Source organism: Manis javanica, chromosome 15 (genome assembly GCF_040802235.1).
Source record: "Manis javanica isolate MJ-LG chromosome 15, MJ_LKY, whole genome shotgun sequence".
Lineage (NCBI taxonomy): Eukaryota > Metazoa > Chordata > Mammalia > Pholidota > Manidae > Manis > Manis javanica.
In genome coordinates, this window is record NC_133170.1 from 76177530 (window position 1) to 76317753 (window position 140224).

The 140224-nt window shown below is 45.0% G+C and overlaps 6 protein-coding genes and 1 pseudogene across 9 annotated transcripts; 4 read left to right on the forward strand and 3 right to left on the reverse strand.

Moving 5' to 3' along the window:
* Positions 1-3916: 3916 nt before the first annotated feature.
* On the forward strand, positions 3917-6392 carry DYNLL1 (dynein light chain LC8-type 1). The gene is made up of 3 exons (XM_017661248.3): positions 3917-4073; positions 4275-4412; positions 5960-6392. Exons 2-3 carry the CDS (start codon positions 4281-4283, stop codon positions 6095-6097), a joined length of 270 nt encoding a protein of 89 aa, XP_017516737.1. The 5' UTR covers positions 3917-4073; positions 4275-4280; the 3' UTR covers positions 6098-6392.
* Positions 6393-8369: 1977 nt separating this feature from the next.
* On the reverse strand, positions 8370-21205 carry COQ5 (coenzyme Q5, methyltransferase). 2 transcript variants are annotated; one of them, XM_017661236.3, is made up of 7 exons: positions 20926-21205; positions 17494-17643; positions 15159-15380; positions 11339-11445; positions 9885-9973; positions 9190-9260; positions 8370-9113 (listed from the first exon to the last, which is right to left on the reverse strand). In XM_017661236.3, the coding sequence occupies exons 1-7, from the start codon at positions 21170-21172 to the stop codon at positions 9076-9078; spliced, it is 924 nt and encodes a 307-aa protein (XP_017516725.3). In that variant the 5' UTR covers positions 21173-21205; the 3' UTR covers positions 8370-9075. The 2 variants fall into 2 exon arrangements, with proteins under 2 accessions (XP_017516725.3, XP_017516723.3); XM_017661234.3 differs by having other exon boundaries at positions 9190-9301; positions 20926-21195.
* Positions 21206-22868: 1663 nt separating this feature from the next.
* LOC108397687 (small ribosomal subunit protein eS7-like) lies at positions 22869-24772 on the reverse strand (annotated as a pseudogene).
* Positions 24646-55659, forward strand: RNF10 (ring finger protein 10). The gene is made up of 17 exons (XM_017661237.3): positions 24646-24991; positions 32377-32573; positions 37141-37340; positions 39850-39940; positions 40914-41098; positions 41178-41314; positions 43538-43698; positions 44966-45091; positions 45350-45626; positions 45830-45963; positions 46952-47069; positions 47308-47409; positions 48375-48527; positions 50557-50657; positions 53774-53831; positions 53924-54082; positions 54700-55659. The coding sequence occupies exons 1-17, from the start codon at positions 24835-24837 to the stop codon at positions 54774-54776; spliced, it is 2433 nt and encodes an 810-aa protein (XP_017516726.3). The 5' UTR covers positions 24646-24834; the 3' UTR covers positions 54777-55659.
* An 806-nt stretch (positions 55660-56465) lies between these two features.
* POP5 (POP5 homolog, ribonuclease P/MRP subunit) lies at positions 56466-58629 on the reverse strand. The gene is made up of 5 exons (XM_017661238.3): positions 58500-58629; positions 58281-58423; positions 57242-57391; positions 56976-57059; positions 56466-56868 (listed from the first exon to the last, which is right to left on the reverse strand). The coding sequence occupies exons 1-5, from the start codon at positions 58517-58519 to the stop codon at positions 56753-56755; spliced, it is 513 nt and encodes a 170-aa protein (XP_017516727.1). The 5' UTR covers positions 58520-58629; the 3' UTR covers positions 56466-56752.
* Positions 58630-89726: 31097 nt separating this feature from the next.
* On the forward strand, positions 89727-110292 carry CABP1 (calcium binding protein 1). 2 transcript variants are annotated; one of them, XM_017661240.3, is made up of 7 exons: positions 97154-97609; positions 102129-102308; positions 104659-104689; positions 104963-105106; positions 106432-106541; positions 106757-106904; positions 109811-110290. In XM_017661240.3, exons 1-7 carry the CDS (start codon positions 97565-97567, stop codon positions 109834-109836), a joined length of 684 nt encoding a protein of 227 aa, XP_017516729.1. In that variant the 5' UTR covers positions 97154-97564; the 3' UTR covers positions 109837-110290. The 2 variants fall into 2 exon arrangements, with proteins under 2 accessions (XP_036849521.1, XP_017516729.1); XM_036993626.2 differs by lacking the exons at positions 97154-97609; positions 102129-102308 and adding an exon at positions 89727-90450 and having other exon boundaries at positions 109811-110292.
* A 12624-nt stretch (positions 110293-122916) lies between these two features.
* MLEC (malectin) lies at positions 122917-138078 on the forward strand. 2 transcript variants are annotated; one of them, XM_017661243.3, is made up of 5 exons: positions 122917-123275; positions 129550-129728; positions 131203-131379; positions 131484-131541; positions 132687-138078. In XM_017661243.3, exons 1-5 carry the CDS (start codon positions 123044-123046, stop codon positions 132914-132916), a joined length of 876 nt encoding a protein of 291 aa, XP_017516732.2. In that variant the 5' UTR covers positions 122917-123043; the 3' UTR covers positions 132917-138078. The 2 variants fall into 2 exon arrangements, with proteins under 2 accessions (XP_017516732.2, XP_073079378.1); XM_073223277.1 differs by lacking the exons at positions 131203-131379; positions 131484-131541.
* Positions 138079-140224: the final 2146 nt, after the last annotated feature.

Here is a 140224-nt window from a genome sequence, read left to right on the forward strand (position 1 = left end):
TGTATCTTTTTCAGTCAGAGCTTTTGTTTTCTTTGGGTAAATTCCTAGAAGGGGAGTTACTGGGTCATATGCTGTTTCTATTTTTAGTTTTTTGAGAAACTTCCGTACTGCTTTCCACAGTGGCTTCACAAATTACATTCACACTAACAGTGTAGGAGAGCTTTTTTCCTCCACATCCTCACCAGCACTTATTTCATGTCTTTTGGATGGTGGCCATTCTGACTGGTGTGAGGTGATATCTCACTGTGGTTTTGATTTGCATTTCCCTGATGATTTGTTATGTGGATCATCTCTTCATGTGCCTGTTGGCCATCTGTGTATCTTCTTTAGAAAAATGTTCTGGTTCTCTGCCCATTTTTTAATCAGGTTATTCATTTTATTGGTGTTGAGTCCTGTGAGTTCTCTATTTATTTGGATGGTAACCCCATACCAGAGAAATCATTTATGAATTTATTCTCCCATACTGTAGGCTGCCTTTTTGTTTTGTTGATGATGTCCTTTGCTGTACAAAAGCTTTTTAGTTTGATGTAGTCTCACTTGTTCATTATTGCTTTTGTTTCCTTTGCTCAGGGAGATGTGTCCAGAAAAAAATTGCTCATGCTTATGTTCAAGACATTTTTTCCCATGTTTTCTTCTGTTTTTTGGTTTTGTGTCATCTATTTAGGTTTTTAATCCATTTCAAATTTACTTTTGTGGAGTTAGATAGTAATCCAGTTACATTCTCTTGCATGTAACTGTCCAGTTTTCCCAACCCTGTTTATTGAAGAGACTCTTTTCTCCATTGTCCAAATATGTATTTTTTATGAAAGTCGGTCTTTGAGTCTGTCTTCTCGTTTCAAAAAGAGGATAGTTAGCTGGATAAGAGGTTGCAAATTGGAGGCCTGGAGGCCATATTTAGGTTGCACTGTGTTTTTAAAAATGCATTTTGTGACCAACATTTAAAATGATGATATTTCTCACAAAAATAATCCAGATTTCTGATCTCTGTTGAAAATCAGAAGATTTAGCAACACCAGATCAGCATTCCCAAATGGCAACATCTGCCTGGCACCTTCAAAAGGGCTTTTCTATTTGCCAAAGTCCCCGCCACTCCGTATTGCCACCAACCTCACCTCATTAATGGCCCCTGTATTTCTAAAGTCCTTTCAAACCCCTAAACCTTTGATACTGGAAGGATTAGGTTACTGTTGATTAGAAGCTCCTTGAGGATGGGAGTGCAACTGATTCTAGGTATACATATTAAAAGCATCCAAGTGTTCCACATTACATTTCTCTGATAATTAAGGGAAATTTGTTGCCTGTTTCATTGTGTATTGAATAGATAGGGAATGAGACAGATTCTGCAGAAATAAGTGATAAAAAGTGAAAAAGGCAGAAAGGTTTTTGGTTCCTACAAACAATACTACCAAAGGGTCCTTGGGGGTTAAACATAGGCCAGAAAGTCTTGGGTTTCTGGTAATGACCTTCTTTCACCTTTAAGGAGAGTAGGGTGAAGAGTTGATCAATATGAGCAGTACAAACAGAGGAGATGATAGAGAAGGTAGGTGCTACAAATGGGAAAAACACTAAAGTTATTTATTAAACAAAATCTATTATCTATTAGCATCCCCAAACTCTTTTTCTTCAAAGTTATAAATAAGAAAAAGGTACACTGTCTATTCAGCTAAATGTATTAAGGTAATACTGAACTTAATAGATTTTAAGGTCATTCACACCTGGAACTTATTCATTTATTAACAGTGTAACCTTGTGAAAGTCAATTTCCTAATATGTAAAATGGGGATGTAAGTCCTAGTATTTTCAATTCAATGAATATTTAATTCAATGCATACTATGTGGCAGACACTGAATAAGATGCTGAAGATGCAGCAGTGAACAAGACAGGCAGGGACAGACAGACAATAATCAAGCCAATAAATATATGATAATTCTGCTAAAGGAATAAATGAGGCAAGCACAATGGAGGAAATGAAAGTAGTTTTATAGACCGTAACTGAAGGGTGGTGGCAGAGGACAAGTAGACAATGGAGTTAGGGAAGGTGACATTTGAGCTGAAGTCTAAATGAGAAGACAGCTATGCCAAGAGGGAGAGAGGAAGAAAAGGGGTCCCAGGCACAGCTGTTGTGAGGAATAAGTGAGATACTACAAAACACTTGGTAAGCATCCACTCAATAAATAGCTGCTATACTTATTACCTTATCTACTTTACTCTCAGCTCCGTCTGTTCAAGGAGAAGCTGGCTATGCTATTGATCAGATACATAAAAGTACATGTATAAAGTATGTGTATACACATATGTATATGTATATGCCTCCCAGTAGAGATTCAGGTTCTGGTATCATCAGTAGATTCCACAATTCTGAACTGTACATACCTAAGTCAGGTAAAAGCACTAACCCAGCCTCACTCCTATTGCCAACCCACTTCTTCTTCAGGAGCCACAACATATAAAACTATTTTAACTCCTCAAACCCATCATCCCACCATTGGAAACCTGGAACTGGGAAAACTGTCTTAATTTGGTTTGAAATGCCTATGTTGTACCTGAGAATCTCATTATTTCTACTTGTGGCTCTTTGGAGTTTTGTGCCTCTGTCTGGTCAAATGTTGAAAGGGGTTCTGGGTTAATGAGAATAGTGGTCAAGCCGAAAAGTGCAAATGTAAACAGGAAGTTTCTGGCTACATGATTAACCTGAAAACTTGTTTATGGAAGTTCAAAAACACATGTTAGGCATTTAAGGATTGGTTGTTCGAAACTTTGCTGTGATTCTTGGGAGAGTTCCATAAACTGATACTCATTGATAATATTTGTCCAGCACTTACTATGTGCTAATAAACCTTGTGCTGAGAACTTCAAATGCATTAAGACTCTCATATATTATATTTAGTCCCCCTTTACAAGTAAGAAAACTGAGGTTCAAACATCTAGTAACGACGATGCTAGGATTTAAAACCAGATCTGACCCTGCTCCCCAACTCTGCAACACCTTGCTTTTTTAACCACTTAGTGGTTAGTCTCCCTGAGCCAGAGGAAATACCTCTGAGGGATGCCTTTATGTTCATTAGGGCACCTCCACCCTAGAGATAAATCCCCAACCAAGAAACTCCCACACAGGAAAAACTACCTCATCAGAGCAAGAAGCTCCACCCTGGACACATACGCCCAGGATCGGCACACCCAAATCCACCCGCAGAGCCCCCTACCCCCTTAAAGTAGGTCTGCATTGCCCAGCAGGGAGACCCCACTCTTGGGGATAATGTCTTAATAAGGAAACCCTCTCCCATTCTTGAGGGTCCCCTCCTCCCCCAACTATTTCAGAGGAAGAACGGCTACATAATACGCGGCGTCCAGTGCAAAGTAAAAATGTGGGGTTCTTTGTTAAAAAAATAATTTAAGAACTTCAAGAATGAGACAGTGGACCATTAAACCAAGCCCTGGAATCCCTCTTCTGCGACTGCAAGGGTCACTTGCTCCAGAAACCCGCCCTGCTTCATAGGTACCCTTTCTGTGAAGGGACTGGCCACCTTAGAATCCTCAATTCCTTCTGACCTGGGGTGGAGATGAGGGGTACGTAGGACACCCTACTTCCCAAGACTATCCTTATTCGAGAACACACCCTAGGACAGCCTCCGTAAATTTGGCATCACTTAAGCTAGGTTAGAAGATCCCCAGGCACCACCTCTCCAAGCCGCTGGGTGGTCCTCACGACCCCGCCCTGGCTCCACCTTCGGGGTGTGTGGGCCTCACCGCGTGCGGCCCATTGCCAGGGCAACCGACGCCGCGAGCGGTGCATTGTGGTCTGCAACAAAATGCAGAAGAAAGATCCTGAGGGAACCTTTGAGTACATGGACCAATGGGAGAGTCCGGAGGTCTGCATCAAACCAGTAGGGACGCTCGTTGGGGGCGGGGCATGCGGGAGCGGGGCGGGACCTAGGCAATAGGCGGCGGCGGCTGGCGTGGGGCTCCTTAGATGCGCCACGGCTTCGATAGCGATTGTGCCATCTGCCAGGTCTGAGCCTCGCTAGCCCCTCCCCCAGGAGACTATTGCAGTCGGCCAGCTCCTACTCCAACGGTGAGGGACGTGGGAACACCGGGGAGCGGGGCTCCGCTGCCTGACTTCGTTCCCCTCTGTACTTCCCCCGTTCGGTCTGCGCGGCCGGCGCCTCCTAAGGAAAACGGTGGGGGGCGGGCGGAGCGGGCAGGTGCAGCTGGCGTCTCGCAGGCGCTGTCCACACCCCAACTCCCCATCCCTTGCCCCGGCCTCGCCCCCCAGGTAGCCATGTGCGACCGAAAGGCCGTGATCAAAAATGCCGATATGTCGGAGGAGATGCAACAGGACTCGGTGGAGTGTGCTACTCAGGCTTTGGAAAAATACAACATAGAGAAAGACATTGCGGCCCATATTAAGAAGGTGAGGACGGGGCGCGGGCTGGGGGCTAGGCTCTGGCCGTTTGCGCGCAGCCGGTGGGTGGGTGGGGGACGGGGAGTTACAACTTTGGTCCATTTCCCCGGTGCTGCATCCCAGAGCGCCTGGCAGAAACCCTCCGGGGCTCGAAGGGCAGCTCGGGTATAGAGGTTTCCAGAAAGAACGCAAGTGAATTTTGCGCTCCTCGTGGGAAGACCAGACCCTCGGCGCCGAAGTTTTTTTATTACCCAGTTCCGCGGGGGAAAGCGCCACCTAGCAACGGTTTCTAGGATTAGGGAGCAGCGGTTCCCCCTTCTGCAGGATTCCTGCGCCGAGGATCCATCTGGGTGTTCCGGAGGGGGGAGCTGCGTGGGTGTTTCCAACCGGGCCGGAGGGAGATCTTGCCAGCCTTGCAGTGGGGAGTTAAAGTCGGCAATTGAGGGAAGGTGGGTGGTTAGTGGTGGTTGGGGGCTGGGGTGAGGGCTTGGTAAATGGGAGTCTGTAGAAAGCTGGTAGGACTGCCAACTTCGAGCTATGTTTTCTGGAAGGGAAGGAAGCTGGCGAAGCCGTGGGAGGGTTCCAGTCGAGAATAGGAAGATGAAAGACGAGACGGAACTGAAATACCTTTTTTGACAAACGCAGTAGTACGGTAGTTGAGTTTGTAAGAATGTTACTCCCTTTAATAGGTCTAAAAGATGTTCACGCTGCATACAGTGTAAGAGTGGCCACATTTTGCATAACTCATCAGAGACTTGTAAGATTTTATAAAGATTAGTTTTGGCCCCTTCTTACAGTCAACTAGTGGAGACATTAACAGGTGTTTCAGTCTCCAGAGGCCCTGAGTTGGGGGTGGGGGGGTGGGGGATAGAGAAAGCTGTCCTGCAATTATGGACCAGGTTGCAGATTAGTATCCTCCCGGAAAGAAGTGCAAAGGGAGGACTGTTGAAATTCAAATGTGAGCAGGTGGCTGTCAGAATTTGGCTTCCAGCATTCTTTTTGTAGGAACACAGGAGTGCCCAGCATCCTGTCCTCTTTTAAGTTTAGATTTTGATCCAAAGTGGTTTGCATGTTGAGGCTTTGTCCTTTATGAAGTCTTTGTTTTCAGTGATACTAAGGAATGAGTTTTAATGGGGTGTTTTGGTTTAAATACTTGCCATTTTCTTGGGTTTTGTGGTGCATGACACAGGAGGATAGAATAGTTTGCTCTTTGCACATAATAACCTGATAAACTAGAACTGTTGCTGTCACCTGTGGATGAATAGCATTGTAGGTTATTTATGATGACATGATCACCATAACAAAACGCCCTGTCTTTCAGGCTGCCCTTTCTGCCTTTTACCTCCCCAGCCCCAATTCCCAGCTTTTCTCAGACTGCAAGCATGTTTGCATTAATACACTATGTAGGCGACTTGGAGCTGGGGAACATTCTTTCATTCTAAGAATCTGCAGATGCTAACGTTCCTTCTTTCTGCCTCCGTATCCAGAAGGCAAACTGACCTAATGGTTTAGCAGTAAAATTCTAGTGTTCTCTTTCTTTCCCCCCTTCCCCCCAGGAGTTTGACAAGAAGTACAACCCCACCTGGCACTGCATCGTGGGGAGGAACTTCGGTAGTTACGTGACACATGAAACCAAACACTTCATCTACTTCTACCTGGGCCAAGTGGCCATTCTTCTGTTCAAATCTGGTTAAAAGCACGGACTGTGCCACACACCCAGTGATCCATCCAAAAACAAGGACTGCAGCCTAAATTCCAAATACCAGAGACTGAAATCTTCAGCGTTGCCTAAGGGAACACCTCGATCTTTAAACCTTCATTGTGTTGTTTTGTACAGGGCATTCTCTGTACTAATTTGTTGTGGTTATAAAGCATTTAGCAAAACAGCTTACATTTGTATTTATTTTCTATTCCATACCTCTCTTCCCCATGTTTTTCCTCGTCAAAATCCATTCCTTTCAAGAAAAATAAATCTGTTGGAGAACTGTGTGTGACGGTTTGTTGAGAAAATCTAGGGTTGACGATGGCCTATCACTTGATCTTGACTAGGACAGTGGGGGTCAGTCCATGAAGTTTCTACAGGCTGTACAGTCCATTCAGTACTCCTGAGTCTGAAATCATCCTATAGCGATTGTGCGTGGAAGAGTAACATAAGTGCCTGCCAAGATACGCATGGCAGAAAAACTTGGATTAAATCTTACTTCTAATCTGATAAATACCCTTAAGTACTCATTTTGTTAAAAGGTGTTGCTGTAGAATGATTTGGTCCTTGGGCTTCAGGTGGTGGTGATGAGTGTATAGCAGAACTCCTTTGTCTAATAAGCTATGGCTGTAAAATTGTAAAAGGAAAAATAGCTAATGACAAAGTGTTGAGAAATTTGCTGGGGTCCACCCCCTCCACCTTGCTTCAAAAAGAAGATAAAAGGTGGTCTTAAAAGGGAACATGAAACAGCACCAGCAGCACTCCATGTGATTCTAATAAAGTTCTTGCAGGAATTTAAATGCAAAAGCCAGCAACTCCGTTAGAAATCTGATAAGCAATTAACAAATACGAGTTAAGCTTTCATTAAAAGACCCAATTAGAGCTGTGGATGAGTAACATTCTTTATAAACATTTCCTGCTATCAATTTTAATACTAAACACCTATGAAGAAAAAACACTGCGGACTTGACTTTTGTAGGTACAGAAGTATCCTAGAGGGTGAAACAGCTCACACCCATCTTGGGAAGTTGCAAAAGAAGGTCCTGGCTTTCCAGTTCCCCCGTTTTCAGTGTTCATGTAAGTGTTCATGTTTTTGTTTCAGGCCTTGGATCTAAAATGCAGCTAGGATTTCTGAGTATCCAGGCTACTGCTGTACAGAAGGGTGTGATAGATTTAAGTGGTGACTATCCTGAAAGCATTGGATCTATTAACATCTTTGGAAGCTTTTTCAAACTAACAGGGTTTTATGAGTCCTAGTGAGGCTGTGCTATATATGTTAGGACTGGGAAAGCTTCAGGGTAAGTGGCAAAATGTGTTACTGCTTATTGTGGCAGGTAAAATTGGGAGTTTTCTTACTGCTTTGCAGGAAAGGATGAAATCCTGTGGTATAGGAGTGCAATGGGGAGGTTTAAGTTTGTGTAATATATACACAGTATATATATATACACACACTGGAAAGTTTCCCATGACTCAATTTTTTTCTTATCACCTTTTTTAGTGACCTGGCTATATTTCATTTTAAAGTAGGAATTTGGTCTCCAAAGCTAATGAATTTTGTCTTAAGTCCTACTACCAGTCTCCAGCAACAGACCCTAGAGCTGATTTTAAGTCCAGAAACAGCTGGATATTGGGGGCTCTAATTTGATCATGCCCATTATCTATTGCCCAGAAGTGGCTTTAATTGTTTTGATTCAGGTGTGAGAAAAACACATTGCTACAGAGGTAGACTGGGTTGGTGGTTTATGAAGTTCCTTCAGTGCCTGTTCCCTGTTAATTTCAAAGGCCAAAGGATTTAATTTCAAAGGTTCCAGTAGTTGAAAACAAAATGTAAGCTAAACGTTTTTCTAAAGTTTATTTTAGAGCTTTATCAAATGCTCTTAGCTCCTGTTTTTTTTAGATAATTGTAAGACAGATGTATATAAAAGCTTTTCAACAACAGGGCGTGGTATGTGCATGAAAGTATATAAATGACCTGTACTGTGCTAGGCCAAATGGCAGCGTATCAATCTTTTTGAAATAGCCTTGAACTAAATTATCCACAATTAACTAACTGCCAGCCAAGGGACAGGTTGATTTCTGCAATTTCTTAGCAAATATTTATGACCTCACTTGAACATCAAACAATGGACTGTATTAAGTAGATAACAGCTCTACCCCTGAGTACTAGAGGGACTAAGGCTAGGTAAGTAGTTTTCAAATTTTTTTTTACTATATAACCCTTTCTTCAAATGTATTTTGACAAGATCTATATTGGACACAAAAGCGGGAATTTGCTAGTACATTTATTCTTTGAACAAGGATTTGTTGAGTTGTTTTCTTTGTGACAGGCACTGAGGACACAATATTTCAGTAGAACTGAGAATGATGACAATGTACTTCCCTCACCGTCCTCAGGAAAAAATAAATACCATACAAATTGTAAACCCATTTAGTGGTTCACTGCATAATTCTAGATGTGATTGTTAGCCTTCGCTGTCTTGAGCCTTGGCCTTTGGCCCCAGACTTAGTCCTAAGCTGAAAGCTGGACTCAGGCACAGTTAAGAAATTTTCTGGTTCAAATGATTCATCATTCCTCTGGCAGGCAGTACTGGCAGGAAAGCAACACACTTCAAAACTGAGCTTTAGTGATGGTTTTACCTTAACCCCACACTGCACAGCCAAGAAAAATTAGCAGGAGTTGAAAAACTACCAAATAGCTCTGGGAGAAGGCCTGAAGCAGCTCCTAATGAAAGCTGCAATAGGGTGACAAATTCATTTCTTCCACTTGGAGATTGGTCACATTAGAACATGAGTCCGAGGCAATTATCCTTAAGAGATAGTCTGCTGGTCTCGCTAGCCAGATTATCCTTCAAGCTCTAGGCTTTCGACAGAATGTGACTGGCTCATGCTCCAGGACGGTACAGAAGTTACAGTTTGAAGCCAGAATGAATGGCCACAATGCCTGATGTTAGACTTTCATAAGTCACCTTCTCAAAACCTGCATCTTCTATCAATTCCTTGAAGTCCTCCTGAAACAAAGATATCACAAGGATTACCTGGATTTCAACTTTGGGGCCTCTGTGGTAAGCTACAGAAGTTTTGTACCTGAGACGGGAACTGTCGGATACTCTCTACAAGGTATTGGTAGGACTTCCAGTCTCCTGCGATGACTTCTCCTAGGACAGGAATGACCTGGAAGCTATATAGATCATAAAGCCTAAACAGCAAAAGCAAAAGATTTATGCCCCTTGACAGGAAGCAAGAATGTCTAAGCCTGGGGTCATAAACTCAGATGTCTATGGGGTCATGCAAGTACCTGAAATAAGTAGTGGGGCACATGGAAGAGCAATAGCATGTAGTAAGGATGTGGTGACAGGTACAGTTAGGAAGTACCAGAGAAGTGGAGAAGGGGCAACTACTACTCAGCTCTGATTATTTCCAAGTGGGAATGTGTGCTTATGTTGCCCCGTAACTGATTTCTCAAGTGAAGTTGAAAATGCAGATTTTTATGTAAAATTTACTGTAAAATATTGACATCTAAGTCAGTTTCTTCACATACTATGTATATGTCACACAGAATACCTCTGTGTGTGGACTGGAGCCTCTGGTTGCTGGTTTAAGACTCTTCTGGCTTAGCTGTCATTCAGAAGAGGCTGACCTCTGAAGTGGCACTGTCTCTCAGAGACTCTGGGATTCTGAACTGTGAAGTTCGTACTTATAGCTTACTGGCTATTTTCTATCCATTTTGGGATGGGAAACCCTTGGCTAGATGATGAGAATAAAGCCCTGTTAATGCCAACCTGGATACAACAGGATTGTTCACTTGGCTAAATTCCAGACAGAGGAAGCGTCCTCCACGTTTCAGGACCCGATGGGCTTCCTGGAGTGCCTGATCGAGACAAGAAACAACACAACACACTTCTCAGCAGAGCTCATGCAGTTCTGCAAGGCCGAGACAGCTTTAGCTTCTGTGGGCATTATGAAGGTTATCATTCCCCCACAGATCCCTTGTTCATATTCAGTTGGGAAGCTGTGACAGCCAAGATAACCCTACAATATCCTAAATATTATAGACATTCTGCTGCCTATAAAGAGAAGGTTAGTTACTTGGAGTAACCTAAATTGACTCAGATTGGTACAACCCCTTTGGTGGACAACTTTAGAATTACTTATCAAAATCACAACATCCTCTCATCTATCAAATTTACTTCAAGAAGTCATATGTTCAAGAAATGCTTTTACTGTGGAAATGACATGGGTTCTTCACTGCAGCACAAGATTAAGAGCATCTTAAACCATTAATGAGAAACTGGTTAAATTATGGAATATCTATACAAATGGAATCTATGCAGCTATTTAAAAAAGGAAGAGCCAGTGCTTTTTATGTACTGACATGTAAAAATCTGCAAGATACATTTTCAAGGAAAAACAGCAATGGGCAAAATGCTTCATATGTTAATATTTGTATAAAAAAAGGAAGAAAAAGATAAATATATTTAATATGCACAAATAATCTTTGCAAAAGATACACAAGAAATTGGTGACTGTCTGAAGGGAGAGGAGGCACTGAATGGTTAGGACACAGAGTGGAGGCAGACTTTCACTGATATACCCATTTTGTACCTTTTGAAACTTGACTCTATTAAAAAAAATTTTTTTTAATTGAAAGAAATAATGAACTGGCTATAGACACAGGACAGGTCATAAAAACCAAGCTCAAGCACACCATAAAAGACGTTCCACCAGCAGAGGAACCAGCTAACTGGAGCCTACATTACATAAATGAAACCTGGTGCCTTGCATATCATCTTCAAATGCTTTGGACAGAAAGTTAAAGTAAAAATAAAAAACTGCTGCATCACATTAGTAGCTGAACATACTAGAGGAACCATGAATCTAGTTACCTTCTGACAAAAGAACGTTTCAGTGCCTTTTTCTGTGTGGCTTTGGAAATACCTCTGATCTGCAAACTCACAGGGTCATATGGCTTCATAAGCAAGAGGGAACAGATGAAATACCAGAGCAAGACCAACAGCTAAGAGATGAAGGGATCTGTTCTATGTTTTTGGCTTTTTCACTTCTGTGACTCAGAATATTGGCAACTTAAAGGATTGAAGCCCCTAAGCCTGAAACAGCCATTCCATTCAAAAGCTGAACCAGGAGAGGAATCTCTCCCTCTTTCCTATGCACTGTGGAGTCACTCCAGGAGAACTAACATCCTAAGGGTCACAGCTGAGGGTCCAGCCATTCATACCCGATCAATGTGTGTGACATTCCGTATCCCAAACGCAATGGTGTAAACATCAAACTTGTCATCATCAAAGGGTAGTTCTTCAGCATCTCCTAATACCCAAGCAAGTCCTGAAAGAGAAAATCAGTTCTGGTCTCAGTCTGAGTAGCTTTCTCTTCTGCACCCAGCAAATTTTTAAGCCTGAGAAGGTCCCTAAATTTGTAGTCAGTCAGGTGGAAGTGTGGGCAGCCTGGACACCCCATGTGCAGCTAGCTTCCGAAGTCGGGGCAGTCTTGTGGCACTGAGCCTTGTCCTGTGGAACCTGAGGCTACCTCTGGGTAGTTGGTGTCTCAAATGAATTGACCTTTTGGATGCCCAGTTGGTGTGGGAGAACTGTAGAATCGTTTGGTACTGGACATATGTGTGGTATCAGAAAACATTACACACCTGCCTTCTCCATTGGATTCCTGGCCATTGTCTTCACTGTGTCCTCCTGTCCTGAGAACTTGAAGTGGTGTCCTTAAAGTTAGCAGGGAGTCCTTCCCCCAAGGCTTTCAAAGCAGAACCTGACGCATACTTACTTAGGCCTACCCCAGCCACTTTTTATCCAAATAAATGTTTTGTGGAGAGCACTGTGGGTAAGAGCCCAAGTCCTGGGGTTGCACTGCTTGGGTTCTAATTCCAGCTTCACCATTTATTAGGTGTATAGTCTTGAATAAACTACTTTGCCCTGGTTTCCTCATTTGTAAAAAATTGAGTTATAGTACCTACTTTTGAGGGTCATTGGAAGTATTCTAAGTACAGAATTTAGCATAGTTAAATTAGTTCTATTGGAGTCATAGATTATCAAAGTATCTAGACTCCAAGTCCGGTTATGAATTCAAAAAACATCCAAGGATACCCCTGTCAGGGTGGCTGTGTCTTCTAAGGATCTTGATTTGGTTTTAACATTATTCAACTTGCAAAGAATTAGACATGAAATATGATACAGAAGGAAGGCTATATAGAGGAAGGTAATTGAAGATAACTTTCCTGGAAAGCAAACTAGTAGTATTTAATAAGAACCTTAAAAATAAGCATACCAGCTATATGATCCAGCCATTTGAGATTTAGGGGGACATTGATGACATGATCATCATCATTGCTACTGCCTACTGAGCCCTTGATGGCAGGGTGTGTTATCACCTTATATATGTTATCACATCCTCATACCAACTCCATGAGACAGCTATTACTATCATCTTCATATTTTAGGTGAGCAAAGCTGAATATCAGAAAGGTTAAAGCAGCTTGCCCAAGGTCACACAGATGGATTGAACTCAGTTTTTAACAGCTGTGTTTTTAAGAGAGCCTATGTTTTATGGTTATGGTTTATTACCTCCTACTATGAGTGGTTATTATTTTCTCCATTTTATAGATAAAGTAATTGAGATCTAGAGAGTTCAAGCACTTGTCCAAGGTTACATCTGAGTTATAAAAATTAATGCATGCAAGAATTTACAAATAAGGATGTTGTTAGGTGTGCTATAGGCAAAACACCAGAAAAAAAATGAAAGTCCACCTGGCTATTGGTTATGTGAATCTTCATGATTCACATCCATATGGGAGAATATCATAAACAATAATGATTTTAAGGAATTTTTAATGACATGGAAAACTCTCATGATACAGTGCTAAATTAGGGCAGGATACTAAATTATATATACCAGAAGTTCTCAATTTTATAAAAAGGAAATGATTAGCATAAAGATAGGAAGGAAATATAATACATGAAAATATAGAGGGGCATCTTTTGATATTGAAATTATGGGTAACGTTTATTTTCTTCTGAACACTTTTCCAAAATCCAAAATTTCTCTCAAATATATCATTTTTGTAACCCATTAAATAATTTTTTTCAAAGCTCCTGCTCTCAGAGCTTCCATCTGGGGAGGAAGTTCTACACATAAAATGTAAATAAAACACACAACAGTGCTACACATAAAAATGCCTGTCATGTTCACTTTTACAATTACTAAATACTTTCTAGACTCCTCCTTAGTTTCAACATTTTTTGCATGGTATTTTTTACGAAGATATCATTATTGGAGATGGATAAAGCAAGGAGAAAAGATAAAGAAACTATACTATGCAGCATTTAATAGCTCATACAGTTGGATTTGTCTTGACAGGATAGATTGAAGTGCACACTATGTTATGGAAGAGATGATTCTAGAAATGGAACAATACCTATCATTTCTATCTCTGTTCTCCATTCTTTATGGCTGAGCATGAGAGAGAGGGGAAAACATGTTTTTCAGTAGGAGTAAGGAAACATAGTGCCTTTGTCTAAAAACACTAGTGACTGTCTGCCTTCTGATCAGTGTTGTGTTGATGGTTAACAAAAGAGCCCTTCATCTTGGGGGCCAAGTGGGCTGTGGTTCATCTAGGCAGCTCCTTCTGGGGGTGGGAGGAGGAGGAGGAAGAATTGAATTAAAATAACCATAGATACTCCTGGTGGGGGATGGGAGGTGAGAAATGCTGAGAACTTTATTTTCTTTGTTTTATACCACTGCCTTTCACGTGGCTGCCTGCAATGCTTGGCCAGCTTGGAAGAGGGCAATGCAGCGTCTCTGAAAAGCTGGGCAATGTGGTGCAGCTGCCAGATCATTACTTCTACTTGAAAAAACTGGGGGAGACGTTATTTTAAAATATTAAGTAGAAAACCAAATGTAAAACTGACATCTTTAAGCTAGGGCATGCCTTGTCCATTTTGAGGCTGCAGTGGGTTCTTGGAGCTATGCAGTCACTCTCCCATCTGCTGTTGAGAGTACTGCAGAAAGAGGTCTTTGGAGCACTGTTTACAGGTGTCTTCCACTATATCACTTGGGTCCTCTGAGAAACAGATGTGGAGATGGAGTGAGGAGTGTAAAAGGCTGTGTTTTTTGTGGGGTTGGGGGATCACCTGGGAATGATAAGAGGAAGAGGGAGCAAGATGAGAAAAGCCTGTAGGCCTCAATGCAGATCTGATAAAGCCCAGCCTAAAAACGAGCTCTGGAGCAAAGACTGCCTGTTAAGAGAGTCCCGAGTGGACAATGTCCAGGCCCTAGTAACCGTACAATGCTCAGTCATCAGCTGGGTGTGCCAGGAAAGAGAATGGCCTGAAAGCTGAGGCAGAGCCTAAAGGTCTAAGACCTGGAGGCTGTCAGCTACCTGCATTCCCTGTGGCTGAAGGGCAAGTTCCTTCTTTAAGGGTAGTGTACCTCCTCAGCTCCTACATTAGTCAAACCTCCTAGTAGATAGGATGATGAAATGGCTCAAAAATAGGGCCTGGGATCTGTGGCATCTTACTACACTGCTGGACAGTGACTGCATTGGGATATGAGCGGGGACTTGATAATATGGGTAAATGTAGTAACCACATTGTTTTTTCATGTGAAACCTTCATAAGAGTGTATATCAATCATACCTTAATTTTTTAAAAAATCTTAAAAAAAAATAGGGCCTGGGGGTCATAGGGGTGCTGCTGGGAACTGTAAGTAAAATATCCATCTCAGGTCCAAGAACTGAAATCTTAATTCAGCTCCAACTGGGATCTGCCATTTAAAAGTTGTGTTGCTTGAGTAAGACACTTGACCTCTTTGGGCTTTGGTTATTGCCTGTCACCCATGGCTGATAGTCTGATTCCCTGAGTTGCTGAAATAATATAAGGCACAGCCCACAAACTGGACTAAGTGACACAAATTATTTTCAACTCCTGCATATCTGTACGTTTTTGAAAGCTGAAAAATAAACATTTTACATATTCCATCTTATTTCTTAAACATACAAATATTTCCTCCACATCCCTTTCTGTAGGATTTACCAGCTTTGTATCCTTGAGCGTAGGCTTTCTGTTTTCCAATCTTTAGCATTTCCCTGTTGATGTCACAGACCACAACACGTGAACCGCCCAAAGAATCCTCTTCATTTTGGTACTTTTTGGCGATTTCTTCCCAGGATAAATTTTGCTGGGCCCTTAACTGCCTCTTCTGCTTTCCCTGATGCTGTGCCTGAACATAATTAAGGAACCGGAATGCAATGTCACCTGTGGGAAGCCAACAGGAGGCAAGATGCAAACACACACACAAACAAAAACAAAAACCCCTAGCATTTCCTAAACCCAAAAGGAGCAAGACAGGTATAGGATTTGAGGAGTATATAAAAACTCAAGTTTATACAAATTTCTACAATATGTCAAGAAAAAAACAGCAATTTTTTAATTGATAAGATTCTTAAAAACCTTTTTTTAAAAACTGCGTAAGGAATGCATGGACACATTTTCACTATAAAAGACTCAATACCTAAACATATAGAGTAAAACGTGAAAGTTACATTCCCTGTCCAGACATAACAAGTGTTAAAAGCTTAGTGTGCAGCCTTCTATTTTTAAAAATAATTTTTATGAAAGTAACAGAAGGGTAACAAGCAATGATTCCCTGCCCTATCACTTCCAACCCCCAGTTCAATTCCCCAGAGACCATCTTCCCAACTCTTAGCTGTTTCTTCTGTTGGTTACAGCTATTTCTTTCCTTATCAAATTTATAATATCCTGCCCCACATCTCTGCTTGCCTCTATCTTCCCAATATATTTGTATCACTTTTCATAGTTCCTTATACATTCATTTGTAACCTAGAGTAATAAATGAATTAATATTTTATTTGTTTCATCAGCTGCAGATGGTATCTCGATTCCCTTCAACTTCCCATCATAGGTATTTTTACTCTGTCAAGACAATAACACTTTGTTTTACAGCTATAATTAAGTCTTCTGTGCTTTTTCGATGGTTTGCATCTGAACACTGAAAATCGAAAATGTTTACATTATTGTGACCAGGTAAATACTGTTTGGGCAAAGATCACACCTCCTTTCCTATGATGTTGTTTGTTTTTCTTACACTGTTTGCAAGAAACATATATCCTTAAGTTTGTTCAGTCTCTCCATCCAATTAGGTATTCATTCTCTAGTCACTTTTCTATATATTTAGATATACTTATATGTACTCATATGAAACAACAAAAACATAAATGGGGATTATATTATATGTTGTTATACAACTTTTTCTTTCCACTTAATATGTTCTTGAGACCTTTCCATCAGTATTTATAGGTCTTCAGCACTCTTTTAAAGAGCTACATAATATTTCACAGAATGGACATATCTTAATTTAAAGCCATTTCTTTATTGAGGCAGAAATAGGTTATATCCAATTTTTCACTATTACTCAAAATGATGCAGTGAGCATTTTTGTAACTGTATCTTTTTTAAATGTCTTTTTTAATATGTGGGATTACCTCGTGATTAAATTTTCTAACTGGGCAGTTGCCAGCATGTGGTAATGCCACGGGTTATGGTACACTAGATATGTAGGCAGCTCTGACTGAATCCTTTCCATAGCTATATCTTTGTGCAACTTTTTTTTTAGACTAATAAACATTTCAGATTTTGATAGATTCTGCTAAATTGGCTTCTACTCAGTAGGGTGTCTTACTGCCTCCAAAGCCTCCATATGGGGAGAGGACCACACCAACAAGGCCACACATAAACATGTGTCAAACATGGAGATTATTCTACTGTAATTTATTATTATACATTATTCTATTGGTATAGATTATAACATTACAATATACATTATTCTAATGAAATTTAACATGTACATTAATCATGTAGTGACTTCACCAAGATGCATTTTAGAAGCCTATGACATTTTTCTTCACATGCCTAGTGTGCACCAAGTCACAAAGGACCATACATAAACAACTGAGCTTTTGATATCCGATGTGATAGTGGATTAGGCAGAAAAGGCTGCATAGAAAGCTTATAAAATATGATAAAAGGCATCCCCCAAAGAAAGGGGGCAGGTGGGTTGAAGGTTAAACAGAAGGTAAAACAGTCATTTAGGTGGTGATATGTCACTAGAGTAAAGGGTTAGCCTTTTTATTTTGTAATCCTGTGCATTTTAGAAAAATGACATGCACAAAGCTGATATTGTGTTGTTGACTGACAGTCAAAAAGAAAAGAGTAAGTTTTTCTTAGAACTGTACAGATTTTCAATTCCATCTTCATCCTAATGGTAGGTGAGACAGCTCATTCCAATAAGAGATACTAATTTCTGTAAAAGATGTTCAGTGTTACCCAAGGGTACTACACTGAACATTACCTGTGCCTCCAGCAACATCAAGCAGCTGGGTCCCAGGAAATGGGTGCATCTTCCGGAGCAGCAAATCCTTCCAAATACGGTGGATACCAAGACTCATCATATCATTCATCACGTCATACTTCTTGGCCACACTTTCAAACACCTGATAAACTGACACGGAAAAAATATAACACAGTTGTGCACTTAACAGGATCAACTTGGAGAAGTCCTAAAAGAAAGAGGAAGAAGCTTTTCTCCCTTGAAATTGCCTGTCTTTGCAAGGTGAAGCTAAGCCATAATGCTTGACACCTAAATCTGTCCCTTAACATTACCTTTTTAAAAAAAGGTTTAAATTACTTCATGTAAGAACTCAGCCTCTTTCCTGCTTAGTTATTTTTAATCCAGGACCACTGCCTCATTTACAATGTCATGCACATACTTGGTACTAAATTGGTCTGTTTCTTTGAGGATGGATGTGTGTGTGTGGAATTTCTCTAACGGTTTTTATAATAAGACAACAAAATCCATTAGAAAGACACATGACTGATGGGTGGAAAGGCCTCAGCTCACCTCAGCCTGTATCACCGAGAAACACCTCAGGTACAACTTGGAAGGCAGATGGATGGCAAGATATGAATCAGGGACCAACCCTGCAATGTGTCCTCATGAATCTTCTCCATAGGATCAAGGCAGAATGTGGAATCTGGGCTAGCTGAAGAGAGGAATTTACTGACCAAGACACTTTAAAACATAGGCTACATTCATTTTTTTTTGCACCTCAGTTTCTCTGCCCAGAAGCTGAGAAAGTCAGCGCTAGCCCTTTACCTCGTTCATAAAGCTGAATGAGGTAGGGAAGTGGAGTTGCTTAGAATTCCTCATATGAAATGTGCTGCACAGATCCAAAACATTACTGGCCTCTGCTAATCAGCAGACTATAAGATCCTCCTTTAACTCAATCTTGGCCTATTCTCAACCTTGGGATCTCCAACCTTGTTTTTTACTTTTGAACATCTTTTGGGGGTATTAAGGGACATTAAGGCTCAAATAACTGAGTAAGCCCTTCTTTCTTTGCATGGTTCCAATATGCATGAATTTCAGTTTCTGTGGTTTAAATAACACCAGTCCCCGAGCAACATAATTCAAATACACAATATACTAACTCTGAGTAATTGCACAAAGTACAGACTTTGCTAGTGGTTCTTCAGTCCACAAATTGGTGTGAATAACAGATATGCATCATGATCACTAACCAATTATGTCAATTCTTTCACACTTGTAGTTGATAGGTCATTACATATCAGTTACTCAGTTCACATACAGACAGCAAAGCATGTAACTGTGTCACCTCCTTATCTCAGTTGTAAACCCATGTGGCATTAAACAAAACTGGATAATTAGTGAACAAAAATGAAAGTACAGCAAGGAAATAAAAAGTGATAACATTGCAAGTGAAATCTGAGTAGAATGTCAGTGGAGAAATACAGGAGAAGCAGCTGACTGTGGAAAAGTTGACACTCAAGAGAGCCTAGATATGCAGCCAGAAGAATTTTGTGAAGATAAACTTTCAGACATAAATGAGGATGTGGTTGTGACGAAACAGTTGAAAATGTCCCAGAGGAAATGATGCCAGCAAAAAATTTCACATTAATGGAATTCTTGGAGATATTTCATGACATTGAAAATGAAAGGATGGAATGCTAGTAGCTGACTGTAACTTAAAAAGGAGTATGGCAATTTGCCAAGGCAGAGAGACGATGTTCACTCCTATTGTAAATAATATGATGAGAAAGTCAACACTGCTCCAACTACTCTCTTGTAACTTTTTTACAAAAGAATAAAACAACTTAATTCTCAATGTTTCTAATTTTTATTAGAATTCTAATTTGGTTAGAAAATTTAAACTTAAATTCTCAAATTTGAGTTATATTAATTAAATCTAATTTTAAATTGCAGTGTGTTAAATAAATTTTACTTTTTTCATTTCTTTATACATTTATAATTGAGAGTAAAAGTTTTTGATGCACAATAATTTTTAAGGGTTATGGAACAATTGTGATTTTTCGTATTGATTACTAAGATAACTGTGCATGATGTATGTAGCCTTGCATGCCCATTTTTACCATCCTGCATCACTGTGCAAAGGGGAAATTGCTTATATTTTAATCTTGGGTCCCAATCCAGATTCCATATTTAGCTCAGTGGGTAACTCATCTCCTACTTGTCATTGTGAAATGTTGTTTACATGATGTAAAGCACAACAGATGTTAGGCATTATTATTATTTTGGAATCAAGACTCTTGGATTAAAATCCCAGCTCTGCCATTTAGCAAAATCTCAGGCAAATGACTTAATATCTTTGTTTCAACAGTTTCTTCATCTATAAAACCAAGATAACAGTTTCTACCTCAAGGTGTTGTGTTTATAAGAATTAAAGCATTTTAAAAGGTTTTAGGCCCTTGATAAATGTTTACTATTATTCAACTTGGCTCCACTTACTTCACTCCACAAGCAGTTACAAAGCTCCTAATGTTCATCAGACACTTAGGATATAGACATTAATGAAACTGCCTAGCTTTCTGGGAAATCATGGTCCGGTGAAATGTTAGTTTAAATTCAATATTCAAAGAGTTACAGTAGAGTTATGTACATAGTAAGGTTGAGGTGAGAGGTAATACAACCTAGTAGTCTTTGAGAGGACAGTAAATTCCATTGTGGGCTCTTATTTCCTGGGTGACCATAAACCAAGTGAAGGAAACTCAGAGCCTCACCTTATCCATCTGTAACATGGACATAATACCTTCCCCATTACAAATGGAGTTTTAGAAAGGTTCTTTTCCTTTCCCATGCCTGTGGCCCAGTGCTGTATACAAAAAACTGAACAATATCTAATCTTTATGGAGCAATTACGAAGTGCCAGGCATTGTTCAAAATTCTTTTATATATGAAGTAATTTAATCCTCACTATAACCCTAAAAGAAAGGTTACTATTATTCCTACTGGTAAAACTGGGAAGTTGAGGTACAGAGAAGATCATTTCCTTCTTAGGAAAAATGGCATATCTCTTTAGCAAGAAGAACGTGGGCCAGATCAAAGGGGGTTGGAATATTGGTTCCGCCACTTACTTGCTATGTTACATTAGGCAAGTTTTTATTTAACCTTTAAGTCTCAATTTTCTTATGTGTAACACGGAGAGAACAATATCCTCCATCGGGAAGTTGAAATGAGAATTGGAAATAATGTCTGCATAGTGCCTGGCACGTCGTCAGCGCCCAATCGATGGTATTTAGTGATAATTTTCTGCTTTAAAAGAGGAGGCATCTAAGCTCTGCGGGACCAGGTAGGGGGCACTCCGTGGAGATCAGAATTCACAGGCTATAGCATCGGAGCTAACAGCTGGGCAGAAGAAACTAGATCGCAGATAGATTCCCCCAACCAATATCTCGCCCTTTTCACCTTTGCCCCCCTTCTCTTTCTCCGGCACAGTCTCAAACCCGAAGTGCGTTTCCGTTGCCCGCTCCCCTTGTGACAAGTGTCGTGCACCCAGCGGGACCCCGGGCCAGGAGCTACGAAGCCGGGGGAGCCCGTAGCACAGCATCACCCGCGACGACCCACGACGGCAGTAGCTCCATAGAACGCAGCTCCTGGGAGCCGCCATCTTGGCAATCGGGTGACAGCTGCCGGACAGTGCGTCGCATTGCATCACTGGATGGTGACGGAGGCCGGTCGGAGACAATATTAGCCGAACGCGTCCTGAAACCTGATATTAAGGGGCTGTTCCTGATCTTTGGGATGCAAAGGTTGCTTAGTCTCTGAGTACTCGCAATACCTTCTTCTATCTTTTCTCAAATTGAATATAGAATTCACCAGGAATGAGAGGACCTTAGGCAGAGACTTAAGTCAGCTCTCAGCGGCTATGCCTCTGAATTTTGCCAACCTGTAGTAGGAATACTAACTCGCAAGATTTCGGGTAACTCTTGTTTTCTAGTGCAGAAGGGGGAAACTGAGGTACGGTGTGGTTACAAGGCACAGATACACCGTCAATTCTTGCAAACTTTGGTGTGCGTATGAATCACTTGGCTTGATCTTTAAGATGCCCCAGATAAAAGATAAGTTCCATCAGTAATTCTGGTATGGGTCTTTAGTTTGGTACTAGGAGTCTTTACTTGAACAAATTTATGGGGTGATTCTGATGCAAGGAATTCCTGACCTCTTGAGAAACATATGCTAGGCTACTCTAAAAAGTAAACATAGGAAACACTGTTCTTTGGTCTTTCCATTTTATGAACCTAGGAAGTTCGTAAATGGGAAGGAAAGCTCTGGCATCTATTTAGCAAGTCAGAACCAGTCACCACTCACCCTCCCTCCCTCTCCTGCTGTCACAATGCTACGTTTCTAGCTCCAACTGGCATAGCATGGATGTTTTACTTCAATCCCAGATTTTTCTGTTCTTTTTTTATGGAAAGGGTAAGTAATGTAGACCATCTTGTGCAACAGAGAATGGAGGTGGTGAGTTTTGCTTGGATTTTTGTATGTTTCTGCTTCGAGTCTATTTTTAAATGTATATTTCCTGTAAATATTTCACAAGGAGAAAGCGCCAAGGACCCTAAGAAACTATTTTGAAAATGAAAAATCTCTTTCTAGTTTAATGTAGCCTGGCAGATGGACATCTAATGCTTTCTTTTGGAGGAAGCACATTGGGCTTTCTCTCCTTCCCTCTCTTTAATTTTTTGTGAGTGATAGAAGAAAGGAATAACTCGTACATGTAATCAGGGTTCTCAATTCTTTGTTAAAGGACATAGAAATTCATCAAGGAATTTTACTATTATCTTCCACATCTAGTCATACATAAAAATAGACTTCAGGATTTGGAGCTGTTCCTTCTAGACATAAAATTAATTTTCCAGATCAACATTATGTGTAGCTATTCTCTCATCTCAATATGATTTGTAGGGGGAAAAAAACTGGAAAAGGTGAAGCAACATAAGGACTGGTGGAGGGCATTTGGAGAAATTTTAAAATATGTGATTAGTATTCCAGTTAAACCTGTTAATTCAAGAAATTAATTGACTCATTTGTACAGTACTTATTGTTTTGTATAGCATGTGATGATTAATAAAGAACCTAAAAGGGCCCAATCGAGGAATTCTAGGATTTTGTCTATTTATTTATTTGTTCACACATGACTGCTGAATTCCACTTATCCTTCAATGCTCAACTCAAGTGACACTACCTCTGGGAAGTCTTCCTCTATTCCTTTCAGCTGTTTGTACTTCCCTCCTTGAAACCTCTACTCTAGTCAGCATTTTGTATTAAATTTATAATAGCCCTGATTATGATCTTCCATTGTAGATTCTTTCTTCTTTTTTTCTGTTAATATATTTTTTTGTCATTTTTGTTTACAGCTTAAACTCGGGGAATTCAAAATCAACATTGTTGCCTATGAGCTTCTTACATACACCAGAAAGATTTCAACCTTGTGTTCTACATTGTTTTGTTGGGCTTTATCCAAATGAACTTTTTTGAGCCCACTGTCATCCAGTTGCATTCATTCTCTTAGGATGAAGAAACACAGCTTCACTTGGGAAGACCACATCCTGCAGGATGGTTGTCAGAGTGTGGCTCCTGGGACACTTTTGCTTACTATTATTTTTTTAACAGCTTTTTCAAGTTGGCTGGGAGTAATAAAGACAACATGCTTCCCCCTGAACTTTTTCTTCAATTCATGTACTAGCTAGACTTGGGTTTTCAGGAAAGATTTCAGTTGAGGAATGGCAACAAAGATTATAATAGTTTTCCAATCATCACCAACTTCAGTTTCCTTGGCTGCTGTTATAAGTCAGCTCCCTTAGCTGGGCTCGTCAGCCTCAAGGAGAGTCTGGGAGAGGCCAAACTTGACCTTGTCTGGCTTCTTATCATTGGGCTTCAGGATCTTTGAGCTCGAGCTAAACAGGTTTTCTCCTTGGTGAGCACTGGTCCAGCCATTGTACTCTTATCTGTTTAACTAACTTAGGAACCTATGTGTATATTAAAGGCTTCAGGCTTAATGTATTTTGGCACTTCTTGTGCTCAGCACAGTGCCTGACATGTAGTTGGTTTCTAACTAGCTAAGGTTAGTCTGAGAAATTATTTGTTCATCTCTTTAACAGTGTGTTTATGTGATCCTTCGAATCTCAAACTGCTGTGGCTGGAAGGAATCATAATTTTCCAAAGTACAGGTGGATGTGATGTGATTTCTAAAATGTATGATTTTCTATGTCTCAGTGTACATATCTATAAAATAGAGAACTGCTTATTTCATGTACAGCTGAAAACATCACTTATTAACTATGTGCTCATGGGTGAGTTATCTAAACTTTTTGAGGCCATTTCCTCTTCTGCGTTATTGTGAGGATTGTGATAAGCCATATAAACTGCACAGCACACAGTTTGCTAATGAAAAAGTGCCTAATAATAACTTTTTAACAATGAAATGAAATAGCAACGACTTACACTGATAAATGACTTAAGAAAGAAATGAGGTACTGTATGAGCAAGTGCTGAAGAGTGATATTAAATGTAAGGTTTTGTCATTATTGTAGCTATCGTTATTATTAGGACTTAGAATAAGAGCAATAACTACATTTATATTGGTAGTAGAATAAGAACATTGAGTCAGTAAAGGAATTCCACAGATATTCCAATGTTTGGATGCGTTATTAGTAGTAGTGTATGTTGCTATACACATCACGAACGTACTAAGATTAAAACCTGGACTACGAGTTCCATCATGCTGTACGCCCTACCCCGCATGGAGGGGGGTTGGAGGAAGGGCAAAAACCCCTAGATACGGATGTACGCAGAAAACTGCATTTCCCAGAGTGCTTCGCTCCCACTTCTCCACTATATATAGTCCATCCGGGTTCTTCGAGATGCTGTTTGGCGACTCGTCGCCATTCCCGGAGCAGCGCGGCCTCGGCCTAGAGGCGAGTGTCGGTCGCTGTGTCGGAGACACCCGTCCCCGACACCAAGGCAGCCAGCCCTCTCCCCTGCCCCTCGGCGGGAGAGCGTGTCCGGCCGGCCGGCGGGGCTCGCGCACCCTCCCTCGCCTGACCTTACCCCGCAGCCTCCGCCCCGCCAGGCCCGGCCCGGACCTCCGAGCCCCGGCCTCCTCCTCCTCGGTTACTGCCGCCGCCGGGCTCGACAGCCCCGCCCGCCGCTTCTCCTTTCAGTTTGAGAAGCCGAGGAAGGAAACAAGGAAAAATGTCGCCATGAAGGCCGAGAACCGCTGCCGCCGCCGACCCCCACCGGCCCCGAACGCCATGAGCCTGGGTCCCCGCCGCGCCCGCTCCGCTCCGACCGCCGCCGCCGCCGAGGCCCCCGTTGATGCCGCAGAGCTCCCCCAACGCCGCCGCCACCGCCTCCGACATGGACAAGAACAGCAGCTCCAGCAGCTCCTCCGCCTCTTCGGGCAGCAGCAAAGGGCAACAGCCGCCCCGCTCCGCCTCGGTGGGGCCGGCCGGCGAGTCTAAACCCAAGAGCGGTAAGGGCGCGCTCCCAAGGCGGTGGGCAGGGGACGACCGCCCCTAGGCCTGGGGAGGATCCTCGCTCTGGTGACTGGTAGGTCACTCAGGGACAGGCTCCGCTTTCTGTTGTGGTTCCTACCTTTCTTTCTTTTTCATGGCTCCCATTATTTACAATTAACACGTAATGAGCTTTGTACTTAGTGGTTTACGTGACTTCTTAGATTAATTCTCGAAACAGCTCAGTGAAGTAGGTACTAGTCGTAGGCCCATTTTGCGGATGAGGAAACTGAGGTTCAGAAACTGAAGTCCCTCAGCTAGTCCGTGCCTCACAAAAGGCCTTAAGATCTGATTTGCCTGACTCATCAGTCTACGCTCCTAAAACCATTAAGTTGTTCTACCCTATAATGTTGAATTTACATTGAATAGTGTTCAAGTTTAAACAGGGGAGGGGAGGGCCTAAGAACTTTACAAACCCATATCTAATATTTAGTTACCTGGCCCCAGATTCATCCTTTGCTGAAGAAGGCTCGTCCTTGAGTGATTTTGTCAAGTATGGAATAGTGGTGAAGAGCACGGGCTCTGGATTCAGTCTTTTTGGGCTTGCCAGACCTTGACTGAGTGTCTGAATCCCCTTACCTGCCAAGTAGAGATAACGATAAAAGGAAAACAAAGAGCTAAGGACTTGGGAGAGTACCTGACACCTCTTCATCAAGTACACATGCCTATTTCCCTATGTTAGGCGAGAGTGGTGTCATTTCTGGAGTCATGTCTCTCAAATAGTAAATAATAGCTACTATTTATTGAAGCCTTACCATATGCCAAGTACTGGGCTATGCTTTTACCTCTATTATTGATACTCCAGTCACCAACCTATCCAGCGAGGTGGAATTGTTCATATTTAAAGGAGAGAAAGCTGAGAGGCCAGGAGTCTAGGGGTTGGCAGAGTCTGGAGTTGAGCTCTCTCCCTCTTAAAAGCCCTTGTACTAATCTCTGCTCTTTTGTATTTTGATTGTATTAGCAGTAATAGGAAGATGTTTTCTGTGAGATTGGGGACGTGTGGCAGAGGTGAACATTTGGAGTCCCTCAAATGGAGAGGTCTAGTTATTCAAAACTTTTTAAGATTAAAAACTGTAAGGCTGACTTACAAACACACAGAAAAACAACTGTAAGGCTGACTTGAGTTCAAACTTTATCTGCCAGATATAGCAAAACTTGTTTATCTGGTGTGCTGAGGACTTCTAGAGATTGCTTATGGAACTCAGGTGGAGACCGTTTGTCTCAAAAATAAACAAGTGTTTTAAATACCTAAGCAGGGATTAATGTGGACTCCCAGGCCACGCCAGGCAGTATTGTGTAGACTATTTTAGGGATAGTGTACATGTATGTGTAGCTTTCTCACAGATCCGTCTAGAGATAGGTAGCCAGCCCTCTTGGCCATAGTGGGAACTGGTTTAGAGTGGTCTGAGTATTTCTCAGTGTAGTTGATAAATAACTTTTGCACTCCATTTCCAGGTGTTAAGTTAAAGATTTGGGTTCTCCAGCTGTCTGAATTCTCAGCTTATTCTTTTGGAGCTTCTGTTTAAGCAACCAGCATACAATCATGAGTCAGTTGGAATAAATGCCTTAAATTTGTTCTTTAGTGAGGCAGTAGGTTAAAGTTAGTGACAACCCAAACAAAAATGAGGTGTTTAAGGAATTTGATTCATATTGTACCTGACTTTGAATATGTTGATTAGAAGAACTGATTTCCCAACAAGATGGTATAGAATTCTGTGGTAATTTGACCAAAGCAAGTTTGTCAGTGTTAACATTTCAAACAGAATTGTATAGAGTAAATACTGTTGGGGGCATTCTAACTAAAGCGATTTCTGTTTTTTAACAGTTAAATACTAAAAATGTTCTTAAAACACTTGTTCACCTTAATTGAAAGCTTCTGAAGAAGGAAATAAAAACATGTAAGGGTGGAGTATAAGAACAAATAAAAAACTGAAGGAAGAAAACAGCAGCAGACTCACAGGACCCAAGAATGGACTAACAGTTACCAAAGGGAAAGGGACTGGGGAGCATGGGTGGGAAGGGAGGGATAAGGGGTGGGGGGGTAGAAGAAAGGGGTCATTACTATTAGCAGACATAATGTAGGAGAGGGGCACGGGGAGGGCTGTACAACACAGAGAAGACAAGTAGTGATTCTACAGCATCTTACTATGCTGATGGACAGTGACTGTAAAGGGGGTATGTCGGGGGGAATTGGTGATGGGGGGAGTCTAGTAAACATAAGGTTCCTCATGTAATTGTAGATTAATGATAACAAAAAAAAACATGTAAGGGACTTATGAAATACACAAACGTGTCCTCTGGTAGCATTAGTTTTTGTTGACTATATTTGTTAGACAAGCTTGACCATATTTGCCATTGTCAGTGCCCACTTTTCTGGCTACTACTATGTGTATTCTCTTAGCAAAAAGAAGAATAGATTTGTAGCTAACTACAGAGTTTATCAATCATAATCCACTGCTTGCATTCAGGAGCAAATCCTAAAACAGAGTAAGTAAAGATTAAAAATGGTTTAGGAAACTGGGTATTGGCTAATTTTTAAGGTTGGATGGGAGGGTAGCATATGCTGCTGTAAAAATTTATAGCTGGAACCAATGCTGCCACAACAGATAACATTTCTGAATCATTCTACTTCCACAGTGACTTCTACTTCTGGGCGATTGCCACAAACAAAAAGTAGACTCAAATTCAGCAGAATTCCTGCAAAAAGGTTTCTGTTAATATTTCAAAAGCTAACTCAATACTTGATATCCTTGTTTCTGCTGGAAATTGTTGAAAGGACCTCTTGAGTTTCAGTGTACTGGGTTGAAAGGAAAACAGGAAGGATATGATGAAAAGACATAATTTGCCTGCCTTTTGTCAAAGTAAGAAGAACAAGAATTTTTCAATTTTTAAATATTTTTCTTCTCCATTCCCTACCTCACATAGGAAAAATACTCTGGTTTCTGTTCCTTAAACCATGTGTGCCATAAATGGTCATTTGCTTCCTATCTATGTGATTAATATACTTGAGTCTTTGTTCCGGCAGCTAGCTTAAGTTTGCCCTTCATGCACACAGGAAATAGGTAAAGATTTCCTTGTTCATTCTGGCCAGAGTGGCATACCATATTTTCTTTGCCGTGGGTAATCGCTTCAGACAGTCATGTAATATTCCTTTGGGTACATGCCTACAGCTTTGTTACAGTAGGGCTAAAGTGCAGCTTTATGAATGTTTTTACTAGTGAGTTTCCATGGAATATAGCTCAGAAGAGAGATGGGTTAGGGTAAAGTTATTTAGAAAGAGCAAAGAAAGTAAAAAGAGGCAAGAGAGAGGCTAGCCAGTTTATGGATAAACAGTGGACCCTGGCCTGGACCCATCCTCTTGCCCCATCTCCCTTGGTGGGGGATGGTACTGCCATGGAGGTTAAGGGAAGGTCAGGTATTATGAAGCAGTTATTTTGAGGTTGGTGATATGAAGCACTGTCCTGACATTCTTCCTCTTATTCCGGTATCAGAAGCCAGGTTACTAGTGGTAATCTGCCTTGAAGAATGCCTGAGAGCTGTAAATGGACCCAGATGTTTTGATAGCTTTGAAAATTGAGGTGACTTGAGGCCTTCAATAAGAGAAGTTATAAAAATTTCTGGGCCTATTGGCTGGAGTCCTTGGTTTTATGGCTTTGTTGGAAGTTAACAGGTGCTCTTGATGGGAATTACTTAGATTTATTAATAATAGGCTTTCAAATAACAGCAATGTGTGCCAAACACTGTGGTAGACACTTTGTGGAAGTTATCTCTTGGTCCTCGTGACCCTGTGGGGAGGGAGGGTTGAGGATGAGGGCATATTTTATAGATGAAAAAACTGAAGCTTAGAGGGGTTAGTGATTTGTCTAAGTGATTTCTCAAGAAGTCCTAAGCAATATTTATAAATACACTTTGTAAAATTCACTTATCGAGCAGGTAACTTATTGGCACATCCATCATTCCTGATACTATCTCTGTCTCCTTTCATTCAGAATTATTAATTTTAGCTGGATTCAGTTTGAGGTCAGTTGATTCTGTAATAAGGCCATAAATTGCCTCTCTAGAGGAGCTTATCCACCACTCTGGGTGATGGGTAAGCAACTTGCTTGTGATTACAGCATGAATCAGCAGCAGAAAACATCCTGGCTGGTGTTCTGACCCCTAGGCTGTGCCACCTGTTAGAACCAGCACTAGAAATGTTGATGCCAAATAATTTAACTTTGAAAAGCTTATGGTCTTTATTTTGTAATGGGGGAAGAGACTGAGATATGCTTACTGTTATTTGGTAGAGACCCTTTTATTAGGGTACTGTAGAACAACTAGGACACTGGATTAAGTGTTCAAGTCTCTTGTTGACTCTGGGATCCGGAGTTTTGGATTTGAGCCATTTAACTAATGGTCTTGTTCATTTTGGAATGTGTCTTGACAGTAGTTCTTGGCAGTTGCTGTCAGCTCTGGCTGTGCATCAGAATCTCCTGAGGACCTTTTTTAAAAATAGGGATGTGTGGGGATCTGCTCTGGCAGTTTTTTCTGATTCTTTAGTCTGGGTTGCGCCCTTGGGCCCTGGCCTCTGTAACTTAAAAGTCTCTGCAGTGATTTTGTTGTGCAGCCAGGACTGAGAAACCCCACTTTGAAGTTTAAAACTTTAGGTAAAGAATATGTTTCTCTCAGGACTTAGACTTTTTTGTCCGTTTTCTGAAATTTAAAATAGATCCTCTCATTGCTATCTTCTTTCAGAGAAAGGAGGATAAATTTGACCCCCAAGTTATGGAGTATGGATGTACGTCCTGGCAAGTTGTTTTTGAAACATCTCAAAAACACTACTCTGAATTTTATCTCTGGGTCTCAGGCTTGACTGTACCTTCAATCTTTAGCTGCCTGTTGCCTGGGTCTAGAGATAAGAGCGAACCTCTCACTTTAGATGTTTGATCTCATTCCAGTAGGTAAGTGGAAGACAAGATGAGTGAGTTGATTTGAACAACTGAAATCAGGAATCCATATATGGTCAGCTGTTGTAATCTGTTTTAGAAATGAGTGGTTCATTGACCATTGGAGAGGAGTTACGTAAGCATTATGAAACTGTTTCCTTGCCAGTGTGGTAATAAATGAAGAAATGAGAAGAGCCCTCCTGCTGAGTGCCAGCTTACTTTCTTGAGCCCTCAAAGTGTAGAATTTGGCTTTATCTAAATCTCTGCAAGCTATTAGGTGCTTGTTTTGAAAGCAACAAGGTCAGTGCTGCAGGATCTGTCTGAAACAGGTGTAGGGAATGACATTTGGGGAATACATGTTTTCTGTATATGCCTGTCTTCATAAGACCTCATTTATTCTCATGGTTAAGTTAGCTGGGATTCTGTATCCCTCTGAATTTTCTACTTATTCAAAGTCTTATAAACTAATTCCATAGGTTGAAGGCAATGCAAAATGTGTATGAGATCTGACGCTTCACTTTCTACTTGCTACCACTGATGCCATATTTGAAAGTAATTGTTGCTAACTGAAGTGGTAGGTAAAAATGTGGTTCTTAAACACTAAGACTTCAGATTGAACTCTGGTCACTTTCACTGACAGGGAATTAAGGGTATCTGTTAGGGGTGAACCTATCCTGGCAAGGATTCTGTGACTGTCGGTTCTCTGTTTATATTGCTGCCATCTCACATGACTCTTAGATTGACTCCCGGTTTGTAGTTTGGTCAGGTTTGGAGAGGATGGCATATCTCTCATTTATCCCATGTTGTTGATAAACCACATGTGAGGTGGTTGCTTTCAAAATTTGAACTCAGGCTTTTCATCTCAAATTTCCACTTTTCTGTGAAGATTACTTCACTTTGGATTTATTTAGTCTGCTGTAAAATGAGCGGGGCATCTTGTCTAGAAATTATTTCTTGTAGGTATAGCTTTTAAAATTACCCAAATAGTAAGTATACAGGGAGTATACTTAAAGTCAGAGTCTTAGAGGGTAAGGAGATAAATTAGTCTTGTTTTGTCCAAAGACTAATTTGGAGACTTATTTCACCTTTGTTACTTAATTGTATGTGGCTCTCAGATTTTATTTTTCTCTTTTTTCTAACTGGTAAACTTTGGCACATGTTAAAAGTGTGCCTAGTTAAGGTTCTTTGTGTAATTTGGGACAAAATAATCTATGCAGTTCAGCTCCCCAGTAGAAAAAAAATGGGGCAAGGAACACAAACAAGTTCTTTACACAAAATACAAATGGTCAACAGACTGAAAAAGTGTTCCTAGTTATCAGAGAAATTCAAATTCAAAACAAATTATTTTGATTATTCAATTTAATTAAGTTTATTCAAAATGTAGTGAATTAGACATTGTCTCTTATAGTATTAATAGACTATAAATAAATTGGTATAATGGTTCTAGAAAGCAGTGAGGATATAAAAGGCTTTAATGATCATACTTGCTCTGCTAATTCCACTTTGAGAATTTGATATAATCATATGCACAACACAGGCTTCTGCTTAAAGAGGATTCAGTGCTATTAAACTAGCAAAAAATTAGAAGCCACCTAAATGTATAGTGATAGGGGACTGGTTGCATATGGTAGAGAGCAGTGCAGTCATCAGTCATGCTTTTGAAGACTAGGGATGCATGTAAATGCTCATGGAGTAATAAGTATTACTATCTTGTTTGCATGTCATTTTTGTGGAAGCTTGTTTGTGGGGGCAAGTATATAAGATGAGAGTAAAAGGAAAACCCTTCATAGGTTTGTATTTAAATAGTACTGGCAATTTTTTCTTAACAGATTTCAAAATTGAACACATATTATTATAATTGGAGAAAAAAGACAAGCCATATTTTTTAAAAGGGTATAACTCATGCTGATCTAACATGTTCTTAAAGCTCAACTTTGTCAGTAGCTTCCTAGTTTGACCTCTAAAACTTACATAAATACTGTTTTACTTTTATGCCTCTTGAATACAACTGCTGTGGCCTAGGCTAATCTCTTGTACCATTGAATCTAGCTGTGTTGTAATTTAAGGAGAGTAATGTTTCCACACTGTCTCCAGAAAAAACATTTTTCCCTAATATGGATGGGACTTCCATTTCCTGTCACTTTGTCTGAATGGACTTTTACAAGAGCAGTAGTTAAGTGCTGTTTAAAAAAAAAATATGTGACCTGAGAATCTCCGTGGCTTGATGTATATTGTATTCATCCACCTTACTGTGGAATGTCTTGCCCACAGCACTAATGCCACGGCCCAAATCCAGATTTCTTGGAAGTTGTGGCATGGCTCATGTACCTTTGTTTAAACAACTTTGTTAGGAGATGGAGAGCAGTTGGCTAAGTATAGTGTCATTTCTTAACTAATTCTTCAGCTTTTCTTGCTTTCAGATGGAAAGAACTCGAGTGGATCCAAGCGATACAACCGTAAACGTGAACCTTCCTACCCTAAAAATGAAAATTTTAGCAACCAGTTCCGTCGCTCCAATTCACAGAAAAGCAAAGCTTTTAACAAGATGCCTCCTCAGCGGGGTGGCGGCAGCAACAGACTCTTTAGCGCATCTCCTAATGGTGGAAGACGTGATGAGGTACGCGCTGCAGGGTCCTCCCTGTGACACGAGCCTGATGTCTGCTCCGTTTTCTTCCTCTAGTTCATCAGTGGCTGTGGGAAGGAAGAAGAACTGGGAGAATAACTAACCCAAGCTGTCTTGAGTAGTTGAGGATTAACTAGGTTTGGAACTTTGCTTCCTTTCTGCCCTTGAAGGTTAAGAAAATTTCCTTGGAGGAAGAAGACATACTCATGGATTGTGAGAAGTTAGAGCAAATTTAAGCTGGTACCTTAATTTGTATAGTCCTTTTGTTACAACTTTTGAACTATTGGTATCCTTTGGAATATCGGTAATAAAATTATAATGGCATTTGCCCTAGGGTGCCTAGCAAAATGTTAAATGTTATATATCCTTACTACCAGGTACTACAATTTTAGGAGTTTCTTAGGTATCTTTCTGTAAGTGCATAAAGACTTACATACAGGGGAGTTCACTGCAGCATTATTTGTAGCTACAAAATTTAGAAACAGCCTAAATGCCATCATCAAGGGACTGGTTAATAAACTATCCTGCTGTTTAAATGTTCCGTACTGTGTAACCTTACAGAGTAAGATAAATTTAATGGATGCACTCATGGAAGAATTAATTCATTGACCAGAATGCTTTTATTCCTCACTTGCTATGCACCAAATACCATTTAGAAGTTTGAGATACAACACTGAGCAGAACATTGTCCTTTGGGAGCTTATATTCTCGTTTGGGGAGACAAGCTATTATATAGTAAGTCCAATGTAAGTTTTTATTGAATTAGGTAAAGGTAGACTGAGAGAGGTAAAGGGATAGAGAGTAACAAGGAATATAGTTTTAGAAAGTGTCTCAGGAAAGCTTTTAGGAGGTAGGAAGGAAGCAAGGAAGCATACCATACAGTTTTTAGGAAGAATATCTTAGCCAGAAGGAATAACAGTGCAAGGGACCAGATGTGGTAATGGTTTGGTGTGTTTGAGGTAAAGGAAGAGAAAGGAATGAAGCCAAAGAAAGGGAAAGATCTTGTGGGGTTGTGAAGGTCTTCATTTTTGTTCAGAGAGATGGGAGTTACTGAGGGTTTAAGAAGAAAAGTAATCTGACTTGGAGTTTTTAAGGTTAGGGTGGAAACAGGGAGGCTAGTTAGAAGGCTGTTAAAATATTCCTGATGAGAGTGATAGAAGCTCTGAAACAGAGTGATAGAGGTGAGAGATAGATTTAGGAGGATGTTTGCAGGTAGAGCCAACATATATTAGATATGGGGTCCAAGCAGAGAAATGAATGACTAATGTTTTTGCCAGGAGTCCAATTCAGGTACCACTTGCTGAAATGGGGGAAGATTTCAAGAGGAGTACAGGGTTTTGGGGTAAGGGGGAAGATAAGGGGTTGAGATAAATAACTTTACTTTGGAACTGTTATATTTGCATTGAGATCCTCTTAGACCTCCAAGTAGTGTGGAATTCAAGGAGACCCAGGCTAGAGAGCTATTCACATATAGTCGGTGTTTGCAGCTATGTAACTGAGATCATTAAGGATTGAGTGTTGCAAAAAGGGAGTAGATACAAGGGCTGAGCCCTCAGTCAGGATGATAAGGAACCAGCAAAAAAGCAGAAGAGAACTGAAAGCCATTTGGAAAAGTGATCAGTTTTGTCCTGCACTGCTAATAGGCTGAGTAAGGTTAAGACTGAAAAATAACCATTAGATTTGAAAATATGAAAGCTACTTTGATGGAGTGGTGAGGACAAAAACCTGGTGGGCATTGATCTAAGGAAAATGGGAGGATGGGAAGAAGAAACAGCAAGTTTAGACAGTACCTTCTAGTGGCTTTGCTCTACAGGGGAGCAGAGAGGTAAGGCAGTAGCCTGCAGAGCCTGTGAAGTCAAGATTTTAAGGTTAGAGAAATTACAACATATCTCTGTTAATGGGACTATTCTGGTGAGAGGGAAAATGTGATGCCGAGGAAAGGGGGAGAGTTCTGGAACAGTGTCCTTGAGTTCTTGAGGAGTTGCAATCTAGTACTGAGGTGGAGGAGTTGGCTTAGATAGGAGCTTTGCTGGTTCATCCACAGTAACAGGAGGAAGGCAGAGGATTGATGGAAGAGTGTGGAAGTTCTTTTCTGATTGTTCTTACTGTCTCAGTGCAGTATGTAAGGTGAGCTGAGGTTTGGAAGCCTGAGGTATGGAGGAGTTGTCTGGGTAGCAGTGCAGTAGGATTGCATTGTGACTGCTAGGCAGTAGCAGGTTTATGTACTTCAGTGAGACTGACTGGTGTCATGGTGTATTCCTGAGCTGTGTGTGACTGCTCTTGTGTTGGTGTGGAACAGGCAGAGTTGGATTAATTAGGGGAAGTTTTTGCCAGGTGAGTAAAGCAAACAAAGAGAACGGGGCATTTGACCATAGATCTAAGCCAAAGAAGGAAAGAAAATTTGGGGGATTGGACCACTGGTTTGGAGATCCCAGTGGTGTTGAAGAATTGTTGGAATGAGGACAAAAGGACACATGGGGAAAGGAGTGAGTTGCTGGCTGGATATAAGGTGCTCAAAGTTAAGGTGCTGGTTGTTAGCACGGTTTAGACTGTAAGACAGTGCTTTCCAGTAGAAATGCAAACTATATATGGAATTAAAAATATTCTAGTTGCCACGTTAAAAAGTTAAGAAATGGTGAAATTAACTATAATATATTTAAGCAATGTAGCTAAAATGCTATTTCATCATGTGGCACAGGCCACATTTTAGGTGCTTAGTAGCCATATCTGACTAGTAATGGCTGCTGTATTGGACAGCACAGATCTAGATGGTTTGCCCATGGAAATGGGTGGCTGAGGTAGGGTGAAGGGCAAGCTAATTGGAGGGGAGGAGGTCAAGGAATTAAGAGGTTACCGTGTTGGAAGGATAATCAGGAATCAGGATGGGCAGTATTTGAGATTGACAGTAGGCCAGCTCAGATAACAAGGTGAAGATAGAAGTTCGAGGATGTGGGGGAATTTGTTGAGTGAGCATATGCTCTTAACTAAGTTTGGGACATTGGGGTGGAAGACTGATTAGGGGACAGCAGAGCCATATGGAGATGACAGTGTAGGGGATGAGAGAGAAGGGATAACCGCAAAGTCTTGGGCTTCCTGTGGTGAATTACATAAACTCCAGGAGACACCCGGACCGATCTCTGGGAATTATCTACAGTAAGACCAAGTGGAAAAGGCTATCAGCAGTGAACCCAGCCAACAGCTTCTGTGTCCCCACAGTCCCCACTGACAGCTTATCAGTTTAGCTGAGCTACTCACTACTTGTTCTACAAAGTCCCAGTTGACTAAGGTGTGTGTGTGGAGTGCTGTCTCCCAAGATCTGTTAAGATAAAAAAAGAGAAATTGTCTAACTGTATGCTGTGCCACTGTATGTATATGATCATAAAGGTCATGTACCATGATTCTATATGTGTCAGATATCTTAAAGCTGTATTTGTTGTCTCTGGAAAGTAAGTTATCTTTTGCTATGTCCCTTCTTGTACTCTTTAGATTCTTTATCACGTATGTACAAGGGCTGTTTACTAATCTCTAAATTTGACTAAGCAGCAAAAGCTTTAAATTTACATTTCCTCTGACCCACTAATTCCTATTATACATTCAAAATAAATAATTGTACATTCCCAAATATTTGTGCACAGATCTATCCAACAGTGCATTTTTCACAGCATTATTTTGTTATAGTGAAAAAGCTGGAGTCTTTTACACTTAGGGCATTGTAGTTCTAAGTACATAATGTAATGGTTAATATCCATTTAAAGTGACTGTATACTAATATTAAGTAACATGGCAAAATGTTTATGACATTAAATGGTAAAGTGGGATTAGAAATGTACTAGCTAATACGTAGCAGGCATCTGTACCACTTCAATTTGGGAATATGAAAAGGACCAAAAACACCCTGACATGATTTCTTCCATGTTTGTGTGCAGTTGTATTTCTCATATGCTGTTTCTTGCCACCTTCTAAACTATTTCTGAATCTGCTGGTTGGGTGTATTTCTGGACACAAAGGTAGTCTGCCTACGTGTTCTAATTCTGTCAGTTTTAATTAACAGTGAATAGCAGTGCGTGTCTTAGGAGGTCTGTGGCAGGATCCTGAAGCCTATGGCAGTTAGCAGCTGCCTGCAAGCCACCTCCAAAGTGCAGTTCCATGGACTTAGAAACAAACTACAGAACAAGTGGCTAACGAGTGAAGGTGTAGGAATTCTGTGGGACTATTGAAAGATTAAGCAGGAAGAAAATCTTGGTGTTTCAAGGCAGCTAGAGGAGTTTGGGATGGGTTTTGTCATTAATGGGTAATGTCATTAATGGGTTTTGCCACTTAACAGGGCAGACTAAACAGTTTAAGTAATTGTATGATAAAGGCTCTTTTTCCTCTCTCTACTCTCATCTAGATCTTGGGTAGACTTTTGCATTACCCTCTCTTAGAAAGATTATTTTATTTTAAGCCTATTTCTTATTAATATTTTAAGCCATGTAGAAGGAGGGGTTGTTACAGATTCTGCTGTAAATCAGAAAGTGTCATCCTAATCTAAAATACTCTGATTCACTCTCATTCTCTCTAGGTAGCAGAGGCTCAGCGGGCAGAGTTCAGCCCTGCCCAGTTCTCTGGTCCGAAGAAGATCAACCTGAACCACTTGTTGAATTTCACTTTTGAACCCCGTGGCCAGGCAGGTCACTTTGAAGGCAGTGGACATGGCAGCTGGGGAAAAAGGAACAAGTGGGGGCATAAGCCTTTTAACAAGGAACTCTTTTTACAGGCCAAGTGAGTATGGCTATTCTTAGGAAGGAAGCATAGTTGAATTTCTGGGCAATTGTGCTGAGAAAAGGCTTCTTTTAAAACTGCTAGGGGAGAGAGGGGCACGGAGGGAGTTGATCTGCTTCTTTTCCTTTTCTTTTTTTTGTGACGTCTCTCTCGTTTTTTGGGCAAATGTTTGCCCAAAACCTACTCTCCAAGTGTGGATGTTCTTGGAGCTTAAAATAATATAATGGTAAAAATAAATAAATGCTAGAGTTAAATAATGCTTTAATGTCATGATGAGGTAGTAAAGGTGTTTGCTTTGGAATTAGACGCAGATTTGAATCTTGTGGCCTTTTGTTAGGGGGAGTATTGTGTATTTTCCTTGGTTCTTGTCCCCACCGCAACAAAGAATTGAAGGGCAGAGACACGGTAGTGAGCAGAGTAAAAGTTTTATTTAAAGTTACTTAAAGAGAGAAAAAGTGCAGGCGACCTCAGGAGAGGCACCCTGAAAGGTTGGAGAGAAAGTCTATGCACTTAAAAAGTGTGGGTGACCTCAGAGAGAGTTGTGTCCTAAAAGGTTTAGAGTTCCCCTTATCAGGAATGTGACAAAGGGCTGGGGGTGCAGACTTGTTAAGTGGTCTCTGAATATTTAAAATTAACACAAGAAATTAACTGCTCTGATTTCTCCCTGAGATACGGGCTTCTTGGTCTGGGAGCAGATCAAATGACTGCCTGCCTGGCCCCTAAGGTGGGCTGAGATACTGTTTGTTAAAGAGTAAGTTAAGAATCTTACTTCTTAACTTCCTGGGTTTAAGAATCTTCTTAACTTCTTGGGTTTTAAAATGCAAATTTACCTTTAAGATGTAATCCCTCCTGCCTTTTACTATGTTGTTTACGGCTGGGCCTGCTTGCTAAATTAGTTGCCCAAGTTGCAAATTACTTGATTAGGGCTGAAGGAGGAAAAACAGCATATAGGTAAAGTTAAAAAATAAGCTGGGCTTTTTAAGTTTGAAAAAGACATATGCACTCCTATGTTTATCACAGCACTATTTACAGTAGCCAAGAAATGGAAGCAACCTAAGTGTCCATCAGTAGATGAATAGATAAAGAAGATGTGGTACATATACACAATGGAATATTATTCAGCCATAAGAAGAAAACAAATCCTACCATTTTCAACAACATGGATGGAACTAGAGGGTATTATGCTTAGTGAAATAAGCCAGGCAGAGAAAGACAAGCATCAAATGATTTCACTCATCTGTGGAGTATAACAACAAAGAAAAAACTGAAGGAACAAAACAGCAGCAGACTCACAGAACCCAAGAATGGACTAACAGTTACCAAAGGGAAAGGGACTAGGGAGGATGGGTGGGAAGGGAGGGATGGGGGGAAACAGGGCATTATGATTAGCACACATAATGTAACAGAGAGGGTGGGGACATGGGGAAGGCAGTATATACAGAGAAGACAAGTAATGATTCTATAGCATCTTACTAAGCTGATGGACAGTGACTGTAATGAGGTATGTGGGGGGGACTTGATAATAGGGGGAGTCCAGTAACCATAATGTTGTTCAAGTAATTGTACATTAACGATATCAAAATAAAAAAAATAAGCTGGGCTTTTTAATAGGCTAAAGTGAATCTTACAATGGCATGATCTAATTGACACAATCAAGACATGGGCTGTGCTCAGATACTTTTCCTTATCTGGGGAATAGTCAAACATTCCAGGCCAAGTTGCTCCTGGCCTTTTGAGCATTAACTGATTGATTCATTAACTCTGGGTCTTCTGGATTTCTAGTTTTAACTGGTTAGCTCTGAGTCTCTTGTAGTGGCCTTTGCTGTCCTTAATTCTCTCTCCACCCCACTCATATCTCGTTTCCTGTCTGATACTTTTGACCTAGAGTAATTTACCTAACCACTTTGAGATTCAGCCTCTCCCCTTTAAAGGAGGAATGATTTCAGGGTGAATTGAATAAGTTGGGGTGCTTGCCATACATTTGCTCAAATACTGATTCCCTTTTGTTTTCTTTTGTGTGGCATTAGATACAATGTAATTTTTAATCTTCCATCTAGACTGAAGTGACCGTTTAGTACTTCATACAGACTTCCACTCAAATGATTGAGAACAATCTTTTCTACTGCCTTGAAGACTGTCTGTGTTCTGGGGTTTCTGTGGGTGAGGGAGGAAATCTGGCTTCCTGCTGATTGATAGAGAATTGATTATGGAGGATTGATTAATTTTAGCTCAGGGGAGTCCTATGGGGCAGCTAGGCTGGGCTTGGAAGCAAAAGAAACAAAGTTCATGGATTTAGACGTCTGCCTGCAGAGTTTTTGGATTCCCCCGTGAGCTAGGGCTCGAAACTGAGACTAGAATCTTAGTCTTGGTTAGTTCAGTGCTTCACAAACCATGGCTGCTGGTGGCTTGCATTTGATTTCTGATTGAAGTAGCGATATGATTTTCTGCTAAGGGCTTGTGGCTGAATTCTGACAGTCTCCCTTTTCCTTGTCTTCCTACCTGTTTCTAGCTGCCAATTTGTGGTGTCTGAAGATCAAGACTACACAGTTCATTTTGCTGATCCTGATACCTTAGTCAACTGGGACTTTGTGGAACAAGTGGTGAGTAGCTCAGCTAAGTTGATAAACTGTTAGTGGATACTGTGGTGACACAGTGGGTTCACTACTGATGGCCTGTTCCACTTGGCCTTACTATAGATAATTCCCAGAGGTCGGTCCTGGTGTTTCCTGTAGTTCATTTGTGCCCTCTAGTTGACACTGGCCTGTGGAACTGGGGAGTTGGAGGGCTCTGATCTGAAGGTATAAAAGCAAGTTTTATCTACTACCTCCTCCTTCCTGGCAAGAAGTAACTAGGAAAATATATGAGGGTCTCTGGTTACCCCCCTGATGACCTAGGGTGGGCTCGTTATGTGGACATTGCTTTGCTGGTAGCCATTGGTAGTAATCAGTATCGAATTAGGCATCAGCCTTGTACAGCCAATGGCTGTACTTATATGCAAGCTACTGCTGTATTTGTTTTCTGTTGAAGATTTATGAGCTCTGAGTATCCCCTTGCTCTTCTAGGTTATGTGATGCAGAATACGTTTCAAAATGATAGGCCCCCAAAGCATGAACTCCTGTGACTGTGAAAATTCGTAAAATCATTTGAGAATGACATAGAAGGCCTATGAAACTTGTTTTATATGCATTAGTTTAAAAAAACAGATGCATATAAAGTGAAAGTCTCCTTGGCTCCTCCCTTGAAAATTACTGGGATGTTACTTCTCGACCCTTTTATACCTTTATGTATGTTTGTGTATGTATAAGTCTTTGTAAATTGGACTATATATTGATTTCTGTCATTTTTCTCCTTTGATGTAGAACCTCCAAAATAACCTATTATGTAGTCGTTTTATATTAAACCATTGTTGTGGTTTCCTTAATGATTTGCTTAAAATGATGTCATACATTCACCTGCATTGTTGAACAATTTCATGGAGATGACTGGGGATGGGAGAGGAGAGGTTTTACCTTGGACCATCCCTAATCAATTCTGAAAGAAGTATAGCTTGGGGTGGCATTTTGTTTGTTTTAGCGCATTTGTAGCCATGAAGTGCCATCTTGCCCAATATGCCTGTATCCACCTACTGCCGCCAAGATAACCCGTTGTGGACACATTTTCTGCTGGGCATGCATCCTGCACTATCTTTCACTGAGTGAGAAGACTTGGAGTAAATGTCCTATATGTTACAGTTCTGTGCATAAGAAGGATCTCAAGAGGTGAGATGGAGACGTTTACCATATGAGGCCCCAGTCTGCTAACTCCTTGCCCTGCTACATCTAAATGTCCATGTCACAGTGTTGTTGCCACAGAGTCACGTCAGTATGCTGTTGGTGATACCATTACAATGCAGCTGATGAAGAGGCAGAAAGGTGTGTTGGTGGCCTTGCCCAAATCCAAGTGGATGAATGTGGACCATCCTATTCATCTAGGAGGTGAGTTTGGTTCATTTTGGGGGCAAATAATCCTTGGTACACCCTTAAGGCTACTAAATATATTTTTCTACTATCAAATTTAGCCTTTGGGCAAACCATTTCTAACATTTCCAAATTACTAATAGGATTGCAGTAAGTTAGGGTAGAATTTCCAGAGGTTTATTTCCTAGTTTCAAGTTTGGTTCTGTTAGGTATATATTAATTTTTCATTTTACAAGGCTTTGTTGAATAGTATAGTGTCTGGCACTGTGCCCAGATTTGGGAATTCCACAGTCAGCCAGCCTTGGCACTTGTCTTCTAGGAACTTGTTAGTCTAATAGAAGACACACTGGTAGCCAGTCAACTAGGATATACAGTGTGATAAGTGCTTATAGAGGAGAAAGTGCAAGGGTTGTATTCCCTGTACTCCATGGAGAAATGAGCATAGATTAAAGTGGCATTTCAATTTTTGGGCAAAGATTTTTCAATAAATAGTATTGAAATAAATCAACTCTTCTTACAGAAAAAAAAAAACTAAAATGATCTCTGTCTCATTCATAAAAATAAATTCCTGATGGATTGAAGAATGAAATTTTTAAAAATCCAAAACTTTTAAAGGGTAATATAGGACAGTATCTTTATAAATCCTCAGATATGGATGGATATTTGAAACCACAGATGCTATGAAAGGAAAGGTAAATTTGATTTTATGAGAATGAAATCAGATAAGATTCTTCAAAGTCAGCAGATAAACTGGGGGAAGGCTTACACATTTAAAACTTAAGATTTCTGTAATATCTTCCTATATTGACAGATATTAACTGCAGTACTGGGGGTGAGGATTTAATAATATGGATAACTGTTGAACCATTGTGTTGTATACTTGAAACCAATACAAGATTGTATAAATCAATGCTTCGATAAAAAAAACCATTATATGAAAAAGCAAAAATAAATAAATAAATATAAAGATTAACATCTAGAACATGTTCTACAAATTAGATTAATAACATAGTAGAATGGGCTAAGCATGTGACAGAGCATTCCATGAAATGGATATTAGGATAACTTCCAAGTACCTACAGTGATCTAACTTTGCTAACAGTTAGTTATGCAAGTGCAAATCAAAATGCCTGTTAGATTCATGGGAAAAAAAGACTTTGGGAACACTGGTATTTGGCAGGAGTGGAGAAATGGGTACTCTTGTTCTTTGTGAGAATATAATCTATGAAACCTTTTGGGGGGCAATTTGGTCATATTTAAAATAAGCACAACCTTTGATTAGCATTTATCTTTAGGTATCTCTTAGAAATCTTTTGTACAAAGGAGCATATGTACCGATTTTATTACGATATAATGGAAATTGACAATAATTAAAATGTTCTACAAGGAACTTTAGTAGAGTGTATCATAGCATTATATATATTGTGGAGCACAATACAGAAGGTAAAAATGGGATAGATCTCTTAACATTTTGAAGGACTTCAGGACATACTTTATGAAAAACAAAATCCATATTTAATCATTTATGGACAAACCTTTATGAGCATGGGCATGCATAGGTTTAGCTAAATATTTGGCAGGTACATTCAAATTTGTTAAATGAGTATCTCTGGGCAGGTACTATGATAGTAGGATCAGAAAATGGCATTTCAAGCATTTCTCAAAAGATAACATTGTTTAAAATTTTTTTTTTAATAGAGATAATATGGGGAAGGAAGTAAAGAAAATGAATCATCCATTATACTGTATCCAGAGGCACCCCCAGAATGTTCATTGTATATTTTTTATCTGCATGTATATTTTTGTGAGATTAGGTTTAAGTTTTTTACTCTGGCATCTGCTTTTTTCCCACATAGTGTGGGTATTTCTCCTTGTCACTAAGTGCCCCTTCTTAGAAAATCATTTTTAATGTCTGCAAAAATATCTTTAATGAATGTGCTGTCTCTTTATTACTGGATTTACTGGTTGGTTTCAGGTTTTCTGATAGTACAGAGGAGGCTGTAACTAATGAATATCTTCTGACTAAATTTTTGACTGTGTCTTTGGCTTTTGTGGAATAGATTTCTTGTCTTAAGAGGTCAGAGCTATTAACCTTATATTAAGGTCCTTGCTAAATTATTTTTAGGAAATTAGACTGAATTACTCCATCTTCACCTTAGAAAAACTGTGTGAAAGTCCTGTTCAGCCACATGGTCCTGAGCCTTGTGTGCTGTGTTTTGTGCTCTTGCTGGCCTTTTGCAGATGAACAGCACAGCCAGTACTCCAAGTTGCTGCTGGCCTCTAAGGAGCAGGTGCTGTGCCGGGTAGTTCAGGAAGAGAAAATAGCGCTAGAGCAGCAGCTGGCAGAGGAGAAGCACACTCCCGAGTCCTGCTTTATTGAGGCAGCTATCCAGGAACTCAAGGTGAGATACGCACTGGACACAGGGTGGGATGGTGAGGATGAGTCACTGCAGCCCCACATACATGCGAGGTAGTAAGCAGGGAGTGGCTAAGAAAGCCGATCTGCTCTGGCTTCAGTGATGGGAGGGAAGGGCCAGCCTAGTGGTTTTTAAAGTGTTGTCTGGAGCTGCAAAGAACAAGTAAAAATGATTTTATAACTGAGACAGGTTAGCTGTATTCTTCATTAAGCAAGGTAGGGTTTTTATTTTCTAGGAAAGCACTTGGAATTATTTTTAGAGATGTTTTATTTGATAGACATTGTGGAGAAAGTATTACGGCCTTTCTCCAGGCCCTGTCAATACCTGCTGAGGATTTTGGAGCAGCAGGAGTTATCTAAATACAAAACTCCCTATGTCCTGTGTCTTCTACAACAGGGATTCTTTTAAGCTTTAACCAGCATCGGAGTAACTGGTTGCTGGGCTTCTCCCTGAGAGAGTGGGTAGGTCTGACCTCAGGAGGATTAATAATTTGCATCATAACAAATTCCAGGGTGATAATGATGTTGCTCATTCCCAGACCACGTTTTGAGAGTCACTGATTATATTAGAACAACAAAAGCCCTTGCTTAGAGAGTGATTGGCATGAGACAGGCCTGTGCTAAGGTACTGTACATACATTTATCTCACTTAAGCTTCATATCCTGGTGTGATAGAACTGTCCTCTTCCATGGATGAGAAAATGGAGTCATGGGTTAGGTAATTTGCTTGGGGACATTAGTAAGAGGTTAAGTTGGTATTTGAATTCCTGTCTCTCTGACTCCTAAGTCCTCCTTGGACAGGGTCCTGTGTATTTTATTTTTATTTTCTTTCTACAATACAGACCATTTGTTCAAATGCATTTCATATAGAAGAAAAGCTACAAAGAAGTTGAGCTGTCCAGGTTGAGGTGGGGTGACCAACCCCCTACCTCCTGTGCTGAGGCGCTCTCTAAGTGCAGTTCATAAAAGCTAAACTAGTTATGTGTTCTTGGATTTCTGTTCATGAAGCTTTTGTGTAGTGTTGTCATTGTCGTCATCAGAGATGCTAAGCAGAATAACATCCCATTTGAGGACCAGATGCTTTTGTTTCCTGTTTCCCTTACAGATTAACAATTTTAAGCACTTAAACTCTTCCATTGGGTCTTGTTGCCTTTTTACTTCTGTTGACACAGGCCATTGTAAGTCTTTGCCTTTCAAACTATAAGTGTGTTCCTAGAAACTTAGCTTTCTCTGGTCTTCTCTTGGTGGTCTAGGCTCGGGAAGAAGCTCTGTCAGGATTGGCTGAAAGCAGAGGGGAGGTCACTGGTGTCGAGGCTGCTCTGGAACAATTGGTGCTGATGGCTCCCTTGGCGAAGGAGTCTGTTTTTCAACCCAGGAAGGTTAGTGTGTCCCTGGTAAAGACTGAATGGCTGCCATTCCTCAAATGCTGCTCTTGAGGTGGTCAGCACTGATGCTGATGGACCTGGACTTGGGTGGGAGAAGAGGGGATTATGAGTACTTCTGTGTGCTTACTAGTTTTTTACTCAGGGGTGTTAAATCAGTGGATGTGATAGCTAAGGTAAACATCCAGAGAGCTTGGTGCCTGTGCCTACCTTTGCCACATGTACTTTTTGTTGACCTAAAATTTGTCCCCACAGGGTGTGCTGGAGTATCTCTCTGCTTTTGATGAAGAAACCGCCGACGTTCGTTCTCTGGGCTCTGCTCCTCGTCCTCTTGCTCTCCCTCTGGTGGAGGAAGAGGAAGCAGTGTCTGAACCAGAGCCCGAGGGGTTGTTGGAGGCCTGTGATGACTCAGAGTTAGCAGATGACAATCTTGGAGAGGGGACCATTTGTACCGAGTCCAGCCAGAAGAAACCCATCACTAAGCCGGGCTTCACACACCTGAGCAGCTCTCCTTGTTATTACTTTTACCAAGGTAAGGGTCCCTGAGGAGGAGAGCTAGGTTAACACAGAGGTGTTTCAGAGAGATGACCTGGCTTTGTAAGCAGAAAGGGAGGCATTGTTACTAGATCCTGGGTGTTGGGGAGGGAGAGCAGGCCTAGCTATGAGGGGGTAAGGAGGAAACTCTGTGTTGAGGACTGGCCAAGGCTATTGTGTGATACAACCGCTTGTCTTCAGCGGAGGATGGGCAGCACATGTTCCTGCACCCTGTGAATGTGCGTTGCCTTGTGCGCGAGTATGGCAGCCTGGAGCACAGCCCTGAGAAGATCTCGGCCATGGTGGTGGAGATCGCCGGGTACTCCATGTCTGAGGTAAGGTCCTGCACTTAGAGGTGGGGGTTGGAAAGCAGCATTAACCTAATGTCTTCAGGGTGGGCCTAGGCAACCCAAGTTCACAAATTTACAAGACCTTCAGTTTTGTATTAAGCTTATTTTTGTAAGTGATAGTGCCCATGGATTTTTTAAGAGTTGAATGGTGTTTCCCTACCGTGCTGGGTTTTAAGGCTGTCACCATAGCTCTCTGCTTCACAGGTTCATTTATTGTGGTTTGGAAATATAGATGTCTCCTGCTTTCATTCAAGATGAGTTTGTTTTTTCTCTTTCTCCTTATTGCCTGGGAGAAATGTCCAAGAAAACATAAAGTCCTTGGAGGCTTTAAGCTAGCTTGCATGAGCTTGAGGTGCATTTTTGGCTTAGCAGATACCTGTTAATTACTGTCTGATAATTTACGTATGTGAATTTTTGCCCTCTAAGAGTATCCCTGTATTGATCACAAATTTGTTAGAAGCCTAAAATTAGAGGTTCTTTGAGTATTATAAACTTTCCATCAAACATGCAGGAAAACAAAAGAATGTTAAGTTGATGGACTTTTTACTGTTTTAGGCCAAGGTTCATTCAGTAGGGAAATCTGCTTTGTCTGCTTTCCCAGTTACCATTAGTTCTGTCAGTAGTTCCTAGGTTTTTCATCCACAAGTAATTCTTACCTTCCTTGTTCTTTCCCCTTAGTTGTGGACCCCAGAAAATCAGAAACAGCTGTTGAGCTTTAGATTTTTTTTACCGGGCTCAATTCATTCATTTGTAGCACAAACCAAAACACTGTTTTTGGTTGCTTATTCTACCATAGGGTAGGTTAACTGACCATTACTCTTTGGCTTTTTGAAATGGTAATAACTTGAGAACTACTCTCTGAGAGCCCCAGTGCTGTCTGAGTGTGTGTATACTGTTGGGTATCTCGGGTGGGAACCCTGCCCTCAGAGTCAGGCCTGGTCTTATTTGAGGGTTGGTTCCTTTTCTGTTGTAGGATGTCCGACAGCGTCATAGATACCTCTCTCACTTGCCACTCACCTGTGAGTTCAGTATCTGTGAACTGGCTCTCCAGCCTCCTGTTGTCTCTAAGGAAACTCTAGAGATATTCTCAGGTGAGAACACCCTGACTTTGCTTCTCTTCATAGTGGAGTTCAGGGATTCTTGTGACAAGAAACCCAGTGTGGGAGGAGTTAAGGAGCTGTATCATGAGTCTCAGTACTTCCTGATACACTCCATCTGTTCATCCAGTCCAGCTGGGCCCACTTGTGTGGCCTGAACTACTAGTCACTGGGAGGAGTTAATGGCCAGGTTGTCCTGGGTCTGCCTCCTCACAACCTGACCAACCCACAGATGACATTGAGAAAAGGAAGCGCCAGCGACAGAAGAAGGCTCGGGAGGAACACCGCCGAGAGCGCAGGATTGAGATGGAGGAGAACAAGAAACAGGGCAAGTGTAAGTTCAAAAACTTGGACTAGTAGAGCTGTGAATTATTGTACAGAGGCTGGGTGCCTGTACTCAGGAGCCCTGCTGCTTAGATTCATATCTTAGCTGTGCCACTTGTTTTCTTCAACTCTTAGGTATGAATCATGATAGTACCTCTTTCATAGGCTTATTTGAGAATTAAGTGTGTTAACACAGGTCGAAGCACATAGTAAGGAGTAAGATTAAATTAATCCTTGGTATAGTTGGTGAAAAAGCCTATTTCTGGGAAGGGAACTGGAGATCTGCTGAATTCTGAGGATAATTGTCCCACATGCTCTCTGGATAGAACATTGACCCCACCTTTTGGCCTCTGTTAAAGGGAGTCACACACAGCAGGTCTGTCCAGAGGGTCCGATGTAGTAGAAACCTTAAACTAGGAAGTATACACAGGAAGTTTTATTTAAGAGCTCTCTTATACCAGAACTATAGTCTTTTGATCTGGTTCTCTAATGTAAGCTTTATTGAACTCCAGAGGTGAGTGTGACATGAGGGTCTGGTTATTCTCTAGAAAACAAGGAGGTGAGTCCTCGGCTAGGGGAAGGACTTAGCCATTTTACTTCGCCGGCTGGGATAAATACACAGCTGGAGTCCCAGTTCTGTTTAGCTGTTTGGCACATGTCCTAAATGCTTGAGAGAACTGATGGTGCAGAAAGAGGGGTTTTTGTTTTAACTTTTTTTTATTAAGGAAATATTCAAACAGGTATGTAGAACAGTATAATTAACCCCCATGTTTATCACCCAGCTTCAATTACAAAGTTAGAAACAAGGCTTTTATATTAAAGCAAAGACATAAAGTGACAGTTACTGTAAATGTTTTAAAGCCTCTGCCTAAATCCTTCAGACCCATGGGGGATTCATATTGTCTGTCCTCAACTGTTGGAAAAGATTTGTGGAGTCCTGTCATTGGGCCCACCATTCTCATCTTTCCTTTGCAGACCCAGAAGTCCACATTCCCCTAGAGAATCTACAGCAGTTTCCTGCCTTCAATTCCTATACCTGCTCCTCTGATTCTGCCTTGGGTCCCACCAGCACGGAGGGCCATGGGGCTCTCTCCCTTTCTTCTCTTAGAAGTCCAGGCTCCCAAGCAGGTAAATGTAGAGTTGGGATTTAAAGAATGAACCTGGCCACTAGCCACAGACATTAAGCAAAGCCAGTTTGTATTTATGACTGTAACTTATTCATGGTGGGTGTCTTTAGGTAACTAACCTTTCTTTGGGTAGTTAATATATTCCTGAGGTATATCAGATTCTTGTCGTTTGATTCATCTTTCCCATTGGCTGTACTATCTTATGCCCTGCTAGCTTCTAAAAACCTCAAGGCAGCTCATAGGGCAGGATGGCTATATCTAGATGCTTCCCTGTGACCCATCTGTCTTACTTCTAGATTACCTTTGAGATACTCCCCCAATATGCTTAAGCATATTTCTTATGTGTCTCTTTATTGTAGCATTGTTTATAGTAGTTCAAAAAAAAGCCTGCAAAGTCTATTATTAGGGGAAGTAGCTAAAGTATAGCATTTGTAGTATGAAATACTTTCACCTATTGAAGAAGGAAATAGCTCTCTTCATGAACTAATGGGTAGGTAGACCTTTAATATAAAAGGAAGTCACAAAACAGGACAAAACATGATACCAATTGTGGGTTTAAAGAAAAACAGAAAACAAAGCATTTCATTATCTAAATGTATAGAAAAATACTGGGATGATTACGTTCCAAACTGGTAATGGTGTGTGCTCCACTCTAAGGCGTGAGATGAAGATTGAGAGGTTGTTTGAAGAGGCCTTTGGCCTGTAAAAAATATTATTTTCTTATATATAGAGAATGTATTCATATGTTAAGAAGTGAAACACTTTAAGAAGGGGTTACTACAATTTCAGACAGCTATCTTTTGTTTTTCATCCACCTGGCAGTTTTTGATAAAACTGTATGTCTCTTGTTAGGCATTTTTAACAATATGTCCAAGATAAGAATATTTAAAACTGGGTGACTTTTGTGATAAGCCTGTAGGAGCTTGAGGCTGATGCAGGATCTTAGTGGCAGGAACTGGGGCTAGAACCTGGCTCTTCAGTTTAAGAGAGCTGCTTTTCAAAGGAATATGTATGGCTGAACATCTGTTACATTACCTGTGATAAAAAGATTGTATCTTCATATACTAGCTTTTCTGGAGTTGTGGGCTGTAATGTATTTAGGCTAGAACATTTAAACAGCTCTGGGTGACTAGGGAAGGGCCTGCTCCTGGGAGAGTGACTAGGCGCCTTCCTACCAGCAGTGATCAGGGCAGTGGGTGGACTGATCTGTGGTAAATGGTCACCTCTAGGTCAGCAAGGATGAAGAAGAGTGTTATTTATGGATTATCAGGAAAAAAGCTTGCACCTTCATGCTGGCTTTTGTTGGTGTGTGTATTTTGGATTCTGGACCGTCCCAGGTCATAGACATGTGCTGGCTGGAACATAAAGGCTGACCTGATTAAATTTTGTGTCTGTTTCTTGAAGTCTTTTCATCCATACAGAACCAGTCCGTGACAGTCTTATATCTAGGCCTTGAGAGCTAGCTGATGTGGAAAGGGTTCTTCTCCCATGCCTTCTAGTGTTACTATAATCACTAAACTTTTCTCTCCCTATCTGAATAATAGGCGATGTTCTTGGCTTTGTAAGAATATAGCAGAGTTGAAGTTAGATTTAAGGATTGCTTTTGAGGTAGGGTTGGTGATTATCTGGATCTGTCTCAGGGCTCCTCTCTTCTCTCTTTTTTTCCCCCTCAAATGCTGTTCAATTTATTTGCTTGATCAATAATGTTCCTGGCAAAAATAAGTTAACCAATGCTGAGACAATTGCAGTGAAATATTAATTTTAAAAATCCATGACACCTTGATAGAAATTAGAGTTTACACAAAAAAGAAACCTTCAGTATTGCCCACAAATATAAAATACATGTAATATGACTGACAGGACAGCAAGAAGATTTTTATACATTCATATTTGACACCTGACCATATTTTCAGTCACCATATCTTCAGATTAAAAAAACAGTCTGCTGATTTCTATAACAAAGCTTTTTTTGTACATCTGTTCTCTCTTGTTACTTGATTCATGTAATCAGGTCTCTGGTTCCCTTTCAGACTTTCTGCTGACCCCTCTGTCACCCACTGCCAGTCAGGGCAGTCCTTCATTCTGCGTTGGGAGTCTGGAAGAAGACTCTCCCTTCCCTTCCTTTGCCCAGGTAAACCCTTTGCTTGGGAAGCAGCCCAAGGGTATTTATTTACATGAACTTTACTGCTTGTTCTTTCTGGAAATCCCTCTGTGGGGAAGGGACAAGACTTACAGGCTGGTGTTCCATTGACTGTAATAATATGGAAGACTTTCTTAAGAAGGAAGTACGTGGATTTAGTCTTGGGTATTACCCTAGACTTAACAAGGAAGGAGGCCAAGAGTAGCTGAGGGAGAATCATGAGTTTTAGTTATTTACCAAGTGCTTAGAAACTTGTATACTGAGCACAAGTTCCAGGCAGTCAATTTTAATTCATCTCAGCCTGGTTCTAGGACCTCTGATTCAGGTGTTACATATAGTAAATCGTTACTCTTCACTTTGGAAAGTGAAAGGTTGTCTTAGTTCTCCTGTAACTAGCCAAACCAGCTTCCTTGGGGAGGTGGGTTGGGGAACACTAGGCTAGTGAGACTTGATGTCAAATCACTTAATTAATTAATCTTTAAACAATAAGCAAACGCTCAGCATTCCTGTATTCAGATAACTGAGGAAAATCAATGGACAGCTTGACAAGCACCTCCATAAGACGTTAGTGTTAACTTTTTGGTGACTAATTTGAAATTATTAGCTTAACGGTTCTTCAGAGCAGTTGACAATGGATGTTTCACATACAAACAGCAGTTTGTGCTAAGAAATAAGCAGAAAATGAACTTTGGTAAATAGAGTCCTGAAGTCAAGGAGGGTAAAATAATAGAGCAATCCTAAAAATTAACTACTAGGCTTTAGAGGTATAATTAAGTAGCTCCCAGGAGTTATGCTGAATGCCTAAGTTTTTATTAATTAGGTTTTATTGCCATATCTTTTTTTTTAACTTTATATTTTGAAAAACTTGAAACTTAAAAATTGAGAGAGTGCAATAAACATTCTATCTTTTCACTTAGATTCACTAATTGTTATTTCTCTAGGGCTTCTGGACCCCATTCCAGTGTATGTGTGCATGGAGGCAGTTTTCCCAACCATGACAGCCAAGCAATTCTTAAATGCCAGTGTCCAAAAATCAACTCTGTTCTGAGGCTGTTGGCCCAGAGATTAAGGGCTTACTTACTTCCCCAGGTTAAGGGCTCGGTCCTACAAGACTGACCCCACCCCCCAACTTCACAAGCTCCAGGCTATTGCCTGTGCTTCTCACCATCTGGCTATAGATTGGAGGTTCCAGTGACCTCCCCCTTAGGTTAATTTGCTAGAGTGGCTCACAGAACTCAGTAAAATATTTGCCAGTTTAATAAAGGGTACCAGTTAACAGCCAGATGAAGAGATGCACACACAGGGCAAGGTCTCAAATAAAGGAGCTTCTCGTGGAGGTTGGGGCCTGGCTCAGTGACATGCGGAAGTGTTCTGGTTCTCCAAGCATGGAAACTATCCCACTGAGAAACAGGATGCAAAAGAGCAAAATTCTCTTTTCATGGGTTTTTGTGATGGCTTCATTGCATAGTCATGATTGATTAAATCATTGGCCATTGGCTGGTCTCAACCTCCAGTCCCTGCCCTTGGGTGTGGTCCAAAAGTCCCCATATAAGACACCCATAACAACAAGACACCAGTTTCATCTTTATGGCTCTGAAGCATTTTCAGGAACTGTGGATGAAGAACAGTTATATCTGAGAAATATATTTTGGTCACCTGAATTTATCAAATACATATTTCTTATGACTCATTATATCACAGTTACCATTTTGGGATATATATATATATATATATATATGTTTTTTTCTGTGTTGAAAAATAAGTTACAGGCCTCATGAATGATAGTTCATTAAATACTTAGGCGATACATGCCCCCAAGATGACATTCTCCTATATAACCAGTTATGATCACAACAAAGAAATTAAACTGATTCAGTAATGTCTATTACAGTACATATTTTCTATTTCCCCATTTGTCTGAATGTCCTGTATTTTCAGTTGGGTCCAGTCAAAGATTACTCATTGCATTTAGTGTCAAGTCTCTTTAGTCTCCTTTGATCCATAACAGTTCCTTTGGTCTCTTTTTTTTTTTTCCTGTGGCTTGGATATTTTTGAATCATCTGGCCAGTTGACATAGAATGTCCTACAGTTCGGACTTGGCTTTTCTCATGAGTGGATTCTAGTTAAATAGTAACATTTTTGGCAAAAATGAAACAGGAGGTACATATTTTAATGACATTTTAAGGGTAGGATGATTCCAGATGCCATCCTATTTGGACCCCAAATTCCCAGGGACCAAAGGAGAAGACCATCAAAGTACTAACATGATGATAAAGGTTACTCAGTGAAATCAACCTCTGCCAATCCAATTCATCCTATATAATGTGTGCCTTGCTTTGGGACATACACTTTAGGACAAGGCATTACTACTTGAATCATGTGAGGCTTGTCTGTTGGTATTCTTCCAGGAGTAAAATTCATCCTGCTTTGGGTTACATGGCATGTGTGGCAGGTGGCCCTCAACAATTATGAAGCTGGCCTGGGCCAAGTGAAACAAATTTCTCACTTGGAGGAATTACTTGTTCTGATTTTACTGTACTTGCAGGTGTCTGGTCTGGATAGATAGAAAAGTTAATAAGAAACTATTAGAAAAGTAAAGACTGAAAGGGCTATTGGAGAGGTTTCAGGATAAAATTAAATTGGTTTTCATGGCCTTGAGTAGCTACAGTTGGGTAGCCAGGTGGTTCGATTTAAAATTCGAGTGTATTGCACACTGCTTATCCAAGAGGTTGGTGTTCTTAGGGGTTCCAAGAATGGAAAAACTGATCAGAAGCAGGGAATGACACAAAGTTAGGATTCTTTCCCAACTTGAGAATCTGAATAAGCACCTCTTGGACCATCTATTCACTGTTCTTTACCTGTTTCCTAAGCTTTACCAGTTTCTGGTTTCCCACCTTGTGAGTTTCACAGCCAGTCCCATTGGTCAGGATATAATAGGAGACATGACCAAAATCATGTTAAGAAGTACCTGGAAAATCTTTTTTCCAGAGGTGATGGTTGGGTTTTTTTTTTTGTCCCCTTAACTAGCTGGTGTCAAAGTTAGAGTCTAGAAAAGAAATTGGACTGGTTACTTAAACTTTTTTTTCTCTCCTTTCCCGCTTTGGCAGATGCTGAGGGTTGGAAAAGCAAAAACAGATGTGTGGCCCAAAACTGCTCCAAAGAAAGGTGAGGTGGCTCCTCATCAAAAGAAATTTGGCTCCTTTCAGAACATAAAGGTCTCTGGTTGTTTCTAGAATTTAACACTGTTGTTTTTTTAGATGAAAACAGCTTAGTACCTCCTACGCATGTGGACAGTGATGGGGAGAGTGATAACTCCGACCGTGTTCCTGTGCCCAGTTTCCAAAATTCCTTCAGCCAAGCTATTGAAGCAGCCTTCATGAAACTGGACATACCAGCTACTTCAGATCCCCTCTCTGGTAAAAAGCAAAGAACTGGTTGGTGCTCAGCAGAGGGTTGTCATTCCCATCTGGATCCAGTGGCAGATGTCACTTACCAGTTGGACACTTTTCCCTGAGTCTCTAGGCTCACATTCTAGTGTCAGCTAACACTCCCATTTGGTTATGTCACATAGGACCTTTCCACCACCCCAGGTTAATTTTTAAGGCCCAGAGGTGAAATTCAGAGGAACTCTTTTGCTCCCTCCTCCCCCATAAGACATGGTAGTGAACAGATTTTAGAATCGAGTTGGTGGCTTATAGGTGAGGTCAGGCTCAAAGCTCATCCCACTTTGTGTTATTCATGATTAGACAATAACACTAATAATCTATAGTGTGTTTTCTGTGTGCCTAGCATTGTGCTTTTATTCTCCCAATAACCGTATTAAGTGGCCTGATTCTCACATTACAGATGAGGAAGAGGGCTCTAAGGATGTAAAGTGACTCGCCCAAACACCGAGTATGCAAGGACTGGTATTTGAATCCAGGCATTCTAATTCCAGAGCCTGCACCCTTACGTGCCTCTGACTCTCAGTGATGAAAACTAGCTAGGGAATGAGGATGGCATTTTAAGCTAAGCTCTTTTTGTTTCCATTTAGAAGAGAAAGGAGGAAAGAAAAGAAAAAAACAGAAACAGAAGCTCCTGTTCAGCACCTCAGTCGTCCACACCAAGTGACACTACTGGCCTGGGCTACCTTCTCCATCTGGTTTTCTTTTCTCCATGCTTTGGTTTTGCTGCTGTAATTTTTAAGTATTTGAGTTTGAACAGATTAACTCGGGATAGGGTGGGGGGATTTCCACAACGTGAAGGGAGAACCAAGAAAATTTAAATACAGTGTATTTTCCAGCTTCCCGTCTTTACACCAGAATAAAAGTATTGACACAAGAAATTTCTCCTGCCAAGATTTTTAGTTTGTTGCCAGGTTAGGGTTTTTTTGACCCATGTGTATTTAGTTCTTTTCAACCCAAATAAATTTGAGTCCCTTTAGCATCTCTTGGAGCAGCCCAAACCACTGCTCAGCACTGCTTTGCAGATGATGTCATGTGTCAAGGCATCACAGTTCAGCAAACCTGTCAGTGGCTTTTAAAATAGTTGAATCTTTTCTATCCAGTTATCTTGTTAAAGAAACAGAAGGATGGGAATAAATGGATTTAGGATACTCAGCTTGAATTGCAGTTTTTCTTCTGACAAATGGCCAGGCTGTGATGCCAGACCCGGGTCACACTTGCATGTGATGGAGGGTTTTGCCTCTTGAACATGGCTTCTGTCTGGCAAGGAAAGCTGTAACTGTCCCTGAGCAAGGAAACCCTGGGACCTGCCAACCATTAGATACAGCTTGTTTCAAGGGCCTGAATCAGGAGTCTGGTACACCTGGTGGTGGAACAGGACAGGTTTGAAGGCAGTGGGGTTGCCCACTGCCATCCTGTTGTTTAGAGCACTCTGATGCCTTGGTTTGAGCTGAATTTGTGTGTGAATGTAATTATGTTGCTGCTTATTTAAACCTCTAGGTGTAACAATGTGAAGGCAAGTAGTTGCAATAAATCACCTGCATAAGCAATGTGAGTTTCTGGTTTAAATTCATTATAGGTCAGCTAGACATACTTCTTAAGTAGGTTAAAGTAATAGCTACCGAGAGCCTGAGCATTTCTGCTGTCATGGAATAATGTATTTGCTAGTGTTAGGCCTAAAAGGTTCTTGAGTTGGGCTTAGCTTTAACTTGTCATTCTTATAAGATTCAGAAATCCTGGGTCAGGAGTTCTGGGAGGGTGAGGTGATCTCCAGGCCTGAAATGAAGGGGCACATTGAAGCAAAATCCATAAATCTGTTAAATGTATAAGGCACTTTGACATCCATCTTATATCTTATGCAGAAAACACCATAGAAATGTCAATAGTAAATAGCATATCAAACTGGTCACAAGTCTTGTCCCTCCTAATTCCTGAGTGTGGTAATCTCACCTGTCTTCAGATAACAGGTGTAAGGTAGTAGTGAACAGACCTGCAGAAAACTACCAGAAGTTGGCAGCTGCTACTTTCCTTTGTGTTAATAAATTAGGTGAGGCCAGGTTTTTTACCCTCTCAAGAAAAGTGAAGAACTGTGTTGTCAGGTTACCTGATTGTTGGTAAGGAATGTATTTCTAATCCCTATGGGTCAGTACTGATACCATCTTACAGATCTGCACAAGTTTGGTTGCCATCTCACTAATACTGCCACTCCAAATGGCCTGGATGGCTTTGGGCCCATTTTAGGGACAGTACAAGGCCTCAAGTGGAAGGAAGGCCATGCATTTAGTATCACACAGGAGCCAGTCCTCCCACTGAGGCCAGGGACTTGGCCAAGCATGAACTTCAGTATGCTAAATGCTACGGATACCAAAAACATTTATTATACCTACTCAGCCAAGGCAGTAAGATACAGAGATGTCTATAACTACAGGGTGTTCACAACCTGCAAAGCCACTTAACCAGACAATGCTAGTTTTAAAGGTGACTGCAGTTTAAGTGAATGAGTCCCCCATTTTGAGCCCATAACTTGGCCTCTGGTCAACACTCATCCAGTCTGGAGAGCTGTAGAAGGTGCTGCTGCCTCTCAGAATGTCCTGTTCCAACAAATGGGCCCTGAGGCTTGAGCACTGCACAACCTGCCGAGGTTCATTCCATTGCTTCAGCAGCTTCCTCATTGCCACTGTCTGAAAGGTGCTCCTCAGCTGACGACTCCTCTAGTAAGCAGCTTCTTGTGACAGACTTCTGGATAGCTTCCCGCTCCCCTGGAGAGAGGCAGGCAGCAGAGGGGAAAGATGTCTTTGAAGTGACCCCTTACTCAGCTAGAGGAGGTTAGTTACTGCTCAGTGGGCACTGGGCTAGTGTTGCTTACCTTCGTCAGTGCAGTTCTGAAGCAAGATCAACAACTGTCTCCTGTTGTAATTGATCAGGAACTTCTGACATGTTCTAATTGTACCTGGCACATGGAGAGCTTTGTGGTCAACAGCTTGTGAAAGGTATCTGCCTCAAAGACTTTCTGATCTACGGGAAAGCATCTTGTTCTGGGCAGGAGAGCAGGAAGACCCACACTCCAGTCAACACTGAACTCGGAACCTGTTACCTATCAAACCCGGTAGCCATACTACATGGACCCCTTACCTCCCACATGTATGGTGTTTAGAAAACATGCATAACGGTTTCCTTTGTTTTCCAAATACGTGATGAAGGGAAGAGCTGACCACAGAAGCCGGTAAAATTCCTTCCGGCATCGAAGTAGCACGATTCCAGTATAGGCATTGAGATATCGAACTAGAGCAGGAAAAAAAAAAATTGGGAGAAACCAGATTCACAGGAGTGAGTTAAAAACCTTAGGGTAACTGAGAGCCTACTTTGTGCCAGAGACTGTTCAAAGCAGTGGCACTTGGCATGCATCAAAGAACAGGTTCCTGAAGGAAAAAATTTTAGGCTGACCTTCATTTACAGAAGGGGGATGAATAACACAGTGCCTTGCACACCACTCCATTAGTGAATGACTGGAATTTTTAATGCTCTTCTAATTCACCAATTCAACCAGTGATGGGGGGCGGTGGCATTGGGGTAGCAGAGATCCAACTTCCTCAGAAGAAAACTTGGCTGAGAAAACAGGTTGCTCTACTGCAGTTGGGCTCTGCAGGTTTGTATAGCAGCCAGCTGAGTCTCACCTGATGTAGGAGAGTTGTCTATGAGCATTTAATTCTCCAGGATTCAATTTCAAGCATATGGTGAAAGTGTGGTTGTCTGCAGGGCTCCCTTCATTTAACAGGCACAATAGCTTGTGGTATATGTTACCATTCCTATTAAGATTTTTCAGGGGTAATTTTGACAATATTGCGATGTCAATGTAATCAAATAACTTGGATCTATATACGGCTTCCCTCTTTTAGTTCATTATCTTATTAAGTTCAATCGCAATTTCCAATATACACATGGTACAGGGGATTCTTGCCCAGAGTCCCACTGCCTTTCAGCTCTCTAACTTCGGACTCGTCCAGACCTCGGGCTCTGGGTCCGACAAGGCTAAATAAGACAATAGGTACCAGAGGACGGAGTATCGGGCTTGGCAGCTCCTAGGGTCGCTCGTATTCCCTTCCTCCTCCCTCCTCCGGCCCCTGCTCCCTCCAAATCCCACCGTCCGCCCGGTTCCCCAGCACGCTTGTACCCGCGAAGCCGATGGAACAGGCGGCCGCGCCGAAGGTTCCGTGCACACGAACGATTGTGTCTCGGACGAGGTTGCCCAGCACTCGATCCTCCAGACTCAGGCGGCAGCGAGGGTCGTCAGACACCACTTCGCAGAGCAGGTACCTGTGGTGGGCGAGCGGGTGGTGAGCGCGGGCAGGGGCAGCGCGGGTAGGGAGGGGGCAGGGAAGGGTAAACTTACCTTTGCTTGAATCGCACCATGGCGGCTTCTGAGCCTGGTCGTCCTACGCGCAAACCGGATGTCTGCTGTCTGCCGGCGGCCAATGGGAAGTTACCTCCGCAGTATTGCAGCCACTCAGGGAGAGAGGGAGGGAAGAAGGGGGGTAGGGGGCGGAGCTAAGATGTTGAGAGGCCAGTCTCAGTGTCAGTCTCCCTCAAGCCCCGCCTCCCTGTTTGCCGCGTGCTTGCGTCTGACTCGGCTGCGGGGCAGCTAGCGGTATCGGTGGGTAGTTCTGCTCACTGGAGATTGCAGTTCCGTGTAGGATGCAGCCACTATGTTTGGGGCCCTCGGGACGTTTACTTTCTATAACCTTGCAGTACAGTTGTGTATGCACTTATATTCTCTCCCCAACCTAGACGGTGGGACGTTTGTAGGCAAGGTCTTTTTTTGGCACGGAAAATCGGACTTTATTTTCAGGTTAGAGCTCGGTTGAATTTTTATACAGAGCCAAGTATGTTGTCAATGTTTGTGCCTTTCACCAGTCATGTGGAGATGCGTGTGTTGTCTTGTGTGTGTGTGGTTATATTTTGCAATTATTTTAACGGAAAAGCAAAAAGTAACCAAAGAAAAATACATTATAATCCCATCACCGAGAGAGAAAAGAAAGAATAGTTCATCATATGGTGTGTTTTCTTCCGTCATGTGACCCTGTGCCAGCAGTTTTCAAAGTCAGGTGCAGGGACCAGGGGGTTTTCCGAGACTTTGAGGGACTCCCCAAGACAAATCAGAGTAGACAGTAAAGTTTTTTCAAGAGAATATATGACATCTGTTGACATTATTGCCCTGACAGTTAATGGAATTTTGTATTGTGTTTTAAACATTTCTTGACTTTAATATCCACGGTAAATAACTATATATCCCACAAAACAAAAGGTCTTTGAGATCCTCAATAATTTAAGAGTGTAAAGGGATCCTGAGTCAAAAACATTTGAGATGAGAACTGCTGTCGTATGTTAAGATTTTTCATTTATTTTCTTCTTAATAGGATCATACTGTTTAGAAGGGTTTTTCCCACTTGAATGTCTTTTTTAAAAAAACTTACTGAGATATAACTTGCATAAAATGCACAACTTAGTATTTTTACATGTGTAGACTGTAACCACATTCCAGATAGAGCATTTCCAGCACCCAAGCTCTCTTCACAAAACCATCCTAGAAGTAACCTCTACTCTGATGTCTATCATATTAGCTTTGTCTGTTCTTGAACTTTATGTAAATACCCAACAGCGTCATTGTGTGTATGTGTGTGGCTCCTTCCACTCAACATGTCTGTCAATTCATTCTTGTTTGACTATGTTTTCATGATGACTGTTCTGAAATGTTATTTTTCAGCTGCACAGTATTGGCATTGTTTGGATGTACCACTGCTAAATTGGTCATTATTCCCATGATGGGTGTTAAAACTAGTTCCAGATTTTCTTGTCATACCCAGAATTCTGATGCACTACCTTGTAACTACATCTTTATACTCATCCCTATTTGTAGAACTGTCATGGACTTGGCTGGCTCTGTGAAGTTCATGAAGCGAGGCCGGTTATTTGCAAGATCTGGAATGAGTCCTCACTTTTCCCATCTCTCAACTCTTCGCCACCTTAAAGGAGGGATACTGAGGAAGGAAGGGCATGGGGGAAGGAGGGAGAGCAGTGGCCCTGCTGAGGGATCTCTACTCTTACCATCTCACCCAGGAAACCCTCGTTATTCCAAAACGGTCTGCCAGCGCCCTCTTTTGACCAGCAGGGGGCGTCAGAGGCCCGTAGTCCTTAGAGGGAGAAAGACCTGGTTTCAGCACCCGCTCCCCCCTGTCCTTAAAAACTCCGACATTTCCCAGCTTTCAATTTACTTAATCCCAACGCTGCGCCCATTTTATAGATGCAGTTGGGGCTCAAAGTCACATTCAGTTAAGAAGCAGAATTAGAAATCGAACCGAAGGCCATCCGACTCAGTCCTCGCTCTTGTCTATACCGGTGATGTCCTGTGCGCGGTTTCGCTTGTCCCTTCGCTGTCATTTTGCAGCAATCCGCTGTCCGGGAGGTTAATTCGCGTCTCTAGATCTCAGTTTCCCCATTTGTACAACAGAATAATAATGGTTCCTCCCCTACCGGTGGATCCGAGATTTAAACTAAATACCGTGGGCAGAACCCCTGGCACAGTGAGTGCACAGTAAATGCTGTTTTGAGCAATCATCTACTCCTCCCACAGGCATGGCCCCGGAGGAAGCACATTGGGCGGTCCTTGTCCTCCCCTCCTCGGCTCAGGCCGGACCCCCTGTCGGCCCCTCCAGGGTCCAGACACCCGCGGAAGCCGGGCGGGCTGCGTGGGCGGCTCGGCAGGCTCCCTTCGGTAATTAGCCGGTGCAGGCTCCGGCTCCGCCAGCCGCTAATTACACGTCTAATGAGGCCGGCGGCTGTTTACAATCACCCGGGTCCCTGCCGCGCTGCACAGGAGGCCACGGGGGAATCCGCCCGCGGAGGCGTGGAGGGGCTGCCTGTTCCTCAGCCGCGAGATGCGCTTGGCGGGCAAGGGGTGTGTTCGTCAGCTGGGCTGCACCCGAATACCGGGCCACCGGGTCATCTCGGCGCCCTCCCCACCCAGTGGTGACGCAGAGCCATTATTATCCCCCCCTTTACAGGTGAGGAAGGGGACAGAGGCTCGGAGAAGCGAACCCAAACAGTTGCAAAACTCACCCTGGAATAGGTGAATCGTGATCTCTGTGACTTAACCAATTCAGGTACTGTCTGGATCTATGGGGTACTCGCTGTTGTTACTCCTGACAGTCTCAAAAAAGTCCCGATTAGATGAATAGGGGCTGGGGCTGGGAAACTTCCTTTGAGCACCTGTTCTTTCCCATCTGAGGCTCCCACTCTCAATTTGTCCGTTTGGATCTGACACTAAAGCAAATACGAGCTCTGATAAGACCTTTAACTTTTACTTGGAAACATAAATCACACAACCCATTTCACAGACTGGGCAATCTGAAGCATTCCCTAAATTGTGGTTGGGAAACTGCTAAAAATGCTCCTTTTAGACTGGGGGTGAGAAGCTCCAACTGTAAACTTTGTTCCCAGCTGGGGTGGGGCAAGGGTTAGAGTAGCTGCCTTTATTCTTCATGTTTATATTATGGGCTACCATTTTTTAGGCACTCACTATGTGCCAGACACTGAATTAAGCACTTTATGCTTGAGTTTACTTAAGCTCTCTCAACCACCCCATGGGAATAGGTCTCATTATCATCTGAGGCACAGGGAGGGACATGACTTACCCAAGATCACGCAGTAATTTCAGCAGGTAAAACCTGGTCTTAACTAAACCTGTGCTCTCAACCCTGGCTCTCTACATTTTCTGGGACCCAGAAGGATGTTCAAAGAAGGTAATCCCAATTGAGGTGCCATTCTGAAGGTACCCCCTTTGACATCCAGGGGGCTCCTATCAGAACCTGGATGCTGCCACGGTGGGTGGTGAAAAGGAAAATTGTATCTGCTTCAGCAGTTTGTTCAGCTGCTGCTCATTAGGGGCTCTGGCTTCTAATCCAATCAACCAGTTCTCTGTAAAACCTTTATGGGAACAATCTGGATAAAATTAAGCTCTCCATCTGCCTGGCCACTGGCTGGGGAGCTGCTGCAGCCTCGGGGTTGCTGGGACACACACAGCCCTCCCTGACCCTAGGAGACAGAACACTGCATCTCATCCTGTTTTGCCCTTTCTTTCCTGTGGACCTCTTTCCCTCTTCCCTACCTGCTGTGAGGATTCACTCATCCAGAAATTAATGGAAATTACAAGGGCACTACTGTTTGACCCAGCAATTTCTCCGCCAGGAATTTATCCCACAGAGATTCTTGCATTTGTGCCAACTGACAGGTGAACAAGGATATGTCTAGCAGCATTGTTTGTGGGAGCAAAAGGCCACCTCAGTGTCTGTCAGAAAGGACCCACTGTGTGTTTATTTATTGGACAACCATGTGCCAGAGAGTGTTCTAAACACTTCACATAAATTGACTCATTTAATCCCTGCAATTACCCCGTAAAGTCCGTTTGGATCTGACACTAAAGCAAATACGAGCTCTGATAAGACCTTTAACTTTTACTTGGAAACATAAATCACACAACCCATTTCACAGACTGGGCAATCTGAAGCATTCCCTAAATTGTGGTTGGGAAACTGCTAAAAATGCTCCTTTTAGACTGGGGGTGAGAAGCTCCAACTGTAAACTTTGTTCCCAGCTGGGGTGGGGCAAGGGACTTACCTGTGACAGATAGTTTTATTAAACCCATTTTACAGGTAAGGAAACTGGGGCCCAGAGGGAACAAGTGACTTGCCCAAGTTTCACATAGTTAATAAGCAGCAGGACCAGGCAGTCCCATTTTCTTAACTATTCTCCTTTACAGCTTCTTGGTCTTTTGTGCATGGAAAATGTCTAAAAGATGACACAAAATCTATTGATGGTAGTTACCTCTTGGGAGAGGAATTAAATCACTTTTTACTGTGTCCCCTTTTGTGCCATACTATTTTACCATGTGCATATGTTAGTTTCATAATTGAGAGGTTCCAGAGCCCCAGCCCCCAAGGTATATTATTACTGATCCTTACCTCAACGCAGGAAGTGGGTACTATCATTATCCCCATTTCACAGGTGAGGAAATTGAGCTCACTGAGGTGGTTTGCACAGATCACATGACTGGGAATGGCAAAAGGGGGCTGACTCTTAAGTCAGGGCTCATTCCTCTAATTCCCTTGGGCTTGAAAGGTTCCAAGGGGAAAAAGGAGCTTAAAAGCATGGACTCTGGGGCCAGCCTAACTGACTTCAATTCCTGACTCAGCCACTCACCATTTGTGTGACCTTGGGCAAATCACTTACCCTTCTTACCTTCTCTGAACCTCAGTTTCCTCTCTGTAAGGATTAAATGACTTACCTCCATGTCAAGTCCTTAGAATAGGGCCTTTCTCATCATGAGTGCTCAAAAAATGTTAGGTGTTTTCACACTATTGTCCTGAGCATTGTCTCCCTGATTTCGAGCTCAGAGCAGTTCCTTCTCCATCTGGCAGGCCCAGCTGCGGCTGCTCCCTTCCTCTCCCCAGAGGGCAAGGCCTAGCCACCCTGTGCTCTAGCCTCCATCAGAAGTCTGTTGGAACCTATTCTCCTGGGTTATTCCAGTGTCCCTGGGTTATCAGAACTGATCATATCGCCAGAGCTGCAAAAAGGGGCGGAGCTACAGGGCTGGTGTGGCCCAGATCCAGGGTGACTCTGCGACGGGTGGCCTCCCAGTTCGGGATGTTCCCAGCGCCTTCCCACCGCTCATGCTTGGAGGGAGAAAGGCCTCAAAATAGCTGTTGCTTCCCCAGCACGGCGCTAGGCCAGGGACAAGAATAGACATCTGGGGGTGGCTGCCTCAGCTTCCCTCAGGGACCTTGGGTGGGGCTGAGAATAAACAGAGGCCAGACTCCCTCCAATGTGTGTGGGGGGATAGTGCAGCTGTCAGTGTGCAGTGACTTACCTGTGACAGTCCAGCCCATGGAAAGTGTTGCCCTAGGTAGGTCTGGTGAGTCAGCAGTCACCAGCATTGACTGGACACAGACAGGGCCTGGATTCTTAGACCAAGAGGAAGTGTCTTTCAACTCTGGCTTCTACAATCCTCTCTTGGCAGATGGGGAAACTGAGGCCCAGAGAGCAGTTCATGTGCTTGAGATCACAAAACTGGTTAGAAGCCAAGCTGACAGGAGAGGCAGGCTTTGGGGCTTGGAGAGGCAGTGTAGGATCATGGTTAAAGGGTTCAAATCCAGCCCCCACTGCTCAAGATCTGCATGCTCTGGGGCCTCAATTTCACTACCTGTAAAATGGGCACAATAATAGTACCCACCTCCTTTAGTGGTTGTGGAGGCTGAAAGAGTTAATACTTGTGTGCTATTCTGATTATCGTTGCTTTCTCACTTGATTCGTCACTTGTTCATTCCTATGGTGTTGGCTGAACACCTGCCATGTGGTAGGCACAGTGCTAGGGCTGGATCAGTGTAGCTCAGTATGGTGAGAAGAGACCACTTGACATTTCAGGGAGCCCACCATGTGCCAGCTACTGTGCTAAGCATTTTTACATACAGTATCTCATTTATTCCTCATGACAACTATGAGGAGCCATTAGCATACCCTATTTTACAGATGAGGGAAGTATGCTCAGAGAGGTGAAGGCACTTCTGCACACAGCCACAAAGTAGCAGAGCCAGGATTTTGAAACCTGGGTTGCCTGCCTGCATAGCTCACCACTTTATTGGGGATAGTCCAGGGGTTGGATAGGACATGTTGGGCTCATGGGGGAGGGCTCCATTCTCCCAGCCTTGAAGTTTATCATTTATCCCCTACATACCAGTCGCATGTGAAATGTGAGGTGGTTCCCAGCCTGCACTACTGAATTCCTGCCACTGTTCCCCTAGGTTTCCCTGAGTCCCTACTATGTGTCAGGTCTGTGCTTTGTCCTGAGGACACAAGGAAGGCTTTGTCCCCTCTTGAAATCACTCATGGTATGGTGAGAGAGAGTTTACTAAAATGTTAAGAGCAAGTCAGGGGCAGCTGCTGTGACGGAGGTAAGAATGGGGGCAAGTGGGTACCCAGAGATGGTACCTACCACAGCCTGGGAGTCAGGGAAGGTTTCTTGGAGGTGGTAGTGTGTGAGCTGAGGCCCAAGGAGAAAAAGGGTTAGCCAGGAGAAGAGAGAAGCAGCGGCAAAGAGTGTTCTAGGCAGCGGGACAGCGTGTGCAAAGAGGAAGTGCTGGGTTCCGAGAAGTATGAGTAGTCGGGGCTGGAGTGCGGTGAGGGGGGCTGCTGGGGCTGCAGACAGATGGACACTGCTTCACTGCCCACACTAAGGGGCCTGGATAATGTCTGGACAGCTGAGATATTGGGGCTAGAAGGTTTCTTCTGGCTTTGGGGAGGATGGACCTCAGGAGGGTGGACTGAAGGTGGGGAGACAGACAAGGAAGCTGCTACCGGGAGAGAGAAGAGAAACTTGGATTAGGGCACTGGAGGTGGGGGTGTGGAGAGAAATGAGCAGCTGTGAAGTTTTAGAGGTAGAATTGGTTACGTATTGCTGTGTAATAAATCCCCCAAAAACTCTGTGGCTTAAAACTTATTTTTATGATTCTGTGGGCAGTTCTGTTTCATGTGCTGTCATATGGGGGCACTGGGATAGCTGGAGGGTCCCCCAAATGGCCTCATCCACATGGCTAGCAGTTGATGCTGGCTGCCAGCTGGGGGTTCAGCTGGGGCTGCTGGCTGGGGGCCTCAGTCCACCTCCATGTGGGCTCCCCATGAGGCCTGGGCTTCTCATAGCAGAGCAGCTGACTGCAAGAAGCCTAAGACGCCATGCTTTTTAAGGCCTGGGCCCAGAAGTCCCATAATATCACTGCTGCTTCATCCTATTGGTCAAAGCCAGTCCCAAGAAGAGCCTGGTTCAAGAGTAGGGGAAATAAGTGCTACCTATTATTATTATTAGATTTATTATTATTAATAATACTATATGTATAGCTTTGTGGCATTTAGTGCATTCATAATGTTGTTTAACCAAGACCTCTCCTTAATTTCAACTTTTATCATGTCACAGGAACACTCCATACACATTATGCCCATTGCTTCCCATTCCCCCTTTCCTTAACCCCTGGTAACCTGTTTTCTGTCCTTATGGATTTTCCTAGTCCAGCTATTTTATATAAATCATACAATATGTGACCTTTATTAATGGATTCTTTCAGTTAGCATCATAGAACTTTTCACAGTTCTTTCAACATATAGCATGTATCAGTACTTCGTTCCTTTTTTATTGCTGAATAATATTCCATTGTGTGGCTAGGCCACAATTTGTTTTTGTATTCACCTGTTGATGGGAATTTGGGTTGTTTCCACCTTTTGGCTACTGTGAATACTGCTGCTATAAATATTGATAAATAAGCATCTGTTTGAATCCCTGTTCTTAATTCCTTTGGGTGTATACCTAAGAATGGAATTGCTGGGTCATATTGTAAATCTATGTTTGACTTTTTGAAGAAAGGCCAAATTGTTTCCTACAGTGGCAGTACCATTTTACCATTCCACCAGCAGAGTATGAGAGTTCATATTTCTCCACCTCCCTGCCAATACTTACCATTTTCCATTTTTTTAAATTTATTTAAATTTTTAAAATTAAAGCCATCCTAGGAGATGTGAGGTGGTATCTCATTGTGGTTTTGATATGCATTTGCTTAATTACCAGTGATACTTAACATCTATTCATGTGCTTCTGCCATTTGTATATTTTCCTTGCCCATTACTTAGTTGGGTTGTTTGTTTTTTTCTTGTTGAGTTGTAAGAGTTCTTTATGTATTCTGGGTACTAATCCCTTATATATATGATTTGCAAATATTTATTTCCAGTTTACATGTTCTCTTTTCACTTTCTTGATAATATCTTTTGATGTACAAAAGTTTTTACTTTTCAAGAAATACCACTTGTTTTCTTTTGTTACTTGTGCTTTTGGTGTCAAACTAAGAATCTATTGCCAAATCAGAGGTCATGAAAATTTACCCCTATATTTTCTTTTTAATTGTTTCGTAGTTTTAGCTCTTCTGTTTTGGTGGTTGCTCTATTTAGTTAATTTTTCCATCTGAAGTGAGGTAGGGGTCTAACTTCATTCTTTTACATGTGGTTAAGCTCTCTCTCTTGACTGGAGGGCAGCATGCCTTTACAGGGAGGGGAAGAATTGTTGGGGACCATCTTTGGAGACAGGTGAGGGAGTTGTAGGAGGAGGAGGGAGAAAACAAGCAAGGTGACATCCATATTTCTGTACCGAGTCATTGGCGAGATGGGAAACCTAGGGGAGGAGCAAGACTTAGGTGAAAAGAAGAATTCAGTCCTAGACATGTTGAGTTGAGTCCCTTAGCATCTAGGGACCAAGAACATGGGGAACCAAATAAATGATAAGTGAAATGTGGAAGGGTACAAAGGTTTTTGATTCATTCAACAAATAGTTATGGAACACCTAATACTAATAACTAGGTAACATTTATGTGATGCTCTCCATGGGCCAGGCACTTTGCACTTTGTACAAAATTGAGCTATAGAGTAAAATGAACAAATCTGAAGCGTATAGTTCATTAAAATTCATATATGTGCCCTCCCAGGCAGAGATGTTGGACATTTCTAGCCCCCAGGTAGCTCCCTCTCAGGCACATTATATTTAATTATCACAATGACCCTATGAGGTCAGTATTGTTCCCATTTTTTTCAAATGGGAAACTGAAGCATAGAGAGGTGAAGCCACTTGCCCAAGAGCACATAAGGGAATCTGGATTCTGACTCGGGCCTAAAGGACTGGACCAGGCTAGGGGACACTGTACCCTCCTACTCAGCTTGGACTAGACTCAGGCCTAAGGGTCCTTGTGGGCAGGAGCAAGGTGGTCTAACCTCTGCTGGAGGACAGGAGGCTGTCACCTGTGGCTCTGTGGGGAGCGCACAGACAGGGAGGATGTGGATTTAGGATGAGGAGTGAGGAATGAGTGGAGACCTTGAGGTCCCCATTAGTCACGGAGGTAGCCACCTGGGGGTGGTGCCAGCAGAGGATAAACAGTGGGCAGGTGGCCTGGTGGGGGGGGGGCCCTTTCCAGCAATAGGCCCTGGGGAAAAGCTTAGCTGAGCCTGGACCTCCTAGGCCTAAAATTAAGCAAGAAAAGTGTGCTACGCCTGTCAGAACCATTTTAGAGTGCACTTCCTCATTGTCCCTCAGGCCAGCTGGAAGGATCCTAGGAGCGGCCCCTTCACCTCCTCCCTACTTCCATGTGTCAGCCCCACACCCCTCTGACCTCTTCATTTCTGCTTCTCTGACTAACACTGGCCTTCTTCCTCTTCTTCCAACCTGTCAAGCTCCTACCTGCCTCAGGGCCTTTGCACTCAAGGTTCCCTCCATCTGGAACCTTCTGCCTCCTAGACTTTCCATGGCTGGCATCTTATCATGTGTCTTGGCTCCTCTTTAGAGTCACCTCTAGAGATGTCACCTCTTTAGAGTGCTCTTCCCTGAATGAACTGCCCTATTTAATGCTCTCCCCACCAGCCAACACAATGGAGCCAGATGGTCTCATTTGAATCTCAGTTCTTCTGCTTCCTAGCTGTGTGGCAGTGGACAAATACTTAACCTCTCTGTGCTAATTTCCTCAGCTATAAAAATGGGGGTCATGATAAAGCACCTACCTCACAGGGTTGTAGTAAGGAGGAAATTAGTTAGTCTGTTAGCAATGCTTAGCCATAGACACTTGATAAATATTTGCTATTATTCACATGGCACTCAGTCCATTCTGAAATTATCCCGGTTATAGGTTTGTTTACTTGGTTTTTCCATTTCACTCAGTTAGAATGTGAGTCCATTAAAGATGGCGTTTTCATCTACATTGTTCACCGCTGTGTCCCCAGTGCCTAGGACAGTGCCTGGCCCATAGTGATAAACATTAGTTGAATAATCGAATGGATAAATAAACCAGGGTATTAGATTGTCCTGCTAGCAGCTCCCCACACATGCTGTGCTCAGTCTCGTTAACTGGCATTTGTGTTTGCTGTTCCCTCTGCCTAGTCCTGTTCCCTGGAGGAAGTGGCAGGAACAGGATGGGAGGACAGCCTTGCAGTTGCCAGCCTCTGCTATCAGCCCCTCCTCACTGCCTCCTGCACCAGGTACTCACAAGAAAACAGTGGTGAGAATCTACTCTCCCAGACTACAGTCACTTGTTACCAGCACTTTGATCTGCAGCTGGGGAAACTGAGGTCCAGAGAGGGAAAAGGACTCAGCGAGTCAATGGCAACATTGTCCCCACTTGACCCTACATGTCTCACCTGGTGGCCCCGTTTTATGGGACGTAGAGAAAGGTGGTGGGTGAAGGCCTGGGCCCTACCTAACTGAGGGGACTGGGCTTGTTGAATGGACATGCTTCTGACTTAGATTGACCAGAGCTGGGCCCCTGATACTCCCATGTATTAACCATGTGGCTTGGGCTCTCTGAGCCTCAGCTTACTCCCCTGTAAGATGAGATGGAAACCTAGACCCTACCCCAGGGTGCCGGGAAAACTCCTATTAAGAAGTTTTCATGTACCGAGCACTTATTTGCAAACTACCTGATGAGGCAGGTATGAATTTTATTCCCATTTTCCAGATAAGGAAACTTAGGCTCAGAGTGGGGGAAAAAGTGCTTTGTTCAAGATCACACAGCCAACAAGACGTAGAGCGGGGATTCAGATCCAGACAGGCTGACCTCAGAGCTCACATTCTCAGCGGTAAGCTAAGGCACTGGGCACACAGCAGGCACTCAGTAGCTGGGAGCCCCTGGGCCGCTCTGACTGAGGCTCCAGGAAGACTTCATTTTCATGTTGGCACCATTGTCTAGGATGACAGCTCCTCACTGCAAAACATATCTTTCGTAAATTTTCCTCCCCTCCAGTCCCCACTTGGAGACACAAGGCCTCTCAGCAACTTTTCTCTGACGGATTTTAGGATTATCCTTACCTTGGTTAGCTCCAAAGTCTCCCAGCAGAAGCAGGAGTTATTTTGGGGCCTTGATGGCTCCCTCTTGCTGCCTCTGACCCCCGCTCCCCAACAGTTACAGACACCTCTCCTGTCAACTGCAGGATTCATTAGCCGCATTTCCCCTGCTCACCTGCTGGTCCCTGAGGCTCTCAGCTCAGACTCAAGCCCCAGCCCCTGCCCTCCACTCCCCTCCTCTGTTGCCCCACAGCCGCTTCTGCCTTCCCCCTTGCTTGTAGGGGTTGGGTCTTCTGCCTTCCCACTGTTTGGTAGAGGTGAGGGACATTAACTGTTTCCTAATCTTTGGCCCCTGGCTTTGCCTCAGAGCAGTGACCCTCCCTCCGATTTCAGGATTTTTCCGGACTTAAGCAAAATCTCACACACCATTTGGATGCGAGTATTTTTGGCTTGTGGTCCCGCTCCCTGCTCCTGATGGAATCTGGTCCCCAGTGTCATTCAGCCTGAGGCGAAAGTGGCTCAAAAATTCCCAAGGATAAATTTAATGCTATGCATATTTACCACAGTTAAAAAAAAATTCCCAAGGGGACACAGGATACCTCCCCCTCTGCCAGCATGTTATGTCACAGTGCGTGGGGCTGACGTCACAGGGATCGGCGTGGGTTCTCCTGCAGCTGGCTGTTCTCTGCTCCTGGCTCTCCCTTCCAGCTCTGCACTCTGCCAGGGCTGCCTGCTGGCCTTGCTTGCTTTTCAAAAATAACTTGAGTGTCTCACTGAGGTGGGGGGCTGCTTCCTTGGTGTGCTGGGCTATATGTTAATCCTTCCAAGACTTCCTGAAGCTGACTTCAGGCTGGGTGGCAGGTGGGGGCTGGTTATCTGTTGTCTGACCGAAGTAGTTCAGAGGCTGACATCCTGTTTTAGTTCCTCTTACCTTCAAAGAAGTAGTGCAAATGGGTCTTCCCCAGTGCCCACAGTCGTTCATTCATTCATTCCTCAATTCCGACGTTCAGTGAACATCTATAAAATGCCCGTTGTCTACAGAGCCCACCTCTGGGTGGCCTCGGTTGCTTTTCCATTTGTTTCGGAGTTATCTCCCTGCTTGTCGAATTTCTACTTGCTTCTCTAAAATAGGGGATCTTAATTAGGGTGGCTAAGCAGTCCCAGAAAGAAACAGATGGCATGCTCAAATCGGATAATTTGAGGAAGGCTGAATAAAAGGACTCTTTAGATGTGAGTAGGGTGTAGGGAAATCACAAGGGATAGAGCAGTGGCAGAGCTCTTACCTCCCCAGGCCTGGCAGGCTGAAGGAGAAGTTCTGCACCCAGGAACTGTGAGGAGAGAGCCACCTTAAGGGAAGCTGTGACTTTCTGCTGAAGGATATAGTCAGCCTGAGCTGCTCTGCCGAGGGAGCAGGGGAATACTCCTTCACACTTTCATCTCCTCCTAGGGGCGCCCCACTGGCCAAACCTTAGAAGCCAAAGGGTATTGGAGACTGTTGAGTCTGAACAGGTCAGTCTTGGGCACAGAGCAGGTTGGAAAAGGGTAGAGAGTGGTTCTAGATAGACAAATAGGGGATAATCTACTTATCACCTATTAATGATACCTAGTAGTATCACCTACTAGTGAGCACTAGTAGTCATAGTAGGTCCCATAATAAGTGCTCAGTAAATGTTAGCTATTATTATTGGTGCTAACATTAGTTATTTACTACTGTGTAACAAATTACCCTAAAACTGAATGGCTTGGAACAATAAATATTTATTCCCTCATATAGTTTCTGTGGGTCAAAAATTGGGAGCAGCTCAGCAGGGTGGTTCTGGCTTGGAGTCTCTCCTGAAGCTGTAGTCAAGCACTTGGCCAGTCATCTGAAGGCTTGCCTGAGGCTGAAGGATTCAACTGGCTCACTCCCAGGGCCAGCAAGCTGGCACTGATGTTGGCAGGAGGCCTCCGTTCCATGCCATGCAGACCTCTCCATAGGGCTGCTTGAGAATCCTCATGACATGATGGCTGGCTTCCCCCAGGAGGCATGATTCAAGAGCAGAAGTCTCAAAAACCACAGATTGTCATTTGGACAATATCCTACAAGTTACATAGTCAGCCTATTCAGTGTGGACGGGACAATATGAAGGCAGAAATGCCAGGAGGCAAAAATCATTGTTGGCCTTCCTGGAGGTTGATCACCACAGTCCATAATACATTTGCTCATTCAGTCCTCTCGAAAACCACATGAGGTTTTATGAAACAAAACAAGCCGTATAAACAAAGTATTATTATTATTATTATTACTTTTTTCTTGGGGAAATGGAGACACAGAAAAGTGAAATAGTGTGTCCAAGATTACACAATGAGTAGGTGGCAAGGCCAGGAATTGAAACCAGGTGGTCTGTTTTTAAAATCAGTTTTATTGGAGTATAATTTCTATACAATTAAAAAATACTCCAAGGAATATATAAAACATTTTCATCCTCCCACTAGTTTTCCCTCATGTCCTTTTGCCATCGGTCCTCCTGGGCCCTGCTCCAGGCAGTCACTGATCTATCTGCTTTCTGTCAGTACAGATAGTTTTGTCTGTTCTAGAACTTCATGGAAATGAAACCACACTGTATGTTCCTTTTTGTGACTGGCTTCATTTGTGAAACAAAAATGTTTATGAGGTTCACCTACACTGTTACATGTACTGGTCATGCTTCCTTTTTTACTGTTGAGTAGTGTTCCACAGCATAGATAATACTTAAAGCTTTGATCCAGTTCTCCTGTTCAATGGTATTTGGGTTGTTTCTCTCTCAAATGTTCTTGGGGCTCTTAAGAATAAAGCTGCTATGAACTTCTTGTAAAATTCTTTGTATGGACATGTTTCATTTCTCTCAGGTAAATAACTAGGATTGCTATATCATATGGGATATGTATATTTAACTTTCATAAGAAACTGCCAAGCTTTTCCAACGTAATTGGGCCGTTTTACTCTCACACTGGCAGTGTATGTGTGTTCCAGTTGCTCCATATCTTCACCAACATTTTGTATCATCAGTCTTGTTAATTTTAGCCATTCTCATCTGTGTGTGTTTTATTGTGGTTTCAATTTGTACTTCCCTGTCAAATAAAGATATTGAACATCTTTTCATATGCATATTAGCTAGCTGTTTGTATGCCTTTATTTTTGGGAAGTATTGTCCAATTCTTTTGCCTATGTTTTACTGGGTTGTCTTACTAATTAGTTGTAAGATTTAATAAAATTTCTTTGAAGGCACATGCACACACATGAGTATTTGCTCTCAGTCTGTGGCTTATTGTTTCACTTTTTATTAGTGTCTTTAGAAGAACAGAAGTTTAAAATTTTGGTGAAGTCCTAGTTATGAATTAATTGTTTTTATTGTTTGTGCTTTTGTGTCCTAAGAAATCTTTGCCTACCCTTTCACCACAAAGGTTTTCTCTTATGTTGTCATCTAGAAGTTTCATAGTTTTATAGTTTTTACATTTAGGTCTCTGATCCATTTTGAGTTAGATTTTGATATGGTGTGAGGTAAGGGTCATAGTTCATTTCTTTATCAGATATGTTCCAGCACCAGCTTCCTTTCCCCACTGAATCATTTTGGCACCTTTGTCAAAAATCAATTTATTGTATGTATATGGATCTATTTTTGAACTTTATTCTGGTAATTTCTACTTTAAAACCTGCTGAAATTTTTATCAGGGTTGTACTGAATCTATAGATCAGTATGAGGAGAAATGACATTTTGTACATGACAGTGGTATATTGTTCCATTTACTGTGATCTTTATTTCTCTCAGTAAGGTTTATAGTTTTCAAACCACAAAACTTGTATATATTTTGTTAAATGTATCCTTAATTATTTTATGGTTTTTGATGCTAACAGTAATGTTTTTATACATTTAATTCCCAATTGTTCATTGCTAGTATAGAGAAATACATTTTTGTACATTGACCTTGTACTTTTCATCTTGTTAAATAAGATGATTAGTTCTAATAATTTTGTTTTATAAATTCCTTAGGATTTTCTGCATGCATCATGATGTCATCTGCAGATGGACAATTTAACTTCAACTCTTTTCCACTTTTTTCTTGCCTTACTGTCCTGGCTAGAACCTCCAGTGCAATGTTGCATAGATGTGGTGAGAGCAGATATCCTTGCCTTGCCCCCAGTCTTAGTGGGGAAAGTGTTTAGATTTTCAGCATTATATATGTTAGCTGTAGAATATTATCAGTTATATATTGAAGCTGCTCTTAAACAGGTTGAGGAAGTTCTCTTCTGCTCTGACCCTGCTCAAGTTTTTTATTTTTATTTTAAAATCATGATGAGGTGTTAATTTTAAATGTTTTTTCACATCAATTGACATGACCATGAATTGAACCCAGATATATTCTTTTTAAAAAACTGAGGTGAGATTCACATAGCATACAATTAACTCATTTTAAAGTGAACAGTTCAGGGCCATTATACAACCACTACCTCTATCCAGTTCTGAAAATACTTTATCACCCCAAAATGAAACCCTGTACCCATTAAGCAATTACTCCCCATTCCCCCTCCTCACAACTCCTGGCAACTATCAACTTGTGTTCCGTCTCTATGGATTTGCCTATTCTGGATACTTCATATAAATGGAATTGTACAGTATGTTACCTTTCATGTATGGCTTCTTTTACTTAAGAGTACTGTTTTTAAGGTTGATCCACATTGTAGCATGTTTCTGGGCTTCATTCCTTTTCAGGGCTGAATAATATTCTACCACATGGATATACCATGATTTCTTTACCCAGATATAATCTTCACCACTATTTTATGCTGTCATTCCATGTGCCAGGTGCTGTCTTTAGAGCTACAGATAAAGCAGAGAACAAAGGAGAACTGGCCTTCCCCACATGGAGCTAAAGTCTCAGTTTAGTACTCTGGTAATTATGTATATCCATCTCTGATCACACTGGGGGCCCTTGTGTGGTCCTGCTCATTTGTCTCCATAGCCCCAGTGTTCTTGTCTAGTGTCTACTCCAGTGCTTTTAGCTGACTAGATGAATTTTAATCTGGGAAGAATTCATGGAGAAAGTAGCTTTGAGTGGAGCCTTGAGGTTTGGGGAGTTGAATGGTTTCCTTCAGCCCACAGTGATTAATCACCACCACCACCATTTGTCAAGCACATACTATGTGCCATGCACTTATGAATACTTTAACTTCTCTGGGGGCAGCCAGCTAGTGGGAGGCAGAGGAAGGTTTGGACTTGAACCCAGATCCACACCCTTAATGGCTGCCTTATACTACCTTTCCAAGCCTAGTTCCAGATTAGGGTTGGGATCTTCTCTGTATTCTGCCATCCCCTATCTCTTTCCTGAGAACATCTGGGCAAACTAGAGAGTGACAGGATGATGGGCAAAGCCTGGACTTGGGGTACCCAAAGTCTGGGGAAGGACTCTTCAGCACCTGTCCTTCCAAGACCTTTGGATTTAGCTGAGGCCTGGGCCTCTGGAGGACCCTTTCTGTCCTTCACAGCACCCTTTCCTCCCCCAGCGTGCGCCCCCTTCCTCCTTCCTTAGCCCCTCCACCTCACTGGGCTGCGCTGGAATCTGTGGGGAAAGGAGCAGGATTTCAGCTAAATATAAATCAGGCTGTTCCAGTTTCCAAATAGAACAAAGGAGCAGGGTGTTAAGTTGATTTTTATAAATAAAGAGAGAGGGAGTGAGAGAATATTTTTTCGAAATGTTTAATAAAATCGCCTTGTGAGAGGCAGGAAAATCACTGCGCTGCGGTGGGAGGGTTTGGAGAAGGAAGAGGGGGAGAGGCTAGAGAATGCTTCCTCCTTCCTGCTCTGACACTGGCTAATGTCCTTGTCCTTTTCCTGGGACCATAGTGGGACAGAAGGGGTTAAGAGGCAGGGGCGGGATGTGGGGGTCCCTGGGAAGAGGAGGAGGACAAGGACAAGGAAGGCTCATGATAGTTACTGCATACTGAGTGCCCACTGTACGCCAGGTCCTGTCTGGATGTATGCGTCATCTCCCCAAACGCACACAAGTACATGAAGATGGGATTCTTGTCACTGGGCACTCGGTAATCTAGCCCCTGCCTCCTTCTTTCTCCCCCTGGATCTGTCCAGTCCCACCACACCAGCTCCACACACCTCATTTTCTTCTTAAAGCCCAGGCTCCTGCTTCTCCCCTTCACTGCTAGGTCTCAGCCAGCTCCTCCTCGTCATTCGGGTCTCAGAATAAACGTCACTTTCTTCCTGACCACCTTGTCTAAGAGCTCACTCCCACTCCCACCCCTGTTAAGATCATATTACCATGTTTTGTTTTCTTCATTAACATATCACTTCTGAAATTATTTGCTTATTAGGTCTCTCCTCTCCCTTCACCAAAATGAAAGCCCCACGAAGGGAGAGGTTTTGTCTTTTTCATCCACCACTTGTCGAGGGTCTACAGCAAAACCTGGCACATGGTAGACATTGTTAAGTATGCATTCACTACATGAATGGATAAATGAATGAGGCTCAGAGTAGTGAAGTGACTTGCCTAAGATCATGCAACTAGGAAATGACACAGCCAGGAGGGAGCCTAGACTTGTCTGACCCCCAAATGCATGCCCTTTCTACTATTTTATAAGGTTCTAGCATGGGGGAGGAGGAGCCTTAAAGAGAATCTCTCTGGAACCAGATATAGCACTGGAGGATCAAAGGGGTGGGAGTGGGGCGTTGAAGCCAAGTCATCATCATCTTCATTCTTTAACAAAATGTGATTAACATATAAAAATTACTAAACAGACAGATTTTCTTTTTGGTAGCCATTAGGTAAGAGTTTTACTCAATATCACCCAAAGGAGAGCTCTGCTAGACTTTGGGGAGGTAGCAGAGGGCTTCTCATCTCAGAAGGTGAAAGGGATGACCAGAGGAAGCAGAGATATCTTACACCCCTGTCCACCTGTCCCCTCCCTACCCCTCCACTCATAGTGGCACGTCAGGTGTGGGGTGGGCTTGGAGCACGTGGCTGCACTACCCCTGGAGCCTGAGGGGAGGTGGTATGTCGCTTTCTACTGACATCAGATTCTGCCTTACCAGGTACTGTATGGCTTGGACAAGTCACACAGCTCTTTCTCTGTAAGATAGAGATGATGAAATTTGCTTGGCTATGAAGATTAGAGATACTGCATTATATGTCAGCAACCCCTACTTCAAATACATGGTAGATGCTCAGTAATATAGATGAAAGCTGTCATTTTCTTATTTATTTTTACCCTTCTGTGGGTTATAATCTAATTGAGCACAGGGACTGTCACACCATGGTCCTGGACTAAGCACTCCACGTGGGGTATCTCATTGAATCCCGGGACCAATTCCATGACACAGGTACTATTATCATCATAATGTAATAGTGTTATTATTATGAATGAGGAAAATGGAGTTCCCAAGGTCACACAGCCAGGAAGTAGCAGAGCTGGGCTTGAAATCCAGGTAGGCCCAAGAGCAGATCTTGAACTTTTAATATTATACAATCTTGCCTCTCAAAACTAATGAACCAGTGGGCTTTCTGATGCTCTAGGAGGTAGAACCTGGGATAAGGGGCAAGTGACAGGGCCAGAGAGGGACATGGGAGAAGCAGAGGCCCAGCCTTGATTAACAGGTCAGCCAGGGAGCCCAGGGTGGAGTGGTGGGTTGGGTAGTGAGGCTGCAGTTTGGGGGGCTGTGGCTCCAAGCCTCTGACTCATTCAGACAGAGCAGCTCGATTCCCAGCTTCCGGAGATGCTATTTATAACCTGCAGGTTCTAGCAGCCTCTCTAGCTTGGAGCCCTGCAGCTACCTGGGGCCTTTCTCCCTGGGCTACAGGGTGAGGAGGGAGAGGCAAGTGGTGCGGGAAAGCCACAGCTGAGCTTCCTTTCTCCTTGCTCTAGACTCTCCCATCAGCACAGAATACACACACAACTGCCCCATGGTTCTCTCTGGGGGTGTCTACATTGTCATCAGCAGATTGCCTGAAACCTAAAACAATGAATGAATGAATGAATGAATGAATGAATGAATTTCAATAGCTTTAGGCTTTTTTAGTGGATCAGATCATGTCATTTCTCTGCCCCAAACTCTCCAGTGGTTTTCCATCTCCTTTGTAGCAAAAGCCAAAGTCCTTACAATGGCCTACAAAGCTCACACACAACCTGGGTCCTGCTCCTTCTGACTTCCCACCCTCACTCCACTCGCTTCACTCCAGTGGCTTCTTTGCTGCTCCTGGGAACCCCCTAGGTACTTTCCCACCATGGGGGCCTTTGCTCTGTTTCCTAGGACATTCTTCCCCGAGATACTGGCATGTCTTCCTCCCTCCCCTCCTTCAAGTCTTTGCTTAAATGCCAACTTCTCAGTGAGGCCTTCCCTGACCATGCAACTTAAAATTGCACCCATACAATACACTCCTTAGTCCCTTTCCCTGCTTAATTTTCCTCCATGGCACTTGCCACCATCTAACATACTACATATATTGCTCATTAATCATTTTATTGTCTATTTCTGTCTATTAGAATGTCAGCTCTGGGAGGACAGGAATTTTTTATCTGTTTTTGCTCACTGTATCCCTAGGGCTTAGAGCAGTGCCTGGCACATAGATAGCGGTCAAAAAATACTTGTCGGCTGCATGAGTTATTAGACCTTGGACAGCTAACCTCATCTCTCTAGGCCTCAGTCTAGTCTGTTAGACTCAGTGGCCTCAGGATGGTCCAAGGGCTCTAGCCCTTCATCCTGGTTCCTGAGACTTTTTTTCAGAACATTTGCTGAAATGAGTGCTGGCCAAGGCCTGGCTTGATATTTTTCTCCCAGACTAGACTTCTCTGTACAAAGTGTTCAAGCCTATGAGCAGGCATATGCCAGCACTCTGTCCTGTATCTATGTTAGGGGTTTTTAACAGATTCATTTGTGTGAATGAACCTCTACGTGTGTGGGAACCTGGCTGAGGTTCCACTAAACGTCAGCACAGGTCCTAATTCTGTCTTCCTGCTTCTTTTGTTTCCAATGGAGCAAAAAGTAGAAATTTCCAAGGGCATAACGGACCCTTCTCTAAGTCACTGATAGAAACACCCACTTCTCTGGAGATGCGAGGGAAGAGCTTGTTGGCAGGGAATCCTCATACCTGTAACAGGCTGTTTCCGTTTCGTCAGGAGCCAACTGTGAGAAACCTACAACAGACCTGCCCACCCTCCAATGAGGGAAGCCCACCGAACGCAGGCTTCAGTGGGGATGCCAGGCCCATTTTTAGATCTCATCTGTTCTTAATGGGAGATGGGTCCAAACTTGCCCAGGTTTCTAGAACAATCCTTGGCAGGTCTTCCTCCATCATCCACTCAGGTCTTTGCTCAAATGTCAACTTCTCAGTGAGGCCTCTCCTGACCATTCTACTTAAAAATGGCACCTGAGCAATACACTCCATATTCCTTTTCCCTGATTAATTTTCCCTATGACACTTGTTACCATCTAACATACAATATATTATTAATGGGCTTTGGAGTTTGCTAGCATGATCACACATTATTTCATTTAATTAAATGATCTCTTCTGTTTGGCACATCCCGGAATTACTGCAGTACCTAGCATCTGGTAGACATCATTACATTTTTTGACAGGACAGCCAATTTTTATAACTAGTGGGCCACAGGCAATATTATCATTTTATAGATGATGAAACTGGGGCTCAGTGGTGACATATCTGCCCATAGTCACACTGCCAGAATATGAACCCCAGCAGTCAGCTGGCTCAGTTACAAGGGAAAGAGAGGGGACTCCCTCTGGGGGTGATCAGACTTTGGGAAAACAAACTTGGCTTTTGAAGGATGAGAGGTGGCCTAAGAGAGCTCGGGCGTTTGGGAGCCAGAGAAACTCGGGTGCAAGTCCCAGGATTATCATTACCTGTACCTTTGGGCAAGTCCCCCAAAACACAGAAGCCTCAGTTTCTCCATCTGTAAAATGGACACTTCAATCCCTACTACACAAAGCTGCTGAAGTAGCTGGTGAAATTTCACTCCAATGCCTGCCACTGGGTGACTCTCAGCACAACCGAAGACCACTCTAACTTTCCTGGTCAACTCCAGCACCCGCTCCCAATTCTGCACCACCTTCCGCCCTCAAGCCAGCCAAGTTGAAATGCACAGCCGCAGCATCTGGACTAGCGTGGCGAGGTCACGTGCCAGAGAACCCTCAGTGCACGCGCAGCCTCCGCATCGCCTGACTGGTACTGCACAAGCCCACAGGTGTGAGGCAGGAGGCACTTATTCTCCCATTGGTGCCCGGTGGACATTTATGTTCTCACCTGGGCCAGAGCTCTGAGTGCTAGAGCACCTGGGTACGTCCTTGAGAGGGGGAGAGAAAACAAAGACCTTCTAGAATCTCAAACGAGGTTCTTTTTTTTTTAACTCATTTTTTTAAAATTAAGGTGTCATTGATATACAGTCTTACGAAGGTTTCACATGAACAACATTGTGGTTTCAGCATTCACCTGTATTGCATAGTGAGATGCTGCAGAGTCATTACTTGTCTTCTCCGCGCCATACTGCCTTTCCATGACCTACCTATATTGTGATTGCTAATTATACTGCCCCTTAATCCCCTTCTCCCTCCCTCCACTCCCACCATTCTCAGCCCCTCCCCTTTGGTAACTGCTAGTCCCTTCTAGGAGTCTGTCAGTCGGCTGCTGTTTTGTTTCTTCAGTTTTGCTTTGCTGTTATACTCCACAAATGAGGGAAATCGTTTGGTCTTGTCTTTCTCTGGCTTATTTCACTGAGCATAATACCCTCTAGTTCCATCCATGTTGTTGCAAATGGTAGGATTTCTTTTCTTTTTATGGCTGAATAATATTCCATTATGTATATATACATCTTCTTTATCCATTCATCTACTGATGGACACTTAGGTTGCTTCCATGTCTTGGCTATTGTAAATAGTGTTGCAATAAACATAGGGCTGTAGATGTCTTTTTGAATCAGGGATCTTGTTTTCTTCGGGTAAATTCCTAGGAGTGGAATTCCTGGGCCAAATGGTATTTCTATTTCTAGTTTTTTAAGGACCCTCCATATTGCTTTCCACAATGATTGAACTAATTTACATTCCCACCAACAGTGTAGGAGGGTTCCCCCTTCTCTGCAACCTGCCAGTATTTGGTGTTTCTTGTCTTTTGGATGGTGGCCATCCCGACTGGTGTGAGGTGGTATCTCATTATGCTGTTAATTTGCATTTACCTGATGATTAGTGATGTGAAGCATCTTTTCATGTGCCTGTTGGCCATCACACAAGTTTCTTTTGGCCTTTTCATTTTCAGGGGCTTTGCCAGGCCCCTGGGAACAAAGGGAAACTGACCAGGGAGATGGGCAACCCTTCCCCATCCACTCCGGCAACAAATGAGCATCCTGCCTTTCTCTGGTGTTCAGACTAGGATATGGACCCAGCTGGGGAAGACAGACACTCCTGGGGAAGTGTAAACGGAGTGGAAAGCAGGGGCATGAGTCTGCATTAGCTGGAGAAAGGGGAGGGGAAGAGGTTGCAAACAGACTTGGGAAAAGTATGTACAAGGGCTTTCCAGTGAGAAGGAGCCTGGATGGTCAGGAGAACTGAGGCAGGAACGGCAGGTGGTCATGTGAAGAATTTTGGACTTGATTCTAAGAGCAGTGGGAAGCCACTGAAACTGGAAAATAATGTGATCTTTATAGCCTTGCACTGAATAGTAGTTTTTGCCTTGCTTTCCTGTTAAAAAAAATGGATTGCTGAATCCCACACCTGCTGTACTAGTTGTTTTATTTTTAATTTTCAGAAGTAGAAAATACTTACCTTTCCTCTAAATCCCATTCTACAATTTCTGCTATTCCAGGAACACTGAAGGAGATCAATTCTTACAGACTAAGGATAAATTTCATTTGAAGTACTCTGGATGGATAAAAAATCTGGACTGGTTCAAAAGATCAGACAGTGGTTATCTAGCAAAATTACTTTCAAATAGTAAGCTCCCCAGGATCATACAACACACTCGTTGGCTTAAGGAAATGTAATTTGTATTCAGCTTTTAGGAGCACATTTATTGCATAAAACAAGACCAGTTTTACAAAGTGAGAGCCTGTGCCTATGCCGTTCCTCACTGTAAAATCATCACCTTTCTGGCCACATAGTAGGCCTTAAGATATTTGAGTGAGTGATTTAAATACTGGAATTTATTTGCTAAATCTCAAGTCAGGGGCATCCATTCTGCAGCCCTCTATAGCTGTTAACATGAATTTTGATGGCACAAAAAAGCTTGTATCTGAATTATATTTAGCGCATACAAAATCTACTGCACAATTATGTTGTAAAGAGGAATTAGATTTTATCTTTAAGTTGTTATTATAGCCTTGTGAAAAGGTGAACACTGAGAATAACTAAAAAGTTGTAGCATATTATATTATTACTTTTGCTACTTAAAAAAAACCTACGACTGTGGTGCAGGGCCTAGAACAGACTGACATGTGGCAGGTGTATCAGTCAGGGTCTGTATACAAAACAGATGGCACATTCAAATTAGATAACTGAAGGGGGGTTCAATAGAGAGACTACTTACAAAGGATTGGGTAGGGTATAGGGAAACCATAGGGATATGTAGGACCCAGGGGGCTGGTAATAGAGACCCAGGGGTCTTTACCATTCCTAGATGTGAAAGTTGAAGGGAGGGAGAAATTACAGAACACAGAAAGAGAGCTGTGTGAAGAGGGGCACTTTGAGAAAGAGAATGATAAAAAGTGACCTTTTATCAAAAGAATCAACCACCCTGAGGCAGGGAGGGAAGTGAAATAAGTCCTCCAACTTCACTCTTCCTTCAGCCCGCCTCATCTTCCTCTGCTGTCCCCGTATCCAAGTGGAAGCCACTGGGCCAAGGGGCCAGTAAATGAAGTTCTGTAGGTGAGTACCCTAGGGCAGACAGTAGGATGGATAGAAAAATGGGTCTGGAGGGGCAAATGGAAAATAGCTGGTACAGTAGGCTTCATTTCTGTGTGGGATCAAGACTGGACGCTTTAATCTTAGACAATGAAACCTTTAGGAATGGCCCTATGGCAGTAGGTTCAGGGTTATCATTCATCCGTTCTTCAGATCTGCCAAACACAGCTATAAAAAATACTGTACTGGGCATTTTGAGAGAAATCTAGTGATGGCAAAAGAATCCCAGAAATGCAATGAATTCTTCCTGATGCATGAATTTTTAAGAACACATCCCTGCCCTGTCAAAGCACCTGTTTACCATTCTGAGTAGTCACTATGACCCCACTGGTCTCAAAATTAGATGTTGCTTCCCCAAAAGCAAGAGAGTTCAATTCAGGCAAAGTACCCAGGTTCTGAGTCTTGTGGCTGGCAACTGGCACTAGGGTTCCTTGCCATGCTGGTACCTTTTAGGTAGTAGCTGTGTAGTCATTTTTCAGGCAAGGGGGCCAGAATAGGATTTATCAGTGCAACTTGCTCTTGTGCATGGAGTCCGTTGTGGTCTCTCATTGTCTGAACCTGTGAAATCATTCTCCTCTTTAATGAGGTCCTCTTGGAGGAGGAGGGAATGGGTCTCCTTTAGTGACATGACTCCGACAAGCAAATCAATTCGTTCCATTTGTTTCCTCTCTGAAAACAGCAATCCTCCAGCGTTACATAATCTAATCTTCATGCCTCGCTGGTTTGTTCTGTCCTCCCGAGGAATTGGCAGATGGTGCCAGTGTGGAGACCCGCGCACATGCCTCACAAGCCTCATGGTAACGAGAGAGTCGCTCACAGTGTCTGTCTCTTTGCTGTGGGGTCCCTTGCTGGCATTTGTTTCCCTGGATCGGTTTGCTCTTTAGCATTCCTCAGGCACCACTGGCGTCTTGCCTTGGGCTCTCATTCCAAGATTAATTGGAAATGCTGAAAGCAGATAAAAAGAGAACAGAAAGTGAAGTTGAAAGGGCAGAGAATTTGCTGGATCTTTTCTAAAAGCCCCCTCCACTATGGGCTGTGTGTCTTGGGAGATTTTTACTCCAGACTTCTGAGTTCCCCACCCAGCCCAGTCTCTGTGTCCATCCTGCTGCTGGGTTATACGTAGCCAGGGCCAGGGCTGGCTGCGGCAGAGCTGGGAGAGCAGAGATCTGCTCGATAAGGTCTCTGAGTTTCTCTCTCTCACTGTGAGTCACATACCTGCAGGAACAATTGTTCCCCAAATAGGGCAGCTGCCTGGAAACCACCTTCAGGTCAGTGATGTCACCCTGGCTAAAGGAAAATTATCTCAGAATTCCATAAGGTGAGGAGCCTCCCAGCAAGGCCCTGACAGCCAGAACCACAATGGTTAGATGTCCAGGCAAAGATACTGCCTCCTTCTGATCTAAAAAACCAGAATGGCAGCTTTCTGGACATCTGGTGGTGGGTATCGTCCTACTGATACTTAGGCGCAGAACTCAGATGGCATCCTCTGGTATTGCCTTTCAATTGGTAAAATACTGAAATATTTCCACATTAGTTTGTAAATAGTTATATCTTTGAGCTCCCAAGTGCTTTCCACACCTCTCCTAATACTTAAGTCTGTGAGAGGGTTTTATTTTAGGTAATGTCAGGAGCAATCTATCTTTCCCTGCAGCAACATGAGTTTCCCTGGCCGAACTCACTTGGTTTCCAACTGTGCAGTACCCGGAGGTCTGCTTGGTATAGGGCCAGGCACAATTCCAAGTGCCGCAGATGTAACCGCCCTGCTCACAGACTGCACTGCGGGCTGCCTCTGATTTTGGATGGAACCTCCAGGCAATTAAAACATAGGCCCCTTCTGCCTGTGGCAAAAACATGCCTGGCCCTTAAAGGTCATAAACTCATTTACTACATATTAGGTGAGCACCTACTATGCTATTATGTCACTCACCATCCGAGGCGCTGGATATCCAGTAGTGAATAAAACAGACCCCCGTCTCTGCTTTCACGGAGCATACAATCCAGCAGGGGAGACAGGTAATCAAGGAGGCCACCGTGGTTGTATGTCATTAGGTCAGCTGAGCATGGGTTGCATTTCAGCTAACTGCAAGGATGTGATGGTGACTTCTGGGATGTTGTGTCTTGATCATATGTATCTTACACTGCTAGAGGATATGGGTGTGTGGCATTAGTATTAATGCAATAATTCAGGGGGGTGATCACTCCTACATCCAGTCAGGGTCTTCCAGAGGCTTAGAATGGCTCTGAATTAGGGAAACAAAGGGCAGAATATTCTGAATGATAATGATGGTGATGATATAGGTCTAACATTTGGAGATCAGATATACTGTTCTTATAAGAAGATGGTAACTTCTGACTGGTCATCTGTAGGGGATAGACTGTCCTTCATCTATGCCTTTTCTCTCCTTTGCCCTTGAAACCAGGAACAAATACAGAAATTGCTAGCTTGGATGAGGGATACAAACTGCACCCACAACACCACGGACAGTTCATGGCCTACATAGGAATCAGCTCGTGACAACCTTGGCCTCACTGTCATAGCCTCTTAATCAAGTTCAGTTACCACTATTTTGAAAATCATAATTCATGTCCCTGAGATAGTTCAGTACTTGGTTTTGCTTGTCACTATTAGGTTTGTTCTATCTGTCCTTCTCATTTGCTTTTTCTTTTTATTGAGTTATAATTTATACACAGTGAGATGTACAATCTTCAGTGTATAGTTCAGCTTTGACAGATGCATATATTCTTGTAACCCACATCCCTTTTCACTTTATTTAAAAAATCTCAGAATCCTCTTATGTGATGAAAATTTGGGTCAAAAGGCAGATTTCTGGAAAGGAATTCCCTATTCAGTCCACTGACTCCCCTTTCCCCTCAAATCCTCATCCTGTCCTTTCCTGCATTCCCCAATCACCACAGAGAACTTAAAGCTATAAGGACATTTTGTAATCCCAGCTTTCTGAAACCTAACAGAGATTTTGTCATCTGAAAACAAGGGAGAGACAAAGTGCAGAATTTGATTCTGACAACAGCAGAAAGGAATGAGCTAGACAAGAAACGTCATGGAGAATAAACTCAAGCACCACCATAACCTTTTTCAAGACTCTAAACATGACATATGGTCCTGGTCAGGAAAGAACAGTTTTTAAAGGAGTTTGCTACAGGGACATGACATTATCAAACTGAGATATGTTAAATGAGAGATCCATGTACATTTTAAGAATTTTGCCCTTAACCCCACATTGCTCCTTCTAACTGGACTCTCTAGAAGATGACACATAAAGACAGCTAAACACACTGTTCTCTCTAGACTGATGTCATGGTCCCAGACCCATCTTCTCCATTTAACTGCCCTTGTAAGCTAGGATGTCTTTTCCATGCTCCAAAACGTATTCTTCGGTGTAACTTTCCACCAAGGGTGATACCACCAAATAATACCACAACATGTACTTACTTAATAATTAAAATTTGCATAACATTCAAAGGCAAGTGAGAGGCTTCATGTGAAAATGCTTTTAAAGCTATAAAGATATATAAAATCCAAAGGGATCATTTAAAAATCATTTCTGCAGGGTAGGATACTTTGCAGTAACTATATTCCCATTATGTCTCACAGAGAGGCAAGCCGTTGGCATTTTCCACATCTAGAACTTTCCAAGTCTTAATGACGGTGTTTCTGAAATATTTCCTGAACCTGATCCAGCCTTTACAATTAGTCCTATTACCTCCCTGCCAGACTTAAAATCCATAAAGGAAGGCATGATGTCCACTTATTTACTGCGCTATTCCCAATGCCCAGCACACTGTGGGCACTCAACCATTTTTGTTAATGAGTGAACCTGATTTCCTAATTGGTCTTGCCTTCAGTGTCCTTCTAAACCCCTCCACAGTGCATCAGTATTATCTTCCAAAACACAGTTCTGTTTCTGTCCCACACAGACTCATAAAACCTTCAAGGACTCTATTTTCTCTAGATTAAAGGACAAACTCTTGTTGAATATCACATTCGTGATCATTCACAGTCTAGTTTCAACCACCTTTCCAGACCTGTCTTCCAGCCCTTGATTTGACACCCACTCAAGTCACTAAAAGATTGCCAGACATACTACACAGCACAGGTTCACTCCCAACCCATTGCTGAAACTGTCCTTCTACCCCTCTGTCTGGAATGATCTCTCTTTTACCTTCCTAATTCATCTGGTGGAATTTCACTTCTTTAAAACACAGCTCAGATGTCACCTTCCCTAAAGCCTTCTCCAGCTGCCCATAAGGTTCTCCTTTGGTCATATCCTTATTGCACATTTCACATTCTGTTTCAGTGGGTTTTATTCGCCTCTTTTTTTTTTTTTTTTTGAGACTTCCTTGAGAGCAGGGACAGCTGAATCTTTCCATAATTCTTTAAACATCTCCTGAATCTAACCACTTCTTACCACCTCCCCCATTATCACTCTAGTCCCTGCCACCATCCTCTCTCGTCTGTTCCTGGCAGCAGCACCTGACTGGCTCATGTTGCCATGCTGCCATTCAACAGTGGACTTGCTGCAGAACAGTCATGATCCTTTCACAGTGTAAACAACCACAGGCCACTCCTCTACCAGAAACCCGCTAGTGGCTTCCCTTCACACTTGGAAAAAAACCAATGCCTTTGACTCTCTGGGCCCTGCCTTCCTCTCAATTTCATCTCTACCACTCTCTCCCTTGCTCACCCCAGCCCCACTTGTCCCTGAATATGCCAAACTGTCCTCTCAGTGCTTTTGAACCATTTCCCCTCTGCCAGGAAAGCTCCTCCCCCAAACATATGCAGGGCTTGCTCTCTTACTTCACTGCTCAAATGTAGTCTCTGCTCAAATGTACCTTCCTCAGAGAGATCCACCCCAATCACTGTCTAAAAGAGCACCCTCCATTACGCCCTCCTCTCTTACTTACCTGCTTTATTTGTCTTCACCACACTAAACACCACCAGTTATTACCATTTTCCATGCCTTTATGTAGTTGTTCATTTGAGGCTGAGGATGGAGACTTTGTTTTATTCACTACCATGTCCCTGGTACCTAGAACAGTGCCTGGCAAATAACAGGCACTCAAGTATTTGTTGAGTGAATGGATGAATCTTTGTATCGCAGGTGCCTAACACAGTGCCTGGCTATAGAAATATTTGTTAAGTGAGTGACCAAATTCACAAACTACAAATGAAATGGAATCCTGGAACCCACTCAGGATCATCCAGGGACGGGGTGCAAGTGTTTCATCCATTTTTCCATGAACAGAATCTTTTATTTAATATTATAGGTGATGTAACCAAGTTCTTCACTTTTTCAGAAACTAGTTGCTGACAAAAGTCTTGCCCAAGAATACTTTGAGAATTTCAGAAAGATAACCGAGAGTGGCGCAGCTGGGATTTAGAATGCCCTTGCATCTAATCAGCAACTGCATCTCATCAGCAACTGAGGGATTCTGAGAAGGGACTTACCTCCTGTGATTGATACAGAATGTACATTTGCTGTTAGTCCTGCCAAACAGTGACTATTCTGAGGGCTGGAACGACCACTGACCCCAGACTCTGAGGGGGAGCTGGGGAACATTTTGCCATACTTCCCTTGTTCACTTTGGCTTCTGGACAGTTGCTTTCCCCACCCATCTTCTTTTTCCTAATTCCTTGCATATGGGTAAGTAAAAGAAGCAGACGGTGCAGAGAAAGATGAGCCCCTGGCATGAGTGAAGTGTAGCATAGGGGCAATCTGTCCATGTATCCTTCTGTTGAGGCTAAGTGCTAACCAGACTTGTCCTCTTCTCATGCATGGATGACGTCAGGGCCAGAGACTGGAACACGGAGAGCCTGGGAGGTTCACACCCTACCCTGCTGCAAATTTCAGGTATCCCATTACTAAACAGGAGTGGTAGAAGGGACCTTATAAAGTACAAGGGGGAGGGAACTAATCTAAGTGCGTACAGGCCCTATTGCAAGCACTGAGCTAGGCTTTTTATGTGCATGGGTCATTAGATGTTGCCAAGAAGTTAGTTATGATAATTATCTGCATTTTAAAGAAAAGGAAAACAAGGTCTAGCAAGACTGATGACACTTGCCTAAATTATGCAGTGACAGAAATGGGATTTGAGATTCAAACCAGGCTTGTGTACCAAGAGCAGGAGTTTCTCTAACATCTAGAAAGGCATGAAGGTGAGAGGGGTACAAGAGCTGGAAGGGCAGCAAATGGGTCCCACCTGAGATCTGGTTACCACCAGGCCCTGTAAAGACCAGAGCATACCTGGCTTCTGTTCTGAGAACTGAAAATTCTGTGGCTGATTGAGGGTCATCTTGCTCTCACTCCTTGGTACCGGAGTGGATGAAGTGCCCCACTGAGGGGAGCCTTTCCTTCCAGCAGTGTCCTTGCACACCATCCTGGCTCCAGCGTTTGTATGCAGCAGTGTCACAGAGTGTCCTGCATCTCTCTGGTCTCAGTTCCAAAGTTGTACCCCCTGGGGAGTGAACCCCGCCTGCATTTTTGGAGGTTCGGGTGGTTCCAGGTCACTGCGGGAGGCTCCAAGAGTGTTAAGGGGCACTGCCGGCGCTACCAAGGTCTGGGCATCTTTGGGGCCATCCGCCAGGCCCCTGCCCCTGCCCCTGCCCCTGCCCCTGCGCTCCTGGCGCCGCGCCGGATCGCCCCCTCCGCCGCCAGGGGCCGCCGGGAAGCGGGACTCCTCAAACGCGGGGCGGGGCAAGGGGCGGGGCGCGGCAGTACCTGGGCCGCGGGGAAGCCGGGGGTGGGCTCTCCGAGGACAGCCGGCGGGCCCCCCCAGATCCGCACAGCCAGCCGCCGGGAAGCTCGGGGCTCCGGGCGTAGAGGCTGCGCTGTCACATGGGCGCCGGCGACGGGGCCGCATTTAAGCGGCCGGGGGACGGCGCCCGCCTCCAGCGCGTCCTCGGGCTTGGCTCCCGCCGGGCGCCCCGCTCTCTGCCCGCCGGGGGCCCCGCGCAGCGCCGCACCGCGCCGCCTCCGCCCGGCCATGCGAGCGCGGGCCCCGCCGCGATGAGCTCGCACATAGCCAAAAGCGAGTCCAAGACGTCGCTGCTGAAGGCGGCGGCGGCGAGCGGGGGCAGCCGGGTGCCCCGCCACGGCCCTGCCCGGGAGCCAGGGCTGCCCAGCCGCCGGTTGCCCGGCACCTGCCCGGGCACGCCGCCGCCGTCCGGGGACCCCAGTTCGCGGAGGCCCCTGTGCCGGCCGATGACGCGAGAGGAGGGCGCGCGGGGGAGCGGGCGCGGGCTCCCCCAGGCGCACTGCAGGCCCCGGGAGGCGCTCCCGGCCGCGGCGTCCCGACCTTCGCCGCCGTCGCCGCTGCCTCCGGCTCGCGGGCGGGATGGGGAGGAACGGGGGCTGTCCCCGGCGCTCGGCCTCCGGGGCTCGCAGCGAGCCCCTGGTCGCGGGGACTCCGCTCCAGCCGCCGCGTCCGAGGCAGACCCGTTCCTCCACCAGCTGCGCCCCATGCTCAGCTCTGCCTTCGGCCAGGTAAGGGCCGCACCTCCCGCCCGCGCTCCCGGGAAAGGCGCTCGGGACCCTGCCGCTGCTGCGCGCCCACGGCCCTCCTCCCGCTGCCCGCGGTCTCCCGGCTCACGCTCCCCTAGTCCTGCCGCAGCCCCGCGCCCTTGCCGGCGTGCCTCCTCCCCCGTGCCTGATTCAGCACCCCGGGCGCTGTCCACGCTCCCGGCCCCTTACGGACGAGGCACCACCGCCTAGTCTCCCGCCACCTGCCGGAACAGGCCAGCCCTGAAAGGGAGTGACTGTCACAGACCGCCTAGGATTTCCAGGGGTCAAGCGGGGGGCGCTCCGAGCAGGGGCGCAAAACCCACTGCTCTGGCCGCTGGCCTCTGGCCAATACCCAAGACCAAGAGAGTCTGGAGACCCAAGAGTTGAAACCTCAGGACACACAACTTTGCTGGGGATGAGGGACCCTAGCCATTGCCTGTGGTGGCCCCAAAGACCTGGGAAAAGTTAGGAAAGCTAGAGGGAGACTCAACAACAGGAGAAAAGAGAAGTGTCTGGGTAGGCATGGAGGGGCTGTACAGAGCTATGGTTCACACTGGAACTTTGGGGTGTTTTAAGGAGGTCGTCACTCCAGGGTTGCCATTAGGATGGCATTTGAGCAGTTATCAAGTTGTAAGACTGAGCTGGTGGGCATTCCAGGGTCAGAAAGGTCACTACGGGGTTTCCTCTAGGTCTTTCTCTTAAGGGTCACAGGCTGCTGGGCACCTGCCCTTTAACCCAGGTCTACAGTTTGGGGGTGTGCTGCTAAGAACAGAGTTTCACCAGAAAGGAACCTGTGAACTCCCGAGCAAAGCCAGGATTTCCTCTAGTTCTCACTCCATAATTAAGTCAAACTCATTGGCACTCAGAGACAGTTCTGCAGCAGCCAAGGAGTATAATGCAGAGGTCTGATGAGAGCGTTTGCATGATATGTGGGGGAAAACAGGGGCCTGAGTGTTTCTGCGCTAGTATGTAGCATAAAGAAGCTGTTGCAAGCTCCCAGCTTGCCATGCTGGATCAGAATTCCAAGGAGGCTGTGTGTGTTCTGCTTTAGATCTGCACGTTTCTTTTCAAAGTACTACTCCGCAGCGGCTGATGATGGTGGAGGTCTGACATGAAGGCAGCTGCCCTTGGATTCGGGTTGCATGGGGCTGCTGTGGTGGTGTGATAGGGCAGCAGTGTGTAGCTTTGTTCCTGCAGGGAGCCCTTGTTAGCAGAGTAGCTGGAAACAGTTCTCCTGAGGCAAAGCTGTGAGAGTTAGTGCAGTGACATGTTGGGATAGAAGTTCACTGCAGTGGCTTGTGTGTTAGTGAGGAGGTGTAGGTCGTGTGGGCAGGGTGGTCTGTGGAGTGGGGCCAGTTTGCAGAAGGAATACTGTGTCATTGAACCAGTGACACCTATTCTTGCATTTATCCAATATTGTTTGAGCACCTGCTTTGCCCAGGCATTTGCACTGCAGAGACAACAGCACACAAGAGAGGAGCCAGGCTCTGGCTATTTTGGAGTTTATAATCTAAGAGTTGGAGGGGTAGGTCATAGGCTCAGAGTTCCTGGTTACTTAGTTTGCTGGTGATCTGACTTCATTCCTGGAAAAAGGGCCCTCTCTTTCCAATCTCTTGAAATTTGCCTGCATAGGCCCTTTGTGAGCTCAGACATTTCAGCTACTTGCTTTTCTTCCTCCTTCTGCTTTCTCAGTCATTCCATGAAGCATATTCTCCAGCCCAGTGTTCTGAAATGTCACCAGGGTCACCTGAGTCAAGAAGAGCTGGAAGGCCCATCAAATATTTACTACCTCCCACTAGAAGCTCTTGCCTCGAGAACTGCGGACTTTTTCTTTAAAGCTCAGCACATTCGGTTCGGGCTTCCTGCTGACAGCTGTAAGGCGTCTGCTTGAATAACAGCAGCGGAACCAGGCCTGGGACTTCCGTGTCAGAGTTTCCAGGCTCCTGAGACCAAGGGGAGCTGGTGTTTCCTTCCCTTCTCTGCATTGACATTTCTGTCCTTAGAGACAGGGTTGGGACCAAGAGAAGGGAAATGGTGTTCTGAATGCAGAAACTTTCAGATGGGATCTGCTTATGGCAAAATATAGCCCTGGGAAGTACGTTTTTCATGTCTCCCAAGTTCTTCTTCTTTTTTTTTTAACCTTAAGTGAATTGCTGAACTCGTTAAGCCTCTGTTTCTTTAGTTGCAAACTAGGAGTGATCATAGTATCTCTCTCTTTGAGAGATTAAACAGGGTATGGAGATGTGTACAGAGCTTGACTCGGTGTGTGACCCAGAGTAAGGGCTCTATCAATGCTAGTATTATTATTGTTGTTGTTGTTTTGTTGATTAACTACCTAAGATGGTGGCAGACCTTCTTTCCATTTGTAATAGTCAGGGAGAGCCAGGGTTCAAAGTGAGGAATGAAAGTACCAAGATGGGCTCCTACACTAGGGCACAGGAATTAGGATTCTTCCAGTGACGTCACAGAGCACCCTTACAACCCACAAGGAGATGGTGTGGTTTGAGGGTGCAGGCACTGACTGGTGGCTTGGGAGACAGTAGAGCCGCAGGTTCCATTGCCAGCTCTGTCTCTTCCTATTGCTGTGACCTTGGGCTTATTATTTTCTCTGGTCTGGATTTTCTTCTTCCAGAAATGAGATTGAAGAAACTACATTGCAGAGCTATTATGAGGGTTACCCAGGATTAAGGCTGTTAGGTGGCCTGGCTCCAAGTGGGGGCTAGAAAAAGGGAAGCCTAAATAATGTTGTTGTTATTATTATTGTTATTATTAATAAAGTAATTGTCTGGATGAGGGCCTGAATCACCTACTTTAAAAACTGTCTCTGAGCCAGATGAGAAAGGCCATTAAGGGAAAGACCTGAATGACAAAGGACCTTCCCTTAGTACTGTCTTTGTGGCTAGCTAAGGACAGTGCTACCCAGCTGCCTAGAGAAGATGTGGTATCAGAAATTAACTCAGAATAGGCATGACTTGGGGCAATTCTTGGCATTAAGTCCTGGAAAACTATTTTAAGAACAGTCTTTCTGCTCCTTACTCAGCTTGGGAAAAAACACCCTTTGTAGAGATGGCAAATATGTATAAAATCCACAGTTTTGTCCCATCCTTCCCCTTTTTCTAGCTTTAGAAACATCTCCTCTGATTGGAGTAGGCTAACTCAATTCCCAAACTGCTTTGCACACAATAGGATTGCAGAATTCAGTGAGTGAGTGAGTGAATGACTGGTATCTCCAGCCTCTGAACTTCAGAGATTTATTAGTCCCTATAGTTTAGATGGGGGAGGGAGGCCATAATGGTTTGGGTCCTAATGGATTCAATCTTGCTAGGCTGTGTTCCTAGGATGAGGGCTGTGAATATTACTCACTCCTGCCCAGCCAAATCTCCCCCCTGCTCTCTGGGAGGGCTGGGAGCCCATTGCCTTTCCTCTGGGCCTGGGGAAGGGGAAGAGAGGGTCAGTCTGTGGTTAACATTAATCATAGAGAGGCCTCTGGGATGTCTGCATTTGCCTCTAGCTGTTTGGGGGAAGCACCAAGGGTACTTGAGACCTCAGTTTAGAGCCCTCTAAACAACTGCCAAAGTATCTTCTCATTATCTTCACAGCAACCTGTGAAGGTTGGCATTACCATCCCCCATTTTAGAGATGAGGAAACAGGCTCAAGGGAAGGGAAATGGCTTGTCCAAAGGTCACACCATGAGTAAATGGCAGGACAGTGATGTGGACTGCCTATTTCCAAAGCAACCTGCTGCCAAATACTGGTTCAGTGGGAAGTCATAGAAGTGTGTTTCCTATTTGTCAGAAGCATCCACAAGCTCCTCTCAGGTAATGACCCAGCTTTTCCGTGAGTGTCTTAGCACTGGGCAGCCATCCAAGTTCAAATACTGGTGATAGAAATGATCAGGGCCAAGGCCAGCCTCCGTCCTAAACAGGAATAATCGGCAATGGGTTTATCCTTCTTATTCCTCTGATCCTATTATTCCATTCACAACTCAAACTGGCTTCCAGAGGTCCAAGGTCTTACTGCCACAGAGATGAGGGTTGGGGTGGGAGGCTGAGGGATATGCTTTACTCCTTAGAGAAGCCCCCACCGTTCAGACCTCTTCAAATTTTCTGCTAAAGGTCAAGCCCATCTGCTGTCCCCTCCAGATCACCAGTCACCCCCACCTCTCAGGACCTCTGTCACCTCACCTGCCCAGCCCAAAATAGCTTAAGCAAGTTCTGGGTTTGAATCCCTGAATCTCTTGCTGCCCTTAAGCCTCAAACTAGTGTCAGCACCTTTCCCCCTAAATAAGGATGGGATTTCTTCGAAGTGCGTGACTTTTGCGTAGGGACCTGGTTTGACAGTCTCCCGTCTCCCTTTCCAAGGACAAAAGCAGAGCCCAAGGTCGGCAAGCAGGGTGCTGTGCTCCAGGCTGGCCTGCAGGGGGCAGGAGTCACCAGCTCTGATTGACTGGTGCCCTGCTGAAGGAAGGGAGGCCATACCCGGTCCTTTAAAACCAAAGTTGGGCAGAGGAAGGGGCACCTTGTAGGTGGTTGGCACTGCGCCAAGGCCTTTGCATGTATCATCTCATTAACGCCTCACAAGCACCCTGTCAGGGAAGGGGTATTATGCACCCATTTGATAAGTAAAGAAACTGAGGCTCAGATTAACAAGTCCTCGAGGCCATGTGTTTGCTAGGCAGCAGGGTAAGATTTGAACCCAAGTCTGTCTGACTCTATTCCAAGCTCCGAGCCTCTGTTTCTGGTTCTCAACACTGTCTGCGGGTTAGAATTACCTGGAGCACTAAACACCACCAGTGCCTGGAGCTCTCCTGCACCTCTCAAATCAGAATCTCTGAGGAAGCTCCCCCGTGATTCTCACCTGCAGGCGGCCTTGGCATCTGCTTTACACTGTGCTGTGTTTCCATGTGTCTGCCCATGTCATTAATGTGAATTGGGTTTGTACCTAGAGCTTAAACCATCTGCCCTCTTGGGGCCCTGGTGATCCCTAGCTTTTCAAAATAGTCTTTCAGAGCATGTACCTGAATTGTAACTAAATAAGTGGGTCCAAAGCTCTTTAATAGCTCTTACCCACTGGCTAGAATGTAAGCTCCCTGAAACCAGGGACCGTGTTTATCCTGTTCACCGCAACATTTTCAGAACTACGCACAATGCCTGGCACATAAACACTGCACAAACGATACATCTTTCTTCCATCCTAATAATTACTTATGGAGTACCTATTACGTGCCACACACTTGCTCATGTATGCTTTAAAAACAAGATAGCGGAAGCCCCATTTTCCAGGCTTATAAACTGAAACTCTGGAATGTGAGAAGTCAGAAGTCGGTAGAGCCAGGACTCAACCCCAGGCCTGCAGATCCTTCCCGTTCTTCTGAGTCCATTGCTCTTCCTCCTGACCTGACCCCCAGCTCACAGAGATGCTGCTTCATGCTGTTTCTGAGAAATACGTCTTTGAAGAACGAAGCACTTAGATTGGCTGCTCTCTCTCCCATTGGGTCTCCCTCATGTCTTCATCCCCTTTTCTGCCTTTTAGGCATCAGCCCTCCGCCAACTCCAGGCTCCTCCCTCTGTCCTCAGGGGGTGCCTCTCCCCAGGAGGTTTGGCCCAAACAAGGCTGCTGAATAATTCCCCTGATTAAGCCATGGAACATCAGCAGCGGCGCAGACATCAGGAACTATCCAGAGGCCTTCTCCCTCAGCTCCAGGGAGCGGTGTGTGGCATTTTCTGGGTAGCACCCCACCCGTCTCCCCTAATGGGAGTTCTGACCAGCCACCCAAAGCTGGACAAAGAGTGCCTGGGAAGAGAACCTCTCTGTGCTGAAAACTCGGGGACGCGGGTAAGGGTTGTTGCATCAGGGGGCTGGGAAGAGTTCTGCTTCCCAACCTCTCTCTGGTGTTTCCTGCTGGGAAAAGCTGGGTGCAGGGAAACGGGGACACTTCCTTTCTTGGGTCGTCTGGCTTGGGCTATAGGTCTCGCGAATCAGGTGACGTCTGAGGTTTGCAATGAATTCACATCAAAGCTGGTACCAGCAGTGATGAAGAGCCAGTCACCTAAAAAGTTCCAGTTGTGGGGCCTTGAGAACTGCTTTGCAAAAGGTGGCCTCTCTACTCTGCATGCCAAGAAAGCTCGTGAAGGATCCTTGCTTGGAATCAGGCAGAGGATTAGAAGAAAGTGGCCCTCACTCATGCCCTTGGTGCCAGCGCGACATCCTTCGTGCCCCCTCAGAGTCGTCTCTTGGTTTCCCTTGGGATGGAGAGGCGGCACACAGTGATGGGAGTGAAAGGAGCAGCTCACTGTTGATGGCTTAGCAGTGCTTCCAGCTTGGAGCCTCATCCCACTTCAGTGACGAGGCAAGTGTGAAAAATGGAGCGTGGTGGAGAAGTCACAAGATCTCCCAGACCCTCATCTGGAGCTGCCTGCTCTCAATCCAGCTGCAATTGCCAGATGGCAATTAGGAGGCATGTTTGTCCCTTGTGTGTGCATGTGTGTGTGTGTGTATGTGTGTGCATGCGTGTGTGTAAATGCAAACAAGGTTGGGAGCTGTGAGGCACCCTGGCTTTGGGGGCCCAAACTAGCTTGCTTCCCCTTCTGAGTTGCTGGCCTAATTCCCAGCTGCAGCTGCCATTCTGGGCCCCACTCCTGGAGGCAATCTCTCTGCAGATTTGGCAGCAGGAGAGAAGGGGCCGAGGCAAAGGGAATGAACCCAAGGGAGGACTCAGCTCTGTAATCTCGTGTCCATGATCCAGCAGCCTCTCCAGCTTGGCTGCCCTCTGCCATCAGCTCTCTGGGTGATTTTCTCTGTGCCTTGCACTCTCCCCTCCTGTCTTCATCTCCTTAAGAAAGTGCTCAGAAAGTTAAACCCACACACACAAACACACACGCAATCCACCAAAAAAGAAAAAAAAAGCCCCGAGAGCGGGAGCAGGCAGACGAGTAAGAGAGCACGCGCGCAAGAGAGGGCTCACATCGGTCCTGGGGGAAGGCAGCTCGGGCAGAGGGAGGCTGGGGTTGGCAGTGACTGGGACTCAGGTCTCGTCGCCCCCAGCAGCTGCCTTCATGGACCTGGGGATCCCAAGAGGGGCTGCCTCAGCTTAGGATGGGCAACTGTGTCAAGTCTCCACTGAGAAATCTCTCAAGGAAGGTATGTTTATGGAGTTCCTAGGACCTGGGGTGGGGATTGGAGCATCTTGCCCTCAGTCCCAGAGGTTGTGCATGGAAGAGGTGGGCATCTGAAGCTTGCTACCCTGCCTATGGGCTCTGTCTAGATGTGCATCCCTCTTCCTACCTCCGAATTCCCTTCTATCATGGTTATCTATGTCCTGGGCTCTGAGCTGAAGCTGGGGTTTAGAGGTGCATGGGAGCTGTGTTTGGGAATTTGCGTAAGATTTAGGAAAGAAACTGTGGATCTCTTGGGCTGTAAAATGAATGATAGGGATCCTTAGGATGTGAGTGGCTAGACCCCCTTGAGTCTGGCAGAATCAGGGAGGGTTGAGCCGGGCTTTGACCTTATTGCTGCAGGCTGAGGTTCCTTCCCAGCAGCAGGGCTGTGGGTTCATTTGTCTGCTTTGACTGACCCTTTCTGGTGGTCTCTAGGCCTTCAGAGTTGTGGGTTTTGAAGTAGATCCCATTGCTACTGAAAAGAACCAAGCAGGATATCCCCTTCTACCCTCGACCATTCTCAAGTCAGGTCGGAGAATCTCAACTAAGACCAGACTGGTTCAGGGCCCACGGTTGTTTCCATTGAGAAATAGAATGTTGAGCAAAGGTGTCTATAAGTCACTCTGTGTAGTGGATTTATTGCTTATACACCAGGATAATATCCGTTTACAAAACAAATCTATCTGCAAAGCATCTTTCATGCAAGCCTGGGCTCACGTCTGTAGAGTTTTTGCTTCAAATGGGCTCTGCCTGAATTTCTAGTCACTCTGAAGTCAGGCCGTAGAAGAAACTCACAGACAGTATTTAAAGGAAGAAGGAATGAAAGGGATATTTTCCTTTAATTCTTTCATCAGGAACCTGACTGCCACTCAGGTTAAGTGACTTCCTCAAGGGCTCAGGTTCACTGATGGTATCTCCACCCCCAACTCCATCCTACCCCCTTGGTCAGTTTGACAGCCTTTCAATTTAGGACATTTCAGGTTTTTCTGCTCAGTGTCTTCCTCATTTAGCTAAGCTGCTCATGTCAAATTCCTTTTAATCTTTGCTGCTTCTTGGATCCTTCTGAGGGTTGACTGTTTCTTCTGCACACACACACCACCCATCCTCACCCCCCACCCATCATCTGTCATCTTTTTAGAGAAGTCTTTTATGAGAGGTGGCCTGATACTGTGGCAGAGAAGCAGAAACTGATCTGAATTTGTTTAGAGGGACCACAGGGTGAAAGGCCTTCCCCTGGATTCTGTCTAGAGCTTGAAGAAGTGAACTTAAGAACAAGAATTGTCCTTCTTCCTACCCCACCCATCTTCCCTTACACAGCAGTGTCTCCTCTTCCCAGCCATGTGGCCTTGGGCAAGTTACCTCACCTCTCTGGGCCTCAGTTCCCTTGTCCATTAAGTGGAAATACTTGTATCTACCTCCCAAGGTGCCTGAGAGATCAAAATAAAGTGCTGTGCACACTGCCTGGAATACAGTATTCACTAAATGTTAGCTAGTCTTATTGTCATCAGACTCAGGTTTTTCCACCCTGGGTTTTCTGACAAGGGGGATAGAGGAAAAAATGAAAATAGGAGAGGTTTTTGAGTCCATGGAATGAGGTAAAAGATCATAAAACTTCCTGCGCTCAACTTTATGTTTTTTTATAATAATTGCTTTATCGTGAAGATTTACCACATACCCAACATCTGTTGTCTCCTCTGCTCTTTTCCACCAAGAAGTTCTCTTGGCTACTTTATAGAGAAGGGAGCTAGACTCAGAGCTTTCCTGAGGTCACACAGCCAGCTGGAAGCAGAGCCGGGATTTAAACCCTGGTCTGTGTTGAATCCAGAGCTGGTGTTTTATTTTTATTTTTTGCCCCCGTGAGAGGCTGCCTCTTTTTTTCCTGCTGGCGGTAGTGTTTTTCATAGATTCCTGAATCTGACCTCACAGGTCATCTAGTCCAAATTCCCACTCACTGCAGCAACCTTCTGTGCCCCCTCTTGATATCGAGGCTCACTCATTTAGCTCCTCCTTGAAGATGCTCCGTGTGAGGGAGCTTTGACCTGCATGCCCTTGGCCAGCTTGTGTTGACAGAAAGCTGTTACATCATGTGCCAAGCTGGCCCCTCCTGTTCCCATGCCGCACTCAGGAGGCGGCCGCTCCGTGCCAGGAGACATTGTCAGCCTGCAGGCCCCTTGCCCACTCGGCTCCCTGAGCGGTAGCCAGGGAACTGGTCATGGTGAGAGGGGGCCTGCTCCAGGCTCTGAGCACGGCAGGACTAGGCTGTCAGGTGCCATCACTGGCCGGGGAAGAAGATCAGCCTCCCGGGGCAACTTGGTGCCAGGCAGTATTATGATCAGAGGATGCAGTGGAAATTTCCCAGCCACCATTGGCTCATTCTTCGTGGGAGCAAATTCTTCCCCAACCTTCTCAGTTCTTCCCTGATTGGCAAATATTCTCCCACTTCCTCTGGAGCCAGAAGGAAATGCCTTCTGGCTCCCGGAGTCTCCTCAGTTGCATCATCTGCGGTGGCATTGTCTTCACCATGGCAACTCCATGTATCTGACCCCTAACCATGCTCTAGGCGCTATGCAATGGCTCATTTATTTCTCGCAAGAAGCCACGTCATCGCTGAAACCAGAGCACAGAGAAATGAAATGACCTGCCCAAGGTCACATCAAGGCTGTTTGAGTCCAAAGCCTGTAAAGTAAATCTCCTCTCAGAGTTCTGTGACCTGCTGCCCCCCCTTTCCTGGGTTGTGCCCACTTGCCAAAAGCCAAGAGGCTGATGCTCTCCTGAGATTGTTCCCTGGGTTAACCCACTGTCTACTCCCAGGCTTCCTCTGAGCCAGCCTCCCGGTCGGGACAGTCTCTCTGGTTCTGCCCTTGCTCTAGCCAAGGTCCCGGGAGCCCGTGTGAGTATGGTGGAGGCGCTCAGCCTCTTTTGGGCATCAAACCAGAATGGCCTTTGGTCTGTCTGATAACCCTCCAGTTCTGGGAGGACCAAAGAATGACTCTGACTGCGCTCACTGACCCTGCGCCTTGGCTGAGGTCCTTTGCCTCCGGTCTGAGTTGCTGCTTTCCCTTGAGGAACCAGACCACTGCTCTTGCCTCTCTGGCCCTGCAAGAGGCTTAGGAAATGGGAAGGGAGTCTTGTCTGCAGCCCCACATTGTGGGGCTTCGGGGAGAAGACACATGGGAGGACAGGAGGAGGAGGTTCTGCTGCTCAGCCTGGGAGGACAGGCTGCCCCTGTGTTGTAGGACCTGCTCCTGGACATGACTTTCTTTGAGCTGGAGGAACCTGGAGGCCAGCGCATACAGCAGGACAGAGGGGTTGGGTATGCTGCTCAGGGTCCCAGACAGAAACAGCCCTCAAAGTTTCGGCTGCTCCGACTCTGCATGGGCAGGTTTGGCCCCACATCCTCACCCTGAGGGGAGGCTTCCAAGCTCAGGGCTGAAGGCGGAGTGCCTTGGCCTGCATTCTGGAGGGCCCTGCTCAGTCTGGGGAGGCCGGGGGGGGGATAGAATATTGTGTCTGGGTGCTGCTGTCCTCCTAAGGGGATGGTCTGTGGGCGGTGCTTTTTATAGCTGCATGGGAACTGTCAGGGAGGAGGAAGGGCTGGCTGGGGCCCTGGAGCACAGCTATATTCGGTAAGCAGAGAGGTCCCCTGCGCAGCTCCTAGAGTTCAGCAGGCTGGGCCCAGCTGCGTGCCAGGGAAGGCAGGAGGGAGGAGAACTCTCAATGGCAGAGAGGGTCTTGTCTTTAGGCTGCAAACCTGGTGGAATCGGACCCACAGATGGGCTTTGTTTGGCCTACCCAGAGCTTTTAATCAGAAGGTCTGGCAACATTTGGCTGTAGTTAAATAGTGCTGCTGGACGCGTAGTATCCATTTTGCCCCAGCCCCCACCTCTTACCACCTGCCTCCTTTGTTTATGTCAGCTAGGCCCCTGGTTTGCAACCTCCAGTCCAGCAGAGTACCTGAGCCTACTCTCCAGGTGCTGCCAGCTCTGACTGCCCCCAGTGCTTCGTACCAGAGATCCAGCAGGGGTAGGGTCAGAAGCCAGTTTGGGAGCTTAGCCCTGGGGGTTGAGCTGGTGCGCTGGGAATCTGGGAAAGGATATTATTCCACTAGTCTCTGAGGGAAGACTTCCCATTGGTTGGAACAGAAGCCTCTCTCTGCCTGCTTCTCTCTCTCTGAGCTTGTGCATGCACACCAATGTGTGGTTCTGTGCTCATGTATGTCGTATGTGTGTACGGGTATGCATACATGCCACACAGTGGGTATCACACCCAGCCCTCCCTGGAGCATCTGTTCCAGCTAAAGATTGGAGGCTCCATCTGGTGGACCAATTTGATGCTTGCCCTCGTGCATCCTGAGGCTCTCTGAATCCTGCTGTTTGACTCTCAAGGGTCTTCTCTTGAGGAGAGTCCCTTCTAGGACCAGGAGCCAGGTGGGGCCAGAGGGTCCGGGTGGTCAGTGAGGTGACACCCTGCCCTCTTTTGTATTTGCTTGGTGCTGGCTGAAGATGCATCAGGAGGCGAAGACCAGCTACAAGGTGGTGCAGACGAGCGAGGAGGGGCTGGTGGCCGGCGGCGAGCTCCCTGGGCCGCTCCTGATGCTGGCCCAGAACTGTGCTGTCATGCATAACCTACTGGGCCCCGCCTGTATTTTCCTGCGCAAGGGCTTCGCTGAGAACAGGCAGCCTGTACGTAAGTTGGCCCCAGTGGAGCCATGCTCGACCTGGCTTCACAGGGCACAAGGAGGTGCTGGGAAGAAGAGGGGCTCTGCACACAGCAGCACGTGTCCCCTAGAGGATACACCTCAAACCCTCAGCTTGGGAACGTGACCCCCAGCGTTTCCCATTCATGGCTGCAAAGCATTGGTGAGGCCACATCCACCATCAAGAAATAACAATAGCAGCGAATGTTTTTTTGTTTGTTTTTGAGCACTTACCATGTGCAAATACACTGTGCTAAGTGCTTCGGTGCACTGCCTCATTTAAGCCTCCAAGCAACTCCAAGAGGTAAGTACCATTAACATCCCTATTTTACAGATGAGGAATCTGAGTTTGAGAGGTAACAGCTGATGAGGGTTAGAGGTGGGATTCAAACTCTGGGAGTCTGACTCAAGGACTAGGGGCCTGTTCTCTTAACAACAGTACTGAATACACAGCACTGTCTGTAGAACTTTCTATGAAGATAGAAATATTGTGCAATCTGTGCTGTCCAACATTATAGCCACTAGCCACATGTGACCACGGAGCACTTGAAATGTGGCTGGTGCGACTGAGAAACTAAATTACTAATTTTACTTAATTCCAATTTAAATGGCCATGTGTGGCTACTACATTGGGTCACCTTCGACAGGTATCTGAGAAGTGGCAGGGAAGAGGTAATGGTGATGATGTTACACATATAAATGTTTGTAGGTTCCATTTACTGAATGCCACATGCTAAACACTCTACAGATCTTGTCTCATGGATCTTACAGAAGTTCCGTGAGAACAGTACTGGTATGAACCCATTTTACAGATGAGGAGATTGTGACTCAGAGAGGATGGCTGCTTGAAGCCTGAAGGGTGGGAAATAACTTGTCCTAGCAAATATGCTCTGCACATGTGTATACATGCATATGCTCTCTTACTCATTGAATTCACTTACTAGGCATACGGGGAATTGCAAACAACATCCTTTTAGGTCACCCAAGATCCAAGTGTGACTAGGAATGGGAGTGGCCACACTTGCACTGTGCATCGGGACAGGCTTTTTAAGTCCATTTAATCATCTCACAAGGACTTACATACCTTCCGTGATTCCCATCCTCATCGAGAATGCTGCCTGCAGGCTGCTAGCTTGCAGCCTGCTCATTCCAAGCTCACACATGCTTGCAACACTGTCCTGCCACACACAGCTGCTTCTGAGTGTGAGGTCCCATGCACCTGGTTGGCTCACTAGATGTTCAGCAGCTCCTTTCCAGGAGGTTCTCAGGTTTTCCAGAGCCGGGGTTCCTTGCCCTGGGGCCAGTTTACAGCGGGTGAGCAGAAGCTGTCTCTACCCACCCTGGCCCAGTTGGCTACAACAGCCTGTGTGCACAGCTGCGATGCCTCAAGCTAACCGGGGCATGCCTGCCTGTGTGTGCTCGTGATAGGTGTGCCCACACCTGGCGTGCACTTCCTTAGGACGGGCACACCCTACCCAAAGACAGAGAGCTGTGACATGGTGAGGATGAGTCCCATGCACCAGCTTTGGAACCTATGAAGCAGGTCCAGCTGGGCATCCATTTCATGCTGGTCTGTCTCCCTCCTGGGCAGGCCGGGGTGACTGGCAGCTCGGCAGGTAGAGCCTGCCCCACGTGTCCTCCAGGCCTGCTCTGTGGGGCCTTCTCTGCCATCTATTCTGATGCCTGGAACCAGGGTTTCCTTGACTCCCCAAGGAGACCTGGGCACTGCTTCCAGCTGGAGATGTGTGCTTGGGACCTTGGCAGCAGCCAGAGGCACTGGCAGCGGCCAGCATCCTAAGCTGTGTCTGGTGACAGGGCAAGGTATGGGATGGGGTCAAATCAGAGAAGGAGGGGCAGTGCCCAGGAAGCAGGGCACAGCCCTAACTCCGCCTCCACACCCTGGAGTGTGTCTCCTCTTCCTCCCTCTGGGGCTGCCTGTCTGGTCCCCACTTTCTGGCTCATCAGCCCCTTTTCTCCCATTACCTTGCAGGCTTCTTCTCTTGGGTGACCTCCTGCTGACCCTGCCTTATTTACAGGTTTTTGCCTTGGACCAACTCTGCTCCCCACAGATCCTTGTGTCTGGGATAAAGAAGGGACTGGGGATGCTGGGATTCTGTGCCCAGGCTGAACGGGACTCTGGGGCCCTTGGGCATCTCCTGTCTGTGTGAGACGTGGGGCTGTGCCTCTCCCCTCAAGGACATGGCCCAGGCTTGCCTCTGCCGCCACCCCATCACCTCCCACCTGGTGCTGCCTGCCTCTTGGATGGCCCCCAGCCTGGGCCTTTTGTAACTTCAACCTCCTCAAAGCTGCTAATGGGACATGTTCTTTTGTTTCAGGACAGATCACTGCGGCCAGAAGAGATCGAAGGTGAGACCTGGCCCCTTAGGGGGAAGGGCCTCTCAGCCATCCAGGAAGGTGAGGGAAGGGAGGCTGGTGGGAGAGAGGTAGAGACACCTTGGCCTCCTGGGCCCGGGCCCTGCCACAGAGCCAGGAACCCTCTGTGCAGCCAGGCTTTGGAGGAGGGCACATCCTGAACAGCTCCAGGGCCTGCCTCTCTAAGCCAGTGGGCCCTCGGGCTGCCTTTGCCCCCGAGGCTCTGTGGGTCCCACCCCCAGCTATGCCCGCCTTTGTTCTTCCCAGAGCTCCGAGAGGCCTTCAGAGAATTTGACAAGGACAAGGACGGCTACATCAACTGCCGGGACCTGGGCAACTGCATGCGCACCATGGGCTACATGCCCACGGAGATGGAGCTCATCGAGCTGTCTCAGCAGATCAACATGAACCGTGAGCCCCTCACCGGCACCTCCTGCTCTTCCCGGCCTCACCCTTGCAGTCAGATAGGCCAGGGTTCACGTTCACGACCCACCTCTTTCCAGCTCTGTGACCTGGGGCAAACCACTCACCCTCTCTGAGCCTCAGTCTTCTCACGTGTAAAATGAGAAGTGTACTAGGGGCAGTGGAGCATAGGAAGTCACTTAGGAAATATCTCTGAAACAGCCCAATACCCAGTGAGAGTTGAACAGAGGGGTGCTGTTATTGCCATGTTTTTCTCTGTCTTGGTTTGAAACAAGCAGAACCTGAGGCAAGCATTTGAGTGCAGGTAGTTTATTTGAGAGGTGAAGGAAAGCATTGGCTGGGAGTGAGGAAATGAGACAATGAAGAGAAGCAGCCAACAGAGGGTGCCTTCTCGAGCCAGCCACCGCTGTGGTGATGGGAGTCTAATTCTGCTGGGAACTCAGGCAGTTCCCACCTCAAACTATCCCCCAGCCCTCACCACTCTGGCTGGATATTTATCCCCCAAACTCCTGCCAACCCTGGCTAAAAGCTGCTGAGCAAGTAGGCCAGTGTGTGGAGGTCAGTTCTCCAGTGCTTCCACCTGCTGAAAGAGCCAGTTGGAAGTTGAGCTTCCACTTGTGTAAGAAGAATAAGGTGTGGGGCATGTGGGCCAGGTGCTCATAATTGCGTGTGTGTGTGTGTGTGTGTGTGTGTGTGTGTGTGTGAGTGATTATTTACCGGTGCTCATAATTGCGTGTGTGTGTGTGTGTGTGTGTGTGTGAGTGATTATTTACCGGTGCTCATAATTGCGTGTGTGTGTGTGTGTGTGTGTGTGTGTGTGTGTGTGAGTGATTATTTACTGGTGCTCATAATTGCGTGTGTGTGTGTGTGTGTGTGTGTGTGTGTGTGTGTGTGATTATTTACCGGTCTCTGTGATCTAATGTTTCTTCCTCCTATCCGTATCTACCTCTGTCCAATTCCTGACTTGTTCCCTTAGTCATTAGTGGCCCCCAGCCACTCCCCTGAGCCACTCTTTGACAAAGCACCTGTCCATGGTCATCTATCTGTCCTCATTTGACCTTTGATTATACATAGGGCCTGGTGCTGAGTAGGTCAAGGAGGGGTTGGCAGTTCCTCCATTGCTTAGTGGGAGATGGGGAGTGGTTAGATGGGTGGCCTAGCCTATTCCTATCCTTCTGCCGATACTTCTACCCACATGTCTTCTGATCTATCCATCTGTCTGTATGTCAGTTCCCCATCTATATCTGTCCACTCTTTCATCCAGCCATCCCTGTATCCATCTGCCCACCTACTCCTGTCCTCTCTGTTGCCAGTGGGTGGCCATGTGGATTTTGATGACTTCGTGGAGTTAATGGGACCTAAACTCCTGGCAGAGACAGCAGATATGATTGGAGTAAAGGAACTGCGCGATGCTTTCCGAGAGGTGAGTCATGGGCAAAGGACAGGCAGTGGGTGGGTAGTTGTCAGAATTCCAACCTCAGGATGATTACTTGGAAAGAAACTGAGCCCTGGATCCCAGACCAGGGGAAGCGAGTCTGGGGGAGTGGGGGGAGAGCAGTGATGCTGGGGAAAGGGCTCAACCTTGGGATCCGCTCCTGCATGCGGCAACTCCCTCTCTCTCCTTCCTGCCCTCTTTAGTTTGACACCAATGGTGATGGGGAGATAAGCACCAGTGAGTTACGAGAGGCCATGAGGAAACTCCTGGGTCATCAGGTGGGACACCGAGACATAGAGGAAATTATCCGAGATGTGGACCTCAATGGGGATGGACGAGTGGACTTTGAAGGTAGGTGGGACCTCAGTGTGGGAGAGAAGGTGAGGCGGCAGTGGCCATCCACAGAGCCCTCTCGCTGTGTGTCCATCATGCAACCGTCAGTCTGCCAGCTTTCCATTCCCTCACCCCTCAGTCCATGCCCCTGCCCCAGTCTGCCTCCCATCCCTACACCTGTCTGTCCATCTGTCCATCCATCTTTCCATGCCTGTCTCTCCAGCTGTTCCTCCATTCATCTTTTCATCTGTCCAGGGCTACTTACCCATTCATCCACCCCTGCACAATCATCCATACAGCCTTTGATCTGTACACTTAGGTATCCACCCATGCATCTATTAACTATTCTGCATGCATCCATCTACCCAAAGCATCTATCTATCCATGACTCCTTACTTCCATAAAATACACTCATGTACACCTATCCTTCTGCTGCCCACACGTCCTCTGATCTATCCATCTGTCTTTTTGTTGGTTCCCCATCTGTATTATCTGCTCCTCCATCTAGCCATCCCTGGGTCCATCTGCCCACCTACTCCCGCACCCACCCATGGTAGGTATTTTCTGAATGCCACATTCCTCAACCTGACACTCAGGCCCTCTAGGATCTGACCCCAGCTTACCTCCCCAGTGGCAGCCACTGTCATTCCTCCTTCACACAGCCCCCAAAGTCATCCCAAAGTGCTTATGGTCTGGGACCCACAGGCTCTCATTTGAATACACTGCTGTTTCGGCCAGGATGCCTTTTATTCTGTTCTTCCCTTGGGAGAAGCTCTCAATCCTCCCAGACCCAGCAATGGGGCCGCTTCTCCCAGCACTGCTTTCTGGCTCTTCAGACTGAACCCCTCTTTTCTGGGCTCTCACTGCACCTTCCCTAAAAGCTACTTATGTCTCCACTTGACTCTGGACTTTTCGAGAGGAGGAACCCCATTTTCTCCATCTCTGCTTTTCCCATGTAACTTAGTACCTGGCACATAGATAATGCCCAGTACAAGTTTTAAAAAAAGAATCAGTAATAATCATAATATTTACCATTTACTGTGTACTCATTATGTGCCAATCACTGTGTTATGTACATTTACATGTATTATCTCATTTAATTCTCACAATGACTGTGGATTGCACTCTCATTACCTCACGTTGCACATGAGGAAACTGAGGCTCAGAGAAATACTATAGCTTGCTCGAGATTACCTACCTATTAAGACTCAGAGCTGGGTCATAAACTCAGGCCTGGAATCCAACCATTACACACACCACACTGTGCATGACACCATGTGAAGCACTACAGGATACAGGGAAAAAATCCAGGGAAACATTGACTCTGCCTTCCCGAGCAAAAAGGCAAGATAAACATGTGCCAGGCTGTGAGTGTGTCCAGAACAGAATGTCGGGAGGCCTTTCCTTGGGAGTTGGTTTTTGAGGTTGAGGAGAGTGTGGCTCTATGGACAGAAGACTTTGCTTCCACCAGATCTGGACATCTCAGGTAGCCCTGTCTCCAGATAATGCCCCACCCAACATGACAGCCCTTCCCTGAAAGCCCAGCACCCCCCATTCATTCTATCAGCATGTATTATATACTGACTGCATACTGAGGCTTGGTCCCTGCCTCAAGGAGCCCAAGACTAGCAAGGAAAACAGAACCCAACAGTGTAGGAGTCTTTGCTGTTTGGGGAAGTCCTGCAGGCTGTGAGGTACACAGGGGACACTTGTGCCAAGCTGGAGGGGGATTAGGAAAGGCTTCCTGGAGGAGGATTTAAATAAGGAGAGCCTTAAGAGGTAAATAGGAGCCACCAGGTGAAAAAGAAAGATGGGATATTTACACAAATGTGTTGAAAACTTACCACCACAAAGAAACCTGCATGTGGATATTTACACCAGCTTTAGCATAATTGCCCAAACTTGGAAACAACCAAGATCTCTTTCAGTAGGTGAATGGATAAATCCACACAATGGAATATTACTCAGTGCTAAAAGGAAATGAGCTGTCAAGCTATGAAAGACAGGGAGGAGCCTTAAGTGCGTGTTAGGAAGTGAGTGAAGCCTGTCTGAAAAGGCTACGTACTGTATGATTCCAACTGTGTGACATTCTGAGAAAAGGCAAAACTTTGGAGACAGTAAAAGATCAGAGGTTGCCAGGAGCTGTTTGGAGATGAAAGGGGGAATGGGCAGAATACAGAGGATTTTTAGGGCAGTGAAACAATTCTGTATGATAATTTAATGGTGGGATACCTGTCGTCATACACTCGTGGAGACCCACAGCACGTGCACCACCAGGAGGAAGCCCCAGGGGGCAGTGGACTTCAGTGATGAGGAAGTGTCAAGTAGATTCAGCGACTGTGAGGAATCTCCCACCACCACCACGGTGGGGATGTTGGTAGCGGGGTAGGCTGTCCAGGTGTGTGGGCAGGTACACGGGAACTCTGATTTCTGCTCAATTTTGCTGTGAACCTAAAACTGCTATAAAATTAAAGTCTAGTTAAAAAAAAGAAAAGGGAGGGGGAGAGGCTGCAGGAAGGCTGAAAGGTGAGGTGGTGCGGGGGGTAGGGGGGTCGGGGGAAGTGTGCCAGTTGCACCTGGGCGCTGGCAGGGAGATCTGTGTGATTGGAGCATAGGGATGGGTGCAGGGGGAGATGTCAACTGGGGCTGCTCAGGGAGCACCTTGAGGCCATGTCAGGACACAGAACGTCATCTGGTGGGGAACCGTGAGAGGCCGATGAGGGGTCAGATATGTGGATTCGAAAGCTTGTTCTAGCTGCTGTACAGATGCATTGGAAGAGGCTGCATGGATGTAGGGGACCAGCATCAAGGCAGGGGCAGTCACAGTGGAAAGGGGGCCACAGCACTGAGGGAGACAGGAAAGTAGCCTCCTGTGCTGGGCTCTGACTGCTGCTTTCTTCCCACCCCGTCCTGTGCGTGCCCAGAGTTTGTCCGCATGATGTCCCGCTGAGGCCTCGAGGGCCCCCCAGGACTGCCAAGCTCCCACGGGCGGGGGAAGAGGAGCTGGAGCTCGCCTCACCTCGCCATAGTCGATGTCGCCGAGAGCTCAGGACACATCGGTGGATGGGGCCTGCCTACACCCCGGGGAGGTGCCCACCCTGGACCCCCACCCCTCTGCACTGTGAAAGACTCACAACTCCTGCAACTGGAAAGGGGGTGCCCACGAAAAGAAGGCCACAGTGCCAAGCTGGCAGAGGTCATGCCAGGCACCAAGTGCCATGTGCCCAGCCGCTGCTGGCCGGGTGGACCAGGGAGCCCGCCAGCAGATCCCACACAGCATGTCCGCCCCAGGGCAAAGCCTCTCGCATCCTCTCTAGCTCGTGCCTGTCCCAGCTCGCCTCAGCCCTGTTATCTCAGAACCAATAAAGATATTTCCACGAGAAGGGCAGCTGTGGGGGTCTTCGCTTCTTAGGCCTGGTTTGGTAGCTCACCCATTTCCTGAGGACCAGCTGCATGCCCAGAACTGGCTGAACAATCCCGCATTCAGCATGCATTTATGGAGCACGCATTAGGTACCCAGCCCTTCCACTCTCACCTGAGAAGCCAGGGCTTGGTGCTTTAACTGAGAGGGACACGAGGGGATGTCATGATTTAGCCGGGTATGCAGCTGCCCCGGAGTCAGGCCCACAAGAACAGAATGGATATCAGGTAGGCAGCTAGCAGGGTTGGCACCACTTCCTGTCTTCCTGGAACTTTCGTACTGGTGGGAGAGACAGACATGAAATAATCCCATGGATGTGTAATGACAACGTGTGATTCTGCTAGTTAGGACAAGTGCAGGGACTGCCGGTTGGGTATAATAAGGAGGACGGCCTACTGTAGGGAGGTCAGGAGAGGGGTTCCTGGCCCTGGAGGAGATCCTGGTATGTGTGAGGAGAGAGGAGACATGTAGAAACTCTTGCCACCCTCTCTGCTCAGTGCAAAGCAGGATAGTCTCGTACTTAGGGCCTGGGTTTACTTGCTGTATGACTTTGAGCCAGGCACGTTCCCTCTTTGAACTGTTTCCTCATATGTAATAGGGGCATAACAGTCCACAGTAAGTGCTCCCATGACATTACATTCTACACCTCCAGAGGCTGCGAGTCACACAACTGCTGTAGAATTGTGCAACATGCACTATTAAGCAAATCCAGTGTAATTATTGTAATTAAGTTCTGTAAGTGAAGCGTTGAAGGGGTCCAAGGGAGAAGTGTACTAGTTGAAGTTGCCCAGAATCTTTGACAGGCTTGAGGCATAATCAGGAGTGTGGGATGGACCAGAGTGTTTCAAGCCAATGCTTCTCAAACTTCAGCCTATGTGAGAATCGCCTGGAGGATTTGTTCAGCCACAGATCTGGGCCCCACCCCGATAATTCTGATTCAGTCTGGGCTGGGAGGCCGTGAATTTGCACCTCTAACAAGCTCCCAGGGCCTGCTGATGCTGCCTATCGGGGAGCACAGTTTGATAACTGCTCTAAGTCCCAGACAGGTGGGAGGCAGGAGTGCTTTCAGGCATCTGGGGCAGGCTGTGGACTAAAGGCTGGGAAGGTAGACAATCCTGCCCATACGCTGCAGCAAACAGACGGTCGTTTTTCTCAGACCTGGCAGGGAATGTGGGAAGGACTGAAGGCCCTGGTTAGAGGCCTGGATAATCCCCACGTCTGTGAGGCCAGGGGTGCTGGGAGCTCCAGATTCCCTCTAATAATCCAATTCTGAGTCTAAGCCCTTGGCTCCATGCCCTAGGAGGCAGGCCCGTAGCCCTGCCTGCTCCTGTATCAGCTTCGATCTGCCCAGGGCCCCAGATCTACTCTGCTGAGAAAAGCAATGGCCTTGGGGAGCCAGAGGAGCAAGCTGTAGACTGAGAGCTTCTGTGGGCGTCTGTTTCAGCTGGGATGATGAGCTCCTGACTGGCGGTGGAGGGTGGAGTTAGGGTGTCAACTAGGACACTCTGTCCCCAATGTCCTGGCCTCCTGAAGTCACAGACTGGCTGTAATAAAGGGACTTGAGAATACTGTTTAGAAGAACCCTAATGCTCAGGACAAGTGGAAGACCAGGGCCTGGGCTTCTTTCTGCCTCCTCCAGTGGCTGAACCTGAAACTCCTCCTCTGGAACTTGTCTTATATTTGGGGGTTGCTAGTAAGATCGTTTAAAGAAAGGGTTTTGCTACTCTCCAAGAACTGACTCATTTTCCTAGATGGGCCCTATCCCAGGCAGGAACTCTTTCTGCCACCTGTGCCACACAACTGCTTGGAGCCCCCCCTCCAGTGGGGAGCTCGGGGGTGTCATCTTAGAAGGGCTCTCATTGACCGGAAGTTCTTAAACTGACCTTGGATACGCCTCCAGGTGACTTGTAAAGTCCCGTTCATTCCCTCACTCATGCATGCATTTAACTGGTGTTTATTGAGCACCAGCTCCTTTGCCAGGGTCCCTGTCTCAAATAAGGAAAACAGACAAGTAAAATGTAGTGGTGTCAGTGCTACATACTAGGTTACTTGCAAGGCTACCCTAGGAGAAGTAAGGGGATGTAAAAGGTACCCAATCCAATCTGGCAGTAGGGAGGTGGAAGGGACAGATTTGCTAGAACCTGAAGGATCAGCTGTGCTTAAATGGAGGAGGTGAGAAGAGTGTTTCTGGTTAAGGGACCAGGACAAGCAAAGGCTGAGAGGTAAGGGAGAACCTGGCTCCTTTGGAAAGTGAAGCAGAATTCCATCTGCCTGGTGTTCTGGGCTGGAGGGAGGAGCAGAGAGAGAGATGACGCCCATCACGGAGGCAGGACCACATCCTACTGCAGACCTTGGAGTATGGAGCAGCTCAGGTGGGACCTCTGAGGGCTGCCTTCATGTGTGAGCCAGGCCAAGGGCAGCAGAAGCCTTGGTGCCTATGAAACGTTGCCTTTGGTGACAGATATAGCCAGAGGTGGAGCAAATCACAGGCAGCTTTGGGGCAGCTGGCAAGCCTCCCTACAGCAATGTGGTTAAGAGCATGGGCTATGATCAAAAGAGAGAAAAACAGACCTTCTGTGCCACCCCCACCCCCAACTCTCTGAGGTCTTGCCCAAAGGACAGAATCTGAGTCTGATCACACCTCTAGGTCCAGCAGGCAAATGGCAGGAACTTCAGGGGACAGAGGAGCGTGTTGAGTTGGACTATGAATAATTCCATCTGAAAAATCCAGCCTGGGAAATTAACTCCACAGGTCAAACAGCTTGAGCTCTTCAACAGGTAAATTACAAGAAAAAGAAAGGGATGAAGGGAAAACTTTAGATTAAAAGAGTCTTAAAAGATACGAAGTAAAAAAAAAAAGTTGCTGACTAATGGACAGTGTCTAGGGATATGTCCTCGGGAGACAAAACCATAAAGACACACGGGAGACCCCTATAAAAGTCTGAATGGCAGTTGCTTTGAGAGAGTGGGAGGGGCCACACAGAGGGGCTTCTGGGATGTCTGGCAAAGTTTTATTTCTTGACCCATATGGTGGTTACAGGGATGCTTGCCCTATAGTAATTCACTGATTTGCACATTTGTCCTGTATGTTTTTCTGGTTGTTTTATTTGACAATAAATTTTTTTTTTAATGTGAGCTCAGGAGCCAGCCACTTGGGTTCACATTCCAGCTCTGCCACTTCTTAGCTGTGTCATCCTGGGTAAGTTATAAGAGGCCTCAGTTCCCTCATTTGTAAAATGGGGATGATATAATTGGGTTTTTGTGAAGATTGAACTAGTCAAAGCCCTTGGACCAGTGCTTAATAAAAGTTTTTACACACAGTAAGCATAGTAAAAGTTTTTACTATTACTACTATTGCACTGTAAGTCCCTGTTTCCCTACACCTCTCTCCCATTACCCTTCACAATCCCCTCTCAAGGTAGTGGCAGTGCCTGTGGCTTAGGTTCCAGGGCTAGCATATACCTTCACTCCTGTTGAGGTGCCAGCCATTTGCTCCCATTCTCTTGCTGATGCCTGTTTTTCCTAGGAACAGGACAAAAAAAATCATGCCTCATGATTGAGGCATGGGCTTTGGTGGTAACATGAACCTGGGTTCTAATTCCAGCTCTGCTACTTATGGGAGTTAAGGGATGTAGGTGTTAAGGGAGTCCTTCTTCCTCTTTGAGCCTGTTATTTATTATTAGTGATAATAATTGCATCTACTTGGTGGGGTGGTTGTGCATAACTAATCTGTGCATAATGCTTAATAGAGGGTTTGGCTCAAGGCCTTCACACATGCTGTTCCCTCTGCCTGGAATGCTTTTCCTTGCACTCTTTGAATAGCTGGATCCTTCTCATTTTTTTGTGGCCAGGCTTAAATGTCCCCTTGACTTCCCTATTGAAGGAAGGAAGGAAACCACTGCCACATTTCCTTTATATGCTTTAGAGCATATATGAAACTTATGGCTTGACATATTATATTACAGTATATTTATGTTTATCTGCTTATTGTTTGACACCCTCTGCCCCTCACTAGAATGTAAGATCCATGTTGGCAGAGACCATCTCTACCTTGTTCCCTGCAATATCTCCAGTGTCTAGTAGGTACTCAGCAATTATTTACCGAATAAATAAATACCTTTTACAAATATATAAATATATTTGCTCACTTCTCTGTCATCTGTATTCCCTGACTGGCTTGTGAGGGACATAAGTGCAGGGATCTTGTCTGATGTGTTCTCTGCTGTGTCTCCTGAACCCCTTGCACTTGGCTGGGTGCATCCCGCATGCTCAGTGTATACTTGTCAGATGGAAATGGGACTATGACCACCGCCCTCAGGTTCAGGCAAGGCTCCAGGCCCCCTCCCTGGTGGTCCTCCTGACTTCAGGTCTTGCTCCATTCCAGTATCAGGTCTTTTTGGACCATTTCCTTGTGCTGCAGGGGCCTCAAAGCTGCAGGCAGTGACATGGAATAGGAAAACAGACCAAGATTGGGAGTTGGACAGACCCAGATTCTAGACCTGGATCCATCATTTACCAGTTTATCAACCTGGGACTTTGAGTCAATTGGTGAAGCTTTGATTTTCTCATCTGTTCAAAGGGAGATAATAATCATAACAACAACAACAATAATATATCTGCCTGGAGGATTAGATCAGGTAACAGGCACAGAAGCCCAATGTGAATTGAATAGTCCCATACACCTATGTTATCACAAGTATTAGTAGCTACAAAGGCTTGAAACAGCCACTGAGAACCAAATCCTGGGATGAAATTGGAATTCTAAAGAGAGCCTGCCCAGTGTCTGTCAACATTTGTTCTCTCCATCTTCCTTAGTAATAAAACTCTTGATTTCTAGGACCTTTAGAATCAAGACTACATCTCCCAACCTCCCTTGGAGGAGAGTATGGCCTTGCGCATGTTCCGTCTAAGGGACAGATTTCCCGGAAGTGTCCTAAAAAGGGGAGACCTTGCTTTCTTTGCATTTCTTCCTCCTTGCCAGCTGGAATATGGCCTTGAATCTTGGAGGTTGAACAACTATCTTTTGCCTTGAGGGAGAGGTCAGTACGGAAGATGTTGGAAGTGCTGATGAATAGAAGGCACCTGGGTCCCTGACACTTTCCAGAAGCCACCATAAAAGTCCTGGAGTGCCTCACTCCAGAATCCTTTACAAGAGAGGAAAAAACTTACTGAGTCATTATTACTTTGCATTTTTCCTGCACTTGCAACCAAATTAAATATAACTGATATACTCTCCAAAAGGAGTTCACATGGGCTTGATGAGTTGTATCTTTAATAAACATTTGTATAATACTTACCAGCTATGTTGCTTGCATTCTAGTAAGCCTTTTACAAATATTAAACTCAACTTGTGAATTCTCATTAGAACTCCATGAGATAGGAATTACTGTCATCCCCATTTCACAGGTGAGTCTTGGAAACTTCATGAGAAAGAGGAGACAAACAGTTCTTGGAATGTTCTTTTCAGTTCCTGCTTCTGATAACTCTCTCTCATTCAACAAATACACACTGAACATGTACTATGTGCCAGGTCCTCTGCTAGGTGTGAGGGATAGAAGGACAAGAAACAGATTTGAAGACTGGTCTCCTGGAGCTTACAGTCTAAGCTGTGCTGTCTGATATGGTAGCCATGAGCCACATGTGGCTATTGAAATTTAAATTAATTAAAATTAGATAAAATTTAGCTCCCCAGACTTACCAGCCATATTTCACATGTCCAATAGCCACATGTGGACAGTGCGTGTGCTAGAGAGTGCAGATATAGTACATTTCCATCATGATAGGAAGTTCTGGTCTAAAGGACAGCTGACAAGTAAACTGGCCATTTAGAATCCAATGTGCAAGTGATGGCTATCATATTTCTTATTGTTTTCCTAATTTTCCCAGCTCTGGGGAAGAGAACAAAAAGGATAAAGCAGCTGCTTTATTTATTTATGCAGTATTGTTGGGTATGGTACAAGTCCTATTCATTCATCATCTCACTCCGTCTTTATAATCACCCCCATTTTATAGATGAGGAAACTGAGGCTCAGAAGGGGGATGTGGCTTGCCAAGCTTATAACTATGATAGATAATAGTGTGTGCCTGGTGTTCCTGACTCCCATCAATTGTATCTTTAGCACAAGGACATAGCGTCTGGGAGATAGTAAGAACAGCTAACATATGCGGAGTGCTTATGATGGCCACGTAAGGCACTTTCCTGAAGTTTGCTTTCTATAATCCTCATCCCAGCCCTAGGAAGCTGAAGGTTTATCACCTCATTTACAGGTGAGGAAACCAAGGTGGCAGGAGGGAAGTGACTTGCCCAAGGCCACCGGATGGGGTGGCACTTGCTTTTTTTGTCCTTGCCCTAGGTTACCCTAGTGCTGGCTGGCTTCTTTGTGACTCATATCCTTCTGGGGGAAGTGAAGAAAAGCCAAATCCATTCTCCTCCCATGAAGTTTGATTCCAATTGTTCACTGGGGGCCAGGATCGGTAGACACTGTGGGTGGGTTCCCTGATTATTTGGGTGGTTCTGGTTTCCCTGCTGTCTTATTAAAGGCCCTGGGCATGGAAACTTGGCTTTGGGACCAGACCACCCACCTCCAAGTCCGAGGGCTGGCAGGGTGGGCTGAGCAGAAGGCCGGGCTGGCCCCCTTCTCCTCTTTGTGTTTACCTTTTGAACTTTTATTGTGAGCCTATCTTTAAGGGGGAAAAATATTCCATAAACTTAAAATAGGCAAAACTTAATTAATAGCATGCTTTGTTCTTCTGATCCTTATCTGTACAGGAAGACACACCCCTTTTTTATTTTGTGGGTCAAGGTGAAGCTGCCTCTGAGGGCTTACAAATGGGGCTCCATTTTCCACTTTTGAATTATGATTCCTTTTGGCTTTTCTCTTGCTTTGTGTGGAAGGGTTTTTCCCAGCTCCTAGCTTGAGCACTTCACCAAGGCCTTTTCTATTTATTAAAGTGCTTGCGTGACATGTTATAATTATTTCTTCTTGTAAGACTAATAGCTACCGAGCATTGAGGACCCACTGTGGGCCAGGCACTCAGTTAAGAGTTCAATCATCCTTATATGGAGAGCTTCTCATTATTTCCATTTTGCAGATAAGGAAATAGGCCCAGAGAGGAGATATGACTTTCCCAAGGACACACAGCTCTAAGAAGTGGAGCTAGGCTTTGAATCCAAGACTCCATACCTCCAAACACCCTTGACTAGTGTTTATTGAGCACTTAGCTACAGTCTCCAGGGTCCCAAAATGCTAGCTTTTAAAACATATCCTTTTTATTTTCCTTGTTTAACATACGTCTTTTTACTTTTCACAGTCCTACAGGGTATGCACAATTATTCTTTCCATTTCACAGATAATGAAACTGAGGCTCAGAGAGGTGAATCCATTTACTCAAAGGCACACAGTGATTGGTGATGGACCTGTGATTAGCACCAAACTGTGCCTGATAGGTAGCCTGGCTTAGAGGAAAAGTAGTAGATGAGATGCCAAAACAAAAACAAAAACAAACAAGAAAACAGATTTGGTTTCTCATTGTGTAGACAAATTACCTATCCCTTCTGAACGTTAGGTTCTCATCTGCAAAATGGCACTATTTTCCCAACTTCTTGAGGTGGTTGTGAGGATAAATGGGTGGGGACCAATGTTTACTGAGAACCAGCTTCATCAGGGCCTGGATTTATGTGTCTTATCCTGGTCTTGGTTGATATTATGGTGAATTTTATTTTTTCAAATGCTCTGCTGAGTTGCTTACATTTTCCATAAAAAGTGTATCTTTCTTCCACAAATAGAGGAAAATAATTGGGATGCATTAAAAATATTTTTAAAATTTATTCCTAAGTATTTTATTGTTTTTGATGTTATTGTAAATGGGATCAATTTCTTTTTCAGAATTCACTGTTAGATGTCCATTTTAAGATGATCTCATTGAATCCTTACAATAACCATGAGGTGGATGATCTTATTTGCACTTTAGGAGACAGAATGATCAGAGAGAAAAAGAGTGACATAGCTGGGAAGCTACTGAGAAAGGAACTGAATTCTGTCTGACCCCAAATCTCAGTTCCTGTCATCCCATGGAGGGCAAGTTCTCCATGTTGAGAGGGTACTAGAGGGTTTGAAGTAAATTTTAAAAATAGAATTTATGTTTTGGAGCATTTTTAGGCTTACAGCAAAACTGAGCAAAAGGTGCGAGATTCCCATACATCCTCCTACCCCACCTCCAATCTCCCCAACTAGCAACACCCCCCCTGAGTGGGATATTTGTCACAATTGATGAACCTGCATTGACACGTCATTATCACCCAAAGTCCACAGTTTATATTCGTGTTCAATCTTGGCAGTGTGCATTCTGTGGGTTTGGACAAATGTATAATGACATGTATCCACCGTTATAGTATCTTACAGGATAGTTTCACTGCCCTAAAAATCCTCTGTGCACCATCTACTCATCCTTCCCTCCCCACAACCCCTGGCAATCCCTGATCTTTTTACTGTCTCCACAGTCTTGCCATTCTTCGGATGTCATGCAGTTGGAATCATACAGTATGTAACCTTTTCAGATTGGCTTCTTTCACATAATAATGTGCATTTAAGGCTCCTCTATGTCTTTTCATGGCTTGACAGCTCATTTCTTTTTAGTGTGTATAATATTCCATTGTCACGGTTTATCCATTCTCCTACTGAAGGATGTGTTGGTTGCTTCCAGGTTTGGGCGATTGTAAGTAAAGCTGCCATAAACATCCATGTACAGGTTTCTGTGTGGACATAAGTGTTCAACTCCTTTGGATAAATACCAAGGGATTCAATTGCTGGATCTCATGGTATGTTTAGTTTTTTAAGAAGCTGCCCAACCATCTCCCAAATGGGCTGTACTGTTCCCACCAGCAATGAATAAGTGTTCCTGTTGCTCCACAGATTAGAAATATTTCTTGCATAAAACCAGCCCCAGCTGAAGGAGCCAGCAAAGTGTCCTTGGGCTCTCAGATGACGATGGTCTTTCACAGGAGGTAGGAGAAATTGGAGGCTAAGCCCCAAGCTGTCACTGTCTGAGAAATGACCTGGGCCCCAGGCCACCTGGGAACTGACACCCTTTTCAGCTTCCTAGGAGTCAGACTCCCTGCCTTGTGGACAGGCATCCCTGAGAGCTGGCCTGGGGCTATTTGGGGACCCCTTTTAGGTCAGTGTCTTTGGATATAATTCTGCCTTGGGGGTCAGGCCCTCTAGTCTGGCTTGGCAGCTGGGACCCTAACCCTTTGTCTCCTGTTCCTGCTACAACCCCAGCCCAGGGGCTGCTCCTGACATCCCCTGAGCTTCTAGAAATTTGACCCCAAATCCCAGTCACCCACTGCCCCCAGGAGACTGCCCCAGAGCCAGACTCTCTCAGATGAAACCCCATTCTGTAGGCACCAACTTCTGCTTGCAGAAGACTGCCTGCCATTTGAAAACTGCCACGTCCCCATCCCCGTCCCTCTGGGCTTCAGTTTCCCCAGTTATAAATGGGGATAGTAAGTTATTGGGATTTCATATGGTGAAGACTCTAATGAGATAAGGCTAGAGAAAGAGCTTGGTGAATTGAGGGGCCCAATACTTCTGTTAGGAAACCCCCTGTTAAATTGGTACCACTGATTTCACTAGCCCCAGGGTGATGGGGTACAGCCTACAGAAGACAGTGTCACCCTCAAGGGCACAGGGTCCTTCAGCACAAAGGAGTTTGAGGAGGCTGCCACCACAGTGATTTTATTTATCAAGAGCTCTGGGTATTCCTAAAAGAATAGCTCTGGCACTTTTGACAGCGCAGCATCAGGGCTCAAGTTGCAGAAAGCAAGAACTCAGGGTAACAATTGGTTGTTTGGGCTTTATTCTAATGACTATTCGAATGTACATTGCCACCTTCTCATCCTCTGCTGCCTCCTCCCTCTTCTTTTTGGTATCAGCTTTGTTTAGATATAATTCACATACCATACCATTCCCCCATGTAATATGTACACTTCAGTGGTTGTCAGTGTATTCATAGAGGTGTGCAGCCATTAACCCGAAAGTAAACCCCATACCCTTTAGCTGTTATCCCCCCATCTCTCCCCTCCTTCAGCCCCTGACAACTGCTAATTTACTTTCTGTTTCTATATATTTGCCTATTCTGGACACTTCAAATAAATGCAATAATACAATTTGTGGCCTTTTGTGTGGCTTCTTTCAGTGTAATTTTTTCAAGGTGCGTCCATGTGGTAGCATGTGTCAGTACTTCATTATTTTTTCCAGTTGGATAATGGTCTGTTATATGGATATACCACCTTTTGTTATTCCTTTCGTTAACTGATGGACATTTGAGTTGCCATTACGAATAATGCTATGAACATTTGTGTACAGGTTTTTGTGGGAACATCTATTTTCACTTCTTTTGGGTGAAATGGAGTGAACTCGTGGGGTCAAATGGTTGCATTATCTTACCTAATCCTCACATCTATCTGTTGAAGGAGGAACTATTATTATGTCTTTCACAGTTGAGGAAACAAACTCAGAGAGGTGTAGCACTCGCCCAAGGCCATATAGTAAGTAAATGGCAGAGCAGTGCTTGGCAGTCTAACTCGGATCCCACTCCCACGCTCATCCTGCCTCCAGGGTCTCAGAACTTCTGTTTTACCTAAGAGGTAGCCTAATCTACAAGCAACTCAATCCAAAAACAGGGCCAGGCTCCTTTGTACCAGGGTAGCCCGCCCAGAATGGAATCTGAAGTGCCCAGTGGGGGCCAGCCAGGTATCTTAGTCACCTGCAGGGGTGAACAAGAATCTGGGGGACTGAGAGAAGACATAAGGTTAGGCCTTTTGAGGTCTCCCCAGAGGTTTAATCCATTTTTGTGATAGACTGCCTTGAAGATAAATTAACATGAGCACCTGGAGGTAGTATATTATTTGGTTAGAACGTGGGCTCTGTGGTCAACTGCTTGGAGAAAGGAAGCCTGCGTCACCAATTTTTACCTGTGTTTCTGCTCTGAGAGCTGTTCAAGCTCTGACTTGTCAAGTTCCTTCAAAGATGACGGTTTTCAGAGAGTGGAGAGGAGCATTAGAAGCCCTAGTGCAGGGCCTCAGAGAGGCCTGAGGAGGGGAAACACGTCTGTGAGAGGAAGCCAGCCCAGAGCCTTGCAAAACAGAGGGGAACAAGTGGGACCAGAAGAGAACACTCTAAACGCTATCCTTGGGAGCAGAAGAATGAATTCTGGTGCATTTAAATCTACTGCTGACATTCTCCATTAGGCACGCTGTTTTTTGCTCTATAGCACTCATCACTGTTCTAATTGAGTGGGGGGTAGTTCAAAGTCTGTGATTCTCATGCAGAAATCCAGGTGTTTTTGTTCCCTGCCGCACGAAGTACATTGCTTGGCACACAGTAGGTAGGGTTGTTGGGTAAAAGGTGTAAAGCCCAGTTACATTTGGATTTTAGACAATGAATTATTTTTAGTAAAAGTATATTCCATTTGTTTATCTGAAAATTCAATTTAACTAGGTTTCCTGTATTATATCTGCTAAATCTGCCAACCCTAGTCGTAGAGCCTTGATAAATATTTGTGGAACAAATGGATAAACTGCTTTTGCCTTGGATCTACCCTAAACTTGTGTGTGACCCTTTGGGCAACTTTCTGACCATCTCTGGGCCTCAGTTTCTCTATCTGAAAAGTGGGAGTTCGGTCAGTGATCACAGCGCAGGGTTCACCAATGCAAGGGAGCCTTTGGTGAGTGCCAAAGAGCAGAGAGGGAGCTCCCCTCCTGTCTTGAGCCGAACAAGTCCGCACCAACAGACTGGATACCTCGCGCGACTCTCCCCGCTGGGTCCGGGAAAGCCCCGGCCCCGGCCCCGCCCCTTCGTCGCTGGGGCCGGTCCGAGGCTGTCGCCATGGAGATAAGGGTAGCCTGGAGCCCCACCCCCACAAGGCCACGCGTTTCCGCTGCGTTGGAGCCTTCCGATTGGATGGCCGTCTGGACGCTACCACCAGCCCCGAGCCCGCTAAGGGGTGGGGGCGGGGCCTTGTCCTCGTGGTCCTCTTGACCTGAGGACCAACTCTTGTGGCCTCTCTAGGGGAGGATAAGTTCTCTGCCTCGCGCGGGGGAAAAGATTGAGTCTGGGCCGTAAGAGTGTCCATTTCTTCTCCTACTAGAGCTTACGTTCATGCTTCTTCCTGAGAAGAGGGGGCGGGAAAGTCAACAACGCCCCCTCGAACCAATTCGGTTCCACGATCTGGATCACCGGAAGTGCTGGCGACGTGTCAGTGCGCCCTACCCTAAACCTTCCCTCCCACCCCGGCCACCTTTCCTATTGAGCAGCGGGATTCCGGGGCCGCCTGGGCGCTGCACCCCGCCACTTCCGCACTGAACCGCCGCTTCAACCGAACTCGCAACCTCTGCGCGCCCTCCTTCTAGTGCCTGATGGTTGGACTGCCGACTGGAAGTGGCCACGCCCTTTCCCGCTCCTAGTAACCAATAGGCGGCCGCTTACCGGCGGGGTGGTGGGTAATTAATGAGGGCCTGACGCTGATTGGCTGCAGCGTCGTAGCGGGGGCTGGGCGACGTGGTAGGTTGTTCCTGAGGTGGGAGGCGGCACCCGCGGCTGAGAAGGAGGCTGTTGAGCGGCATGTCCCCGGCGGCCAAGGCAGAGCTGCCCGTGGCTCTGTGTTTCTGAGTCCGGGGCGGCCTGGCGGTCGACTGAGGCCGAGGGTTGGCGGAGGCTGCCTCGTTGTGGCGGCCGCCATGCTGGGCGCCGGCGCGGGTGAGGGCGCGGCCGCGGCGCTCCTACGCCTGCTGCTGCTGCTATTGCTGCTGCCGCCGGCGTTCCGGGGGCCGCGGCTCGGCGTGGTTCGCGCGGCTGCGGCCGGGCTCCCTGACAGCGTCATCTGGGCCGTCAACGCGGGCGGCGAGGCGCATGTAGACGTGCACGGGATTCACTTCCGCAAGGACCCTTTGGAGGGCCGGGTGGGCCGAGGTGAGAGGAGCCGCGGCTTGCCGGCTCACGGTACCGGGCGCAGCCGGCGGGGCCTCGGGCCCCGGCTCTGGGTCGAAGTTTCACCGCAGTTTTCTCAGGGACCCGGTCAGAGCTCAGAGCCTAACGCTGGGTCGAAGCGACCAAGAAGCACTGAGGCAGAGTTGGCTAGAAGTTATATTTGGACCTCACATCCTGCATTTTCTTTAATCCCTCACTTCCCTCTGAGTTGGGAAAGTAAAGACGAGGGCGGCTTGTTGCCACCCCGAAGCCTCACGGGTTGTAGGTTGTCAGTGTTCCTGGCGTGGGTGGTTCTGCTCTCTGGTAAAGACAGTTCCTGATTGATTCCCGCCGACCCAAAAATCGGCCGCTTTCCTTGCCCCTTTTGCTTGATTTTTAGCCAGAATAGAAAGGCATCTTCGAAGAGTGTAGGGCCAGGAAACTTTTATTGTAGCTTCCTCCCCAGCTTTGAAGCGAAGAATATGTGTGCTTAAAAGTAGAAGCTGCAGGCCGCCCCCAGAGGGTGGTTCTCTTGAAGCCGTCCTGCACTTGAGGCTGGTAGTGTGTCAGCTGGGTCAGCCAGTGGAAGATCTGCGTATTCTGAGAGTGTAAAATCTACCCTAAATGGTCTTGAGAGGTATGATTCCAGTTTATGGGAAAAATGATTTGACTTATTGAGCAATAGTAGTTTTCGCAGAGCAGCACAGTTCTCAGAGTTAGTGTAAAAATTGCCAGGGGCTTCAGATGTAGGTCATACCCAGACCCCATTTTGGGGGATTCTAAGCTCTGTTTCTTCTGTAAGTAGGATTGGAAACAGGTTTAAGAAGGAAATTCCCTGCTTCATGTGTTGGAAGGAGATTTATGCTTGTATGCTGTTCAGAGGCTGCCAAATTGGCATTATGTCATCTCCAGAAAACTAGGAGACAGAGTTTCTCTCACTCTTTTTCCACGATGCTCAGATTTGGCTCTTGCCTTTAGGAAAGGGTTTAGCTTAGTTCTTCCAAGTTAATTGCAGTGTCCTGGAGTTTGTTATAGGAGGGAGTTTATTGCTTCTGTACATGTGAGGGTGTTAGGACACAAGGCTGTATTCTGAAGTTCTATGTCTTGGAATTTATTTAGCTCAGACATGGAGGTTTCAGTAGCCTGGTTCAGCTGAGTCAGGGAGCCCTGAACTTTAGCAGCTCTAACGGCAGCCAAAACCAGACTTAATAGCAGGAGGTCGCTGCAATCTCCATCTTGGACCCTTCCTCTTTCTTCATGGGTGTGGGCAGGGAGGAAGGAGCCCTTGAGGAAATTAGAGACTGTTTGTGGACTTTGCCTCTTGAGATAGCTGTGGTGAGGACAGTGTGCAGATGGTTCCTTTCACTTAACAGATACCAAGCTTTACATAGCTTACATTATCCTCATAGGTCCATTGTGCAGAGGAGGAAACTAAGATCACACAGGTTTAGCCCCTGGCTACTCCCCTTACTCAGAAGTCCTGGTTTTCACCTGCTGGTTTAGCTCTGTCCTTGGGTATTGGCTCATGGTTACAGTTCTTTCTGAGGAGTTGTAGCAGGTAAAATTGTATGAGACTTAGCAAAGCTCATGTTTATTGGCGTCCTATCATGGACCTTGGCCTTTGGCACACTATAAACAGAGGTTCCCTGCTCCATTCTGCCAATTTGGGTATGAATTGTAGTAGTATTAAGGTATGGATGGAGAATGGAGGGTAGTTGTCACCTGCATCTTGGACCAGCCTGTTGCAACATTGCACTTACTGGGGTTTGAGAGTAGCATTTTGCTGGCATTAGGTGTGGGGCTGAGATGTGATTAAGCTTCCACTTTCAGCGGGCAGCACTATAGTTGCTGTGCTGAGGACCCGGCACTACCCAGGGAAGTATAGCTGTTCACTCTCCCTCCCTTTCTTGGTTTGGATAGGGGTGTGCCAGGTATTTGGAGACCTTATGTCATGTAGTTCCCTACACTAATTGCAGTAGGAGCTCTTATTTATGTCTTCTTTCTTTTCCCACATGCCTATAATATTGTTTTCAGCATGCTGACAAAAGTTCATTTTATGTTGAATGAATTCAGGTATTTGTTACCAATTTAATCCAGATAAGGGTTTGGCCTGCTTTTGAACTTGCTCTTTCTCTATAGTGTCTTTGTACTTCAGCATTCTTGTAACTGAGTGGCCCAGGGCACCTAGTGGCTTTTGCTTTCAAAGGCACTTCATCATGTTTGTTGACTTTCGTTTCTGCCTCAAGGATAGCTAGTGCTCATAGGAGATACAGCCTGAGGAAGGCTTTTTCAACCTATGGAAGTGCCACTACTGAAGGTGATTCAGAATTGCTCAATTTGGAATTCTGGCATGCTGTGCATTCCAGGTTCTATTTAACTTGCTCTATTTGGGTTCCTCTTGACTCTGAGGAAAAGACGTGGTTGGCCTGAGTACATAGAACTAAGCTTGGTTTTAGGAGAGGCTATTTCCTCTTCATGGAAAGATACCTGCTAATCGTATCTATGACCTTGAAGAACTTGTTTTATCTCTGAGCCTTGTTTTCCTTCCTAATAACATTTTTTCATGCTTTTGAATCAATGACATGAGTCTGAAAACTCTCCTGTCCAGAGTAGATTAAAGTGTGTCTCTCTTTCTCTGCTTGATGACCTTTTACATGGAATTAAAAGTAGAACAGAACATGGTTCAAGAGGGGGAAAAAAGCTGGCTAAGGGCCTAAGCCTATCAGATTACTAATTCTGCAGCCCTGAAGAAGACCCTTCTTTGGGCAGCCTTCCTTTTAGGTAGGGAATGACTTGGCCTTGGAAGGATGAGAACTTGAAAGATCTGATGAGAGCACTGCTGCCTCTGATTTGCTTAAGGCCATGGGATTTCTTTAGAATTCTCTCCCTATACTGTCACCTAAGAGGTAGGCTTCATTTGCAGGCCCTCCAAGTAGGAGAAATGCACTGGCAGAGAATTTAGATAGGTGATAATTCCATTTTACAAGTGAGAAAACAGCTAGAGAAAATAACTCATTTCACATCCCATAGTTGTTGGCAGAGCCACTATTCAAACCAAGGCCTGTCTTACTCTAAAACCTGGGCTGAAATTTTCAGGTAGCCTGGCTACTCCATCATCCAGAAGTAAGAAGCAGTGGACATTATATACAGGCCCTTTGACTCCCTTTTTGATGAACTGAATCCCCAGGTTCCCTGCCTCAGTCCATTTAGGATAATTCTTTACGAACTAGTGATTCAGAAGAACAGTGGTCTGGCAGGAGGTGTAACAGGGTGGTGGTGTCAGCGTACCATTGTGGGGCTGCATGCTGGGTTCCTGCTCCTGCCTTTCCTACTCCTGTGGTTCCCAGCTCCAGTTTTCCAATTAGTTTTCTTCCGTTTTTCTCTTGGTCCATTCCCTAAACTCCCCGGAGTGGAGGCATTTATTTAGTATATATGCTTGCCTGGCTGGCATTCCTCTGTGCCTGTCTGTGTCTCTGTGAGGCACTGTATTAAGCTTTTTACAGATGTTTTAATCCTCACCAACACAGTGCTGTGGAGTAGGTGATATCCCCTATTTTACAGGTGAGGAAACAGCTTGTTCCCATCACATAGTTGGTGGCAGAACAAGGATTCAGATCCCAACCCATCTTACTGTAAAACCTGGGCTGAATTTTTTAGCCTGGCTACTCCTTTGTCTAGAACTAAGAGGGAGGGAGGAGTTACAGTGTAGGCCCTGTGGTGCCCTTCCTTTTTGGTTAATTATCTGAGCTATACTGTGCCAACTCCAGCAGTGTGCTGACTGTATTTTAGAGGAATCTGTTTAACTGTGAATGCATAAAGGCTAAAGGGAAAACAGAAAAATCCTTTTTTCTGGTGCTTTTCTTGGGAGTTGGGCAAATTCAACTTTGTATGTGGCAGATCTCTTAGGGAAGCCTCTCAGGCTTTAAAGGGAAAATATTTAAAGATAATTCCAAGGTGGTTGAGTAGTTTTTGCACAGAGGACTGAGTTTTCTTAGTGGTGGGATGGGACTGCTACAGATTACATTATTGTCAGTTTCTCACTTTCCAAAAAAAGACAAAAGATTCCCCACACATGCACAAAATTTTCTGTATATCTAAAAAAATCTAGGTAATATTCCAAATTTGTAAGGATCACAGTTCTCATGGAAGAAGGAAATTCTTCAAACTCAGTTGGAAGAGAAATAGTCTTTTTTTTCCCCTCAGTATGACATGCAGAATTTACTGGAGGTAATGTAAGCTTGATGGGAAAGAACGTTAATTCTACACACGCTGCAGCAGACAAGTTGAAAGACAAGTTTACTTGAGCAGTTACTTACTTCCAAGTCCCTGTCTTACCTATATTGCCCTCGTGGATCTTTTATTTTTTTAAGTAAGGTGTCATTGATATACAACCTTATGAAGGTTTCACATGAGCAACATTGTGGTTTCAACATTCACCTGTGTTATCAAGTCCCCCACCCCACCCCATTGCAGTCACTGTCTATCAGTGTAGTAAGATACTATAGAGTCATTACTGTCTTCTCCGTAAGAAATGTTAGTCTTTTAAAAAATCTCATAGGTTTGTGTCCTGGCATAATGGTTTGAGCCTGAGAAAGAGCTGGGGTGTGTTGGCAGTCGGTCCTTTGTAGTGCTTCTCAGCTCCTGGTCTTTGCTCTTTGAGGAGAAATAGGAAGACAAAAGGTCTTAAGACAATAGTGCAATGAGTTTCCTGCAGCATTATCTCCCGCCATCTGATCTCAGGGGCTACTGTTCACTTACAGGAACTGTTAACAGTTGTTTGTTTTTTTTGAGGGTTTGACCTTAGCCACAGGGTCTTCTGGTTATTCTTTTACCTCCCTTGGAGATAAAAGATCTCTCCCTTGATGTTTCGGTGATTCAGAAGATAAAGCTCTGGGATGACTGCTCTTGGACATTTCCAAAAGGATTTAGGTGTCTATTGTGTTCAGAGTCACTGGGTGAGATTGGAAAGTGGTCTTGAAATTTTGATTCCAAGCTGGAGGAGAGACCAGACCTGTAAACCAAAATCACTACTAAGTCAATAGTTTGCAAAGTAGATTTAGGGAGCTCTGGAAAGCCTCTGTGTGTGTGCATAGGATAAAGGAGTCAGTCAGCAAGGCTACTTTCTGAAGGAGGAAGCGTAACTATTCATCCTGGGTTGGTGCGTGATGGCTTATATTTAAGGAAAGACTCCAGTAGTTTGTTATATGAGGGAAGAAAAACATACACTCTCTCTTCTACCAAGGCTGGGAGAGGGCTGGGGGTCATAGAGGTTTTCAACTCTTCTGATACCGGCTCAAGGTAAATAACTTTGCCCTGTTACCTGCCTCAATCCTTGTCAGTCTGAAACGGGAAAGATCCCCCAGGACTGGGGCATCTTCAGCCAGGGGTGCCAATAGGACCTTGGCAGATTTTCTTAATTTGTTGGGATGGCTGCACAGGCTGACCTGGGAAGAACAGCATGGCCTCATTGCAGTGCAGGCACCTCCTCTGCCATTTGTTCATTCAACAAATCATACCAAGTGCCTGGTTATGTGCCAGGGACTGTGTAGGTGCTGGGGATACAGTAGGAACTTGTCTTGTGGTTTCACTGGGGGAATGTTTAAGACAATAGGGGAGGTGGAGTTTTGTGAATCTGGGAATTAAGGTGCTTGTTGTACCTAAAGTAAATCAGAGGGCATCACACTTTTTATGAGCATGTTTCTCTTTACCAGCCTTGGAACTTTATGAATGAAAATTATAAAAAGCAACTAAAGCTAGTATCTTGTTTGTCGTAAAGACAATGAAGAACAACTTTCCTAACAGATATCCTATGTGTTTTAGATTCTGAACTTTTCTGGAGAAGAAAAAAGTGTTCTTTGAACTTCATCATCTTGTAAAATTCCAGGCCATTTCCCTTGTTTGATGAGGTTTCTCTAAGCTCTCCCTCTCAGGGAACCAGACAGCTTTGTTCTAATAATGAGTAAGACTGTACTCTTCCCATCACTACATAGTTGGGGAAAAGCCACTTTAATGTGTTTTAAAAAGTTCTACCATGAGGGTCATGGGGCTGTTGGGGTGATTAGTGTTTGGTTTCTTTCATTTTATTCTTCCCTGGTAATGGCTGTCTCATTCTCAACATTGTGTCTAGTCTGTTCAGAGCCAGGTGCAAGAGTGGGTGGCCCCGTCCACTGGGAGGGTTATTAGCTTTGCCCTGGAAATGCCTCTGGTGCTTCTGGGGTCTCTGTTCTTCTTTTGTATCTTGCCTTTGATGTGGTTTCTCTCTGACTTTTGTCCCCAGCCTCTGACTATGGTATGAAACTGCCGATCCTGCGGTCCAACCCCGAGGACCAGATACTTTATCAGACAGAGCGGTACAACGAGGAGACGTTTGGCTATGAAGTACCCATCAAGGAGGAGGGGGACTATGTGTTAGTGCTGAAATTTGCTGAGGTCTATTTTGCACAGTCCCAGCAGAAGGTGAGACCTGGTCAGTGTGACATTGCCACTCTTGGATAGTCCTCTGCTGTGGGCCAAGAGTGTTAAGAGCCTCCCCAGAAGGGACGAACAGATGAGTGTGGAGGAAAAGCTGGATTCCTTCTACCCCCAGAGAAGTTATGTCTCATTGCTCATGAGGCTGCACTTGCCTTGGGGGCTGGGGACAGAAGGTAATGGCCGAATCCTAGTTCTTTGCAACTAACCGATCCTATTAGGGCCCTCCTGGTTCTCTCTCCCCCCTTGATCATCAGCACCTTCTAGTTTTTAGCCTAATTTTTTAGCCTTGTCCCTTCCTCTAAATGCCTTCTTTCCATGTTGAGCTTTTTGTTTGTATTCCTTGTTCCCTAAGGCCACTCTGAGACCTTGATAGTGAAGGAATGAGTCTTTGATTTGGCTCATGTAAAGAACTCTAGTCACCCTGGAGTATGCCCATCTCTGTCATTTCTTAAATTATTTTTGAACTTGAAGTCCAGGCAGTTACATGATGTCGAACTGCTAAAGGACAATGAAGCTAATGGGTTTTATTTTACATTTCTCTCCCTTCATTAAAAAAAATTATTATTATTTTTATTAAAGTATCAATATACAACCTTACATTGGTTTCAAATGTACATCACAACAGTTCAACAATCCCTGTGATCAACTTATATTATGATTGCAAATTATTGTGCCCCTTTATCCTCCTCCCCCAAACCCCCTTAGAGTCATTTCTCAGTGTCTGTAAGTCTGTTTCATTCCTTCTGTTTTGCTTTTTTTTTTTTTTGTTATCATTAATCTACAATTACATTAAGAACATTATGTTTACTCGGCTTCCCCCTTCACCAAGTAGCCCCCACACACCCCTTTACAGTCACTGTCCATCAGTGTAGTAAAATGCTGTAGAATCACTACTTGTCTTCACTGTGTTGCACAGCCTTCCCCATGCCCCTCCCCTACATTATACATGCTAATCACAATGCCCCCTTTCTTTTTTCCTGCCCTTATCCCTCCCTTCCCACCCATTCTCCCCAGTCCCTTACCCTTTGGTAACCGTTAGTCCATTCTTGGGTTCTGTGATTCTGCTGCTGTTTTGTTCCTTCAGTTTTTCTTTGTTCTTATACTCCACATATGAGTGAAATCATTTGATACTTGTCTTTCTCCACCTGGCTTATTTCACTGAGTGTAATACCCTCTAGCTCCATCCATGTTGTTGCAAATGGTAGGATTTGTTTTCTTCTTATGGCTGAATAATATTCCATTGTGTATATGTACCACATCTTCTTTATCCATTCATCTACTGATAGACACTTAGGTTGCTTCCATATCTGGGCTATTGCAAGTAGTGTGGTGATAAACATAGGGTGCATATGTCTGTTTCAAATCAGGGGTTTTGTTTTCTTTGGGTAAATTCCTAGGAGTGGAATTACTGGGTTGAAGCTGATGGTTTTGACACTGACTCCTTTTTGAATCTTGGAAGGTATTTGATGTGCGGTTGAATGGCCATGTTGTGGTTAAGGACTTGGATATCTTTGATCGTGTCGGGCATAGCACCGCTCATGATGAAATCATCCCTATGAGCATCAAAAAGGGGAAGCTGAGTGTCCAGGGAGAGGTGTCTACCTTCACGGGGAAACTCTACATCGAATTTGTCAAGGTAATGCTCCTACTGGCCCTCACAGCTGAGGAGGAGCTTAAAGAGTGGGTGTGGGGGGAGTGTTGGCTGCTCTGGGAGGTTGACCACTCTTTCCCATTTCCTAGGGGTACTATGACAATCCCAAAGTATGTGCACTCTACATCATGGCTGGGACAGTGGATGGTAAGTTGTGTTTTTGACCTGCTTTTTGACTTGGGCTGAAGGATACGGTTGAGGTTGAGGAAACTCTTGGGAAATAATTTAGCTAATCCGTTTTGAAAACACTTCCTAAAGCTAAACTGGGGAATTCAGGGTCAGACAGATAGGAATGAAATGAAATGTGGTGCTAGCCCTAAGTTTGGAGTAAGATCTGTGTTCAGCTCTTGCTGCTTTCACTTAATTTGCTGTTTGGTTTTGGACAAATTCCTTTAACTCCACTGTAAATTGGGATGTATAACGGTATGTACTGGTGTGTTCTGACCTTGTAGTCATTTGGAATTGCCATAAACTTGTCCTTATTCTGTTTCTTTGACATCTTTTTTCTGGGGCAAAGGGAAAAAGGCCAAAGAAAGAGTCCTTTAATGTTTTGGTATGCTCTGAGAAATTCCAGCATTGCTGTACTGCATGGGACAAAGTTCACTTACTAATGTCTCCTTGTTCTTGGGATCCAGCCTTAGGGCATATCTGTTTCTCAGGCTTCAGATTGTCCTGGCTGCCAGCTTCTCAGGCTGATTTTTGCAGAGAAAGCTTGTGTCCTAGTGACTTTTCTGCCTCATCCCACCTCTGTGCCATTTCCCAACTCATCCTGAATGCATTGAAGAGTTCATCCTGTTGTCTTGATGTCTCCCCAAATTATGACTTCCAGGAGGACGTCTTGCCACCAAACAGATTTGTAGGTTGAGTCCCTAAGGAGGAGACAGAGCAGAGGCATAGTGTGTGCTGAGAATCCAGAACTCTGTGCATAAGCTTTTCCTCAGTTGCTGTGTGAACCAAATGGAATATGGGATTGTGGGAGGGAGGAGGAGGGATTTGAAAAGGTTAAGTTTGGATGTCGGGTCATTATCCCCGTCTGGTCTGGCCCCCTGGGAGCTCTGAAGTAGGACAGGAAGAGGATATAGCTTCCCTGTGACAGGCTTTTTACTGCTTTTTAGTTAAATGTAAAGAAGGGTAGTGTGTACAGCAGTCTGCTACACTTTCTAGGACAGAGGCTATTTCTGCTACTTCTGCCCCTTCCTGTGGAACTTGATTAGGCCATAGTGCCTTTTTATTGTGGCTTATTTACTGCTTTTAAGGGTCTCACTTAAAAGGTGTCCTGTTACTTGTGTCAGATGTACCAAAGCTGCAGCCTCATCCAGGCCTGGAGAAGAAAGAAGAGGAAGAAGAAGAAGAAGAATACGATGAAGGGTCTAATCTCAAAAGACAGACCAATAAGAACCGTGTGCAGTCAGGACCCCGCACGCCCAACCCCTATGCCTCGGACAACAGCAGCCTCATGTTTCCCATCCTGGTGGCCTTCGGAGTCTTCATTCCAACCCTCTTCTGCCTCTGCCGGTTGTGAGAACAAATTACCATCCTGAACAGGGTGGAGGGGTGTGGGAAAGAAACCAAACATGTTGGTTTTGGTTTCTGTATTTTTCACAATGATTAACAAAAACAAAAAACAAAACACACACACACAATTAAAGGAGATAAAAAGAGGCCGAGTGAGTAGAGAGCAGCCCTCATCCAACCACCTGGTCCCTGAGCTGCTTTAGTCTGAGTCCTTTCTTGTGGCTGGCCCCCAGCTGTCTCTTTCCTTTCTACGGTACTTAGGGTAAACTGGATCCTACTTGTTCAAGGACCCTCATCTGTGTACCTAGTGGAAAGGACTCTGAACTCAGAGCAGACACAGTTCCTTTTTGTAGGTTAGAAATTAACAGCAGGGAAATGTCATCTTTTACTTGAGAAGAACAGTGCTGGGAGTTGGGTATGTTTTAAAGTTATTGTCCAGATAAGTTTTCAGATGTCTTGAGATTGAGAGTGTGTGTAGTTTGTGTATGTGTGAGAAGGTGTATAATTTGTATGATAAAGGTGAAAACAGAAGAGGGATTTAAAAAAAGGAAGAAAAGTAGGTATTTCCTTATGTCCTGGTTTTATCCCAGTGATAGTTCCACCTTCAGTGTGTGAGCTTTTGTCATTACTCGTCTCCCTGACTCGTGCCAGTGAGAGGACTGTCTGGTATCCAAGACGATTAGCTTATGTCAGGTCTTCAGGTTGCCTCTGACTTGTTACAACAAATCATTTTGATTTCAGTGCCTGTTGGGGACTTGATTTCTTTTCCCTCCTCCCTCCCCTTAATCTGTCTCACTTAAATCTCTTCTCTCTCTCAACATCCCACTAAGTTATTGCCAAGAAGGGAAGGAGACATGGGGGCTTGGAGTTCCCTCTGAATGTCTAATCCTCTACCGCCTCCCTTGTCGGTACTCCCTCCCTGGATCTCTGAGCCAGCAGCCAGGAGGGCCTGACTCTGCAGTTCTTTTACTGGCCCCTTTGTAGGGTCTTGCTGCCAGGGGACAGGGATGCTTTCTAGCCTGCAGCAACAGAACACTTGACCTTAAAAGTCTTTTCTGGTCTTTGGATTAGAAAAGGCTTATGTTAGCATAATTTAAGAGCAACCTCAGAGACTTGAGCCCTAGTAAGTGACTGACCACTGTTTGGTATGTCTAGTTTCCAATGTTCATTTATTCCCATGTCCTTCTATGTCATGGATCAACCAGCTTTGGCTTATGCCTAGAGCTGCTCAAGGAACTAGACTGATTGTCTGTATCTGGCTCAGTGACACTTCTCACTGGTATTAATGGTATGCCCCTCTGTCGTTTCATTGCCCTATCCAAGTAGTAGTCAGGTTCTTGGTGTGACGGGGCCGAAAGACTTCTGATCAGCCACAGTCCTGGCAGCTCTGAAGTCAACCCTAGCATCAAAGAGTCTGTCTTGAATTCCCTTAAAAAATTTCTGCAGGAAATGAAGCTTCCCTGTTCCCCTCCTTTCTGGTCACTGTCATCCTTTTCCCAGTTAGCACAGCAATGAAGGAGGACCCAGCCAAGCTGCAAGGAATTCTGTGGAGGGAAGGCAATGGGATTAGCTTCTGCTTGGCCTGGAGCAGCATAGAAATCTCAGGCCAGGCCCATCTTTTTAGAATGTGTTTAATTTTGAGTCTGCTTTGTGGATCACTGTTAAAGAGCTCCACATATTTGAACTGTTCATTATGTGACAAAGTAGGTAGTCCTTAGGCTCATTCCTAGGTTTTGGCTCTTAATGAGTTATGCCGGCCAGCGGTTGGTCCTTTGAGAGTTATAGTCTTTTACTTCAGCCTCGGTACTAGGGTATTGAGTCAGGTAGCCGGATGGCTGCAGCCTGCTTTAAGGAATGCCATCCCATAGCTTTGGTCCTGGGACCACCTGCCTGTGGAAGAGCATATCCTGACTATTAATTGGGCTCTGACCATGGTTTTGATTTGGGTTCCATGAGAACAACTCAAAGCCATAAGCCACTGCCAGTGGAGACAACCTGCAGAAGGAGGACTTGCTGCCTCCATTTGCCTTGTTGGTCAGTTGGCCCAGGTCTCCCTGAGGAAGGGGTGGGGGGTCCCTGTCTTCTCCCCTCAGCCCGTCCGTGCAGTGACTTGGAGTGTCAGGAGGCGGCTCTGGCTCCGGGGCCGCCTCCCAGCGGTACTGTAAGGCAAGCAGCTCTGCTTCTGCCTGTTCCAGGCCCACCCATCCCCTGAGCTCAGGGACAGGGACGGGCACTTTCCTCTTTGGTCGTGTCTGAAGGGAAGAACATCTTCCTGGGGCTCACAAACCTGAAGGACGTGAGGGAACAGGAAGAAGTGTGGTGGGGGCCGGGGAAGAGTCCCCTGGAGTTCCAAGCCCGCCCAGCCAACAGCTGCCCAGGGCTGCTCACAGCTGCCTCACGATGCTGAACTTGAAAGCTTTTTTTGGCTCCTCCAAGATGATATAGGTACATGAAGTTTAGGTGAAAGGGGTGGGAGGGGCACTCTTTATTTTTGTATTGTGTGTGTCAATAGTCACTCTGTTGTGCATCTTTTGCTTTTTGCACTGTTTGTTCCCATGTCTGTGTTTTGTGCTCTTGCTACAGCTGAGAGGCTGTGCCGTAGGGAGCCTGACTGGTGCGGGGAGGTGCTGCGTGATGACCGGATGGTGGGAGGGGAAGCCTGGGTTCTTCCCCTGGACCCATGCTCTGTCCTTGGCTTCTGATCTCCCTGAGCACTGCAGGCCAGTGCTGAGAGCAGACCGCCATGGCGAAACTCTTTTTGCCAGAAGTGTGACTTCAGGTCAGCTTCTGGGTGGACTGAGCAGAGATGTCTGCTTTAGATGGGCTGAGAGTCTGCACGGTAGCTCTGATTTGGGTCCGGCCAGCCGCCCTCTGCTCAGACTTCCTGGGCTTCACTCATGCTGACTGAAAGAACATGCCAGGAAGCAATCTGGGATTCATGTCCCTTAAGTTAGATCCATTTTTTCTGAAAAGTCTCTGCTATTGAGGGGCAGCTGCCTAGTGGACACTTGGAGTTCTGGTGACTTGAAAGAGAGTTATCCACAAGTGTCAGGGATGTTAGACTCCTAGGAGGACCACAAGGCCTGCAGGGCCCCCTGTTGGTTTGAGAGTGTGATCTTTTTCTCTTCCCACTCTTTGCCTAAGAGATGCTGGCCTGAAATGGGGGATCACAGAAGAGGTCACTTAGGCTTTGAAGAGATGGGGTGAAGTTTGAGTTATTCACTTTCCCCTTTCTGTGCCTGGGAACTGTTTAATCCAGTTTCAGAATTGCGATTTGACTTCTTATCTTTTTGGAGAAGCTTCTATTTTAAGGAATTTCTCTTCCCTTTATCCTGCCTCTACCCTCTCCTAGCCTTGGCTTCTAGAATCTCAGTTGAACTTCTGAAAATAAAAGCAGTATTTTCCCTTTCCTTAGCACTTAGGTGCTTTTCCCTAGAAATTGGCTCACCTTGGAAAGCCCAGGGAAAGAATCAGCAGGTTCTTTACCCTCCCTGGGGGTTGGAGAAGGACCCACCCCAGTCAGCACAGTGCCTTTTCCTCTCCTGCTCTGAGCCAGGGTGGGCATTGCCTCTAGCTTCAGGTCTGGACAGGGGTCTTACAGCCCCCGCCATGGGGCTGCTTCCCCATCCCTTCCCTTCCCATTTGCTGACCGGCTCTGACCTAATTCAAGTGTCTTCTTGCCCTGAGGAACCTTAATGGCATCAAGTGGCAACATTAATATTGTCGTCCATTCCTTTCCAAAAGGACCTAGGAGAGCAGGTGAGCTTTCCAAAGTGAGAGACAAATAGATGCTCCTGTTTAAAAAAAGTGGGGGAGGGAGGATATGGTTTGGGCCTCCTGCTGTGGCCCTAGGGAAGGATCCTGGGGATCTGTTCAGAAATCTTGGAAGAAATCTGCTTCTCTTCTATGGAAAAATATAATTAGAGATCAAAGAGCTCTAAGAAGATTGCAAAGAAACCTTAATGTTCGAGCTTCAGAGAGATCAGAGTAATTTTCCCCCTTCAGTCTGAGCTGGGACTCTCTGTGTTTAGACCTCTCCTGGGGCAAGAGGGCTAGACTGCCTCATTTTGCTACAAGACTAGATTGGCACCAGCGGGTCACTGCCCAGTGAGGGTGGGTTCTTTGTACATGGGAGGCTTGCTGCTGATCTGGCTTGTCCTCCCCCAGCTGCCTTTTGGTGAGCCTGCTTGATGTTGCCAGATGATTTTGATAAGAGCAGATGATTTGGGGACTGGCTGGGTTGGCAGGAAAAGAGCAGGATGGATCCCTTGGGACGGGTTCCCCCCAGGAGTATAAAAACGGAGCCAGGATTCTGCTGGCAGCCTGGGAACAGTAGTGCCTGTTAGAGCTGGCAGAGAGGGCCTTGGCACCTCTCGCATCCAGGCAGTCTCGTGAGATGGGGGCACGTAGTGCCAGGGGAAGCAGAACTCCGTCCTCACCTCTGTTCTGAGCTTTAGCACTTCATTTCAGTATGAGGATAAACAACAACAAACTGAAGTGCACTTTCCGTCCTTTCAAAGGACAACTGTCAGGAAAGGAGATCTGAGTTTTGCCAGGTGGGAGGGGAGAATTGGCAGGCAGAGAAGCTACAGCAAAACGAAGAATGAGGCATTCTGAGACTTCTCTTCCCTGCTGTGTTGATCCAGGGAATGAAAAGAAATTTGACCCTGGATTAGTTCCCTCGGATTTTCCTTCCAACAAGTTCTCCCATGCTAGGACCAGCTGCCCATTCTGAGCGCAGGGCAGCCTCTTCATCCATTATTGCCCTCACCTGGCTTGTCAGGAAACCCACCCCAGCACTCCAGGTTGGGCTTGGCTGGCTGCTCTATTCTGCACCGGGTACTGGGGAATAGTGTCAAGTCTTAGTAGTGCTGTAGCTCCTGCTCTAGTTTCCCATCCTCTCCCTGCAGACGCCAAACCAGCTCTTGGTCTGTAGCCACAACATGCATTTACAGCAGCACAGTGAGATGTGATTAAGGGGCTTTGAACCTGGCTGGCCCGGGAAAGCAGAAGAGGTGGATAGAGCTGTCTTTCCTTCTGGGCTGTCTCCATCTGTTCCTACCCCTTCCATGCCCCATCCTACTCCCACCAAATAGTAAAAAAAAATCAGGATGTTTTTCACTGTCCATTGCTTTGTGTTTTAATAAACAATTTGCAGTGACACTCTGAGATTGAGTTTGAACTTTTTTTTAAAGAGGTGAAGTGAAAGGGTGGGCTAAGGGAAACCCAGGGGTTCACCTCTGCTGCACAGGGCCCCTTGTGGTGAGGCTAGGTGTTCTAGTCCATTTACTTGTGTGTCTTTTGCTTTTCTTTTCTCCAGGGTGTTTGGTTAAGGCAATGAAGTTCTGTAAAAATCCCTGCCTGGCCATTTTAACCAGTAGCACATTCAAGGAAAAATAAACAGCTATTTTGTTTTATTCCACTTTCACTGGACATCCATGACTGGCTCACTCCCGAAGCACGCTGAGCCTGTCGCTGCCTCTCCTTTCTTCTTTCCCTCAGCCTCCATGAGAGCTTGTGGACAGACTAAGCCATGGGGCAGTTTTCTCTGCTTCTCTTCTGGTGTGTTGTCAGTGTTGAGTATACACTGGGAAAGGGCAGAAAGAGCAGGAAGGCTTTTTTTCCTGTAATTTATCTGCCATGTTTTACAGCTGAGGAACATGAAATTGGAAGAACTTCAGTAAGTTCACCCCTGGCTAGTCAGTAAATGATCAGGCCAGGACTCAAACCTACTCTAACTGCTTGTAAAACCCACGTTCTTTCTAAGGCCCTGAGAATGAAAATTATAGATAGCCTTTGAAATGGGCTAGGTACAATGCCAAGCACTCTTACAGATGTTATCTCTGCTTGATCTTCAACAGGCCAGTTGGTGTTAGCCTTTAAGAGGTGAAGGGACTTGCCCAAGGTCACACAGCCAGCAAAAGGCAGAACTGGGCTGTTATACTCCGTTTCTCCATGATACTATGTGACATGGCTCCAGAGCCTACCTGCTGTGTTTCGCCAAGCAGGAATGGAGGTTGCTGGTTTGGGGGGTGGGAGGGGGAGTCTGGCCTCGCTCCCTTGAAAGTCAGAATTCAGTGCTCAGCTCTAAGAATGAGGCCAGTGTTGATGGAGTCTGTTCTCAGGGCCCAAGTAAGCCAGGAGGCCCACAGAGCCTCTTTCTTAGCTTGAGCCCACTCACAACTGCAGTTCTTCACTAATTCAGATTTAGCTGTTACTATTTCAGGTGTTTTCGCATGAGCTGCCAAAGGGGGCAGAGACGTGAGGAAGCCTTGCTCTAGGGAGTTGTAGGGAGGGAAATTGTCTGACAGAAGATCTTGGGCCAAGTGCTGGGGGTTGGGTTAAACCACTCTTTGGGTCCAGATCTTAATCTCGCTGAGGAAATCAGGCTCCCTGTTGACTGGAGCGGGTGTGTCAGACCTTTCTCCATACTTAGTGCCCCACCCCGCGCCATGCCCCATAGAGGAAGAGAGATGAGTTTTTCCGGCACGTACTGGAAAGCTTGTTGCTGTAGCAGTGGTGAGGGCTCAAGGCAGAAAGGAGAGCAGGCTTGCCTCTGCCGTCTACCTGAGATCGTGGGCACCTCCCGGCAGTACTCTGGCCCAAAAGGCTTAGTTTTGTTTGTTGCTAACCACTTATATATTGAAAAATAAGCCCACTTGCTCTCTGGCTTGGGCTCGCCCACTCACCTTGCTCTCCTGGGTGTCCTCCCTGCCGCCTCTTGGATCCGTCGGTTGCTTCCTCAAGGCCTGGTGCCCAGCGTGTTTCTGCTCAGCTCCAACCAGAGTGTTCTTTTCAGTCACTGCACCGCCTCATCCAGCTCCATGGCCTCTCCTTGTCCAGTGTGCCTCCCTCCACAGAGGGTCCTGGAGAAAGGCCGCTTAACACATCGCCACAACGACCATTCATGAGACGCATTCCCTGCTGCCAGCAACGTGCTTTTCATTGCCGTTTTTCACCTCCTCTTCACAATAGCCTAGGACAGACGTCGGACTAGCCTAACTTATAAATGTCAGAGCAAAGGTTCAGAGGGGATAAATGACCTGGCTAAGGTCATGTAGATGGTAAGTGGCAGGCAGGACTGGGACTCAGCCTGTTTTAACTGCAAATCCTGTGCTTGTAGTGCCATGATGTGCTCTTTTTTAAAGGAACCCTTTGAATGTAGATACCTGATAAAGCTGGGTGATGGTTACCTGGAGGTTCATTACATTCTTTCTGTGAAATAGAAAGTAACCTTGTAAGACTTAGTGATACAAGAAATGCATAAATATAGTAAAAATTTTATGTGGTGCAAAATATGAAAACGCATTCCCAC

What these genes read in the sequence shown, in the direction of transcription:
- POP5 (XM_017661238.3), bottom strand. Translation starts at nt 58,519, where the DNA reads ATGGTGCGATTCAAGCAAAG. An exon ending in CTGTTCCATCGGCTTCGCGG is followed by an intron (nt 57,392 to 58,280) that starts GTACAAGCGTGC and finishes TTCCTGCTCTAG; the next exon opens with TTCGATATCTCAATGCCTAT. An exon ending in TCAGAACTGCACTGACGAAG is followed by an intron (nt 56,869 to 56,975) that starts GTAAGCAACACT and finishes GCCTCTCTCCAG; the next exon opens with GGGAGCGGGAAGCTATCCAG.
- RNF10 (XM_017661237.3), top strand. Translation starts at nt 24,835, where the DNA reads ATGCCGCAGAGCTCCCCCAACGCCGCCGCCACCGCCTCCGACATGGAC. An exon ending in CCGGGTACTCCATGTCTGAG is followed by an intron (nt 45,964 to 46,951) that starts GTAAGGTCCTGC and finishes TTTCTGTTGTAG; the next exon opens with GATGTCCGACAGCGTCATAG. An exon ending in GAACAAGAAACAGGGCAAGT is followed by an intron (nt 47,410 to 48,374) that starts GTAAGTTCAAAA and finishes TTTCCTTTGCAG; the next exon opens with ACCCAGAAGTCCACATTCCC.
- MLEC (XM_017661243.3), top strand. Translation starts at nt 123,044, where the DNA reads ATGCTGGGCGCCGGCGCGGGTGAGGGCGCGGCCGCGGCGCTCCTACGC. An exon ending in TTGCACAGTCCCAGCAGAAG is followed by an intron (nt 129,729 to 131,202) that starts GTGAGACCTGGT and finishes GAATCTTGGAAG; the next exon opens with GTATTTGATGTGCGGTTGAA. An exon ending in TCTACATCGAATTTGTCAAG is followed by an intron (nt 131,380 to 131,483) that starts GTAATGCTCCTA and finishes CCCATTTCCTAG; the next exon opens with GGGTACTATGACAATCCCAA.
- DYNLL1 (XM_017661248.3), top strand. Translation starts at nt 4,281, where the DNA reads ATGTGCGACCGAAAGGCCGTGATCAAAAATGCCGATATGTCGGAGGAG. An exon ending in TTGCGGCCCATATTAAGAAG is followed by an intron (nt 4,413 to 5,959) that starts GTGAGGACGGGG and finishes CCTTCCCCCCAG; the next exon opens with GAGTTTGACAAGAAGTACAA.
- COQ5 (XM_017661234.3), bottom strand. Translation starts at nt 21,172, where the DNA reads ATGCAATGCGACGCACTGTCCGGCAGCTGTCACCCGATTGCCAAGATG. An exon ending in TGATGTTGCTGGAGGCACAG is followed by an intron (nt 15,381 to 17,493) that starts GTAATGTTCAGT and finishes GGCTTCCCACAG; the next exon opens with GTGACATTGCATTCCGGTTC. An exon ending in CGCTCAAGGATACAAAGCTG is followed by an intron (nt 11,446 to 15,158) that starts GTAAATCCTACA and finishes TTTCTCTTTCAG; the next exon opens with GACTTGCTTGGGTATTAGGA.
- CABP1 (XM_036993626.2), top strand. Translation starts at nt 89,803, where the DNA reads ATGGGCGCCGGCGACGGGGCCGCATTTAAGCGGCCGGGGGACGGCGCC. An exon ending in TCAGCAGATCAACATGAACC is followed by an intron (nt 105,107 to 106,431) that starts GTGAGCCCCTCA and finishes CTCTGTTGCCAG; the next exon opens with TGGGTGGCCATGTGGATTTT. An exon ending in TGCGCGATGCTTTCCGAGAG is followed by an intron (nt 106,542 to 106,756) that starts GTGAGTCATGGG and finishes TGCCCTCTTTAG; the next exon opens with TTTGACACCAATGGTGATGG.